This window comes from Dreissena polymorpha, chromosome 1, assembly GCF_020536995.1.
Source record: "Dreissena polymorpha isolate Duluth1 chromosome 1, UMN_Dpol_1.0, whole genome shotgun sequence".
NCBI lineage: Eukaryota > Metazoa > Mollusca > Bivalvia > Myida > Dreissenidae > Dreissena > Dreissena polymorpha.
This window is the reverse complement of record NC_068355.1, coordinates 99030728-99174906: the sequence shown is the minus strand read 5'-3', so window position 1 is coordinate 99174906 and position 144179 is coordinate 99030728. Positions and strand designations below refer to the sequence as shown.

The window sequence follows — 144179 nt, the reverse complement described above, 5'->3', positions numbered from 1 at the left end:
AGCGCCGCTGCGAACTGCAGAACGGTCAAGTCGGCGAATTTGGCGCCGACGATTTGCAGACCGACCGGAAGATTCTCGCTGAACCCAGCGTTGATGGAGATGGCAGGGTGGCCGCTGATGTCAAACGGGGCCGTGTTTTGGATCATACCAAGTGCATTATTCAAGCGATCTGTAGTAAAATTTTAAGCGTTTTTGTATTGCTTCACATAAGATGTTCAATAGTTATATATATACTAGTAAAAGAAACTAAAGCGATTGCAGCATTTTTTATGAAATGTTCCTAATGTCAGCCTTTTATTTGCCATAAAATAAGATATTAATGCAACTTCAAAATATAATCCATTTGTATTTACTGGATATTTGCCGGGCGCCATAAGTGTTTAAAATTTTAAATCATTCCGTCCCTCCTGATATAAAACGCGGGATACAGTTTAAACGGTGAGCCCATCCCTGATTTTCGATCATTGGTTGCGATGATTTTAAGGTAGCGCACCCCTAATGGGCACATATCCAAATATAATTTAATTAATTATTTTCCTAATCAGCATCATTTCACTAAACTACATGCAAATGTGTAGGTAGGCTTTCCAGGCTTTTTAAAAAAATATACCGATTTTTTCGAAACCACCCTCACGCTCGGCTTTTTCCAGTTTATTTTCACCCCTGGGGTATATAAAAGTTCCATAATTCATTCAAATTTCCAAATATGGGCATGCAGTTGGTGTGTACTGATGCATTAAAGGTATTTAAAATTTAAACAAGATAAAATAAGTATTCTTTTACAGACATTTATTTTTTACAAATTTTTATCTATGGAATAGCGCCATGAAATGAAAGTGATTTCAGCCAAGTAAAAATTGAGTCGGTTAAAAACAAAGTGTCATAAATTCAAAATAGTATCATTTAAGTTATATTTTAAACTAATTTTCTTTATAGAAACACTATATACAGCAAAAATACCAAGAAATAGACAGATTTACCGTTTACTTTTTGAAATAAAAATAAAAATGCAACATGCATCATTCGTATTTTCAGCAGTAAATTACCCAATTTAGCCATAGCGTTGTTTTAATTTTAAAAATTGAAGGATGTGCATACAATTTTCAACATATTTAACAATAAACATAGCTTATACCCTATATTAAATCAACTTTCGTTAGAAAATAAATAAAACGCGTCGCAAAAAGTACGCGATGTCGGCAGGATTTTAACCTGCGCGGGAAGATCCCAAAAGATTCGTAGTCCATCGCCTTAACCACTCGATCACGACAACTTCACATCATGTAACTTTAAATTAGATATCTATAAGTAAACAGGTAAAACGGCTTGTCAATCTTTGAAGAAATCGCGAAATCATATTTTTCAGATGATAATTGGATCGAAGTCAATATTTATAGTGAAAATAATGTATTCTAAATGAATTAGGTAAACACATATCAAAATTCGAAGTTTGAAAAAAATAAAATGCATCTCTCGGAAATAATCGATCATTGAAGATCGGCAATGATCGTAAAATAAATCGCGAGAAATCATTAAAGGTGCGCTACCTTAAATGTAAAGTTATTTTGCCATCCATTCTGAGCTCGCCCGTGTCAGACACTTACCGCTTACACGTGATGTAGCACAGGGCAGCTTTGGGGCCTTGTACGGCAGAGTGGGCATCACCAGGACGTCATACGTCTCGAGCAGCGCGTCATAGGCGCGTGTCAGCTTAATGCACAGGTTCTGTGCGCGTGCGTAGAACTGGCCGCCATAGTTCTGAGGTGCATGTAATAATAATGAATCTATCAGTGAGCAGGTAAAATGATTGCATAGCATATACATCTTTTGCGCCAATTATAGTTTCTATTGGAGTCGTGTTTTGAGAAAACTGGGCATTATGGATGTGCGTAGAGTGTCGCCCCAGATAAGCCTGTGCAGTCCGCACAGGCTAATCAGAGATGACACTTTCAGCTTTTATGACATTTTTCTTTTAAATGAAGTATCTTCTTAGCAAAAATCCAATTTAGGTGGAAAGTGTCGTCTCTGATTAGCCTGTGCGGACTGTACAGGCTAATCTGGGACGACACTTAACGCACATGCATTATGTCCAGTTTTCTCAGAACGCGACTCATTGTATCGCTGTGTTACAACGCATCGCGTTACGCTCCTTAGGCACTAAGTGAATTTATAGACAGGCTTGTATCAAGACGCATGTCGACAAAATCACATCTTTTTACCAAACATCCATTTGTGACGCGTTCTGAGAAAAATATAGCGTATACCTTCCCCATGCAACACACCATGATTTTTTGACGTTAAATCGGATAATCCTACCATTTACAAACATTTTATGTGCACTTATGAACCGCGTCATGCGAAAATGAGGCAGCGCTGCGCTGACTGATCAGGGGCTACCCTTTCGAGTTATGAGACCACAAAATCTAACGTGATCTACGTGGCCGCATGTAGCATAAACCCCATTTTTCCATCGGCTCTGATATTTTAAATTACGATTCCGTCAATGAAACGTACTTTCTCCATGTAGGATCCCATTAGGAGCATCAGCTTCACTGGGTCCGAGACTTTGTCGACATCTAGGGCGAAACTCTCCCGTAGTTTTTTCATCAGCGACTCATTGTAGTAGCCCTTGCTCATATAGCCGACGCCTGTTGGGCAAAACTGCTGCACTTATAGAATTTGTCATGTACGCATGAATCGAGCAATCTTTTTTCCATTGTTTGAAACATGTGAAATTGCTACTGGTACTCCGCTGTGGTGTCAACGCTTTTCTAATAAAAATATTAATATGATAATTTACTTTGTAATATCACTACTATAAAAGCGAAATAATAAACATTGAATTATTTCATTTAAGATCTAATCGTTTCAGAAACAAATACACCCTTTAAAAAAACAAGACGACGAGCGGGGACACTCACCAAATCCCTTCACCATGCATTGGTAGGCCCCGTCAATAGCGATAGGCGTCCAGATGGCGACACCTTCAAATAGAAGCATAAGTTACATCTACGTTAATGTTAGAAAAAATAGTAAAAAAAATGGAGATCAATATTGATCGCCCCTTGGCGTGATCATATTCGAGTTATGCAGAGCGATGTTAATTTATCATTCACTGAAAAGGATTTTTATATTGACATACGCGTTTTTTAAAAAATGACTAGTAGGGAAACGATTGCATTCAATATATTCTAACTAACTACATTTATAAGAATTTGTCACGCAATAATAACATTTCGTCCTGATGTGCCACTTTTTTGTATGATCAGATTAATCCAAAACTAATGTGTGCTCGTGAATTAATCCGTTCTAAACAAACCTTCCTTGTGTAGTGGCAATGAAACTTCTTCCACGTTGACCCCAAGTCTGCCGAGCTTTCTCGCTGCTTCCCTGACGATGTTCTGAACGTCCTGCTCACAACCCGCGAATCCTTCCGCCAACAGTCCCATGCGTTTACCGCTTAGATCCACCTCCAACTGAAAGCAAGCGAGAATACAATGCTGTCAGTATTTAACACATTTATGCCTCGTGGACTCTCCCATCCTTCTAAATTTGATCAATTTATTTCGAAAATTAGGGATGTCTTGTATATTTATTTCTATATATAGAATATTTCTTACAGAAATTCGTTTAAGCAATCAGCGCAGACCCTGATGAGACGCCGCATCATGCGGCGTCTCATCTGGGTCTACGCTGTTTGCAAAGGCCTTTTTTTCTAAACACTAGGCATAAATGGGTTAATTACTTACGAGCTCCGAATATTTCCCACACGTCATGGTTGATGGTTGTCGTGAATCTAACCCGCTGTCATACCCGGCAATTGCCTGCCAATTTTAATCATACACACAAATATTGCGAAGGTTTTAAAATATACGTAGCTGTTGTTTTTTTTGGTACATGAATCAATTGTATAGCGATTGCTTCATTTTGCTGACTTTATATTTCAGCGTGAAATGTTGTTTGAAACGTCCATACAAATGTACTATTACCGCGATTAGAATGACACATCGTATAGCTCCAGCAATGGAAAAACATTGCAAAAGTACAATCAATTATTTACATTTTATTTTTGAAGAGTAGAATTGAGTCATATTTCTAAGAAAATCACCGATACAAATGCTGTTGTATTATGTATGAGTTATTATGAGTGAATAAGTATATTATATATTAAACTATGAAACCTCCAAGAGAAGAGCACAATCCTTGACATTTGCCGCCATGGGTCCGAGATGGTCAATTGTGGTTTCCAAAGAAATGGCCCCCGTGTACGGTACGAGCCCGTATGTGGGTTTGAGTCCAACAATGCCAACCCAGGAGGCCGGGATTCTTATCGACCCGCCCTGGTCACCTCCAATGGCCATGTCCACGTCGCCGTTCTTGATCTGCAAGTATCGGTGGACATGTGTATTACCACGTTGTAGCCTGATGAGACACCATATCTTTACATACAAACTACCAACCCGTACAACATTAAAATGTGCAAGTATTGGGTACTTTATGTATTTGCAAAGTATTTAATTGATAAAGGAATTCTTGCTTTGGCAAGTATTACAATTAAAGTTAACGGGTTTCAATTTTAATACAAATTATGTAGCTGAGTTTAATATCAATGCTCATAAAACTCACCGCTACGGCGCTTCCACTGCTCGAACCCCCCGAGGAGCGCTCCGGGTCAACGGGGTTCTGGGTGGGACCGGTATCGTTTGTGAAACTACTGCCACTATAACACATGTGCTCGCAGTGGGTCTTCCCGAGGATTCTACCGCCTGTCAACACACGTGAGACATGATGAAGCATTTATATTTAGGAGCAGAGATTGTTTTAAGTTTTACATGTTGATTTTAAATAAATAAATTTTACTTTATAAGAGTCTCCCGTCCGAAGCTAACAAAAACAGCTTATGCGTTTTGTCGAACAGGAATAAGTTAATGCCAATTTATGTTATTCGATGCTTAATAATCACTCGGTAGATCTGTGAAAGAATTAGGCAATATCACCGTCTTCTATATGTGGAAATAAGAGGAGCCGTTTTGCGATGATAAATAGTTATCCTCATTTTGATGCAGAAAGATATTTGATGCAGAAAAGCTTTTTTTTTGCTTTTCGCGCATATTTGACTTCCGAGCAACAATCGCGAAAGAATTATATGCAGAAATTGTCAGCTCATCAAAAAATTTAATATAATTAATTGTTTCGTTCATCTCTTTATCGACATCTAGTATGGCGTTTACTAATGTCATCTAGTATAAACAGGCGGAATCTTCAGGTTCACAAGTATAAGAAAAATTGTGCAACATAAAAAATAAACATCATCAATCACACACTGTCGAAAAATTAGTTTATCTTTCAATTGTATAAACACACAGTTTATTCATAATATATTATTATACACTGTTTAGGTTTATATTAAAGATTAATCATGCATGCTGTTCTTTAAATTCAATGATGATCATGACTTTTTTTAAGACAGACACGTAGTCGGTGCATGTGTTATTTACGTATAAGTTTCAATTATCGAGTAGATCAGTAAAAATCGCACACATGACATACCTCTGGATTATTCATGCGAAGCAACACTTTTAACCCATTTATGCCTAGTGGACTCTCCTATCCTTCTAAATTGGATCAATTTATTTCCAAAATTAGGGATGTCTAGTATATTTATTTCTGTTTTTAGAATATTTCTTACAAAAATTCCTTTTTAAGCAAACAGCTTCTGCGCTGTTTGCCAAGGCCTTTTTTTAGACGCTAGGCATAAATGGGTTGCATGCATGTTATAAAAATGGTCGTTGTATTCGTACACGAGTATAAATCGATTCATATTTCAGCAACAATATTACGATCAGATAAATTTTATTACGCTCTACATATATGAACATTCGGTTGACATTGAAGCGCTTCAATTTATTTACTTGCTCTTACATAATAACGATATTTTATATTAAAACATGTACATAGTGAACACAATTAAACCGCTTTTGAATGCTTTTATAATCATGCAGTTATAAACTTTAAAAACTATATCGACCCAACACTGCACACAATCCCCTATAACATTAATTTAAAATACACGTCTCTCATAACTTTAGCTTTTAATTTTTACAAGTGTTAGTAAAATAAAGTGTGCCCTGTTGATCCATAAACACATCATCATTATGAGAGTATAAAATTGATATCAACAGCGATTTTGCCCACTTTGGAAAAGAACTGGTGTCATACCAATTGTGAAAAATAAGTGCGAAAATAACACTTGATAAAATTTGCACCGTGTAATATTTAGATTGGGAATAATAGGTCTTTCGTAATGCTATAAATTGCACAAATCAGTTCAAAGATTAATTTACGTGCATTTCGGCTTGAAATGTTCAGTTTCAGTGCTCATTTTATGTGTTCACTTTCAAATAATTCACGTTTGGGACGAAATCGACTAAATTTCCCTTCCTTTCGGGAATTTTGCAGAAGGCAATTGGGAATTCTTAAGTTTTTCCTTCTTTTACGGTATGAAATGCGTCTGAATGTGTTGTTGTTAGTTATGACGTAAATGTGATGACGATATGTTAATAAATACCACGATATTGATGTATGATAATTGTAATAATGATCAACATGATAATGGTGTCGTATTATGATAACGACGATAATAATGCCCTTCGTTTCACTACTGTAAAACCATTAAATTTCGTGCGGTACGAATTTTCGTGGATTTCGTTGGTCCGCTGAACCACGAATTCAAGTACAATACACAAACGGACTGTGTGTTTTACCGAAAAGTTGGGATTTCAACAAATTGCGGTAAAATCATCAAATACAAGTGCATTGCGATCAGTTCATTGATTTTACTTACGGTAAGCAGCGTCATAAAATTGAATTCAAAGCAATTGTGTGCGAAAATAAAGTGTATCGCCTTAAACGATAAAACATAGAAGATAACGTAACCGTAATTTTGAATTTTAATAAATATATGATGGCACAATTTTTGTTGATTGAACCTGCGTCATATGATACTATTACAAACTGTAACACACTTAGGCTGACATGTCGTCAAGTAGCATTCCGAACATTATGCAAAACAAATACTCCAGACATAGCAAGCATTTCAATGTTATCGATTTTACGACTGTTTGAAAATCTTAAAAGAGCAATTTTCAATAACGGCAATTACCTGCATCGAGTATACGCGTCACCACCGAGGCGTCTATATCCGGGATGTAGCCTTCAAGGAGCCTACTTCCATTCAGCATGGGTACGCCGGCAACGCACACATTGTCCTTGATCCCCACCCGCTTCCCCTTTAATAGACCTTCTGGCGCTCCTGGTATGTCGCATCGCCAATACCTAGAGAAGAGAAAATGTGTAAAACAAAGTTTGGCTCTTGGTAGGTTCTTTTCTTTAAAAGGTGGTGTTCTGGCTTTAACGATGTAGCATATTTACATCCTACAGTAGAAGGGCGTCTTGTGTTCGTGTTTTTCTGTTGTATTTTAAAGTCTCGTATGCTAGTTAAAAAACCTGGCAGAACATATATATCGTCTCGTACGAGCGTTTAGTCACACTTACCAAGCATTGTGCTTATTATCGTTGGGTTCGGGTCTGTATCCCGGCGTCCTGGGGTATTTCACGAGCAGCGTTGGAGCCACGGAGTCGCTGACCACCTGATAAGCTTCGAATGTTTTCGCCATGTGCTCTGTCAACAAAAAATCACACATATGCGTCACGGCATTAAAATTATCGCCCAAATATGGCGCTGAAGCATGATACATTAACAATGGAGCGCATGTAACTACAAATGGGTTAATGTACAAACGCATCATAACTTATGTGGATTTACAGTCATGCTATTATGCCCTGCAGATTTGTGGATCATACGATGGCATGTATGGTCTATACAAATGTTATATAATTGTTATTACATTTTACCTGTTATTGATGTTCATTACTCACACAAATACACGCAAAACCTTCAATTTGCATATTGTGATATGTTCAGTTTCCCGAATAGAACACAATTTATGTCGCTTATCGATCTCAATTAAGTACCGGACTCATTTCATTAATAGGTTCTCTGCTTACCTGTAAAATCCTGAACATCCTGCTCCTTGTCCAGACGCAGGCCAATAGAACGACAGAGTTCTCGAACCTCCTCCGCCTGCGGGCACCTGACGGCTGAGGTCTTGAACATTCCTGGCAGCATTAGTTAATCAAACAGCTGTGAGCTGTGAGACGTCATCCAATCGAAAACAGCCAATAAAAAACTTGATGTGTCTTAAATCAAATCTGTGATGTAAATCTGCCTTTGCCAATTACAATTTTGCAAGCTTACAGTCTTACCAGGGTCAATAACTATTTCATGAGATAACAATTTTACTGGGGTCAATAACAATTAAACAAAATAGCACTGTGACTGGGGTCAATAATAATCATGTAAACTAACATTCTGCCTAAGGTCAATAACAATTATGCAGGCTAACACTCTACCTAGGGTCAATAACAATCTTGCCAACCGACAATCTCATTGGAGTCAATAATAAACAGTTCGCACGCTAACACTCTATCTGGGCTTAATGCAGATTTCGCAAGCTAACAATAACAACTTTGCAAGTTATCAATCTCACAGGGGCCAATAACAATTGTGCACGTCATCAATATCACAGGGGTCAATAACAACTTTGCAAGTTATCAATCTCACAGGGGCCAATAACAATTATGCACGTCATCAATCTCACAGGGGTCAATAACAACTTTGCAAGTTATCAATCTCACAGGGGCCAATAACAATTGTGCAAGTCATCAATCTCACAGGGGTCAATAACAATTTTGCAAGTTATCAATCTCACTGGGGTCAATAACTATTTCGCAAGTTAACAAATCTAATTGGGGTCAAAAACAATTTTGCAAGTTAACCATCTAATTGGGAGTCAATAACTAATTCGCAAGTTAACAATCTAACTAGGGTCAATAACCATTTCGCAAGTTAACTATCGAACTGGGGTGAATAACAATTTCGCAAGTTAACAATCTCATTGGGGTCAATAACACTTTTGCAGGCTTTCTTTAATGCATGGGGTCGTTTTACAAGTCTCTGTATGATTATAATTGCTTTGAAGATATTGGCGTATGTCGTTGATCGCGACCTCAATTACGTATACATTTCAAAAAGCCCCTCGAGTCATTTAGCAATGTCAAAACACACTTGTAGTTATAACCCTACTAAGCACAGAATGCGTAACTCCCTACATAGGCGCTCGATGTCAATGACAATGTTTTATTTATTTATTTATTTATTTGTTTTTTAGTTACCCGTTGTTTATTATAATGCATTCACATACTAAATTAATTAAAATCTTCCGACAAAACGTCTTCTAAAAAAGAAACAACAATACCGAGTGTTTAAGTAGTCTTAGAATATGTCTCCGGAACAGGCTTCGGTGTGATTTTCCAGCATTTACCCCCCTTATTACCCCAAGTGCTACAGCCCAATTGCAAACATCCCTAATTTGGGTCAAAATGACATCTGGCAGTTATGTTTTGCAATACAGAGAGTTTTTGATGGTCAATTGTCAAAATTCTGGCTGACGACTAACTTGGTCGGAAGTTCCTTAAGGTTACGCATGCGCAATTAATTTCCTTCTATATTACATATAAAATAGTTAAAGTTCGATATCAATTTTTACCATGATCAAGCAATGACCCACTATATCATCATACATCATTAGAAAGATAAATGCATAATCTTTTGAAAAAAGGATGTCATTAAATTCTATACGTTGTAACTGAAAATATTCACCTTAGAATAGGCAAACCGGTTTTGACAGCTGTGCAGGCGACCATTTTGGGCTCAAATAGTATGACCTACTTTCAAAGCCGGGAACCATCAACAGAAAAAGTAGAGCACAAAAATGGCTCTTTTTCTTATTGCTTACAAATATACCTTCAAATTAATACCAAAACGTACCATTTGCATTCTATTTTACAAATCCTCGGCAGCATTCACTGAACAATGTGTGCTATATTTCAAATTGACTGCATGTAACCCTGTAAACAGGAGTTCCGGTTTGGGGTTATGCGACCCATAGTGTTTAGTGGCTGTTATTGTGTATAAAGAGCGAGGTTCCTGGCCTGCGCGCGCATTTCAATGAGCGAGCGGGGTGACAGCGATTTAATTATGCATAATGACGCACTTCCGTTGCTTTAGAAAATGGCGAGTGATTTACCTTGTCAATATCTATCCATACATAGTCGAACTATCTTTTTTAAGAAGACGTTTTGTTGGAAGATGTTTATTAATTTAGTATGTGTATGCATTATAATAAACAACGGGTAACTAAAAAATAAATAAATAAATAAATTTAAAAAAAATTGTCATTGACATCGAGCGCCTATGACTCCCTATACCTAAATTATCCAAACCCTACCCCGAGCACATACACTCTCGCTAAATTATTATAACTAAAGTCCAACATACGAATTATTATTTTATCTCTTTCAATGAAAACATTAGTTTATGTGTGACTCGCAAGGTACAACACGTGAATTACGCGGATACATTATGTCGATAAACTGAATACATAATTGTACATTTAACTTAAATGTTAAATTGAAATGCATTTTCCGTACACACCAGCAGGTTATTGTACGTTATTTTGGCATGTATAACACGAAAGAACCTTAAAGTATACCTTGTTTTCCTTCGCTAAGGGATTCCATTACAGATATTTAACGTGCAAGGCTGTGCAAAATCAATGTACCGGTATTTGAAATGTACTCTAGATAAGCTAACTGTTGTTTGCATAAATCTCAATCGTGATACATCGACTATTTACGGAACCTCCTTGCGGAGGAGTCCGGAGATAGCCGGTGTATCGCAATTGCCTGAGAATCGTGATTTATCGGCTACCTCCGGACTCCTTCGTAAGATAGGCAGATTTAAGCAATAATTCGTCTGCTGATCCAGAATGAATTGCCTACACAATCTCATACGCAGTGGTTTCCCTTATTCTAGGAAAGAAACAATCTGAACGCATCGGACAGTGGGCTACACCACACCGTCTCTCTGATGTATGTAGGCGGCCGTCATATTGGATTTGGAACTACTTTAGAAAACAAGATGGCGGCCCCCTCGTAAAGAGGAAAAATTTAAACATGTGTTTTAGCTCGTCTTTTTCAAGATAACATTCTTTAAGTAATAATTTAATGTAGATCTGTGAATTCCCACAACGTACTTAAAAACTTGTTAAAATTTAAAGATGCCATTACTGACATACGTGTAACTGATAGGGAGTACAAAATTTTAAATTTACTCGATGTCAATACTATAAGTAAATATAAAAATTAAATCGACTGTTTTCGTTATATTTTGTGAGATAGGAGGATTGCTTACATAAACTTGATAAAGTATGAAACACATCACTCATTGTATTAGCATGGATGGCCGAGTGTAGTTGCAATAATCCAACTCCCAGCTATTGACCCTCCGAGTACGTATGTACTCATAAAAAGCTCAGATCATTCAAGAAGAACTAGGCCGAGTGGTCCAAACGGTAGACTTTTACTCCACGGGGTCAATGGTTCGAGCCCATTTGAGGGTTACTTTTGCTAGATTGGTCATTGTCGGCTCGGGTACTACTTACATGTACCCCGGGTACTCTTAAGTATACTTGCATGTACCCCAGGTATGGTAAATATACTTAATCGTACCCGGTCGATTTTAGACTGTACCTGAGTTATATTTCGCCCAAAATCCGATGTCGTAAAACGCGCTACCGATTATCTTAAACAAATTTCTCTTTTAACAAAACTGCACTAACATGCTTTTTGAATATGAGTTTCGATAATGATTTTAATATAGAGGCCATCTTACAGAAAATTGACATACATGTTAATATAATAAATTTAAAAAAGTAGCCGACAAAGATCGATTTAGCGTTACATTTACCGGGTACGTTTTAGTATATTTACCGTACCCGGGGTACATGTAAGTATACTTAAGAGTACCCGGGGTACATGTAAGTAGTACCGAGCCAACAATTACCAATCAAGCGTTACTTTTTAATTTTTATTCAATTTTATTCTTTTATTCTTTTTTTATATTGCAGCTTTTTAGATCCTATGTTTGCATTTATCAATATAGCATAGAGTCTATAATGAAAAAGATAATTTTTGGAGTTCTTATGTTATAGTTAGATTTTGTGACATTTAAAGGATTGCTTATATAAAGTATAAAATAAACCACTTACTATATGGGAGCACTGATGGCCCATTAGTTTAAGCTTTTACTCCAAGGGTCAGTGGATCGAGCCCAGTTAAGGAAGACTTCCTTTCTTTTGTTTTCTTTTTTATTATTTTTTATTGGAGTATTTTGCTCAAATGTTTACTTATCAATTTAAAGTATTTAATAACAAACTTCAATACATGTCTAATCTGTGAAAACGTCCCTTTGATATTGCTAGTTTTCCTCTTACATGCCCTTGTATTTTAAGATAGAATACTTTCCTCTCCAGAGGAAAGAGGTATGGGTTTGAATCCCATCGGGGGCTTCAGAGGATGATTCATTTTGAGACAAATGTTAATATTTGCTTGAGTGTATCCCAAAATTAGCCTTATATTAAATATATAACTGTGAAAGATAATTCAAAATAATGTTTGTTTCTATATACATTGTGATCCATGGACATGAACATTCAATTATGCAAGAAACATGTATGATTTGAGGGAAGAATACGACAGCAAACTTAGAATGGACATTCATTTAAGATTGTTAAGTAACCAAAACTATAAATGTTGTAAACCTTAAAATTGTGTATGACGTCCTTGCTTCTGGACAGCAGAACAGTTTAGGCATAAATGATTACTCTTTTTCTTAAGAATCAACATTGATGCATTATTACTTAAGTAAAGTTGAACTTTTTAAAAACTCAATGAATTGGGAACTGAATTTTTCATGTTCGTTACCAGTACTGAACATAATGTTACTGGTGAACAAATGCCTTCTCTCTTTACACTCTACAGGGAGATGGTGTTTTTCATAAATATCCAGGTTAATTTGTATAAATACCGGGTAAGACCTCGTATCATATTTATATACATGTAAGCTATACATTTATGATGATGACATTTTGTGTTTCGCTGTAAATTTACAGAGAAAATATACGACAGCCGCATGTCCAGGGTTTTTTGGCCCGATTTTATAGCCGAAATTCGGCTTTGTTCCCAATCCCAAAAAGTATACTTTTTTCCAAAAATGTGGCAAAAAATTCCCAATTTCCAAAAAAAATATTTAAAAAAATTTTGTTTTTGTTTTTAGAAAGAAGTCTCATGCGTATTTTATCTCAATTTCAATTCAATTACATCTAACAAAGTATTATATGATTTTATTCTTTTAATTTGAATGATTATAAAGAGTTATATCAAATTTAGTATTTCCCTTATCAGTGGACTTTTCATGTGGAAAAAAAGGCTAATGAATTTATTTTCCCAATTTCATGAAAATGCCGATAAAATTCCCTATTCCAAAGCCATGGGCTATCTTCCCAAAAAGTGGAAAAAAAACCCTGATGTCACCAGAGTTGTTAAAAGAGCATTTAGACAGTATTGTCCCTGACTTAAGCCCATTTTGACATATTCTTATAAACAAGAGGGCCACGATGGCCCTGTATCGCTCCACTGCTGAAAAAAAGGCTGAAGCAAATATTCTCGGCATGTGCAAATACTTAAGTATAGGCCCTATTTAAGCACATGTACACTTTTGTGACCCCCTGGGCTGGGTCAAAAAACCCAGGAGCATAATTTGAGCAAACTTTGTAGAGGACTTCTATACATCACTACATACAAAATGTGGTAGACCTAGGTCCTAGAGTTAAGGATAAGAATATGTTAACAGTTTTCATAAAATAAGCAAGATATAAGCGTATAATTTAATGTTAAATTTTGTGACCCGCGGGTCAGGGTCAATTTGACCCAAAGGGCATAATTTGAACAAACTTGGTAGAGGACTTTAAGATGTTACTGCATACCAAATTTGGTAGCCGTAGTCCGAATGGTTTTCAACAAGAAGATGTTTAAACATTTCACAAAATAGGCGCTTTATAAGCGTTTATTCAATTTTGTGACCCCCAGGGCAGGGTCAAACTTGACCCCAGAGGCATTATTTGTACAAATTTGGTAGAGGTTTATTAGATGCCACTACATACAAAATTTGGTAGCCCTTGGCCCAATGGTTATGAACAAAAAGATTTTTAAAGTTTTCACAAAATAGGCCCCATATAAGCGTATGTTCAGTTTTGTGAACCCCTGGGCAGGGTCAAACTTGACCCCAGAGGCATTATTTGTACAAATTTGGTAGATGTTTATTAGATGCCACTACATACACAATTTTGTAGCCCTAGGCCCAAGGGTTATGAACAAAAAGATTTTTAAAGTTTTCACAAAATAGGCCCCATATAAGTGTATGTTCAGTTTTGTGAACCCCCGGGCAGGATCAAATTTGACCCAAGGGGCATAATTTGAACAAACTTGGTAGAAAACTATTAGATGTCACTACATACCAAATTTGGTAGCCCTATGCCTTAAGGTTAAGGACAAGAAGATATTTAAAGTTTTCACAAAATAGGCACTATATTAGCATATAATCGATTTTGTGGCCCCCAGGGCAGGGTCAAATTTGACCCCAGGGATAAACTCTGAACAAATTTGGTAGAGGACTATTAGATGTCACTACATACCAAATTTGATAGCCCTAGGCCGGATGGTTATGGACAAGAATATATTTGAAGTTTTCACAAAATAGGCCTTATATAAGCAGATGTTCAATTTTGTGACCCCCCAGGGCAGGGTCAAATTTGACCCCAGGGATAAAATTTGAACATATTAGGTAGAGAACTATAAGATGTCACTACATACCAAATTTGGTAGCCCTAGGCCCAATGTTTATGGACAAGAAGTTTTTTAAGTTTTCACAAAAAAGGCTCCATATAAGCGTATTTTCAATTTTGTGACCTCCAGGGCAGGGTCAAATTTGACCCCAGGGGCGTAATTTGAACAAACTTGGTAGAGAACTATAAGATGTCACTACATACCAAATTTGGTAGCCTTAGGCCCAATGGTTATGAACAAGAAGGTTTTAAATTTTCACAAAAAATTAGCCCTTTATAAGCATACATTCAATTTTGTGACCCTTGGGGCAGTTTCAAATTTGACCCCAGGGGCATAATGTGCACAAACTAAGGAGATAACTATTACATGTCACTACATACCAAATGGTAGCCCTATGCCATACAGTTATGGACAAGAAGTTTTCACAAAATAGGCCTTATATAAGCATATGTTCAATGTTGTGACCCTCGGCGCAGGGTCAAACTTGACTCAAGGGGCATAATTTGAACAAATTTCGTAGAGGATTATAAGATGTCATTACATACCAAATTTGGTAGCCCTAGGTCCAATGGCTATTGACAAGAATATATTTGAAGTTTTCACAAAATAAGCACTTTATAAGCATATATTCAATTTTGTGACCCCCGGGGCAGTTTCAAATTTGACCCAGGGGAATTCTTTGAACAAATTAAGAAGAGAACTATTACATGTCACTTCATACTAAATTTGGTAGCCCTGTTCCATACAGTTATGGACAAGAAGTTTTTAAAGTTTTCACAAAATAGGCCTTATATAAGCATATGTTCAATTTTGTGACCCTCGGGGCAGGGTCAAATTTGACCCAGGGGCATAATTTGAACAAATTTGGCCAGTGGAGCTAAAAACTGATTCTTTGTTTAGCGTGCAAAGGGGATGGAGGAACATTTGTTGGTGCCTTTTTAAAAAGTTGTTTCATTGTGTGGAAAATTGAGTTTAAAAATGTATACACAATGCCTAATATGTGGCAAATTCCAACAATGTCTGTGGTTTTTCATGTAAAAATAAGAGATGTGTTTGTCAGAAACATAATGCCCCCTATTGTGCTGCTTTGAAGCCATATATTTGACCTTTAAGGATGACCTTGACCTTTCAGTACTCATAATGTGCAGCTCCATGAGATACACATGTATACCAAATACCAAGTTGCTACTTTCAATATTGCAAAAGTTATAGGAAATGTTTAAGTTTTCGGACAGACAGTTCGCACATATAAGTTGGTTTTACAAATTCACTGAGTGTAAACATTGGGCACTTATATTGCTCAAAGTGACCGGGAAACAAATTCTTGTGTTCTGATTTACATACATGTATTTACACTTGAAAAATTCAAAGTTAAGAATGGTAATTGTTTTCTTATTGCCAACAACTGCATAAATCTTAACATTGTAAACTGGTTGTTTTGTCTTTATTACTACTTTTGTACATTTTTTCGTATTGCCCTCTTTATATTAACTTTCAACATATATATATTATATCCAGTAATTGTAGATATCAGATGTTTTGTGATGTAAATGTGTAGGGTTCTTGTTACTTGTCACACCCATTTCCATTTCATAATGCCTTAACACTGATATAGGATATTAGTGATTTTTGATTATTGTATTTATGTAAACTTATTCTATATGCTGATAAAAGTGTCATCCTTTATTTTTACAAAGATCCTAGTATCATCAGTAGTGATTTTTGTAAAGAACTTGAAAATTGTATTAAATGGTTAGTGGATAACAACACTGTCTTTACACCTTGGAAAAACTGAATGTATAGTGTTTGGTTCCAAAAGGAAATTATCTTAACTTCATATTTTTACTGTAAAATGTAATGATCACACTATTGTTTCTCAATCATCTGTTGAACACCTTGGTTCAATATTCGACACTGATCTTTCTGCTACATCTATTGTTAATAATATTATTAAAAAGGTGAACTCAAGAATAAGATTCTTCAGGGGCATAGCTAGCATTTTTTGAGCTGTAGGCCCGAATATGTTACATGAAAACATACATCTAAATGTGATAACAAGATAATAGTATAACCAGTGCTCTCTTATAATATATGCTATTTACTATTTGATCTCAAGACTATAGTCTCAAGTTTAAATGAATGATATGTTTATGTGTATTAATGCCACCATTTGTGTACATTTGCCACCCATATATAGGACCCTATTGGAAATAAGTTGCAAAACTTTCATGGGACATCATGTGGTATATATATATCATGTCTTGATTTCAAATCTTGTAACTACTTGTTATTTCAGATCTCTGCTAAATACACTGACTAGTTACTTGTAACTGAATTTAACTGATTAACTTTGACTGTGATATTCAAAATGTGATCTATCACTGCATTGTGATCCAAAACCTGTGATAATTGTTTTCCAATTGTTAAATGTTGTAAATTGACTGTATTGTATGATCTGTACTTGTATGACATATATATACATATGCATGAATAAATCAATATTTAGAAAAGTGTGACTGACACTGTTTCCAGACATATTACAGTTAAATTACTTCATGTCAGTAATGGCAGTCAGGGATGGAAAATATCTTTTTACAATTGTTGCCTGCACTGTCGACCATATTTAGTGTTTTTGTTTCCCATCTTATGGGTACCGACCCAAAACCATGGGCATGCCTGTGATATGTTTCTTAAAGTTTCTTAAAAGATAAATAATATAAATTTTAACAACACCACTGCTCAGTTTTAACATTTCCAATACAGTATGTCTTATTTTGAGGGGCCATTCTGAATTGAGTTCATTTCCAAGGGCAAAGTTATTCTTTAATATATTAATATTACCAAACTGAACATTGTTACACTGTCCCTAATTTTTATGGCACTGGATTATTTAAGGCTTTGAAAAGCTAGTTGCCTGGCCGGGATAACAACATCTGGAATTAAAATGCCTAGGATAAAATATAAACAATATCTGCAAGAAGTACTGTAGGGTTGCCATCATCAAATGCACAGAAAGAATCGTTTTTCAAATTCAATCAAGCCCCACTCATTCCATTCCATGAAATCTTTCAGGTGTCTAAATACTGATAATAGCCCCACTGAGGGCCGTATGGCTATGGTCCATATACAGTTTGTGACTGCCTGGCTGGTCACTATAATGCCATTGGGACCAATGTGGAGTTTACTATTCCTTATATTACACCGAAGAGTTTTCTCTGTACCACTGTACAGTGTTGTACGATTGTTAATGGTATAGAACATAAACATATTGATTAAATCTCAAAGTTTGTCGCCTGCAGCCGAACATCAGCAATGTTGCAATGAATATAATTTAAGAAATACTGATTCTTTTAAGTTTGAATAATGTTGTTGTTTTCACTTCAATAAACAACTAATTGGCTTTCTTAAAATTTATTAAAATTTGAATATTTTGCATGCAATAATATCTAATTTTAAACAATAACATTAATAAATTTACTATTATATTACTCCTTAAAGATATTGGTCCTTATATATCTATATTATCGGTTGATTTAGTGCAAATTTGTTTGTGTGTAACCCGAACTATATTTTCGGTGTAATATCTTCCGCCTAGAGGCGTTAGACATATCCTTCCACCAAATACACCCGAGAGACGATCGCCGTTATGGCGGAATTGTCCGAGGAGTCCCGATTGGGAAAGAAACTGCTGTGAGGAGTTTGTAGCCTACAATGACCGGATCATTTAGTATAATGTAACTTCTAACTGATTTTGCCACTCTGGATTAGCAGACGATTTGTTGCTTAAATTTATTGCTTACGGGTCGCGTTAGGGTTAAGGTATGGGTTAAGGCTAACTCTAACCCGAACCTGACCCCTTACCTTAACCCTAACTCTTACCCTAACCCTCTAACCCCCCCCCCCCCCCCCCCCCCCCATGCGCATTACAATACCATGCCTCGCTCGTTGTCGTTGTCCGCTTCCCTTACTTGGCATACGACGCGTGTTGAGTCGTGGGTAATTTTCATAAAGTGATTTAATCGGTAAGGTAAATATACTTAAACGTACCCGGTTGAGATTAGACTGTATTCCCGCCCAAAATCCGATGTCGTAAAACGCGCTACCGATTACCGTACCGTAAAACGATATTTTTTATTGTTTAACTTAAACAAACTTCTTTTTAAAAAGAATACTGCATCAACATGCTTTTGGAGTATGAGTTTCGATAATATAGAGGCAATTTAACAGACAATTGACATAAATGTCAACATTATTAATTAAAAAAAATAGCCGACAACGACCGATTAAGCGTTAAAATTTCCGGGTACGTTTTAGTATATTTACTATACCCGGAGTACATGTAAGTATACTTAAGAGTACCCGGGGCGCACAGATATGTGTATATGCCATTGTCTATTTCACTTATAATTTGATTTAAAACAGCATAAAATGCATGATTAAAAACATTATTCTTAATTGTATAGGTATCTAAAAATGTTAAGTAACAGGAATACAAAATGCTTTATTTCTACCACAAGCAAGCCTACTGCTCATAAATAGGTACTGTTATGCACGTTACACTTATTATATGTTTATTTTTTTTAAATAGTTGTGTGTTAAACAATTCTAACAAATAGTGTTTTATCATCATTGTGTTTCTGTTTCATCTTACAAAAGTAATTATATAATATTTAATATAGCAATGCATTGTCTTTTTTTCAGAATTCCTGGTGCTGCCATTCCTAATCAACCGACATGTCAGAATTCTGGATTAGAATTCAGATTACTGGCTGCATATTCAACCGTAAGTGTTTTTCCTGTTCCATTTAACTGCTAATTCATAAATAAAACTTTGTTTAAGAGATAAATAATATTACTTTGAACATTTTCTTAAATACCAGGTTGTATCACCTTTGTATTGGGTGGGTGGGGCAGTCATACATGTTTGGGATAAAAAAAAATACTAACCAAATAAGTTTTTTTTTTTTTAAACATTAATTCTTGTTTTGTTGTACATTATTTCAACTGTGATATTGAATCACATGCAAATTTGCAATTTAGAAAAATCAACTTTTTATTGTCTATTTCAGGAATTTTTGGGTCCTGCGTTGGTGGGGGGTAACGTGTTTCAGACCAGAATCCTGCCGGACCATCCAATTGCAAGGGCATCAAACATAGCTTAAATGTATCTGTAATGAATTATTATAATTTTGGATAAAAAAATGTGTTCTTAAATCATTATTTTAAACAAATTATTCACCCAGGTTGACTTTTTTGAAAAAAATGAAAAATGACAATTATTACACAAGGGATTTTTCAATGTTTCCGCATTCACTAACAATGCTTTAGACAATGTAAGATAGACAAACCATACATATTTGGAAATGGTTTTCTAGTATCTATCAGAAAATGTATAATTTAACTGGGTTAATGCCGATTTTCAAAATCAGTGGTTATTGCTATGTACAGTCGAATTCGACAGCATGTATATCATGCATGTACGATGTGAATCTAAATTTAGTTTTAGTGCAGATTCTTTCATACGACATAAAGACAAATTTCTGTTTTACGGATTATTTTAATTTTCTGCATCGATATCTATTCATACGATACACGAACACTAACTCCGATCCTTATAAAAAGACAAATGCTTCGGTTATTGTAGGAAAATATTTACGAAATATGTTCGTCCCAATCGGCACGGGGCGCTAATTTGTCTTTGCTGCATTTTATAAAGTTCGTCTTCAATGTATAATTTTCCTTGCATTTTTTGTTTTATTGTAATATATTCTTATCAATATATTACATTTAAACACATATAAAAATCGTCTAATCTCGCTTTAAGCATACTTTTCAAGAGGATAAATGCTCAATAACACACTGGAGTGTATTAATGCGTGAAAAATACAGAAATATACACAAAAATATGTTAAGTGTTTCTTGTCTGCATTTTCAAGTGTATTAACTGCGATTTAAACGCAAAAAAAATACTACGCCAACACTGAAACATTTAATGTGCATTAAAAAACGTTCTTGTAAAAAATACTTAAGTGATACGGAAATCATCTCGTAATAGCTTTTTTTTAAATATAATAATACCCTTTATTATAAATTTTGTTTTGATATGCGACACTTCAATGGCATTTGTATCACCAACAAGATATATAATTTATGCCCATAAGCTTTTTTGATTAGAGTGTTACTGGTATGAGTCATGTATTCTGTTGAACAAAGTGTATCTGCCAGTTCTTTTTTGTGGTATAAAATAACAAGAACAATTCAATTGAAATAATTAGCTACATAGCTCCTTTTTAATTCACATTTCTATCCTAGTTACGAAATTATATATTGCAAATTTGCAGATTTGACAAAGAACTCTGAACCCTAGTTACCCCTTACTGATATTAAATCAAATTCCAGATGTGAATTGCTCTTTGCCGAATCATTGTTGGTTACAGTATTTAACTGAATTCATTCAATTTGTGGTTAATATTGTTTATAATTTATGTCTTGTGCAAAGCTTAACATGATTGTTTCATCAATTAAAAAAAAGATCCGTGCATCATAACAAACAACGTACAAATATGTAAAATCAAAATGGTGGTAAAAGATTACTTGATACTATGACTTGAAACTGAGAATAAATAATAGGAAACATATTTGTTTAAATATATAGTAAAATGCATGAGTCACTTGAGTGGTGTCATATTGCAATTTAAAGCCTATAATTAACTCAAACAATGTGAATTTGATGTTTATTTAAAATTTTCAATATCCTTTAGTGATTAAAAAAATAAAAAAATATAGAAATTAACAGTAATTTAATTATGTTAAGTGATAATAAATGAGCTGGTTGGATTCGCATGCATATAATATTAGCAACATGTTTTATGAAGATGACAGTAGCACATAAGGTGTAACTCATTATTGTAGTAAATCAGTAACGAAGTAAACAGGAAAGAATCGTCAATTGTAATATTTATGAATTATAAAAACGATTGTACTGGCATATTGGATATGGTGTATATTTAGCTACAAGGTCCCTTTTTGATCCCTGTGCTACCTATTTTGAGTTTTCAAAATCATCTTTAAAGAATATCTATAATTTACAAAAGGGGGCCGAATAAGCCTCTTTGATTTTGAGCTGAATAAGCATGTAACCGAATCGACCCAGGTTTGAGTCCGAGACTGAATGTCAGAATGAGATTGGGCCGAAAAAGCCTGCTATAGTCAAAGAAACAAAGTATTGGTTCTACCCAGCAGACGGTCTAGTAAGCCCCAGGCTATAAGTGCAATCTATCTCAAACAAAAAAATAGAAATAAATAATCATTTGTTTAAATAAACATTCTGGCTTTCAGCACAATTATTTATTTAACCTGTATAAAAGTTTCGTTCCAATCTTGGTTGTTCGTGAAAAGTCAAAAGCACCATAACTATGAAACACTAGTATTTTGCATCTTGCAATGTTCCACAGAAATGATGCTGATGATAATTTAGCACGATGATGAATGATAAGACATTCCTTAATTCCAATCTTACTTGAAATTCCACTACAAGTTTAATTGCTTCGAAGAAAAATGAAAACAACACTATTCCACTGAATAAGCGAACCACATGTAATGAATTTCTCAACTTGACGCAATTAAAATCTTCCGCTGTTTTTTTTTCGAGCGTCCTAATGATTTTAACATTTTCTCAGACATTTAAAAAATAAAATTTCGATGGTTATATTGAAGTAGTTAATTGTTGTATTTTCGGGACCGTGGTCACCTCATCTCATTGATGGGTTGTTCAGGCCGTGCTCACCATATCGCATTGAATTTGAATGGTTGTTTAGGCTATTGACACCATTTCGCATTGATACGTTGTCTAGGCCGTACACACTATAACGCACTGTTAGGTTGTTTAGGCCGTTGTCACCACATCGCATGTTTGGGTTGTTCACCAATTTTCGCACTCTTGAGTTGTAAGGGCTGTGGTCACCATATCGCAATTAAGGGCTCTTCAGGCCTTGCTCACATTTTGAAATGTGATAGTTGATTAGGCCATGCTCAGCACATCGCACTGTAAGATTGTGTATTCCATGGTTACCATATCGCATGGTTGGATTGTTGAGGCCATGGTTACCACATCGCACTGTTAGGTTGTTTATTCCGTGGTCACAATATCGCATGGTTTGGTTGTTGAGGCCCCGTGTTCACCAAATCGCATTGTTGGTTTGTTCGGGACGTGGTAACCATATTGCATGTTGATTTGCTTAGGTCGTGCTCATCAAATTGCATTGTTCGGTTGTTCACGCCGTATAAACCATATCGTACTGTTTTGTTGTTTTGGCCGTGGTCATCACGTCGCATTGTTTGGTTGTTCAGGACGTTGTCACCACATCGTATTGTTGGGTTGTTCAGGCCATTATCACCATATCAAACTGTTTGTTTGTTAAGGATGAGGTCACCACATCGCACTGTTGGGCTGTTTAGGCCGTGGTCACCGCATCGCACTGTTGGGTTATTCACGGCGTATATACCATGCCGTACTGCTGTGTTGTTTTTGCCGTGGTCACCGCATCGCACTGTTTGGGTTGTTCATGCCGTATATACCATATCGTACTGTTGGGTTGTTTTGGCCGTGGTCGTCATATCGCATTGTTCAGTTGTTAAGGCCGAGGTCATCACAACGCACTGTTGGGCTGTTAAGGCCGTGGCCACCATATTGCACTGTTAAGTTGTTCAGGCCTTTGTCACCGTATAACACTGCTGGGTTTGTTTAGGCCGTGGTCACCATTTCGCATTGTTGTGTTGTTTAAGCCGTGGTCACAATATTGCAGTGTTGAGTTTGTTTAAGCGTGGTCACCATTTTGCATTGTTGTGTTGTTTAGGCCGTGGTCACAATATTGCTCTGTTGGGTTTTTTTAGCCGTGGTCACCATTTCGCACTGTTGCGTTGTTTAAGCCGTGGTTACCGCATCGCACTGTTAGGTTTTCCAGGCCGTGTTCACCTAATTGCACTGTTGGGTTGTTTAGGCCATTGACACCCCATCGCACTGTTGGCTTGTTCAAGCCGTGCTTATCTTATTGCACTGTTTGGGTTGTTAAAGCCGTGGTCATCACATCGCACTGTTGAGTTGTTCAGGCCATTGTCACCTTATTGCACTGTTGAGTTGTTAAGGCCGATGACACCTTATTGCACTGTTGGGTTGTTTAGGCCGTGGTCACCACATCGCACTGCTGATTTGTTTAGGCCGTGGTCATCAGATCGCATTGTTTGGTTGTTTAGGCCGTGATTACCACATCTCACTGTTGAGTCGTTAGTGCCGTGGTCAACACATCGCACGTGTGGGTTGTCGAGGCCGTGATTACCACATCGAACTGTTAAATTGGTCTTCATATCGCATTAAAAGGTAGTTTGGGCGGTGTTTAAGCCTATATCACAAAATCAAACTGTTGAGTTGTTTGGGCCGTGATCACAGCATCATATTGCATGTTGGGTTGTTTAGGCCGTGGTCACCATATCACACTGTTGAGTTGTTTAAGCCGTGGTAACCAAATCGCACTGTTGGAATGATTAGACCTTGTCCAGCACATCGCATTGTTGAGTTGTTTAGGCCATGGTCACCTTATTGCACTGTTGAGTTGTTTAGGCCGATGACACCTTATTGCACTTTTGGGTTGTTAAGGCCATGGTCACCACATCGCACTGCTGATTTGTTTAGGCCGTGTTCATCACATCGCATTGTTTGGTTGTTTAGATCGTGATTACCGCATCTTACTTTTGAGTTGTTAATGCCGTGGTCAACACATCGCACATGTGGGTTGTTGAGGCCGTGATTACCACATCGCACTGTTAAGTTGGTCTTCATATCGCATTAATATGCTGTTTGGGCGGTGTTTAGGCCTAGATCACAACATCAAACTGTTGAGTTGTTTGGGCCGTGATCACAACATCATATTGTATGTTGGGTTGTTTAGGCCGTGGTCACCATATCACACTGTTGAGTTGTTTAAGCCGTGGTAACCAAATCGCACTGTTGGAATGATTATGCCCTGTCCAGCACATCGCATTGTTGGGTTGTTCATGCCGTGATCACTGTATCGCTTTGATATGTTGTATAAGCCGTGGTCACCACAACGCAAGGTTTGGTTGTTTTATCTGTGCTCACCACATCGCACAGTTGGGTTGTTAATGCCTTGATCACTATATCGCATTAATATGTTGTTTAGGCCGTGGTCACCACATCGCACTGTTGAGTTGTTCAGGCCGTGGTCACCATATCGCACTGTTTGGTTGTTCAGACCGTGGCACCATATCGCATTGATAGGTTGTTTATGTCGTGGTCAACTGATAGCTCTGTTGGGTTGTTTAGACCGTACTCACCACATCGCACTATTGGGTTGTTCAGGACTTGGTCAAACCATCGAACTGTTGGGTTGATTTTGCCGTTCTCGCCACATCGCACTGTTTGGTTGTTAAGGTCGTGGTTACCATCTCTCATTGTTAGGTTGTTCAGTACTTGGTAACCATATTTCACTGTTTGGTTGTTTATGCCGTGCTCACCATCTTGCATCGTAAGGTTGTTTAGGACTTGTTTACCACATCGCACTGTTGAATTGTTTAGGAGTTGTGTCGGCCGTGGTCACCACATCGGACTGTTGGGCAGTTCAGACAGTGGATACCATATCGAACTGTTGGGTTGTTTAGGCCGTGATCGACACATCGCACTGTAATGTTGTTAAGGTCGTGCTCACCACATCGCACTGTTAGGTTGTTTCGGCCATGCTCAGCACATCGCACTGTTAGGTTGTTTATGCCTTTGCAACGATATCGCATTGTTGGGTTGTACAAACTTTATTCACAACATCGCACGGTTAGGTTGTTTATGCCGTTGTCACCATATAGTGCTGTTGGGTCGTTTACGCTGCGCTCACCATATCGCGCATTTCGATTGTTTTGGACATGGTCACCACATCGTATTGTTTGTTTCTTTAAGCCGCAGTAACCGTTTTGCATTGTTGGGTTGTTTAGGATGTGGTCACCATATCGCACTGTTGGACTGTTTGGGCCGTGCTGACCGCATCGCATTTATTGTTTTTTTTTTCAAGACGTGGTCACCATTTCGCATTTCGGGTAGTCACCACATCGCACTGTAAGGTTGTTTATGCCGTAGTCCCCATATCGAATTGTTGGGTTGTTCAGGCCGTATTCACCACATCGCATTGCTGGGTTGTTCAGGCCATGACTCCTCATTGCACTGTTGTGTTGTTCAGGCCATACATACCACATCGCACTGTTGTGTTGTTAGGCCGTGGTTGTTATATCGCATTGATGGGTGGTTTTGGCTTAGGGCATCACAACTCAAAGTTGAGTTGCTCAGGCCGTGGTCACCAAATTGCAATGTTGGGTTGTTTTGGCCGTGGTCACCACATCGCACTGTTTAACTTTTCAGGCCGTAATCAACATATCGCAATGTAGGATTGATTAGGGCCTGGGGACCACATTGCACGGATACGTTGTTAAGGCCTAGGTAACGAAATCGCACTGTTGAGTTTTAAATGCCTTGGTCACAATTTTGCACTGTTGGGTTGTTTATGTCGTGGTCACCACATCGTATTGTTCTTTTGTTAAGGCCGTGAATACCCCATCTTTGTTCAGGCCGTGGTCACCATGTTACACTGTTGGGTTGTTAAGGCCGTGGTCACCATATCGCACCGTTGAGCTGTGTAAGCCGTGGTAACCATATCGCACTGTTGGGTTGTTGAACCGTGCTAACCTCATCGAATTGTTAGGTTGTTTAGGCCGTGGTCACCATATCGCACTGTTGGGTTGCTGAACCAAGCTCACCACATCGCATTGATATGGTGTTTAGGCCGTGGTTATAGCACCGCATTGCTGTGTTGTTTAGGCCGTGCTCGCCGCATCGCATGATTTGGTTGTTTACGCCGTGGTCACATCGCATTGTTGAGTTGTGCTGGCCGGAATCACCACATCACACTGTCTGGTTGTTTAGGCCGTGGTGACCATTTCGCATTATTAGGTTGTCTCCACATCGCACTGTTGGGTGGATAAGGTCGTGGTCACCATATCGCACTGTTGGGTTGTTCGGGCCATTGATACCATATCGCACTATTACGTTGTTAAGGCCTTGCTCACGCCGTCGCGATGTTGAGTTGCTCAGGCTTTGGTCACCATATAGCACAGTTAAGTTGTTCAGGCCTTACTCACCCCCTCGAAATGTTGGGTTGTTCAGGCCGTGGTCATCATATCGTATTGTTGGGTTGTTCAAGTCGTGGTCGTTATATCGCCATGTTGGCTTGTTTAGGTCGTTGTCGTCATATCGCATTGTTTTGTTGTTTAGGCCTTGCTGACCACATAGCACAGTTGGTTGGTCCATACCGTGATCACAACACCGCACGTTTGGGTTGTCGTGCCGTGGTAACATCGCACATCGCACTGTTAGATTGTTATGGCTGTGGTCACAATATCGCATTGTTTGGTTGTTTAGGCAGTGGTTACCATATCGCACAGTTTGTTTGTTTAAGTCGCGTGAGTCATATCGCAACGTTAGGTTGTTTATGCGTTTATCATCCTATCGCATAAATAGGTTGTTTGTGACGTTGTCACCATATCGCACTGTTGGGTTGTTTATGGTGTGGTCACCACATCGCATTGTTGGGTTAAGACCTTGTTCCAGCCGTGGTCACCACATCGCACTATTTGGTTTTTGAGGACGTCAATACTAAGAAATGTAAGGTTGTTTAAGACGTGCTCACCACATCGTACTGTTGGGTACTTTAGGCCGTGGACGTCATATCGCATTGTTAGGTTGTTTAGGCATATGCCACAACATCGCACTGTGTTATTCAGGCCGTGAATACTATATCGCACTGTTGGGTTGTTTAGGCCGTCTTCATATCGCATTGTTGAGTCATTAAGAACGTGGTCAACATTTCGCATCGTTTGGTTGTTTATGCCGTGGTCAGCATATCGAATTGATAGTTTGTTTTTGCCGTGGTAACCATTTCGCACTGTTGGGTTATTTCGGCAGTGCTCAACACATCGCATTGCTGGGTTGTTTAGGCAGTGCTCACAACATCGCATTGCTGTGTTGTTTAGGCCGTGCTCACCACTTCGCATGGTTAGGTTGTTAGGGACGTTGCCACCACATCGAACTGTTGGGTTGTTTATGCCGTGGTCTCCACATCGCACTGTTGTGTTGTTCAGTCCGTGGATACCATATGGCACTGTTGTGTTGTTATGGCCGTTGTTGTCATATCATAGTGTAATGTTGTTTAGACCTTGCTCGCCACAACATTGTTGGGTCGTTCAGGCCGTGATCAACAGTTTGCAATGTCGGGAATCGTATTAATTTGTTGTTTAGGCCATTATCACCGCATCACACTGTTGTTTTGTTCATGCCGTGGTTACCGCATTGCACTGTTGGGGTGTTAAGGCTGTCGTCATCTTATCGCATTGTTGGATTTTTAGGCCATGCTCACCATATCGTAGTTGGGTTCTTTAGACCGTGGATACCATATCGCACGGTTAAGTTGTTCAGGCCGTGGTCACCATATCTCCTTGTTGCGTTGTTAAAGCAATGGTCATCCTGTCGCATGGTTGAGTTGTTTAGGCCGTGGTCAACACATCGAATTGTTGGGTTATTTAGACCGTGCGCACCAAATCGCACGATTTGGTGTTTTAGGTAGTGATCACCGCATTGCATTGTTAGTTTGTTCAGGCTTTGATCACCCCGTCGCACTGTAAGGTTGTTTAGGCCGTGCTCACCATATCGAACTGTTTGGTTGTTTAGACCGTGGCCACCACATCGCATTGTTGTGTTGGTAAAGCGGTGGTCACGATGTCGAATTGTTGGGTTGTTTAGCCCGTGGCCATCACATCGCAGTTTATGGTTATTTAGGACGTGGTCAACAAATCGCACTGTTGGGTGTTTGAGGCAGTGGTCACCATAACGCATTTTTCGATAATTTAGGCCTTGCTCAACAAATCGCACTGTTAGGTTGTTTCTGTCGTATTCACAATTTCGTAATGTTATGTTGTTTATGCCGTTGTCACCACATTGCAATGTTTGGTTGTTTAGGCCGTGGTCGTCATATCGCATTGTTGGGTTCTCGCCACATTGCACTCTTGGGATGTTTAGGCATCGGTAACCGTATCGAATTGTTGAGATGATTATGCCGTGGCACTATATCTCACCGGGGGGTTGTGTAATTCGTGCTCACCACATCGCACAGTTGGGTTGTCTTCGTGTATTTAGTTCTATCATCTTGTACAAACGTTTAACAACTAAATACTTGGCAGCTATTACAGATTCACGGTGTGTTTTATTTTTGTGTATTCAACTTAAGAGAACGCGCTGGAATTAGGATCTGGACGGGTTCCGTTTCTGCTTGGTATGATAAGGATCTGGACGGGTTCCGTTTCTGCTTGGTATGTACAATCGTCTGATTCCAAGTATGCCGAAACCCGCTATGCTTCTGTATCTATGAAATGCATTTAACACTAAGGCATCGAAAGTTAAGTAAAAAACATGCATCATTTTATATGAAATGCACATCTTTAAGAGATTTATTAACTACTGTACAAAAAACAGTAAACGTGAGTAATGGGTATTGTTTAGCCATTTGCTTTGTTTTTGTTCTTGTTTGATATCTGACTGGCTTCATGTTGAAATCCATATGCTTGTTTATTAAGTTGACCGGTTATTTATCATTTGTTGGGTATAGTGTCGTCCGTCGTTTGGAGTGTTGTGTGTTTACCTAAAGATCGAAAGGCGACATTCAATGTGTTGTGTGTTAACCTAAAGATCGACTGGCGACATTCAATGTGTTGTGTGTTAACCTAAAGATCGACAGGCAATATTCATTTTGACCTTACCGGATTCCGTAATAGACGAATGGTATGGAAGGCTGCTGTACCACTCACATATCGATCCTGATGTAATGTAGGACTCATATGAAGCGAAATTTATCGTCTGTACGTTGAACATTTGTTTATGCGAGTTTATGTAAGTTTACATTTATTAAATGTCGTGCGTTGTGCCAGAGTTGTTTGCACGTTAGAAATTCATCGCCACACACCCACACGACGCTCGACATTGAACAAAGACACGCGTCAATGAAAGAAGAAGCAATAAGTATACATGTTGCACAACGTTTCATCATGATCATCGTCAGTATCATCATCATCATGATCAGCAGCAGCATTATCATCATCATCATCATCATCATCATCATCATCATCATCATCATCATCATCATCATCATCATCATCATCATCATCATCATCATCATCATCATCATCATCATCATCATCATCATTTTATCATAATCATCATCATCATACACCTTAATGCAGAAATCAAAAATTGTTCTTACGCCCACATGTATTGAATGTGCAACGGAGATCTACCTCACTGACACCGCTCAGTTGAAGAGTTTCGAGATGTCCGAAAACAGCAACCGACTATGCTTTATATTTATTTATTTATTTATTTGTTTATTTGTTTATTTTTTATTTATTTATTTATTTATTTTATTTATTTATTTATTTATTTATTTATTTATTTATTTATTTATTTATTTATTTTTTTTTTTTTATTTATTCATTAATTCATTAATTCATTAATTAATTCATTAATTCATTCATTCATTCATTCATTCATTCATTCATTCATTCATTCATTCATTCATTTATTCATTTATTCATTTATTCATTCATTCATTCATTTATTTATTTATTTATTTATTTATTTGAAACTCACAAGTTTGGAAAAATGTCAAGTAATATGTAACAATCCCATATACTTTAACAATATTTGAAAATGAAGTTTGCCTTGCGATGGTGCAAAGGTAAAGGGCATCATGGTCAGTAATTTACAACCTCTATTACAGATTTAAAATTGCTTAACAAATAAAAACTTGTCGATTGCATACTTCGTATTCTGACCAGACAAAACATGTACTGCATCACAGTACATGGCTGCACGCAGACAGGGCAAGGGACTTAATCTCACAACATATTTAAATGGATGCAGGACATGGGAAATAAACACTGGTATCCGACATTTAGGCACATACGCAACATAAAGTTATCTTTACTTATCATATAAGAGATTAAACGTTTGCGTAAAAAAAAAATAAAGAACAAATGAGCAGCCCGTTCAAGAAGATATCCCTCAGGGACGTTTGCGATTGATTGGCTACAGCATTCGCCAGCCTGCATCCAACTCGTCAAGGCAATTAATGGCCTAAACCCCCTAAAGGAAGAGATCTGGCTGCAGATGCCAACCATTTTGGCAAGACGTAGGGACAGATGGAGAGACTCGCCTCGAACCGGGACGTCTGGATGAAGTTGTTCCCAGACGAACTTCCCATTCCTATAAAACGAAACAATGGCGCCCACCATTGCATTAGGAACGATTATGAAAATATCAATGCCGTTTGTTTACTACCGTTTTCGTACCGACGCTCTTAATTTACAAGCGATTACAAATAGGATTACCTCTTTTTTTCGAATATCATAATGAATTTTACAAACTATGTTAATTGACGGCAAATATGTATGTCCTTATTCTCAGACCTTTGTCGTATTTACAGGGCAGCTGGTTGTTACGGCGAAACTTTGTCGAATTTGATTAAAAATAATTTTATGAAGAAATGTTATACACCTACCAAAATCACAATTTCTACCCTTTACGTTTAAGCTATTGTATGAATAATTCTTATAGACGAATGTTCCATCTATCGATCCATCCATCCACCCATCAATCCATCAATCCATCCATCCATTCATCAAAACATCCATCCATATATACAATGTCAATTAACCAACTAATTAATAAAGGTAAAAAAAATGAAGGTAAGCACTTAACACTTTACACATAAATAAATCGTCCATTTATTGTAAGTATTCATAAAATTACAGACAACCTTTTCTACACGCTAGGCATAAATAGGTTAATATATCCAGTATATAATTGTAAATGCATGCGATTTTTTGTATATCTGGTATAAAATGGACATGTTATTGCATTAAACTAGTATGTCGCTTTGACAACAGACGAAATAACATTGCAAGGGCCCTACATGTATTCAATTAGTTTTTAATTTGCTTGCGAGAGAAATATAGCCTGTCGCAATCAACCGGTGTTATATTAATTAAGGAATATCATACCAACCAATAGAAATCATTTTACCTATCAGTGTCTCGTCATATAAAGAATCATTTCCTTATATAACAGTCATACCACGTATGCATTGTAAACTTGTTGACTGAATTATACAGGATTTGAGCCATAATGTCTCTGACGAGCGTCACCGTTTGCGAGGTTGCTTTCTCGAGGCCATACATGTAGGTTCGTCAAATGAATCATTTGATTTCAAATCAATCGATCAAGTAATAAAATTACTTCTTCCTTATTTCGCCAAACCACTTCACGTGAACATAAGGTTTTCTATATCAGTATTTGAAAAACAGTCGTTGTTCATTCTCGACCAGACAGCCAGACCATTGACCAACCGTTCTTTCACAGAGCTACAATGTTGGTTCCAATGACGATAGTTTTCATATTTTGTATATTTTGTGCACTAGGGCACAATGTGTATTCGAATTCGGAACAAAATAGGGCGTTGCCAAATTCGCGTTCCGTCTTTGGTAAGTAATTTAAGTTTTACTTGTAACTTTCTTTTGAAATAGTTATTTGATTCTATAAAATGGTTCAACTGTGAATTTTATTTAGTGTTATTGATCACTGACTGTTTATCAACCTGGATACATATAAATATCGGTATACAAAATATTTAAACAAATAATCGAAAGTTAAATATTATCTTTATATTGCTTTCATATTTTAATGTTCGTAAAATGTGGTAATTACAGTACGTACTTTCCCCTCGAAAATGCAGTATAGCAAATCAATAACAGATAATGGCTTTTACGTTTTACGCAAATATATTGTATTTGTATATTGCGAGCTGTTGTCTGTGTTGTTGTTGTAATTGGTGTTGTTTATAGTTGTACATTAAAGGATATATTCTAAACTAAATATGAAACAGTTATTTGAAGCTCCGACGTTTTAAATGCGCGAATATTGAATGTTATTTATTGAATGCAATGCTAAACTTGACAAAAAATGTGGCATCAACTTTGTCTTTAATTGGAATTATATCATGGTAACAAATTTAAATGTTAGAAGTTGTAAACAATTGAAATAACGGTCTAAAATGAAAGATGTAACATGTAAAACAGTTATTTCCCTGAAAATGGTCTTTAAGTAGAGGCCTCACTTGTGCTTAACATTTTTAGTAAATAATTCAACGCTAAACTGAAATGTTTGGTTGCGATGGTTGTTTTTTCCACAACAGTGTGTCTGTATTCTATTCAAAGTATGTAAGCGCCCGGCTGTGCCGTGGCTGAGGGACTTGCCACCCAGGCCAAGGATAATAAACCCTGCCCGAGTTTGTGATGGAAAAGTGGACTGCCCCCTAGGCGATGACGAAACCTGCACCACGTGTAAGTTGCTTTTCTTGTTGATCACTTACATAGTTCGGAAACATGAAATACGTATACCATGTAATAGTATATATATATATCCAGTAACAGGAGGAAATATTGGTTTATCCACGATTTGTTCGTGTATCCCTTTTTCCGCGCGCCCGTCTGTCCGTCCAAATCTTAACCCATTTATGCCTAGCGTCTAAAAAAAAGGCCTTGGCAAACCGGGTAGACCCAGATGAGACGCCGCATGATGCGGTGTCTCATCAGAGTCTGCGCTGTTTGCTGAAAGGAATTTCTGTAAGAAATATTCTAAATATAGAAATAAATAAACTGGACATCCCTAATTTTGGAAATAAATTGATCTAATTTAGAAGGATGGGAGAATCCACTATGCATAAATGGGTTAAGCTAGGTTGATGAAACTTGGTATGCGGAAAGAAAATAATATGAGGAATATGTTTTTTTCGAACAAAATGTGTTTGCCATGGTAAAGGAGGAGTTAAAGATTACAATCTGGATCCCAAGAAAACTTAAACAGCACTCAAGCTTAGTAGAAAAAAATATGGATGATGATAGAGGACCAGATGGGAAATTAATCCGTTGTTGAAGTTTTTTTGTCAGGTATATACTGTTGTTGCTATGGTTAAAGATACTATGATTGAAGAAATAAATAAAAACTTAACTTTGGATCCTGCAACAACTCAATATATCGTGAGGTAGATTAAAGAAACTTTGTACTTGGGATGAGGGCGATATTAAAAATATGCACGCCATTGGCGTTTTATGCGTACCGGTTTTTTCGTTTGTTCAATTTTTAGTTTGTCAACACAAATCTGGATCTTGCAATAACTCAAAAAGAATTTTAGCTAGGCTAATGAAACCCCGTTTATGGTAAGAGGAACATATTAAAGTTAAAATTTGCTTTATTTAAGAGTTTTGTATTTTTCGTTAAACGAAATTGTGGCTGCTATGGTTACGGCAATATTGAAAACGAAATATTGATCCTGTGATGTGTCACAAAGTTACCATGCTAGGATGATGTTTATTGCTATTTGGATTGACGGCCATATGAGAAACACACACGTTTCGTTGTTTGTTTTTTTTTTTTCTTCATGTTAAAAGTGTTGTTTCTATAAAGCTAGAAATAGTTCTAAACTAAAACCTGCATCCTTCGATAAATTAAATACATGTCGTAAGTCAGCTAGATTCATGAAACTTGACATGTGAATAAAGGACTTTATGGGAAATGTGAACAATATTATTGTTTTCTCGTCACCAACAAATTGTGGTTTCAATGGTGTAGGAAAAATAAAAGGAAAACTAAAATCTGGATCAAACGACATCACAAACAGTACTGAAACAAAGTTTATAAAACTCGGTAGGTTGATAGATGGCCCGATAGGAAATATGCACATCATTTCAGTTTGTCTCTTTGAATGATCGTCTGTTCGAAAAAAACTGGAATCTGAAATTACCCAAAAGTAATTAATTAAGTTGACAAAACTATGTATGTGTATAGAGGGTCATGTGAGGAACTACTCAAAACGTACTGCAGCTGGGTTGATGGAACTCATTTTATGTATAGAGGGTCATGTGAGGAACTACTCAAAACGTACATCAGCTGGGTTGATGAAACTCATTTTATGTATAGAGGGTCATGTGAGGAACTACTCAAAACGTACTGCAGCTGGGTTGATGGAACTCATTTTATGTATAGAGGGTCATGTGAGGAACTACTCAAAACGTACTTCAGCTGGGTTGATGGAACTCATTTTATGTATAGAGGGTCATGTGAGGAACTACTCAAAACGTACTTCAGCTGGGTTGATGAAACTCATTTTATGTATAGAGGGTCATGTGAGGAACTACTCAAAACGTACATCAGCTGGGTTGATGGAACTCATTTTATGTATAGAGGGTCATGTGAGGAACTACTCAAAACGTACTTCAGCTGGGTTGATGAAACTCATTTTATGTATAGAGGGTCATGTGAGGAACTACTCAAAACGTACATCAGCTGGGTTGATGGAACTCATTTTATGTATAGAGGGTCATGTGAGGAACTACTCAAAACGTACATCAGTTGGGTTGATGGAACTCATTTTATGTATAGAGGGTCATGTGAGGAACTACTCAAAACGTACATCAGCTGGGTTGATGGAACTCATTTTATGTATAGAGGGTCATGTGAGGAACTACTCAAAACGTACTTCAGCTGGGTTGATGAAACTCATTTTATGTATAGAGTGTCATGTGCACAATATTCAAAGTATTACATTTTTTATCATCTGCTTAATGACAGGTTAGACCACATCTTCCTAGTTCCCTATTATTTCTTTATTTCTATCAATTCTTGTTTTGCTCTAAATTTTACCTGTATATATATCCCCATTATCTTTGCTTATCAGATATGCCTTCTCTTTCAAATTTATCCAAATCATTCGTACAAATTAAATATTATCTCACAAAAGCTTGAACGCATACCTTGGCCTTTTTATCTAAAATGACGTTTTTATCTCTGTCCTTTTCAATGCTCTATTCGTACATTATCCAAATGCATTAGGCATATGTATCCCGCATGACCCCTGTATCATATAGATAGAAAACATTAGACTTGCAAGTGTCCTTTTAATCGTGCACAAGTTTCAATGTATTAATACAATCAGTATTTCAAGGAACACAAGTCCATGTAAGATACTCAATAACGTACCGTTTACGTGTTAGTTAAACGTTACTGTATGTTAAAACATTCAAATTTATGAACTTCAGAATCAGCCATGTATAACAATATAACGAATAGTGTAATTAGCATGTATCATATTATCACTGAAATAACAATTAATTTTTAGGTGGAGATCCTCCACATGTACCGTCGAGCTTCCGTACCGACAGTCAAACGTTTTTCCCCACGGGAGCCGTGGTAACATATTCCTGTCATTCCGGATTCGTGTTAGGTGAAGTTGAAAGCGTCATCTGTGATCGTAGCGGATCTTGGTCAAAGGCGCCTTCATGCAAAAAACGTAAGATATCTTCATGTTTATAATATATATTTTAATATTTAAAATATGTGTTTTTAATTGTAACTTAACATGGTCTTCAATGCAATGCCTTAAGCGGAGTGTCGACAATGGAAGTATGAGTGTTCGTGGACCTCTCACCCCAGGATACACAGTTATTGTTACCTGTAACAATGGTTCCCTACCGCTAGGAAACAACTCCTTTACGTGCGCTGCTGACGGGTCCTGGACCGGAACTCCTGCTTGTGCGCGCCGTTAGTTGATTAAGAATGCTTTGTATGCAGTATCCATTTAGGAAAGATAATTTGAAGATGTGTTTCAATTGCTCAGAATTCCGATAAATTTAAGAAACGTTATGGGATTTCATACATGTCGAGATAGGATAAAGAATTCAATGTTAATAACACAAAACGAGTTATTCTCGCAATCTCTTTACATTCGATTTCATTTAATAGTTTAACACATACTTAATAAAATGTAACCGACAGATTAATTTTTAAAGTCGCTCAAATATTCAGAGTGCGACCCGATACCGCAACTGGTAAACGGCTTGATGGACACGTACATCGAAACTCTGGTGACCGGCGCAGTGGTGACGTTTTCGTGTGTCCCGGGATTCGCTCCATTGAGGAACAACTTCCTTCGATGTGACTCGAGCGGATCTTGGTTCGGAACGCCCGTGTGCCAACCAGGTTATATTCGTATTTAAATATTATTTGCGTTTTTTTTTTAAATAAATCGACGAAAAACTTTGTGTAATGTCACTACTGCTTGCCATCAAGTATTATATCCGAATAGAGTCCTATTAAACAACACAAAATCCGTCAGACTTTTTTGTCGTCCATGTTATTTTTATCTGTTTATAATATAACTTCTTTGTGAAAAAATATGTCCCTTATGTTTGATTATGCATGAATAATACAAAGATATATATATTTTGTTGTTTTGTTTTTTGTCATTGTTTTTACTTATAGTATGCCCGGTATCCAATCTTCCCACTGTTGCAAATGCTCAACGTCAGGCAGTTACCGACCCGCTTACTGTTGGCATGGTGGTGACCTATACATGCAACAGTGGGTACTCTCCTGCCGCAGGAACCAATTCGATATTTACTTGTGACCGAAACGGGCAATGGACTGGGAACGCGGCTTGTTTACCATGTAAAATTTATTATTGACATATATAATTAGCTTTTAAAGAACATGCATATCGTTTTCTTCGACAAGCATTGTTTAGATATTTTTGAAATTGTGTTGAGGTTTTCACTTAAGCAGAAGTTAATAAAAGACTTTCATTAGGATTCGTGGATATGTCCCTGATATAATTCTTCTTTTTTTTAATTCTTATTCGTTCTTTTCAATTCTCGAAATTCTCGTTCAGTAAATGTTAGTTTATTTTATAGAAATAGGAGATATGAACGCATATGGTTGTTTTTCATTTTCGTTGTTGTTTTGTGTGTTTTTTTATTTACAGTTTGCCTGGTATCCAATCTTCCTACTGTTGTCAACGCTCAACGTCAGACATTAACCGACCCGCTTACTGCTGGCTCGAGTGCGATCTATTCTTGCAAAGACGGCTTCGCTCCTGCCCCGGGAACCAGTACGACGTTTACTTGTGACGCTAACGGGCAATGGACTGGGACCGCGGCTTGTTTACCTAGTATAATTTTTTACTTGTTCATTGAACGTTTACTTGTGACGCTTACGGGCGATTGACTGGGAACGTTTCTTGTTTACCACGTAAAATATATTGCTGTTTCTGTGACATGTCTAATATTATTTTTAAGTACATGCATATCGTTTTCTACAATAAGCACTCAGTAGATATGTTTTTGAAATTGTGTAGAGGTTTTTACTTAAAATAACATTAATACTTAAAATTAACAAATATTTCGCAAAATAATATTTCGTAAAATAACGTTAACCCATTAACAAATCAGTATTCCAGAAAATCAATGAATATTTCGTACAATATTTAGAAAAAGAAAGTTAACACATACAAAATCAAAGTTCCTTGATAATTTTTCAATAGCCAAAATTTCAACGCTAGATATGGTATGGTAACAAAGATTTAGTGAGATAAAAAATGCTCGTTGTTTTTGTTTTGACACAATATATTCCATTTTAATTTCCCGCAACGATATCTATTCATACGAAAACGAACACTAACATGGTACATGAACATGTGTTGCATATATACAAAAAAAGAGCATTTTGTATCTCATTAAAACTATGTTACCAGACTACATCTAGCGTTGAAAGTTAGGCTATTGCTATAAGGAACATTGATTTTTACAAAATATGCATTGATTTTGAGGGTTTATGGACTTTTAAGCAGAAGTTTATAAAATACTTTTATTATGTTCGGGTTAATATATGCAAAATACCCTATCATCCCCCACCCATCAAAAGCTATTTTAACTGATCCTGGTTGGGTAGGATGTCCTTTATAACAAAGTAAATGTTTACCAAAATCTGACCCCGGGAATGTTGTTTTTTTTCAAGATGGTATCAAAGATGGTCGCCAAAACCAGTTTATGATGATATCTTTTTTGACAATCTACTCAGATTTGATGATTTTGATGTCTATACTTATGTTTTGGGTTGCAAAAAAACACATTAAGATAATTATTATTATTTTAGTCTATTACGAAACATAGAAATTCAACATGGCGTCAAAATGGCCGCTTACACTATGATCACAAGTACATAACCACTGACTCAAACGATTGAGAAATTTAGCAATTGTAAGGTAAGTCCAATCTGTTATTAAACTGCACACTACCATGTTTCAGTGTAATTTGACTTAACATGGGTCTAGACATTAAACCTGGTTTTAGTCGGCTAGAGAGACTCATAAGCCTCATAAAGAAAGATTTTCAAAGTAATCATCTGTGCATGTCACACTGGAACAAAATCTTGTTTCTATACAGCACATAGTGCTCAAGCATTGTTAGATGCCTACCGTATCGCTCTTATTGTATCTAAGGCTACGATTCCTTTTTGAGACTTATGCCTTATACGTAGCGTTTTGTAAAGTTACATCCATTTATTAAAAGAACACCATTTATTTGCATTGAAAATTGCAGACACATTTTAAACGGACATTTATTACTCAGTAAAATTAAATTGAGATAAGGAAACTACATTTGTTATCATTGTTGTAATTATAAGCTGTCCCCACCGTCTCCAATTATATTCAACTTCAAATGCAGTTGATTTTGTAAAAAAATGGGATCCTTTTTGTTGGTTCACCGAGTTATGCATGATTTTGGTTTTTTTAATGTTGGTTTTCATACAAGTCAAAGATCATTATAAAAATATCTTCTCCGTAATGCAGCAGCGTTATTTAATTCCTCTTTTAAAGTTGTGAACAGTAAAGATACGCTCATTTTAGTGACTGGGTATTGGGACAATAGAGCAGAAGAATTAATGGATTGTTCTTTTGATCATAATTTTGTAAAAAAAACACCAACAGTTTTGTATATTGATCACCAGTACAAATTTATATAACGTATCAATTCCAATTAAAAGCACGAATTTTATTAACCACAAATTAAAAATAGCGATAACAATTGTACAAACATATCAGTCCTGCGGGTATTCAACGTTGCCTCACACGTGTCTTTTTAAGGTTTTGTCACTTTGTCAGTATCTTTGGCGTATTCTGTGTAGATTGCAGCATCATAATGCAGGACAGTAAGCAAGTAATTATTGACTCTTTTTTTATTAATGATTAAAAAAGTGCTTACGCAGCCTTGCAAAATGTGTTTCCAATAAACACGGAGAGAATTGAGAAGTCCACGCATGATTGGGTTGTTATTCAGTGAAAGAGAGTGAAGAGAATAAAAGAAGCTAGTGGGAAGCGGAAGTATGATCTTATAATTGAGGCCGGTAGTGAAGGTCATTAAAAAATATGTAGTCAACGGTACACAAATAATAAAAACATTAAAAGTTATGTTGACAAACAAAAGTGAAGTTATTCACAAAAGAGAACCTAAAGCCAATCAAGTGGAGGTTTTGAAAGTCATTAAGACTGCATGCGCTGTGGATGTAAGGTTGAATCGGACAAAGGGCGTTTTAGCAGGGTACGTACTGAGACTTTTTAAGAGGTCTGTGATTCCCGTTCAGATGAGTGGGACTTACTGTTAAGGGAACAGTTTGAATACTATAAACGAGAATGACATGCAGCAAACGGACGTTATCATCAATCATCTAGTGGAGAATTTCGTTACTAAAAATCTGTGCCAATACAGTCTCGAAATGACTCCGAAGCAAACGAAGAAAATCTGGTAGTCCTAACGAAGAAGATAAGTATGAAGCATTTCGAAAGACTAATTGTTAACTAGAATGGCACAGTGAGGAACCAGTAACTGTTGCATTTTTAGATGAATAATTGGAGGATACCTTTGCAATCCTGATTTTTAACCATATGGCGATCACGGTTTGAAAAAAAGCATTTTTAAACACGCTTCAATTGCACTATTCAAATATCCAAAGAAGAACGTTTGGATGATATTGCAACGATTAGATTACAAACATCGCACATACTGAGGTCATATTACAAGCAAAAGTGTGAATAATTTGATGAAGAGTCCCAGAAACTGCTTCTATATTAATCAAACGTAATATAAAGTCATTGAAGAATTGGTATCCAAGTAAATAGAATTTAAAGAGTGAGTCAGCTCTATCCTTTCTTCCGAGTAGTCTGCGGATTCTACTGAAAACATTATTAAATTAAAAAAAGACACCAGACGCAAGGTTGCGATGTTGATCATGCTCTTATTCAAGAAGTTGGACCACGAGCTGTAATTTCACCACTGCAAGCGGGACTTGCTTTACAAATACATCATCTGTATCGTTCGAAGTTTGTTGTATATACTCTTCACAAAATGGGATTGTGGTGTTCATATTCAGAAGTTATGGGATTTGAGAAAAATTCAGCGGGTTTTGAAGATCCTTATGATCCTGCAAATTTATAGATTTGTTGGAGATGCCTGTTTTCTTTGCCGCCGATAATGTTGACCACAATGTCACAATTGACGGCAAAGGTACTTTTCATTGGACGGCTGTAATTGCATCACCCCTAGAAAACAGACGAACTTTCTGATTTCGCAAAACATCGACCTCAGAGCTGAACACTAAAAATAAGACGAAAATTCCTATCATGGAGAAACCAATAAGCAAGGAATGCTTGCCATGAGGTAGTATTCGATGACCTGCCGCAATTTCTGGATAATGACACGGGGGTAGATATTTTGTGGGAGGTCTCCTTCAGCTTTAATCAGGAAACATCGAATTGACAGGGACTGATGCATATCTTGCACCAGCACCCTGAGCAGTCGTCAGTCAAATTCTTGCCTATGACCAATATGTACACTGGGCACAAATCATGCATTTTATCAACATTAAACTTTGTTTGAAACCTTGCCATGAATCACAACTTTCCCATAATTGTAACGTTTGACCAATTTTTGTATTTGAAGGCTGCCAAACCATCATTGAGCGCCACAAAGTAGTCAAAAACATGTTCTGATAATGGGAAGTTTTACTACACTTTTGAAATGGCTTTGGGCCTTGGAATCCCTCATGGAAGAAACCGGTCTCAACAACTTACTTTTGACTGTACGCGGGGAAAATGCCATTAAGCACAAAATGACAGGGAAAGCTTCAAGAGGGCTTGCAGGGCCTTATTTTTTGTTAATAAGTTCCAACACAGATAGCTTATAACCGACATGACACTAAAAGATCACAAGAATGAGATAATACTGGATAATGCCGAAGAATTTTACTCATCCCTTCACCAGGGCGAGACGACGCTAACAGATGCTACATGTTCTGGGAGCACGATCAAACTCGACATGGCTACATAGAAGTAAAAACATCAACTTGTCTAGACCTCAAAGACAAGCCAATTATGGCTAAATAATCAGCGTATTGTTACCATTGAACTGATGTTGATCAAGGCGGATCGTATAGGGTGTTGACTGATGCATTTGCAGGCATTGCCTAATGTAAATCCTTTGTTGCTGTATGTGGGTACTTCATTACCTGCAATCTGCATATTACTATATACAGCAATTGAGCAACCTAAAAGAAACGCACCCAAACGTTTATCGAAAGTTCATTGATGGTTTCAACCTTGTTCGTAAGAGCAATCAATGCTGGACTTGGCTAAGCAGCGATCTTGTCATTAAGCAAACTCTGATGAGGTCTCTAAAAAGCTCAGGTCAGTACTGAGGTGGAAGACGCACACAATTTAACGCTATGAAAAAAAAGCTCTGGACAAAGTTTATTGTATTCAGATGATAGTGGAAAACTGAATTCATAAATTGGATTTAATGATATAATTTATATTCTTAGTGATATCAACAATTCAATCAACGTGTTCATTGTCGACCTAACTATGGTGTTTGGCATGAGAATCAGTACGTTTCAGTTAAAAGCTTTGGAATTTTTGTCATTTGTATTGCGTTGGTGGCCAATTTGGACACGATGTTGGATTTCTGTTTTATTTTACAAACTAACACTAAGTCTGATGATCTTCATGTGTTCTTTGCCCCTTCAAACCTGATTATAGACACCAAAATCACCCACTTTGAGTGATAGTATAGTTGTGAGCATAAATAGGTTTTGGCGGCAATCTTGAAAAAAAACACTTTCCGGAGGTCCTATTTCGGTCATTTTTTATATGATATAAAGTCCCTTGTACCCTACCAGGATCAGTTCAAATACATTTTGTATCAATTTTGTTTGTTTGTTGTTGTTTTTTAAGGGTGGGGGTGGGGGGGGGGTCAAAGTGAATATTAATCCGACTATAAGGCTTCATTGATATACCTTATAGAATTCTCTTTTTTTAATTCTTGTTTGTATGCATGCTTTCAATTATCGTTCAATAAATATGCTAGTATTTTATAGAAAAAGGCGAGATGAACAAATGTTGCTGTTTGTTTTACTAACAGTATGTCCGGTATCCAATCTTCCCCCTGTTGTCCATGCTCAACATCCGACTGTTACTGACCCGCTTACCGTCGGTACTGTGATCACCTATATTTGCGAGGATGGCTATATTCCTACGCCGGGAATCAACATGAGTTTTACTTGTGACAGTTTCGGGCAATGGAGTGGGATCGCGACTTGTTTACCAGGTTATAATAATTGAATCTTTTCACGTATCCAGTCATATTATGTTAGAACATGCCTATCATTGATTTCAATTAATACTTATTACGTAAAAACATCTACGAATTTATTCCGTGTATTCCTCCATTAATTAAGGATTACACTGTCATCTTTTATTCAGATCGTTTCATCAATTTCAATATTATTATTATTTTAAACACATACCTGTTTCTGCGCCTTTTTCACTGTTTAGCTCTTGCCTACCATGCACTCTCCGTCAAATCTATCAACAGATGAGTATTGCTTTCACAATAATTTTGAAATCACATCCGCGCCTTTTCTCACATATAAGGTTTTTTTTCCTATTCAAATCCATCCGATGTCAGTATTTAAATACCTCATCCGATGTATCCCACATAATGATACATGATTAGTTTTAGATAAAGATAAAGATTAGATAAAAGTTCTTTCCTTATAGATAAACAAACTAGATGGTCGATCACAGAAACTTGATTCCTAGGCGTGAATTTATATGTTCCACGTTACTTTATTTAAAAGGATTCACTGATTGTCCAAATAAATATTTCTATCTTTTGTAATAAATAATATTACACGACAAGAGTCAGGGAGCAAAATACAAATACTTAGATTCGTATTATAATATAAATTCGTTTATGATACATCAATATTTGAAATTGATTAGATTATGGAGCGCTACAACTGCGAACCGATTGAATAATGTGGAATTGTGTTGTCTTTAATTTTTGTTACAACAAGCGGATCATTTATATCGAATATAAAATTACTTCCACTTTAAAACAGTTCGTATGGCCCACAGGTGGTTAGCGTGTGGCTATGATATTAATTAGTGAAAACATCATTTTGAATGATAAATAATCATATTATAACGAAAAATTAACTTTTCTGAAAAAAAATATTTCACTATCAAATATATATATAACAAGGTATGCAACTCAAAAAACACAACACGCATGACCCAGTTGACAGTGATCATGCTGTCTTTAAGACTGAAATCTTCACGGAGTAAAGGGCAACTTCCCTATAAAGTTCGTGTAGTTCGATACCATAATTCAATAAAACGTATGAAAAAACATTATTACCGTTCTTGTCGTTACAGTCTGCATCAAGACTAACTGTCCAGCGCCGTTTGAAACCTTTGTTTACATACATTTCAACTAACTGACATTTTAAACATACGAGTGATTTCATTGGTCCAATGCGGAGGTGTGTCTTTACAACTGGAGATTTCATTCATAAAGAATACATGATCACTGTCAACTGGGTCATGCGTGTTGTGTATCGTGTTATTTCTTAAAAGTTGACCCAGCATTTGTAAAAATATTGCAAGACATATACATTTCCAGAAAGGAAATTCATTTCTGCGTTGAATAAGACCGAGATCGTGAAAATCGCTGCAAAATTGATGAAGATATGGCTGTTCAAAGCGATGCACCCCGTTTTGGGCTGATTTTGAGTTGCATACCTTGTTATATATATATTTGATAGTGAAATATTTTTTTTCAGAAAAGTTAATTTTTCGTTATAATATGATTATTTATCATTCAAAATGATGTTTTCACTAATTAATAGCATAGCCACACGCTAACCACCTGTGGTATGGCCATGTGGTTTGGTTTTTCTTACTTAAAGCTTTTCTTGTCATTTTATTTGAGCTCTAAAATTCCGCTATTAAAATGCGGCAATTTAAGGCATTGACTGACACACTTAAAATATTGCCAAAATCTATGAACAATTCAATTCTATACATTCAACTATAATCACCATTTTAGTTACATTATTCGCAGTATAGATGTATTATATGGAGTCTCAACCCAAAGAGGGTTTTTAAACTTATTGTCAACCGTAGATTGGCAATTAAATCGACACCACGTTGTTTAAAATATTTGTCATGTTTTAACTTGATTAAAAATCTTTCCTCTTTAAAAGATTCCATGTACAAGCATTCAATAGATATTTTATTAATTTAAAATTTATTTTAATCGTTTTCGTGATCAGGTTTTTATTAAAAACTTGCATTAGGATACGACCCTTATCTCAATCTTGTTTATGTTTCTTGTTTGTTGGCATGCTTTCAGTTTTCGTAATTCCCATTTATGTTTTTACTTACAGTGTGCTCGGTAGCATCTGTTCCCGTGGTTACCAATGCTAAACATTCGGTTGTAATAGCACCGCTTGCTGTCGGCACCTTGGTTACCTATATTTGCGACACTGGCTACTCGCCTGCCACGGAAAGCAAAATGTCTTACACTTGTGACGAAATGCGGCAATGGAATGGCAGCGCGTCTTGTTTACCACGTAAACATTATTGCTTGTTTTTGTTTACATGTCTAACAATATTTTTGGTACAGGCCTGTCTTTTTCTACAACGTATACACAATGTTTTCAAAAATCACATAAGAGCTTCTTAGCTTTCATGTCGTGTATTCCTCCATTAAATGTACATCTTATCATGTGAGCTCTACACAATTGTAATTTGAAACGTGCAAACTCTGTATGTTCATACAAATACACTGCATGGAATGTTTTATTATATACATATAATATCAATTCAATAACAGGCTGTACTAACCCGGTCAACACGTCTGACGGGAGGTCATGGCGCCTCTGTGACGGAGATGGGCCGGGGTTTAGTAACCCCAAAAAGGGTCGTATCGAGGTCCAAGTTGACGGCGTGTGGGGAACAGTTTGTGATGACGGTGTCACAAACTGGCGAAACCGGAATTTGGATATTGCCTGCAAAACGTTTGGTTACAGGTGGGGTTTCGACTTTTTTGCATTCAATAACCAATATAGGGTAAGATTTAAAAAACACTAGTATAAAGAGAATGATCTATTGATGATGTCAATAGGAAGAACGCCATAAGTGTAAGACTACTTATACTTAAGTTTTATGATTTGGGTTAAAATGCATATTTAATAGTTAGATTAATAATGCATACATTATTTAAAGAAACAAAAAAAACGATTTTGTGGATAGGAAATAAAATAGTGCATTTAAAGATCGCATATTATTGTAGCGGCAGTAACGGGTTGAACAGGAGAGCAGCATTTTTTGGGCAGGGAGTGGGCCCAATACACATGGATGATGTCAGTTGCACTGGTACTGAAGCGTTCTTGACCCAGTGTCCGTATACAAGGATCAGCAATTGCAACCACTGCGCAGACCAGGGCGTGGAATGTCTTTAAATGCAATAAACATGTTAAATTGCTAATTTCGTTGTATCAAAGATACGCTATTACTAAAAAATGAATTTTATTTGATTGATTGGAGTTTTTTATGTTAAGTCTCCAAATACCCAAATGCTGACATAATTATCAAGACCGTACGTTGGATCTTGATTAAATACAATATGTTTATAATTTGCTATCTGTATTCAAATCCGTCTCTGTAAAGCATACTTTGCTCACATAATTACGTCATATTTGTATGCACATTCTTGTTTTTTCCAATATAATATTAAATTTCACCTTAAACTGTTATAAATGTGGAAGGATGACTTATTTGTATTCTTAGGCTTAGTCTTTAATCAATAATAATGCTTTTATGTGTTTAAAGACTCATGCAAACTATTGCAAGGCCGGGCTATTCCACCGTCCACAAATAGACGAGTTCCGCGTGCTCAATTCCACCTTACACAAATAGACGAGTTTCAAACGCTCTATTCCACCTTACACAAATAGACGAGTTTCAGGTGCTCAATTCCACCGTACACAAACAGACGAGTTTCAGGTGCTCAATTCCACCGTACACAAACAGACGAGTTTCAGGTGCTCAATTCCACCGTCCACAAATACACGAGTTTCGCGTGCTCAATTCCACCTTACACAAATAGACGGGTTTCATACGCTCTATTCCACCGTACACAAACAGACGAGTTTCAAGTGCTCAATTCCACCGTACACAAACAGACGAGTTTCATGTGCCCAATTCCACCGTACACAAACAGACGAGTTTCAGGTGCTCAATTCCACCGTACACAAATAGACGAGTTTCAGGTGCTCAATTGCACCGTACACAAACAGACGAGTTCAATACGCCCAATTCCACCGTACACAAATAGACGAGTTTCAGGTGCTCAATTGCGACGTACACTTATAGACGAGTTCAATACGCCCAATTCCACCGTACACAAATAGACGAGATTCAGGTGCTCAATTCCACCGTACACTAATAGACGAGTTTCACGTGCTCAATTCCACCGTACACAAATAGACGAGTTTCATACGCTCTATTCCACCGTACACAAATAGACAAGTTTCATGTGCTCAATTCCACCGTACACAAATAGACGAGTGTCACGTGCTCAATTCCACCTTTCATAAAAAGACGAGTTTCATGTGCTCAATTGCACCGTACACAAATAGACGAGTTTCAGGTGCTCAATTCCACCGTACACAAATAGACGAGTTTCATGCGCTCTATTCCACTGTACACAAATAGACGAGTTTCAGGTGCTCAATTCCACCGTACACAAATAGACGAGTTTCACGTGCTCAATTCCACCATTCATAAATAGACGAGTTTCATACGCTCTATTCCACCGTACACAAACAGACGAGTTTCAAGTGCTCAATTCCACCGTACACAAACAGACGAGTTTCAGGTGCCCAATTCCACCGTACACAAATAGACGTGATTCAGGTGCTCAATTCCACCGTACACAAATAGACGAGTTTCATGTGCTCAATTCCACCGTACAGAAATAGACGAGTTCAATACGCTCATTTCCACCTTACACAAATAGACGAGTTTCATGTGCCCAATTTCACCGTACACAAATAGACGTGATTCAGTTGCTCAATTCCACCGTACACAAATAGACGAGTTTCACGTGCTCAATTCCACCGTACACAAATAGACGAGTTTCATACGCTCTTTTCCACCGTACACAAATAGACGAGTTTCAGGTGCTCAATTCCACCGTACACAAATAGACAAGTTGCACGTGCTAAATTCCACCTTTCATAAATAGACGAGTTTCATACGCTCTATTCCACCGAACACAAACAGACGAGTTACATGTGCTCAATTTCACCGTACAAAAACAGACGAGTTTCCTACGCTCTATTCCACCGTACACAAATAGACGAGTTTCAGGTGCTCAATTCCACCTTACACAAATAGACGAGTTTCATGTGCCCAATTTCACCTTTCAAAAGTAGACGAGTTTCATACGCTCTATTCCACCGTACACTTACAGACGAGTTTCATGTGCTCAATTTCACCGTACACAAATAGACGAGTTTCATACGCTCTATTCCACCGTACACAAATAGACGAGTTACAGGTGCTCAATTCCACCTTACACAAATAGACGAGTTTCAGGTGCCCAATTTCACCTTTCAAAAGTAGACGAGTTTCATACGCTCAATTTCACCTTTCAAAAGTAGACGAGTTTCATACGCTCTATTCCACCGTACACAAATTGACGAGTTTCACGTGCTCAATTCCACCTTTCATAAATAGACGAATTTCATACGCTCTATTCCACCGTACACAAACAGACTAGTTTCATGTGCTCAATTCCACCGTACACAAACAGACGAGTTTCATGTGCTCAATGCCACCGTACACAAACAGACGAGTTTCATGTGCTCAATTCCACCTTACATAAATAGACGAGTTTCATACGCTCTATTCCACCGTACACAAACAGACGAGTTTCATGTGCTCAATTCCACCGAACACAAACAGACGAGTTTCATACGCTCTATTCCATCGTACATAAATAGACGAGTTTCATGTGCTCAATTTCACCTTTCAAAAGTAGACGAGTTTCATACGCTCTATTCCACCGTACACAAATAGACGAGTTTCATGTGCTCAATTTCACCTTTCAAAAGTAGACGAGTTTTACGTGCTCAATTTTTATTAATCCAAAACGAGACTCGCGCTGTGGTTACTACTTTTTGCATATTTGTAGCTGTCATTTTACGTTTTTATCTAAAAACAATTACTAAAATTGCTAAAATAACTTCTTTATTAGTAACATTCATTTAAATATTCATGTAGATTAAATGACACTCAAATACTTAATATTGCTCTTTGTGAGACAATATGGTAATTTATTGTACGTTCGTTTGAACCAGGGTTTATTACGTTTGATATAAATTGTGTAAACAAACAGGCATACTCTTTGGAATGACAAAGTAAGCATAAATCGTTTTCAACTACCGGTAATATGTTGTTAGTTATTTAATTATTTATGACTTGCTAATAATTTTCTTCAATACATTTAGGAAAATATAGTTTCAAGGCTTTCATTATGTTTGCTTACATAAATGTTAATTATTTACTAAATGATATGTTTTATGACTTGGATATGATCGCTATAATCTTCACACGTTAACTTAGTGATACCACAATCGAGCAAAAACCAAATAATCAACACAAAGTAAAAAAAATCAGTTTATGTCCTTTAGTTTTTATAGGAGAAGACAACACACTTAATTACCAAAATTAATTATCGCTTTTATGTCACAAAATACTATTACAACAAGAGACACATTTCATTTAAAGATATAATTTCTAACACAATGAGAAAATTAATATAAACATGATTGCAGAAGAAAATATTCTTTGTATGTATTAAAGGTAAAAATTAAATTTCAGTAAGGAGCAAATTTTGTGTTAATAATACTTTTATAAAACCATGATAAATTGGCTATAAAAATGGTTGCAGAACATAGTATTGTTTATTAAATTCAATCATGATTGCACAATACGCATAAACTAATGAAAACCCCGGGATTCCATTTTTTATCACTAATACTAAAATATGTGAAACGCGAGATAAATTATAAACTATTATGTAGCCGTTTTGAATCCTTGATAAAAGACATCAACAACATGTTTTGGTAGCATAAACAGTTCTATAGACATTACTTAGAATAATAAAAAATATGTATGAAAATGTTAAGTCATGTGTTAAGCATTGTTCATCACACTCGGAATATTTTAACTATGCTGTAAGTTGACGGCAAGGTGAAGTTATGTCCCCTTTGTTGTTTTCCCTATTTGTAGAGGACTTAGAAATGATTTTACAGAATGACCCCTTTTCCGGTCTAAGTATTGATGACCTTTTATTGATACTGTTGCTTTTTGCAGATCATATGGCAATAATCGGTAAATCGACTGAGAAAGTGCAGAAAGACGTGGATCTTTTATGCAATTACTGTAAATGCTGGGGATTAAAGGTTAATAATGATAAAACTAAAATAATGGTTTTTCGCAAACTGGGTATATTATTTCCATCTGAAAGATGGACATTGGAAGGTCAGAAAATAGAAGTAGTAAATGAATTTAATTTTTGGAACCTTTTTAATTATACTGGAAATTTTCAGTTAAATCAAGAATATTTATGTGGAGAAGCGCTTAAAGCAATGAAAAAAATATGTAATAAATGTAAAGAGTTTGACTTGAAACCAAATACACAATGTTAGCTATTCGATGCTTTTGTTGGATCTATACTGAATAGCGCATGTGATATATGGGGTAAAACAACGTCAATGTAATTGGAAAGGGTACACTTAAGGTGGGTTCCCACTGCCGATCCGATCAACTTGATCATCCCGATCACCGAAATTTCCCGACCAAACCCGACCAAGCTCGACTAAAAAGGGTATACACGACTTCTTCTCGACCTCTTGTCTATAACACAAGACCCCCACACGACTCATTCACGACGTCCACTCAACCATCTTTCCGAATTCCGCTCGATCATCTCGACCTATACGCGACCAAGTGGACCTCAGCTCGATCGCCACCAGATCTTCACATGACCAGATCGTGATGGTCGTACTACAGTCGTACAAAGCGATCTAAAATAACTCGGATAGAGGTCGAGCGGATCGGGTACAGAGCTCGTGTATGGTCGGATAGCAATCGGAAAGTGATCATGTACGGTCGAGTAGCCGTCGGGAAGCAGTCTAGTAAATATGTACATCAATTCGAATAGAGGTCGAGTGGATCGTGTTGCGATCTATGATAACTTGGGTAGCGGTCGAGCGGAATGGGTACAGATCGTGTAAAAGATGTCAATCCGATCGCCACACGATTGCTTCACGATCAACTCGATCTTCTACTCGATTAAAACACGACCACTTCCCGAGCGCTTCTCGATCCATTTCCTTCTCGACCGCTTCTCGATATTTTTTGACATGTCAAAAAATATCGAGTAGGAAGCCCGACCAATGCCGACCTACTCGACCGCCCCCGACAACTCATGCCGACTGAACCAGACCAGTACCCGACCGCTTGGTCGGGCTTGATCGAGTTGATTTGATCGGCAGTGGGAACCCAGCTTAACAGTTCTGTGAACAATTGATAAACGTTTTAAGCAAATTGTATGTTATGCTGTAGTGAACGGCGATTTAGGAAGATACCTAATATTTTCATAGATATGTTAATTTTGTTTAATCCTGGTTTTAACTTATTCAAATTGATAACATAATTTTAAAATCAATTTATATACTAGCATAACATGATTGCCAAAACGGTCGTACTAATTGGTAATCTAATATAAAAAAATGTACCTACGGTTTGTCTTACGTGTTTAATATACCAAACTCTGTCGATATTAAAATATTTATACCACATTTTAAAAATGTTGCTATTGATACCTATAAACAAGAGTGGTTTCGATCTGTTGAAAATAGCTCTAGTTTAGATATGTACCATGTTTTAAAGACTTTAAGTCTATGTTTGCTTACGAAAATTATTTATATTTATTACCTAAATCACTTAGACACTACGTCACAAAGTTTCGAATTTCGAGTCTGCCACTTATAAATATAATAGTAATATAACAGCCAAAACATAATGATATGGTTTAATTGATATATTGGTACTAAAATAATTAAATCTAAAACTAATCACCAATCGCAATGCATTCACGAAGATGAATATGACAAGCTCAGATCTAATGTTCAACTTTGCCAAATCTAAACCAGTATATTCTTGTATCAAATGCGTTTTCAATTATGAAAACTAACGATGTATGTAAGCGTTGTATGAAAGGTACTTGAGTGTTGAACGATACTTTACTTTGAAACTCAACAATGAGGCACACTCACGCTCGAACAACGGGGTCAATAAAAGCGTTAAGGTAGCGCACCCCTAATGGGCACATATCCAAATATATTCTAATTAATTATTTTCTTAATCAGCATCAGTTCACTGAACTACATGCAAATTTGTAGGTAGGCTTTCCATGCTTTTAAAAAATATATCGAATTTTTAAAAACCACCCCCACACTCGGCTTTTGTCCAGTTTATTTTCACCCATGGGGTATATAAAAGTTCCATAATTCATTCAAATTTCCAAATATGGGCATGAAGTTGGTGTTTACAGATGTAGTAAAGGTGTTTAAAGTTTAAACAAGATGAAATAAGTATTCTTTTACAGACATTTATTTTTTACAAATTTTTATCTATGGAAGAGCGCCATGAAATGTAAGTTTTTCCAGCCAAGTAAAAATTAAGTAGGTTAAAAACAAAGTGTCATAAAATTCAAAATACTTTCATTTAAATTATATTTTAAACGTAGTTTTTATAGAAACACTATAAACAGCAAAAATACCAAGAAATAGACAGATTTACCGTTTACTTTTTTAAATAAAAATTAAAAGGCAACATGCATCATTCGTATTTTAAGCTGTAAATCATCCAATTTAGCCATAACGTTGTTTTAATTTAAAAAATTGAAGGATGTGCATAAAAACTTCAACATATTTAACAATAAACATAGCATATATGCTATATTATATCAAATTACGTCAGAAAAGAAATAAAACGCGTCGCAAAAAGTATGCGATGTCGGCAGGATTCGAACCTGCGCGGGAGATCCCAAAATGGTTGTTGTCCATCGCCTTAACCACTCGGCCACGACAACTTCACGTTTATGCGTGCTTAAATTACATATCCATAAGTAAACAGGTAAAAAGGCTCGTCGATCTTTGAAGAAATCGCGAAATCGTATTGCTTCAGATGATATTTTGATCAAAGTCAATATTTATTGTGAAAATAATGTATTCTAAAGGAATTACGTAAACATATATCAAAAGTTTGAAAAAAATAAAATGCATCTCTCGGAAATAACCGATCATTGAAGATCGGCAATGATCGTAAAATAAATCGCGGGAAATCACTAGGGGTGCGCTACCTTAAATGCTTGAACGATGAAACAAGGGAGTACGTGTTTGCAAATCATTCGAAGACGAAAACGTAATGAATATTTGTATACATGGAGAACATAATTATAGTCAATAGGTTTTATGACTGAATCTTTATTGAATGATAATCGAGTGCGAATGGTTACTAGATCCTGTTTGAAGTTTCTTAGTCGTGTAAACATAGTACCTCCTGCTATTAAAACATGGTCATTTATGAGTGCCAAAACAATTTAATTCAATAAAATAGAATTATATATTATTGAATACTGCATGTGGCGTTAATTGTTCCTTTATATACATAACTTCAATTTACATGAACGCGCGTACATGCCTGCAAATGTGTCGTGTCAGTGTGATAGGACAGAACTTCGGTTCCAGCTATCCAAACCAATGTTTTCACTTCTTCGTGACGTCTAATTAAGCTGTTACGCTCTTAATTTGAGAACTGCGCGATCTGATTATGTTACGCAAACAAAATCATGCAAGCATCATAAATCACAATTAGTGACTGGCTACGACTAGCCCTATGGCCAGTATGGGAACTTGAAAGCAAACATCTGCATTTCCGAAAACACCGTGTTGCTTTTAAAAGCGTTTGTGTTCAATGTAAAGAGAATCAGGAAAATACATTTGAAATCTGCAGAACTTACATTAGCAAATGTTATCTATTATTGCTTTTAATGTCGGTATATGATAGATAATATACCGTAATGGTTTGGATAAATAGTGTATGAGTGTTAGCGATGCTTTAATTTAGAATTCAATCATCAGGCATACTCAGGCTCAAACTACAGGGCCATACATGGGTTCATGTATTGAACGTGTACACTGTTTTAAAATCATAGACATACGGAGATTTAATAAGAATTTACATTTATATAGATCACGTATGAGTTAATCTGAATTCAAAAAAAGATGTACTGAGTGCAATTGAGTTGATTACTATGAAATGTTGCATACTCACGAAGCATATATATACTCCTGCTGAAAAATTGGCATTTATAACCAGCTAACCAATTTAATTTAATTGAAGATTGAATTGTGTATTATTGATATCTGCATCTGGTGATTAATTCTTGCATCAAATTAATTATAATCATTCACAAACGCGATTGTTCATTCTTTAACCAATAAAAAGCCAATTCATTGCAATCGCACATGTAATAGGATTGACTTGTTTCCCCAAGTCACTAAATTTTCACTTTAAGCGTAACTATGAATGTGAAATAAACACTAAGGATGCGTGTATTTGACATTAAAGGTAACGCCTGCTGTGGATATTCATGACAGCAAGCGCATCGAATTGCTTGTCAGATTGCAATAAATCGGCGTATACAAGGTGTAAAATAATAATATCGAATTTTAAATGACACGTTTTACATCAATATATTTGCAAGTAAATGAGGATTTGAAAGCGAAATAATACGTATTAAAATTTATTTCGAATAAACATATGCAACACATAACGTTAACATTAAAAGATTAAGATTACCTGCATGACTAACTAAGTTAAAGGTACATTAAAGTAAAAAGGTAAATTCACTGACTTAAATGTGAATGCGTTAAACGTAGATTTTCACATGGTTTGTCCAATTAATGTAAATTTAATTAAGTCATGCGTCGATTTCCACCAATTCATTGTCAATACACCATGCTTATATAAGCTAAAACAAAACCGACAAAGCGTTTATTGGTCAGCTTCTTCAATGTGTTATTAACCACGTGATAAGCTCGCGCTCAATATGACGAGCCCGATGGTTCCGTTATTTGTTGTTGACGGCGATGAAGCATCCTTTGAAGGTCTTCATGGAGCGGTCGGACAGACACTCGTACGTAATGTCCTTGCCGTACAGAACCCCGCAACTCTCGCACGTCTCCACGAAGGCTGACATTGTGAACCCGCTAGGAACGTTCCTTTAAGTCCATTGAATATAATAAGTAATAATGCTCGTATAAATATATGTCACAAAGTAACGAAAACAGTGTTATAAATATATATACATGTTAAATATAGCTGTTTATTTTCAACATTCACTTTATTATTAATTCTAAATGTATATTGCTAAAAATTATATATGTATATGCATGTATGTCATTGACCACTGTTGACTACATTGTGTGTTATATGTATGTGTACTCATGGGCTTCAAGCCTTATGCATTCTGATATAAAACCATATTAGAATTCATGACTTTTTTCAAAACAACAGTTGTAATGGGAATTATTGAACACGAACAAGGAGATCCATAACAAAAGTTATGTAATCGTAGTTTGTTTCCATAACACATTTGGAGAAAGTTTAATATTCTTCATTGTGGATTTTGTTTACGGTCTCATTATGTTAATGCATAGCAAACGAATTAACATCTCGCTTAACCAATAATATTTCCCCTCCCCTTCCCGTAACCCAAAATCCTGCATCTGAGCCTGAATATGCGGTATTATAAAAAAATAAGCTAATTCATGATTTTGATTATATCGTGAGAACAATCATTTTCTTATCATTAACAACGAAACGCATGTATAGTATTAGCAGTGCATGAGTACCACTACTCTTGATATAAATACACAAGACAGACGTGTTGCATTCTGCAACGTCAGAACCACCGTATTGCAACAAGTAAGCGACAGCATTCACTTTATTATTATTACGCAAGTTACCTGCGTATGCATGCACATTTATTAAAAATAGCATCAAGGACAAAAATAAATATTTAATTCTTTTACTCTCAGAATGCAACAGAGTTTTACGCGATTCCTCAATATACAATTTATTTATCGAGGCATTTTGTACAATTGCAAAAAAATAAAATAAACATAGTCGCATTCGCTGCTAACCTGCGCACGTAGCTCTCGAACGTGCTGGTAGCGCTCGGCGCTGCCTTATATGACGTCACACACAGGACGGCGATGAGAAGAAAGGATATGAGTTTTAGCTCCATGGCGTTGAGTTCCTGAAATATCTTGAACAATTTAATTGTAGGTTATATCGATTTTTGATAAAAGAAAGAAAATACAATCCAGGGAGGCGAAACAATAACCTTATTGAAAGAAGACATCGGTGCTGAACAAACTAGATTTAGTGCAATCATTTAGTACTATAACTAGCAGTTTAACTTTGTGACAATGTTTGATATATACTATTAACATTTTTTTTAAATTAAATCTCTATCATCTAAAGTATTCAACATACGCAATCTAGTCTTATTTATACTGTCGTTCAAAATTATATAACACGACGTCGATGTTTATACGGTACTCCTAGGAATAAGAGACACTACCATTACATGTAAAGAAACAACAATGACGTTTTGATATACTGAAAAACATTCAAATTTGCAAATTTTTGTTGTAGTTATTTTTTGCATGCAAACAGTAATACTGAACACTTACAATGCTCTAAAATATCCATTATATGCATCTTATAACGGTTTAAAGACCTGAAAATTATAAAGCGTTACACACGCTTAATGATTTTATTGTTGTGAAAGTTATGTTGTTATCGTTATATTTTGTGACATTACTTTTACTTTTTTTTCTTTCTTTAAACGTATTTTGTGTTTTACTGAAACTCTAAGTTCCAATGTTTACATGTATCAATTTAAAGCATTTAAGGAAAAGCTTCAAAGAATGCCAAAATCTGTGAAAAGGTCGATTTCAATCATAAACATTGTTACAACTTTATCCTTAACAAATAACAAGTTCGATCGTGCATGTTTATATTGTTATATTGCGAAGAAATCACCTTTTAACCCATTTATGCCTAGCGTCTGGAAAAAAGACCTTGGTAAACAACGTAGACCCAGATGAGGCGTCTCATCAGGGTCTGCGCTGTTTGCTTACAGGAATTTCTGTAAGACATATTCAAAATATAGAAATAATTTTACTAGACATCCCTAATTTTGGAAATAAATTGATCCCATTTAGAAGGATGGGAGATTCAACTAGGCATAAATGTGTTAAGCAAACGTATTTAACGCGGAACAGCCACACTAAGCTCTAAATAATACTCACGAAATATAACAATTCATTTGAATTAAAGTAATACTTGTAATTTGGAACACTCACTTACTAAGAACAAGCACATGTACCGTTATTAAATCATCAAAAAATAAGTTTAAACTTTACAACCAAAGTTTTTTTGTAGATCCGTTAACATGATCGTGTTAATGCTCATGGTGAACGCAGATCGATTTAATGCGACCAGATGGTCGTATACTAATATTCACGTTAATTCCTAAATCATACTTATCTAAATGGCATTCGAAACTAGCCACATAAGCAAACATTCTGAAATACTTCATTCGCAGTGTATGTCGTAACTCCAATTGTAATAATCTTATAAGTCCGTGTGACATCAGCCTATACAAACAAAAGAGCTATCTTGTTGTATTCTACCGCATGATTTATCAGAAAACATAAATAGCATTGTTAGAACAACGGAATGCGCTAAAGGATTGTCGCTTTTTTATTTTAAGAAACTTTTTCTCGCGCACATTTTATATGACGTACATTAAAACGTTTTTCAAAAAAAATAATTACAGACTCTGTCTTTTTATATTATTCTATGTATTTAAAAACAGCACGAACATGGTTAGATAAAAACAGCACGAACAAAATTGAACATCTTTAAATATGAAAAAAGCGGTAGATAAAAATGATATCATCGCCTACCCGTTAGTATCTGTGTGGTTCCTGATATGTTTCCTTTGAGATTAAGTGCAGGAATCGGTGGTCATTTTATACGTCTGTCTGACAGAAGCATGTCTGCTGTAATTAGTCGCCTTAGCAATGTCTTCCATAGAGACAGAGCGTCAATTAAAGCGAACAAAAGTCGCATTTGGGTGTTTTATTACCAGTATTGATAGTATGGACGGAGGCGTCAGTAGCGCCGATAAAGATAAATAAGAGAAATGTGTTTTAAATGGCTCAATCAACAATCTACGTCAGATGACGAGCCAAGGGCAAAATGGGCTGGGTTGGAAAGAATTCACATGCCAATGGCACATAATGCCATACTGAATCCGCAACCACTCTCCAAAACAAAAGCCGCCGATTTTGAAATACATAAGTGCATTATTAGTTCGCACATGATTTTCAATTTCCTAAAGCAGGATCAGTTGTGGAATAGCGATTTTAATTTGATGTGAAAATCAAACAGGTCCACCGAATGAGCGAAAGAGCGGTGTTTGGTTACAATCAATGCTCTTTATATAAAAATAAAGTCGAGGCCTTCCCACGCAATCGCTTGCATAACGGTTACGTGAGAGAATTGAACGCCAACTCTGCCATGGGATAGCGTAAGACGCGGTACTACATAGTACCGATGTTAAAATAAATCGTTTCATTAATACCTTTTCGGACTCGACTACGTGTTTTCGATATAATTTCAGATGATCATACATAATCCCGGTGTTTCACATTGAGACATAATTTCCGTCGAAAATGGACACTTGAAAGAAGACCTCATCGTTTTAGATCTTCACGCCATGTATAAAAAGGCCAAACAATTTCATTAATTTCAACTAACACCATCACAAAAAAGGATATGTTGGTCGGCTTAAGTTTTTTTATAATTATTTTTTTTTTAATTCCCAAATTTTATTGTCATATTGAATTACAAAAATCTTCAAAATATCTTTTTACTATTTTTTGTAGACATTTTATGCTAAGTTAGAAAAAAAATCAAACATTTCTTAGTTGTTTTAGTGAATTAAGCAAAAATGAAAGAAAATCCTACCTAGAATACAAAAAAGGCACAACAATATTTATGTTGGGTCGAGTTATTACACCTAATGTTCGGAATGTTCCACATTTTTACGTTCCGAAATAATACCTCTTTTGTGTAAAATTGTAATCAACTCGCTTCGAGGGCTCTTATGATCAAACCCATAAAGGCTACAAATTGGACTAGCTCTATTCTATAGATCTATTCAACAACAGACTTATACGACTCCTTGATATAGACCGTCAATATTCCGCTTTATTACTGATGTGTACAAAATATTACAAATATACAATCTTACCAACTATCTACATTTATACGTTGATCACGGAACATTCCCTTCCAAAGGACAGTGGAAGCAAATCATTGAACGCAATATCGTGAAGCGTATCAACAGAGACATGGTAAAACGTTTAAAAGCTAGAGACCCATGTGGCGTAACGGCGCATGCTATAGAAACTAACGGTTACTCTCCTTTATGGTTAATCGCAAAGGACATAAAGAAACTCTTAGCTTTGCGCAAAATCCTAATGAAAGGCATTGGCTTATTAATATCAAATCAGTTCTTGCAGATCTGCAAACTGTGTAACCTCAGAACGGGAAGCCTGATTATCCACAAGTTGTGTTATTGTACTGCTATTGAAGCCGAACGTGAGAAATTGTGGACACTTGAGAGGTGTAGGATTGAAAGCTTTAAGCGCTTCATCCAGATCAATTCCTTTCAGCAATGTGTGAACATATTGAAGTTGTGCTCTGAAACATCTCAATAACATTTTTTGCACCTTGGTATTGCCTTCTCAATTTGCTAATTGCTACATTAATACGTCGATGCTGCTACCAATGATTAGAAAGATGCCCAGATGTTTTATCTTTTTTAATGTGATCTCTAACTAAATAACAAATATAACAAATATCTGTATGCGTATTTGATTATTCATAACGTATACTGTTGCCTTTATTAATCGTATTGTGCAAACCTACAGCCAATATTAAATGTTGTGTATGACACATATGATATTGCCATGAGGAATTACTTTGACCTGTCTATGACTGTATACGTTTCACTATAACAATATTCTAGTGTCTTCATGTACATGTATACTTATATATACATATATATATATATATATATTCTTATTGTGCAAACCTACAGCCAATATTATATGTAGTGTCTGACACATATGATATTGCCATGAGGAATTACTTTGACCTGTCTATGACTGTATACGTTTCACTATAACAATATTCTAGTGTCTTCATGTACACTTATTAATATATTCTTATTGTGCAAACCTACAGCCAATATTATATGTAGTGTCTGACACATATGATATTGCCATAAGGAATTACTTTGACCTGTCTATGACTGTATACGTTTCACTATAACAATATTCTAGTTTCTTCATGTACATGTATACTTATATATATATTCTTATTGTGCAAACCTACAGCCAATACTATATGTAGTGTATGACACATATGATATTGCCATGAGGAACTACTTTGACCTCTCTACGACTGTATACGTTTCACTATAACAATCTTCTATGGAAGGCAACACTTGTGATTTGTATCTAGGTGGTCGTGTGTCAAAATTCCATACATTTCCTAATCACATATGTTCGCTTATTATGTCTACTTTCGCTTTCAGACATATTCTATGCGGATACATAATATCATAGTATTTAAACTGGAACTCAGTCTCTATAAACGTGCACATTGACATTTAATCATGCGGCATTCTGTTTAGTATTTTTATATCATTATACTTAAATTGCTATGTTTATATGCTGTTCTTATACGTTTTCTCTTGTTAATTGTGTGTGTGTGTGTGTTTGGCGTGTGTGTGTGTGTGCGTGGTTGTACTATTGAACTAACATCATTATCATTGACTTTATTCATGTCATTGACCTAACAATTAAATATATATATATATATATATATATATATATATATATATATATATATATATATATATATATATATATATATATATATATATATATATATATATATATATATATATATATATATATATATATACACACATGTATACATACTCTAGTTATGTTACGAGTGGAGGAAAATAAAAGTCTATCTAGGATACCGCCGGAAATTTCTGCATAGAGAATATTTTCAGAGGTCGTATTTCCGCTTACAGCTTCCCTCCAATGTAAAACTTTGGTTTAATGCTTAATTAGGCCTGCAAAATATGGGGTTTAAAGTCTGAAGAAATTGTATGTATTTATTTTTAGTTCTGTAAACGTATGATACTAGTTAGACTCAACAGTTGTAAATTGCATGTGTTTATGGAGTTTGGTAGATACCAACTATACATTAATCGTTTTATAAGAATGTTAAAATAGTGGTTTAAAACTAGATTCAGTAATAATATTATTCTCCATATTGCGCAAAATATGAATGAAGAACACATCGACTGTGCCTCACAAGATGATATAAAAAAAAGTTATATAAGAAGCATTTGTAATTCGCAATGCATTGATCAATAATACCATATAACCGGTATCACTTAAACAATCTTTCTGTCATTTAAAGACTTCATGTTTTCAAACATTACTATATGCATACTTGTTTCATTGTCTTGAACTTAATGTATTGTTAACATGACTTATTTTACTTCTAAACTGTATGTATTAAGACGATGTAGTTATGTACAAGTATAAATAAAATGTCTATTCTGTACCCCTAAAACATCCACAAGATTGAACTCATCTTGTAATCACAATTGTAGTTTGGCGAACTGTTAAAGCATGTCTACGTGTTTTCACACGTATTGGCCACCAACAATATAATAATAAGCTTCATTACTTGTCTCGGAAAGACACTAACAATACAATTATTAGCTATATTATATGCCTTTAAAGATTGAAATCTATATTTACACACAAATAATGTCAGGATTTTCAACAATTATGTACATTAACATCTTTTAGTTTATGTAATGAATACAAGAGTTATATAAACTAAATTGTCTATAATTAATACTATTATCTGGATTGCATAGAACAAGTTCTATCAAGAGCTCCGCAGTCGGTGAGACAGATGCCCCCCCCCTCCCCCACACCCCTTAACACCCATCACTTAATCCTTTAATGACATATCAAATGGAAACCAATTAAACACTTAATGTCACATCGACCTTTGAACTAGTGACCACAATTTCAATAGGGGTCATCTACTATCCAATGCCCATGCAAATGAGAAGTATCAGGCCAATCGGTCAATACGTTGATGAGTACATTTGTAAGTGATCAGAAACGATTTCCCCACTTTATTGTGACAGTGACCTTTGATCTAGTGACCTGAATTTCAATAAGGGTCATCTACTTTCCAAGTCAAATGCAATGGGAAGTATAAAGCCGATTGGTCAATTTGTTGACGAGTTATTCATCATAAACGACTTTCACACTTATTGTGAAAGTGACCTTGATTTTTGTGGCCCCAATTTCAATAGTGGTCATCTACTGTCTGAAGCAAATGCACATGTTAAGTATCAAGTCCATTGGTCAATGTAGCAATTTATTGATCGGAAACGATGTTCACACTAATTGTGACATTGATCTTAATCTTTGACCAAGAGACTCCAATTTCAATACTGGTCATCCACCGTCCCAAGGCCAATGGACATGTTAAGTATCAAGCCAATCAGTCTATTCATCGACAAATTATTCATCGGAAACAATTTTCACACTTATTGTGACAGTGACCTTGACCTCAATATCTAAAGGGGTCATACTGTCCAAGGCAAATGCACATCGGAAGTAAAAAGTAAATCAGTCTATTGGTTGATGAGTTATCTATTGGAAACGATCTGGAAACACCAGACCTATGGATCGAACGACAGACAGACATCCAGCAAAATACCTCCTCTTCTTTGTAGGGGGGGGGGGGGCATTATAAAAGTGATGTTTAAATGAAATGTTGGAGGTATAATGCCTCTTGACGAGTATTTACAGTAACCATACCAGTTGGCTTTGTTACGGTTAATTGTGGACCATGCACTTGAAAACATTGCAATAAACAGTAGCAATACTAGGGGAACATGCACTTGAAAACATTGCAATGGACAGAAGCAATACTGGGTACCATGCACTGGAAAAGATTGCAATAGACAGTAGCAATACTGGCGGACCATGCACTTCAGAACATTATAGTAGACAGTAGCAATACTGAGGGACCATGCACTTGAAAACATTAAAGTGGTAACACTATGTGTATTGCACTAGTAAACATTGGGATAAGCAGTGGTAAAACAGGGTAACCCTTCAGTGAAAAACATTGGGATAAGCAGTGGTAAATCTGGTTAAAAATGCATCGAAGACTTACTCCCTAAACCAAGAACAATTTACAATTTATGAGAGCCTTTCCAGACTTAAAGAAAATTAATAGTTGAATTACAACAACTTAATGTGTCAAGTACTTTATTTATTCATACAAATGAAAAAATAGCACAAAGGAGAAGTTGCTTCTAAAGCAACAGTCTGTAATCCATGACCGACATCTAACAGAAGACAACAAGGACTGCTATGAGATGCTATTTTCGCACATCCTGGACATGTTTCCTTGTGTTGAATACAGTTATAATAACAATGCCACAAACATCCAAATTTGACATATCATCTTACAGATTTGTATTTACTATGAACAGAGGTACATGTCCATTTAGATCACAACTGGTATAACATCTTATTTTGTCAAAGGCTGAAATGACGAATGACAAGGAAACATAATATTTTTTCCATCCATGTTAAGCAAATAGAATGCTCTGGATGTGTTCCCTATCTATGTAGACTCAAAGTCTGGATTCTTCTTCAGTATTACAAAGCCCTCCATCACAGATGTCATCGGTAGATCTGAGATTCAAGTCAAGGAAACCAAACAACATACCAAACAACCAAAATAGCTTAATATGAGTTCTATTCGTATAAGATTTCCGTTTTGTTATTCAAGAATTCAAAGTTTAGTATAACATATATAAATGCAAAGTTTGAATGCACCTTTTATCCAAATATCATATGATCAGTAACTAAATACAGTCACGTAAAAATACTATATATATGTATTTTTACGCGTATGTATGTAGAAACTGATCTCATGATACTTGGTTTAATGTGTAATATATATATTTATATATTACACATTAAACCTCCATCAAGTATGAGATCTAAGCCAGAAAGGATACATTCATCAGTGGCCAGCTCTGCCCTCTCTCCATACGCCAGCAATACGGGTGTAGTATGTGTCTGGAAGCCTGTGATTGTCTTCGGCTTACCTGCTTGACCGACCACATCCACTGCCTACATGGCACAACAAAATATATATTAGCAGCACTCTGTGAAAACAGGATTTAATGCATGTGCCTAAAGTGTGATCCCAGATTAGCCTGTGCAGTTATCAGGTATGACACTTTCACTTACTGCTATATTGAATTTTATACTTAGACGGCATCTTCTTACACAAAATCCAGTGAAGGCGGAAAGTGTCCTCTCTGATTAGCCTGTGCAGACTGTACAGACTGCATATCCTCGCTGTCGTTCTCAAACCTCGTAGCTCCAAAATATTCAAAATATTTTTTTCGTCTTTTCCGAATATATTCAGTCTGCGCGTGTTTGTGCTATATCTCGTAGCTCTACGCAACGCCAATCAGAGCCCTTGAAAAAGCCACGTGACGAAATGCTGTAGAATGATTGTTGGCTTTTTTCCCGGCAAAAAGTCGCAGCGACGCCATTTCACCTATAGGTACGTCGTTTCGTTTGGACAAATTTGACAAAAACGTTTTTATAATTTTTTTTATTTGCAACTACGAGGTTTCCTATCAGGACGAATTGTCGTTTTTTTCTCTCTCCTGAAAAGTTGGCATTTTGTAGCTACGAGGTTTGAGAACAACAGCGACGATTTATGCTAGTCTGTGACAACACCTAACAAACATCTCTGATTAGCCTGTGCAGACTGCACAGACTGCATATGCTAGTCTGTGACAACACCTAACAAACATGAATTAAGCATTGTATTCCCAGAGTGCCTCTCATATGTGAAGGATCTAAGGCAAACAACTCCAACAGCAGTAGAGCAATGACTGGCGAACCTCCTAACCTTATAAAGTCAGGTGTCATGTCATACAAACAGATGTGAACACATAAATGCTTTGGAATTATGCACATGGATTAACAAAAGTAATTAAATAAATGTACATGTTTATTCCTGATAAGGAGCATAAATACTTGCAAAGAGCTTAACATTATTGACAAAATATGTTTAATATCATAATAATATCACAATGTTTTTATTAAACATAAAAGCTGAAAAGTGAAATTGCTGATCTGCGCAAATTGAAAGAGACAGTAATTCTCTTATGAGCAAATTTATATCTTTATAACTTATTTTGTTATGCATGTATCAAGCATCTTACCGTGCCAACCCTTACTGCTACTGGCAATGGGTGTAGCTCCTCATCGAAGGTAACCAACATCCTAGGCTGCATGGCCGACACCAGATGGTACAGCATGTAGTGAGACTTCCCTAGGATCACTGCAGGGCACATCAGATGAAACACATACAAGAACATGATAGAAACACATCGACCATTCTTTATGTAAATATAATATTCTTATTTAGTTAAGCATGCCACTCATCACAGATAGTCTTTTCTTAGGCTAAAGATCAGTGTTTTAGTCTACTTTTTTATTTTTGAGAGTGTGGGAAACATACATAATGCAGATTCTAGTCTGTACTAATGATTGGGGAAATTAGAATGATTTAACAATAAGCTTGCTAGAAGCCCCTGCATATAACGTTTAATTCTTCATAAATATATGTACATCTGAACTTCATCAACATCAATGAGAGTCTAACCAAGATGCCACATACAGTTTTTTATATCCAGACAGGAAACAAGGGCAGCCATCAGTCCGGCCACAGCCACAGGGCTCATCAGCGTGCGGTCACTGTGGTAGGGGGACAGAGTCAGCGTCCCCTTCCCCAGGTGGGTGAGGCCCTGCGCCAGGCGCACCACAAACAGGTTGTTGGGGTCCTTGCTGTGGTACACCGCCAGCTGACGTAACATGGCAGCTAGACGGGCATTGTTTGTTCCTGTAGAAGAGACCATCATCCTTATAACAAAACTAAAGTGATGTCTTTTTTTTTCCTAATGCAATATTTTACGATGCAAAAATATCCCACTGAGTGAAAATTCAATAAAACAGACCCATTTCCATTAGAAAATTCTTAATTCCAATTCAGCTATTCCACAAAATCTTTTATAAAACTCTGAAATCTGATTTAAATTGTTATTGCAGAATATGTTGTCAAAGCTAATAAGAATTAAGAAATTTTAGCTTCATCCTTTTTTACTTGAAAGTAAACAATACTTGTTAATTTCAAAGCCCTTGTAACTTAATTCCTATTAGTTACAACTAAAATCATAGTTTTTTACAATGAAAACACCCCCATTTTTTTTTCCTTAAATATCACTAAAAAAGAAACACTTACCAGCACCTACAAGTCCCATTGCGAATATTGAATTCTGTGTTACTTCCGGGTCACTGTCATGTGAGAATTTACTGAGAGTGTCCAGGATCTGCAGCTTGGGGTTGGAGACAGACAGTAGGCCCAGGGCGAGTGGCACAGCACGACGTATCCCTACCTCCCCGTATCTCAGCTAGTATATAAGCGACATACATTGTACAAATACAGTTACTAAACATTGGAGACTAATATGAGTCGCGTTCTGAGAAAACAGGGCTTAATGCAAATGCGTAAAGTGTCGTCCCAGATAAGCCTGTGCAGTCCGCACAGGCTAATCAGGGACAACACTTTCCGCCTAAACAAGATTTTCGGTAAGAAGGGACTTCCTTTTTAACGAAAAATATGATAATAGCAGAAAGTGTCGTCCCTGATTAGCCTGTGCGGACGGCTAATCTGGGACGACACTTTACGCACATGCATTATGCCCAGTTTTCTCAGAACACGACACATATAATCAAACAGGTACCAATATTGACTTGTGTTGGTTTTTTGCAGTAGATATTTACAATAACAGTTTAAACATTAAATTAAGATCCAATGATGAAAATTCCACATGCAAATAAAGACTGTAGCAGTTGTTAATGTTTTTCTAATTTACAAAACTAACTTTTCTTTTAAATTTCTCCTAACCAAACACAAGAATGACCTACTTCTTACCTGTCTGACAATGGATATTTAGTTGAGTTCCAACTTGCACAATGAAGAAAATTGGTCTAATTACTAATTAGTGATGTTCAACGTCATCATTTGGTTTGAATTTCTCCAAAACCAAACATACAAAAGATCTATTATTGAAACATCGGATTGTGGATAATAAATGAAGACTTCTTGAAAATTTGTAATGCAAAATATGCAAATGTCAGCGTCCAAACATCAGCAATTATACAAATTTTCTTAAGAGTGCCAGTTGGAATTAAACTGTATGAATCCAATCTAACAGCATGACAATTTTATAATTCTTTCTGATAGGTTTAAGTACTATCCAAAACAGCAACCCTACAGGAAAATAATTTAAGACATCCATTCAAAACTATTTTCGCGGAACAACAACATTTTTACCTATAAAAATAAAATCACATGAAAAAGCCTACTCAAGGTATCAAATTAGTATTAAGGTAGCGCACCTCTAATGGGCACATATCCAAATATAATCTAATTAATTATTTTCTTAATCAGAATCATTTCACTGAACTACATGCAAATTTGTAGGTAGGCTTTTCATGCTTTTTAAAAAAATATACCGATTTTTTCAAAACCACCCCCACGCTCGGCTTTTGTCCAGTTTATTTTCACCCCTGGGGTATATAAAAGTTCCATAATTCATTCAAATTTCCAAATATGGGCATGCAGTTGGTGTGTACAGATGCTGTAAAGGTGTTTAAAGTTTAAAAAGATGAAATAAGTATTCTTTTACAGACATTTATTTTTTACAAATTTTTATCTATGGAAGAGCGCCATGAAATGTAAGTGATTTCAGCCAAGTAAAAATTGGGTCGGTAAAAAACAAAGTGTCATAAAATTCAAAAAAGTATCATTTGAGTCATATTTTTAGCTTAGTTTTTATAGAAACACTTTATACAGCAAAAATACCAAGAACTTGATAGATTTACCGTTTACTTTTTGAAATAAAAAAAATGCAACATGCATGGTTCGTATTTTCAACAGTAAATCACCCAATTTCGCCATAACGTTGTTTTAATTTTAATATTTGAAGAATGTGCATAAAAATTGCAACATATTTAACAATAAATATAGCTTATATGCCATATTAAATCAAATTACGTTAGAAAATAAATAAAACGCGTCCCAAAAAAGTACACGTCGTCGACAGGATTCGAACCTGCCCGGGAATATCCCAAAAGATTTCTAGTCTATCGCCTTAACCACTAGGCTACGGCACCTAATAGTAGGCTCTTCAACCTTCGAAGAAATCGCGGGAAATCATTAGAGGTGCGCTACCTTAAATAGCATTGTTATTTCTTTCAATATTGATAAAAAATTATTCTCCTGTTGATTAACAGTAAACTGACCTTATAAACTTCTTTTAAATGTTTTCAGCTTCTTTTTCTGACAAAGTAACTATGGTAACACAGTAATTACTTCATAAAAGTACATCTAATCTCAACATGAACTATAAGTTCAGGAACAAAAACTAAGCCATTATTATGAACACTGGAAATTTCTGATTTTTGTTTACATTGTATTTACACATTGGTGTAACAAATAAACATAAGCTGCATTATCAGATGACTAAACTACCAAATAAATAAGCAGATAGAAAATGTCCTGTTAATTTCTAGAATAAGTAAGGAGCAGTTATCAAAACTAATGCAGTCATTGTTTGTCCATGCAAGCCCTATTTATTATACTCTTGCTTGTGAGCAACAAAACTTGACAAGCCCCACAATATAAATCTGATAATATTAGCATACTCAATAAAAACAAATTTTTAAAGTAAAATTCATTTTAATTATTAAATACTTACCTACTATCTATTAGCTTATAGCTTTCCAAGGGGAATTAACTCATCCGGAATTTTAACTGGGAACCGGCCACCTCATTACCGTAATACAGGCCAGGTTAAACATTACTGCAACGCAACCTAGGCAAAAATCGGTAACCAATCCTCAATATTCTTTCAATACATATACAAAATATTAATCGAATAGCGGGGTGGGAGGTGGGACTTACCGATAGTAGGTAAGTATTTAATAATTAAAATGAATTTTACTTTAAAAATTTGTTTTAATGTCATAAATACGTTACCTACTATCTATTAGCTGATTTTGAAGCTGAGGTGGGAAGGCTCGTAAATATTTTCCCATCACAGTAGAACCCATAAAAAGGGTTACCAGCTAATGACAGCCAAAACCCAAAACAAGGTTTATCAGGTTATCTTCGTTAAAACGGTATTAATTTTGACTCATCAGACAGAGTAAATATGTCTATGTCAAAAAGAAGACACTTCCGTTATTGAAATTACAACAAGACCAAACACATACAAATGGTTTTGTTGGCACTTCAGAAAAAGAAGATAAAAAGATGAAAAAGGTGGTCGGATTCCTACAGAAAAAAACTTGGAGCATGTCAAGAAGTGGGGTGTGATTAATATACGCCCACGAACCAGACAAAGCTCTTACTTCATGCGGTCAGATCCTAAAAAGGAATGAATCCTTAGATAAGAGTAAACCTTCCTTGTAGATGTCTAACCTTAGTTAATAGAAACAGCAGACACATCTCCCCCCCCTTTTTTTAGGGAAATGAAGAGTGTCTTTTTAGAACCTCGAATGTACTAACACTGCTGAGATAGAACTTCAAAGCCCTGATTGGCCATAGAAGTTTATCCTTATCTACATGTCTACCAGTTTAAGAAAACTTGGAGACTTGAAGATTTTGAGAAGTCATATAGAGTTGATATAAGCAAGGAATCCTGGCTGACACAATAAAGTGAAGACGACATTAGATCGAACTGAAATTGGTCGTATTCAACAGAAAAAGCATGAATTTCACTTCTCAGTATGGTAAAGACATAATTAGAAGGAAAAACCCGTCTTAAAAATTATATTGGAACTGTTAATAAGGCTGATGAAAAAAATATTCATAGGAAGCTCATCAAGCAACCCAATAACACAAGCCAAAACCGCTTAAGAACGAACAACATAGTGTTAATGTTCCATAGCTTGGATCAGTTCCAAATTAGCACAGAGTTGTGATGACTAACACAAAACAAGGTATACGAAAGCATAATCTCTATCCTTGATGGAAAGAAGAACACATTTCTTATCATCAAAGAAAAAGATGTATGCATCTAGCAGAATGATTAAGGTAATAACTATGCTCTCAAATACCCAGTCAAAAAGAATTTCCAGGGAACCTCATATACAGTTCTGATGGAATTATCCTTTCAAAAGTAACAAGTATTGAAGTTCTAACAGAAATATGTTCTTCTGCAGAAACAACTAAATAATGGCCAGACATGTAGTGGCACATGTTTGGATCTGTATACATATTTCTCTCTAAGATATGATATTTGACCTGTGCAGAAGTTCCTGAAATTAATTGTACAGGAGACTTAAAAGGTCGTAGAACCATAATCACATGATTCACTAAGTAGATACCATAAAAATATGGCAAAAACTCACTAAGATATTCCAAAACTGGCAAAATAATAGAATAACCTAAGTATCCAGTTTATGTCAAGTGGACGAATGTATAACAATCGCACACGCTGTTGATCGATTTCTACGAACTGCATTCGCGGTGTAGCATTAACACTGCGATCTATGATCGCATTTCGCGATCTATGATCGCATTTCGCTCATTACTAGCGTTAGATGAGAAACAACTTTCCTCGAAACAGTTTAGCATCTACGTGTAAGCGATTTGGAAAAACACTGGCGCGCATGCGCAAATCAATTTTTTATTTAACCGAAAGGAAAAAGAACTGCAGGCGTTGAGACGACCTGCTATCTTGCAAATAACGAATAAGTTCCTGGAATACAAATACAATGAGTGATAATATGTTCACCTCTGTGTCTGGAAATAAACCACGACCGATGTGTGCTAGTTGAAATCATCACAAACGAGTCGTGAAAATGTTTATAAATGAAAAAGAGCTAAAAAGAATGCTCGTCTGTATCCAACAGGTTAAGGTGTGTTAAAATTTAACCTAAGGTTCTTGAATATAATTCTAGATCAAATAGAAATGTTCGAGCCCAATATAAGATTTCGAGCTCGCTTCAGCCGAACAAACTGCAAGACCAATAGTCTGCATGTAGTCGGCAAAGATAGAAGTAGAAATAACAGATAGATGTATTTCATATTCTTATAGTATAAGTAATTCATATCCAGCACCAATTTGAATTAGCTGGTAAGGAAATTCAACCATAAACCAAATCAGCGTAGATGATTTGGCAAATAACGGTCATCAGTAGAACATGAGTATTAAAAAAAATACAAAAAGTCATGGAAATTGTTCAATCCATAAAATATTGGATTCAATAGAATCATAGCAAGGGTTATACAACTAGAAAAGTAGAAGATAACCGTTGCTACAAATTATGACCGATGAAAACACAAGTTAATACCGGTGATTGGTAACTGTTAACCTAACCGGAACGGTCCTTAATATGACCGGTAACGTTATTGGTTTAATGCCAAAATATGATGGAATCTATATGGTCTGACATGAATTCCGAGTATTGCTCGACAAAGAAGAACGAGCCAAAACTCAATTCCGATAGCAATGATGACGAACCCCCTCGATGACGAAGAAGAGGAGGAAGAAAACGACTACTTGTTTTGATCGGTGACTGGTGTCCGGAGATCGGTGCGCTGTGATCGGAACGAATCGGTCCTAATAAGACTGCGTCAGGATGAAAATAACTGGTGCAGAAGTCATCTAACTGATACTGTAAATCGGAAAACAATGTTAGATTATCAGTATGATAGGCACAAAGTGTCCAATGTAGTCGTGGTGGCAATATGACCTAATCCCGAAGCCTGAAATTTAAACGAACTAATGTTCGTATACAAATAAGGTTCGGTGACTGCAACATGTGTGGATGCCTAAGAAAACCAACACATGTGTAATGGTGATATGATATTCCGTAAAGGAATAATATAGAAAACGTCAACATGACCAGTAGGTTCGGAAATCCATACATGATGAATGGCGAATTCCAATATACCTGCGATGCCGAAATATTGTTTGGCTACGCTGGAAATAAAGTCTCCAAAATAATGTCTACATGAGCGTTGCATTAACGCTTACGAGAACTGCTCATTGAAAGCGAGGTATTTTCGATGTCTATCCTATCCGATGATGATGAACGACTTCTTCTTCTGGCCAGTGCTCGATGAAGAATAGCGTGTCCGTCTACTGTTGTTGTATCTGTGGACGAATAAGATGAATAAGAAGTCAGATGATGTTTACTTATTCTTACCTTCCTTATCTTATATACCTGACTGAGACATTGACCGACGTACTGTTATAGCTCCGTTGTCAACATGTCGGGCAAAGACCGATGAATGGTGTGCGCCATAAGGTCTAGCAACGATCGACGGAGAGTGAAAAGCCGTAATCCACGTCTTGCCCGTTTCTTAGGTACCGGAAACCGGCGACTGAAATTTCCTCTCGATGACAAGATCAGTCCCCGGAAACTGGTGTTCAGTGAACGGACCGATCATGAAATATGAAACAGTGACGTCACCTGCAATGTTAGATACAGTATGTCTCATAAATACATACCTGAATAGACATTAATCACCGTGCAGTTGTTGCTCCGTGGTCAATGTCCTCGGGCAAAAACCGACGTAAGAAGGTTCTTCTTAGGTACCGAGAACCCGTGACGGATATTCTTCTCCATGACAGGATCAGTCCCCGGTAAGTGGTGTTCTGTAACGGACCATTCATGAAACAAATATGAAATGGTGACGTCACTAGTGTGAACCTCCGTTGGCAACGTTAGGTACACTATGCTACAATCATACATACCATAACAAACCTGAATGAGACATTGACCCACGTACCGTTGTTGCTCCGTGGTCAACGTCTACAGGCACATACCGGTGAAGGCGAAAGCACCATGGTCTGAAGACGATTGACGGTGCGATAGTTCTGTGTTCCACGTCTTGTCCGTCTATGCTAATGGGAACCGTTTCCTCAACGTGTTACAGGAACATCTCTGAAACTGTGACGTCACTAGTATTGAACCTCCGTGGTCAACGTTAGGTATATATGTTATAATCATACATACCTCAACAAACCTGAATGAGACATTGACCGACGTACCGTTGTTGCTCCGTGGTCAACGTCTACGGGCACAGACCGGTAAATGGCGAACGCCCCAATGGTCTGACGACGATCGACGGAGAGGTAGCTCCGTGTTCCACGTCTTGCCCGTCTCGCCTCAATTAACGGGAATTCAGTACCCGGAAATTGTTTTCCGGTGAACGGACCGTCACTAAGTGAACAGTACTGTCACCGGCGATGACCCTCCGAGGTCACCGCCAACGGGCAGTTACCGACGTATGGCTCTTCTTCCCATCTAGGTGCCATAAGGTGTGATGTAGATCTACTTTCTAAGCAATATTTACTAATAGATCTCATCCTGCCCGGGAAAGAATAGCGAAGGCTATATCATCAGATGTCCTCTCTGCAGACATCGTGTAGTTGAATATGAAAAATAAGACTAAAACATATTCAACAATTAACTGGTCCTAGACCAGATTGTCATATGGCACAATAATTATTAGCATATAATACAATTAACTAATATTATCTTAGTTACTATTGTAAAAGATAACATCAATTGTACGTATATTCAAAACAATTTAAAGACCATCATCCAGTGAAGTCACCGGACAATCAACGTCTGTTGTAGGTTCGTTGCGTTGTGGCTGATCGACGTCCGTCGGCGACCAGCTGTGTCATAAGCCCACAATACGCACACCGCACATTTGTGAAGCAAGTGCAACCGGTACATGCAAGGCAAGTGTTGTGGAAATTCCACCTTGTCTTGACATGACCACATGAACCTCTATTTTGTAAGTTCATTTCTGAAACAAAAGAAACAGAAAGAACCTACAAAAGACAAAAACAATGGTTAAAATATTAAATAAAAGTTAAACCACAATATGTAAACAAACAAACGCTGTACAATTGGCCTCAATAATCTTTTGATGAAAAAGGCACGAAATCCTAGTTGGATTACCTTCTCAATTATTTATTGAAGAGGAAAAACGAAAAACTCGTGCTCAAGTGCATGAGTACGTACAAAAACCCGGCAAGGCTGAAACAATAAAGTTTCAACAATTTGAACATGAAATAAGTCATCCATGATCTGCGACGTCATCGGGTTTTATCATCTCTTGTATCTGCGACCATCATTAAGTCGATTATAATAAAGACAAGAGCAAAACATCTTCAATAATAAAAAGGTCACAGACCAGATTATCATGCGGCACATAAAATCATTATTTGTCCATAATGAAAATAATTAACATTCTCTAAGTTATTATTGTAAAAGAGAAAGTCAATGGTACGTGTAATACCACTGCCGTAGATCATAAATTAAACAAAAGTTTAATTCAAAACAGATGAAAATATAATGATCATCAATTAATATTGTCATATGAAATGTAAAATCATTTTTGCACACAATGGCAAATGATAAACAATCTGTCAAAGAATTAGAAGAGCACGCTTTGCACGATCTCGTAACACATTAGAAGAATATTTACACTGTACAAATTTCCTCAACTGCGTATTGACGAAGATCACGATATACACGTGCTCATGTACATGAGAATGTACCTAAAACGCAGCAAAGCTGAAAACAAGTTTCACGCATTAGAAAAACGTTTTGCACGTGCTCTTTCGCGCCTAAAACACCCAGCATGGTAGAAATAAACGATTGTTCAACAAAAGCAAGCATGGCTTACCTTTACAACTGAAACAAAAGTCCATAAAATCCACATAAAATATTCCGAATAAGAAGTACAAAGATAAATAACACAATTTATCTATGAAAAACCCCAATCAACCAAGTGAAATAAATCGAAAAACAATTTTCAATTCAGAGCTGTAAAAGACACGTCTACACCTGGTCGATCCGGAAAGAATATTGAGGATTGGTTACCGATTTTTGCCTAGGTTGCGTTGCAGTAATGTTTAACCTGGCCTGTATTACGGTAATGAGGTGGCCGGTTCCCAGTTAAAATTCCGGATGAGTTAATTCCCCTTGGAAAGCTATAAGCTAATAGATAGTAGGTAACGTATTTATGACATTAAAACCAGTCACCAGCTCAGAGCTGAAATGCTTGGTATATTTACAATTACTTAAAATCACTCCAATTTGAAAGGACCAATGTCCTGCCCTCCCTTACCAAGTGGCTGAAGGACCTGAAGCACATCTCCGCCCCAATGTCCTCGCCCATGGCAATGAGGGCAAGCCCCAGCACTGCTACGCCCTGCTGAGCTGTGAGGTCTGCTGTGGCTGGCTTCTCCTCCTCCTTCTTATCCTTTTTCTTGCTCTTGTCCTCTTTGTTTTCATTCTTGTCCTGTTTTGGAGCAATTTAATCCATTTATGCCTAGTGGACTCTACCATCCTTCTAAATTGGATCAATTTATTTCCAAAATTAGGGATGTCTAGTATATTTATCTCTGTATTAAGAACATTTCTTAAAGAAATTATTTGAAGCAAACAGCGTAGACCCAAGGCCTTTTTTCTAGACGCTAGGCATAAATGGGTTAAAATAGGGTCATTTGTTGCTTTGGGAGAATATCAATGTATGCTCATGAGTGATCATTCAAATTCATATTTAAATGAGTAATGCAAACAAAGCTACAACAATTTATATTATTAGATTTGTTTTCACAGTTTTATTTTAAATGGGTTTATCAAACAAAAAATGCAGGAAGTATCAAGAAGTCAAAACAATAACCTCAATTCCCATTTGTTGTATTCAATAATCAATGATAGTCTGTTTCATGGACAGAAATTAATTGAGAAAAGGTGTTGAATAAGACATTATTTCTGTCTTTAAACAGAGCTCCAGCTAGGATTTGAAAAGGGCAGGGGGATTTTTGTCAAAAGGGCACTTTCGAGCACGAGGATGTTTCTGGAATGTTTCCTCTTGCATGTTTATTTATATGTTATTAATAATTGTTATAATATATTATTCCCATTATTATTAAACAATTCGAATATAGTGTCTTCAATGAGGAATAAATTAATTACAATTTATTGTAATAATAGATTTATTAATCATTATGTGTAAAAAAAAAATATTATTTTTATTTTATTTTAAAGGGCAGGGGGGCCCTAGGAAGGGCAGGGCGGAGGTTCGGGAGGGCAGGGCGGAGGTTTGGGAGGGCAGGGTGGGGTGCCCTTCAATTTATGCCTCGCTGGAGCACTGGGCTTAGAGTTGGTTTTAGCTGTAACAACCAATTGGTTTAAATTAAAACCCCAAAAATTATAGCTAGAGTGTCTTGATCACTAGCATATGAAAATCAAACCGTTGCTCATTAGCGTAATATGCAACACTCAAAAGAGGAAAGTTCTTTGGATTCTAACACAAATTTATAGTTTTCAACAAGTCCCTCCTCACCGAAATTCAAGTTCAGGTGGAAAGTTTCATTCCGGATTAGCCTTTGCGGACTGCATAGGCTAATCTGGGACGACTTTTTACGCACATACATTATTCTCAAAACGCGACTGAAATCATGCACAGTTTATTTGTCTCAATAGGAGAGAAGAGCTTCTTACCTATTTTCCTATGATGCGGCTCATATGACAAGTTACATTATCTAATAAGGGATAATGTTACAAACAGATGTTGATAAAATGTATATGCTAGAATTTAGGAAGTAATCATGTGATTCCTGTAAGGGAATCATGTTGCTTCTTGCTTTCTTGGTGTATAATTATCATTAAAATCTTCTAAAACAATTTTTTTAAATCTTTTCTTATGAAAACAGGAATGTAAATGCTTTGAAGCAGAAATTAATCCTATAAAAAATAAATTCATTATTGAATTAGTTACAGTATGGACAAACCTGGTCTTTCTTTTCATCATGTTCCGAGCACAAATGGAGAAGCTGTTGGATTTTCAGAACATTACCGGTACCTGTTAATGCCAAATGAATAGATATCAAGTAAGAATAATAATATTCCATAATTCTAAGTAAAGAGTCTTTTTAAGATATCAGAGAAACTAGTATTTGTTACTATTTGTTTAATAAGTGACAAACAATGATCCCACCCCCTCCTTTGATGGGGCCAATTTTGTCCACATATCACATATTCGGAAAAATATTACATTAAGAGTTCTTATATCAGTCCATATAAAGTGTGTAAAATATTTTCAATACATGATCTTCAAGGGCAATAAACAGGTTTTTGTAGGAAAATGGAACTTGTCTAGCTTTTTAAGTAAGTAAGCAGAAAAAGTAATTTCATGTTACATTTCTACATTTAAAGTAACAGTGACCTTGACACCACTTCCCTTAATGTGATTCAAAGCAATTTTCATCACAAGTAATAAATGTGCATTATCCTACATATTTGGTTAATACAAAGTAGAAAGTAAGTTGATATACATATCTTTACCTGCATAAGCACAGACATCAACAAGCATGTAAGCCATTGACTTGAGTGGCTCACTGACCACCTCTAGTGCAGCCAAGGTTGCATCTACAGCCTCCTGGCGACCTGAAGGCAACAACTTCTGCTGACAATACATTACATACACAACACAATAGTAGAGATAACAAGACTATTGCCAAGCAATATATGTTCCCTACTGGCTAAAACATTGTCAGATTATTTTTTTATTTGTTGCCATAGCAACCAGAATTTTTGACGTACGAACAAAATGAAATGACGTGCATAATGTCCATATTGCCATCTATCCATGTTTCAAGGTTTATGTAAAAATATGAACAACTTTTAAAGTGATCGCAGGATCCAGAAAAGTGTGACAGACAGACGCACAGAGCACAAACCAAAAGTCCCCTCCGGTGAAACCGGTAGGGGACAGTCAACACATTTTTGGAATAGTCACAACAGTTTTGTATAACTAAAGTGTTTGTATTTTCAGAACAGAGCAAGGTTCCATTATCAATTACTTCATTTAGTATTTTGCGATCAAATTGCTGATTCATAGCCCCAAATGCTTACATCTGTATTGAACAATTAATAAATCATAAACAGAGAATTCATACCAGGCAATTTAACATAGATATCCTAAACAAATAAATGTAGCTTACTGTTATGCATATTAAATCATGATGTGAAACATTATTTGTGTTAACAATTGAGTCTTGTACTGGGAAAACTGAGCTTAATGCATGTGCCTAAAGTGTCATCCCAGATTAGCCTGTGCAGTCCGCACAGGCTAATCAGGGACGTCACTTTCCGTTTTTATGGTATTTTTAGTTTCAAGGAAGTCCTTCCTTACCCAAAATCAAGTTTAGGCAGAAAGTGTCTTCCCTGTTTAGCCTGTGCGGACTGCAAAGGCTTATCTGGGACAACACTTTACGCACATGCATTATGCCCAGTTTTCTCAAAACACGACTCAATTAAACTGTGCTCTGGGAAAACTTAATGCATGTTTGAACATTTTAGCCTCATATAAGCCTATGCAGTCAGCACAATCTAATCAGGGACAACACTTTCCTCTTTAGTATAAATTTGTGTTAAAAGTATATATCTTAACGAAAATTGAGTCTAAGCAGAAAGCATCTTCGCAGATTACCATGAGGGGACTGCTAATTGTGGACGATACTTTACCCACATCTGTCAAGAAAGTGTTCCCACAGCAAGGTTACTTGTTCATGTATAACACCTCTCCCTTGTAAATTGTAATAGCTTTGTTGCAAGCATACCAAACCATGAAAAACTTTCAAATCAATCCATCTACGGAGTATACAAGAGTGCAGTACCTAAGTAGTTGAGGGCCAGGCCAAGTGCCAAATATCTGGAGAATGTGTCCTTAAGCTCGGCCTCTGATCGCTCCATCATGGTCTGTAAGATGGTGGAGGTGACATCCCCATTACACTTGGACACCGCTATCATACCACAGGCCAGTGCTGCTATACCCAGCACCTGAGGACACACATGGGCTGGACTTTTCATGAGCCATAGATAATATATTAAGAAGTGATTAGCTCTGGAAAGGGGAATTCTAATGAACTTTTTTTCCATTATATATAGCTTATCTTAACACTTTTATCTTGACCCGATTGGCCAAAAATGCAAGCCAAATCAAAGTCTTAATGTATGATCGCTACATACCTGCATACCATATCTCAGCACAATACCTCAAATTAAAGTAAAGTTATTCAGTGGAAACATTTTTTAAAACATGTATTTAACACAATCTGGGGGTGCACGTTTAATCCGGTATGTGCGTTATGTATGTTGTTAAATGTGTAAGCAAAATTTTATCTCGAATGCAAACCTGAACCAGACTTTTGTACTTACAAAAGAGGGCATAATCATACTAAAAAGCTGATCATTATCATAGATCTTGATAAGAGATTGTTCATGAAGACCCTAAACACATATGTTAAGTGTTATTCAAATATCTATAGTAGATATATTGATGTGGAGTGGTTGCACACAAACATCAAACGGTCATGGAAAAAACAAAACAAATTCTGCCAAAAATGGTTGCATCCAAAGTTCCTTTCATTATGACCATGTAAAAACATAAAGGTCATTCCATTGTGAATGGGATCTGCCCATTTTTAAAGAGAAGTGGAAAAAAAAGCTTGAGGCAATTTTATAAAATTTGTTGGAAAAAACAACAAACTAAGGACCATGATTTTGCCAAAACATTATCAAACCCCAGACTACTTTGTGTAAAGCCATTTACGCATTAAGGTCATTCAATTAAGGAAGTTTGAGAGAGATCCATCCAATAGTCAAAGAGAATTTCAAAACACAATCTTCAGTACATATGGATTAACAATTGTTAATGCATTCCACTCTGTGGGGGAATAAAAAGATGAATCATCAATCAGACATTTCACACACATCAAAAGAAAAATCAAAACATGTTTGCCATACATTCAATAACAGTAAAGCATAACAACGTCAAGCTAGTATGACATTAAGAGTGCATGATGTGCTAAATTTAACTTATAAATTACTGTTTACCTCCATGCTTGATTTTGAGTCGCCCAAAACTGGCAGTATGAGTTGGAGCACATCCTCTCTATTGGAGCCAGCATAGGCAAGACCCAATCTGATAATGAAGAATAACAAGACAGACAACATAAACATATGAGCTTGTTCTGAGAAAACTGGGCTTAATGCATGTGCATAAAGTGTCATCCCAGATTAGCCTGTGCAGTCCGCACAGGCTAATCAGAGACGACACTTTCCGCTTTTATGGTATTTTTCATTTAAAGGAAGTCCCTTCTTACCGAAAATCTTGTTTAGGCACATGCATTAAGCCCATTTTTCACAGAACAAGACACATATGTTCAAAATATGTATATGCAGTCCAAACTTAGTTATGCAGTTTACCCTAAAGCAGTCACCTGGTGTAAGCAGAAAGTCACCATTCCTTCTACGTACTCATTATTACACCTAAGTTTGATAGATGCCAGAGGTAAGTGGCCAGCAGCAAGCATGCATCACACCAAAAGCCACTTTTCAACTGTGTTAAGTGGTCACAAGGCATTCATTTTGAGGTGCAAAAAGTAAATAATCAAATCTATCTGTGTTTTTGTCTTGCACCTCTGACATCATAGCCTCTTTTGTGCAGTTAAAGACTTTCATTTTGGTAAATGCGTTCAATATACTTTATGCGGCCCACTGTGAGAAAACAAAAGCCAGGGTGTTGAGGTTGGCTTTACTGAAATAATAACAGAACAAGAGGGCCAAGATGGCCCTAGTTCGCTCACCTGAGAGGAGTTGGTTCATTCAATCTTTACCTAATGTCAAACTTGACCTAGATATTGACCAGACAAGCATCCTTGTCAAATTTCATCATTATTGAACCAAAACTCTGGCGTAGGGTGTGTTTGTGTTTTTGTAAGATTTGAAATGGTGACCTATATTTTGAGTTGACCCCCTCACCAAACATCAAACTTTGCTTACAAGGATTTTGTATAATATAATGAAAATTTGGACAATCTAAGGGTAATAATTATGGCATTAATTATGTGATTTTGCTCATTATCAAACTTGACTGAGATCTTTCAGCAACTTTGATAAAGAATGCTTGAGAAATGTGAATGCTAGAGTGTTTACAAACCAAATGTGGATGGACGGACAGCGGACAAAGACCAATCCTAAAACCTCACCTGATCAATCAGGTGAGCTAAAAAGTGTGTTTCACCGATCTGAGCCATTTTCCAACTTGTCCAAGAAATCTATAAAACCAATGTATTGACTAAGTTTCACGATGATTAGGCAAAATATGTGACTTCTATAGTGTTCGATCACAAGGTTTCTCTCTATATAGTCACATACGGAAAACTGCCCCACCCCAATGGCAGCCATGTTTATTGACCCATCGGGACCATTTGCAAACTCATCTGAGATATATATAAAACCAATCTTTCCCCCCCCCCCCGGCAGCCATGTTATTCAACTGACCGGAACCATTCTAACTCAACTCTCGTATCAAGGAAACAAATGTTCTGACCAAATTTCATGAAAATTGGGCATAAAATGTGACTTCTAGAGTGTTCACATGTTTTCACTATATACATATAGAGAAAAATGCCCGGCCCGATGGCGGCCATGTTTTTCACCGATCCGGACCATTTTCAAACTCATCAATAAAACCAATGTTTTGATTAACTTTCATGATGATTGGGCCAAAATTGTGACTTCTAGAGTGTTTACAAGGTTTCTCTAAAGCCAAATAAGGAAAACTGCCCTGCCCACTGGCGGCCATTTTTTCAACGGACCGGAACCACTTTTAAACTCAACCAACATATCATTAAGACAGACATGTAGACAAAGTTACATGAAGATTGGGCATTAAATGTGACTTCTACAGTGTTTACAAGGTTTTTCCTTTTTTTTTGACCAAGTGACCTGGTTTTTGACCGAGCATGACCCAGTTTCAAACTCGATCGAGATATCATTGGGACAAATCTTCTGACCAAGTTTCATGAAGATCGGAAATAAATGTGGCCTCTAGAGTGTTTACGAACAAATGTGGACGGACAGACGACGGACGGACGGACAATGGAAAAAGACCGGTCACAAAAGCTCACCTGAGCAATCGGGTGAGCGAAAAACAAGAGCTGTCACCATAGGATGACATTTGCCCCCTATAAACGCTTTGATAGAAGTTAAAGCATTTTTCGAAACCTAAACGCAGATTTCGAAACTTAAACGCGTACCCTAAGTTCAAGGTCACAGGGGTCAAACTTTTTGTGCGTATGGAAAGGCCTTGTCCATATAAACATGCATACCAAATATGAAGGTGATATCTCAAGGGACATAGAAGTTATGAGCATTTTTCGAAACCTAAACGCAGATTTCAAAACCTAAACGTGGACCCTAACTTCAAGATAAAGGTCACTGGGGTAAAAAATTGTGTGCCTATGGAAAGGCCTTGTCCATAGACACATGCATACCAAATATGAAAGTTATATATCAAGGGACATAGAAGTTATGAGCATTTTTCAAAACCTAAACACAGATTTCGAAACCTAAACGCTGACCCTAAGTTCAAGGTCAAGGTCACAGTGGTAAAAAAATTTGTGCATATGTAAAGGCCTTGTCCATATACACATGCATACCAAATATGAAGGTTATATCTCAAGGGACATAGAAGTTATGAGTTTTTTTCAAAACCTTAACACAGATTTCGAAACCTAAACGTGGACCCTAAGTTCAAGGTCAAGGTCACAGGTGTAAAAAAATTGTGCGTATGGAAAGGCCTTGTCCATATACATAGAGAATACTAGGTTAGCGTTGAATACAGAGAAGTTTATGTTGCGAGGCTTAGAACGCTGGGACGGCGAGCCTTGGCGAGCGCTTCCGGTGTTCGAGCTGAGCAACATTAACTTCTCTGTATTCAACGCTCATCCTAGTATTCTATTTATCCCATTTGATTTTTTTCAACGTGACATTTAACATAAATAGATCTAATAACCTTACCAATAATTTTAATTCAGTCTTAAAAGCGCTTAAAATCTAACGAATGTAACCATGCGAAGTGATATAAATGTATTTGTTCTGGTACGTAGAAAAGTCTGAAAAAATTCACACACAAACTGTAAAACAACTAAAAATATCACCATATGCCTCAATTCAATTTTACGCAGTATCCGCATTGTAACACATTACGACTGCAAAAAGAAGATTTTACTTTACTATAATTCATTTTATTTTCGAAAGAAAATGATCAAAATCAAATATGGCAGCCAATGCCTCCTGACAAAATGATGTTGATGTCAACATACATGTAAACCGTTGACGACCTTGACAATTTCGACGAGTAAACAGACAATTGCAGCGACTGACACTTTATTTGACTTAAAATACAGGGCAATACGTTTTCCGACTTCGGACGACGAATTTAAGTACGCGCAGAACGTGTTTATTTATATAATGTTATGGGTATGCCGTGTGTGATCAGATGCATCAATGGCGTCCATGTTAAAATCATTTCCCCGAGAACAGGAAACAACAAAAGTACAAAAAAAGCAAAACACGTTCGAACTAGTATCTTACCTTTAATTATCCTTTAAAATCCATCTAATAATCCATTTAACGCAATAATTGACGATTATGCATCTAGGGTCTTTTATAATTATTTTTGCATAGTTAAATAAAGACGCTCATGCCATCCTATCACTATATTCAAATGAGTTTACAAACTCAATAAACTTTCTTCTTCGTTACACGCTACGTCATTCACTCTACATTACTACTGTTAAAATGAACCGGAGCAGTTTATCAAATAATAGCCGTTGGTATACTCAGTTGCATTTGCAGATTTCTGCATACAAACATAATTATGTTTAAACTTGCACAATGTTATTTTTCTATGGTAAATGCCCTTATTGTACAAGAAAATAATTTAATATATAAATACACAAAGAATGGAAAACATTCCATTACACAACAGATAAATCAGTGGATAATACCTGTGTACAAAATGGGACGTTCCGAATTCCAGTGTGGTGCTAATCTTACCATCTTATACTTTACACAGCTCTATGCCTAATGTGAATTAAATCGGAAAGCAAATATTGCAGATTATTTATGAATTGTGCGATATTTGTATGGCTTGTTGTACATTCTTAAATCTCAAAAGTATATGCATGGGTTATAAACAATGCACTTACACGAAAAATGGAAAATGTGATAAATTGACAATTCAAATATGTCGATATACAGTAGATGTACATGTGAAATAAGTTGCGTTTATAATAAATCGTCAAATTTTTTTTGGGGGGAAAATGATGCAAAAAGTGTCATTTTCAGCTGATTCATTATTATACGGATGGCGAAAAATTATGTCATAGGACTAGATTTAAAGGTTGAAGGTCGTATAATTTTGAAGCCAAAGTTTTCTCGACTTTATTTCTTGTGAAACATCAATCAGTGGTTAAGTAAAAAATAGTCTGTGCACGCGACAGGTTTATCCCACAGTGTTGAATACAGGCTAGTATACAGTCCAACCCCTACTTCCGGTCACCCCTCATCGCCGGTCGCCCCGTGTAGGCGGACGGTCTGTGCAGCGACCGCCCATAAACACTATATAATGCACCCCTATTAAGCGGTTACCCTGTTTCTCCAGCCAGCTGCCAGCAATTTTGCATCCCAAATTTCCCCCATATGAGTGGTCTCGCGCGAGTAAGCCAGTCATGTACATTGCCAAAATTACACCGACGCAACGGCGATACAATCGAAACTTACTTCCAGTCTGCGGTTAAGGCACTGTAGTACTGAAGCGTGATGTGTGATAAACATTTTGACAGCCAGTTTGCAAATTGAAATTAATTAGCGGTGGGCTATCGGGTTAAAAGCAATATGCGACCGTTTGATCTTTTTGTTTCTGCATGTGCGAATATCACCTATTATTACTGGAAAAGAGATTATTATTTTATAATTTATTATTAGTAGTTGTTGAATCATACTATTTCAAGCACACATTATGACAATTATCGGCCAATTAAAAGTTAAAAAGAACAACGAAACATTTAGCCGAAATCAACTGATCTACATGTTCTCTGTGCTACAAAGTTTTTATCCAAAAATCAATACACGCACGCTTTTCATGTGACATTGTACAATGGTGCATAATTTTTGCGCGCTTTTGTCGGGACAAAGGAAATACATGAGGACTTTTTTGATGCTAGAATTTGTAAACCTCTTGTTAACATAAAACAATCGGGAGTGTGTTTTGGATTACAAATTATTATGGTATTCTCATTTAGGAATTAAACAAAATATTTATATTTGTTTTATATTGTTTCATAAGGTGTTATACCGTCAATGTCGCATTGAAAATGGGATAAACATGCATACACAATATGAAGGTTACATCTCAATGGGCATAGAAGTTATGAGCATTTTTCGAAACCTAAACGCAGATTTCGAAATCTAAACCCGGACCCTAAGTTCAAGTCAAGGTCACAGGGGTACAAAATTGTGTGCGTATGGAAAAGCCTCGTCCATATATCTTCGAAAAGGGGGCATAAAAACATCCAACCTCGAATAACAATTAACACATTAATGATACACACATTATGAAAACATTAATAATCAAAGGGGAGTAACTACTGTAAACTTAAATGCAATATTTAGAAGAGTTGTCTTGCATGTTACATGACCTTAATTCATGATTGTTTACAAGCTTTTTACTATATAAATATAAAGAAATTTGCCCCATCCCCCTAGCAACCATGTTTTTCACTGGACCGGAACCATTTTTAAACTTAACTCACGTATCTAGGAAACAAAAGTTCTGACAAAATTTCATGAAAATTGGACAAAAAATGTGACTTCTAGAGTGTTGACATGTTTTCAATATATACATATAGAGAAAAATGCCCCACCCACTGGCGGCTATGTTTTTTCACCAATCTGGACCATTTTCGAACTCGTCCGAGAAATCAATAAAACCAATGTTTTGACCAACTTTCATGATGATTGGGCAAAAATTGTGACTTCCAGTGTTTACAAGGTTTCTCTAAAGCCAAATAAGGAAAACTGCCCTGCCCACTGGCGGCCATGTTTTTCAACGGACCGAAGCCACTTTTGAACTCAACCAAGATTTCATTGCAACGAAGCTTCTGACCAAGTTTCATTAAGATCGGACAATAAATGTGGCCTCTAGAGTGTTTACGAACAAATGTGGACGGACAGACGACTGACGGACAGAAGACGGACAAAGACAGGTCACAAAAGCTCACCTGAGCAATCAGATGAGCTAAAAATCTTCAAAATAAATTAAATCAGAGCAGGGTTTTTTTAATAAATTATTCTAAATAGTACTTGAGCTAACAGTAGCATCTTCCATTATGTGTTGTCTATTACATGATGATATATATTGAGATTGTTTTGATTTAGAATGATTGCATATGGTTAGAATCTACAAGCAAAACAATATTTCATTGACTTAAGATCAGTTAGATAAGCTTGTGGTTGTTTAAATGAAAATGATGTTTGTGTGATGTTTGTGTACGAATAAGGTTTTCTGAGCTTTTGATGTTTATTTCTTTGAATGAGAATGATACTTTCAGTTGACCAACCATCTAAAAAATGGTCACCTACCTATAGCACCACTGTGACTACTTTGATTGACTGGCAGCTGTACACAGGTTTGACTATAGACAAGTATAGCACCACTGTGACCACTTCGATAGACTGGCAGCTGTACACAGGTTTGACTATAGACAAGTATAGCACCACTGTGACCACTTTGATAGACTGGCAGCTGTACACAGGTTTGACTATAGACAAGTATAGCACCACTGTGACCACTTTGATAGACTGGCAGCTGTACACAGGTTTGACTATAGACAAGTATAGCACCACTGTGACCACTTCGATAGACTGGCAGCTGTACACAGGTTTGACTATAGACAAGTTTGTAGAATACACCTCACAAAAATAAGGCGCTGTATATATGGTTGTTTAGTGTTGAAGCAAAAAAAACTAAATTATTGTTCCTATTGGTGTATCACTTAGTACATCTTCAATAGACAGTTAAAAATAACGAAAACTGCACACTTTGTTCTGTTGTACACTCTTTGATATTGATGTATGCTCAATAAACAAAAAATATGTTCAAACTTTAACTTTGTTATCTTTATCATGATTTTAAATTGTTAGTATATACAAAGTTAACTGCTAAAATGTTTATTTTATGCCCACACACTTACCCTATAATGGCTCCAGTCCTCATGGTGTTACTAGTATGCATGACATAGTCTGAGAGCAGGGCCAGGGCCGGGTCACACTCATTGCGGACTCCAGAGTTCACTATACCACAGGCCAGTAGAGCACCAGCCTGAACAGATATACACAATCAACCAGTTATTAGTAGACAACCTTTATTTGGTATGAACAACAACGTCATGCACACATTTGCATGGTGTCCTTCTGTTACCACAAGCAAGTAGAATATCTGAATGATATACTGTGTAACCATTTTGTAAATCATTATCAGTTAGAAATAAGCGGTATCTACACTGCCACAGATGTTACTGTGGCTATCAGTACATTAAAGGTCTGTAAATACTTTAATAAAACTTCATTTCCTTAACAGGTTTGCAATCTTAAGTCTCAAAAATTCAGAATTCTAAAGAACCGTTTGCTAATTAATTTACAGCCCTGCTTTCAGGGGTCAAACTCTAACAAACACTGTTAACAGAATAAAATGTTTTAATAAAACATTGGAGTCAAACAATTAAATCAAACATATGAAAATGCCTAAACCCATAATGGATCAAATCTGATCAATTAGTCTTTGAGACCAACATAGAAGTGTGTATACCTTAATGTAGTCCTCAGAGGAGTAGAGGTACTTGTCAATCTGTGTGAGTCCCCCGTCTACATCCCACAGCAGTATGAGACCCAGGGAGGCAGTGGCCGTCATCATACCTGCGCACAATTCAGTAGTAATGACACCTCAACATAGCTCTCATATATATTCATGTAAGCTGAATGGTTTTATATTAAACAGTTTAAACAGCATCAAATGGTAATTCAATACATTGTAAAAAACAACAACTTTATACCTCAAACTGCAGCTTTTTATTTTATACAACAACTAATCAAGCTAAACAAAGGTTGCCATTATATTATGGATAATATTATCTGCCTTGCGACTGGGAGGACTTGGCTTCAATCTCCACTTGGGTAGCAATCTTAGGATCTTTCCAAAGACACCAAATACTAGTTCTTCCAGGAAAAAACTTGAGAATGTCTTTATTATCGTGAGATTTTTCAATTTAATCAAGCTTATAAATAATATTTAATATATACTCCGCTCCACTCACCATGGTCCTTGTTTTTATAGAGCCATTTATTGCCATCCTCCATGAGGAGCTTGTCTTGGCCAAAAGCTGCATTCACAAAGCCATTGACAAAGGAGGAGGCCAGGTTCTGTCTGGCAGAATCCACACTGGATGGACCAATAGACCCTCCTGTAATTTGAACAAATAGTGTCTTGTTCTGATAAAACTGGGCATAATGCATGTGCCTAAAGTGTCGTCTCAGATTAGCCTGTGCAGTCCGCACAGGCTAATCAGGGACAACACTTTCCGCTTGAATGGTATTTTTTGTTTAAATTAAGTCCCTTTTTACCAAAAATCTAGTTTAATTGGAAAGTGTTGTCCCTGATTAGCCTGTGTGGACTGCACAGGCTAATCTGGGACGACACTTTACGCACATGCATTATGCCCCGTTTTCTCAGAACAAGACACAAATAATCCAACATTAAATATAACTTTTAGAAACCACTGAATTACATACATTTCAGAAAACTTCTGAGATGTTCAGATTGCAAAGTATTAAAGCATTGAAGGATTAGTATTGATAACAAGAGTATCAGCCAAAGTGAAGATCAAACCAAACAACTTGTCAAAAAAACAAATTTTAACATTTAACAAGTTCATGGCCAGATATATACAAATGTCATAAAAATTGGGCATCAATGGATTATTTGGAATTGCATTTGCCTGGATATCAAACTCTAATTTCATTATGTGGGGAAAGTTTCGTCCAGATTCGGTGAAAAATGAATTAAGAAAGCTTTAACAGAAAATATTGCTCTTTTTTTTCACAAAGAAAGAGTAATAACTCCAAAGTGCCCTGGGCGATTTGTCTGGTTATTATTCATGGTCTACTTTTAAGGTCCATGAATATTTGTAAAATGTTTGATGAATATTTGATGACAACTGTACAAGTCAGAGAGCGGAAAGAGTCAAGAGCCCGATGTCAAAAATCCAATCTGCCGATGGTGTTTCCATATGTCCAATCGTTAGACAAGCATCTGAATGGTAAGTTTCATGAATGACAAGAAAATTATTCCCATGCTTCATTTGGCTGTTTAAATTGTAGAAAACCCTTGAAATTGATTTAAAACAAGCATTAATTGAATTGATATCCCCCGCCAATATGCTTCTGGACACAAAATGCTATATCTTACATTAAAAAAAGCATTTTTCAAGATACAAAGCGCCATAACTCCGTTATTAACGGATGGTGTACAATGCCATTTGGCTTGCATCATCCTGTTATTCATTTATATACTCATACCAAGTTTCAATGAAATCCGCCAAAGCACTTCCAAGATATGGCTCCCGACGGACGGACGGAAAGACGGACGGACAACGCCAAAACAACATCCCTCCGCCTTAGCGGGGGATAATAAGTTTTTGAAAGCTACTTTGGTTGACTAATGTGTCAATAGTATTCTGTGAATGTTTTTTTCTTTTAAAGTTACATTGTGCAGTTATTTTAAAACATTGATTAAATATGTCCTGCATAACCCAAGATTTTTAGAAAATGAAGTTTATTTACGCCTAAAATATTTAAGAAATTTGGTCACAATGACTTATGATGTAAAAATGTTACTTTCTTGCGGAAGAAAAAGTTGAAATAATAATGAAAAATATTAATAACATAATGGTTATGTGCTGTTTTTGCTAACTATTTCAAACAAAAAGCACTTACTGGTGGGTTCAAGATGTGACTTGTAAATATCCTCTGGAACTTTGGGCTCCATGATATCCAACTACAATATACAAAGTGCATTGAGTTGTCAAACAAAGTACTTATATTTCTGATAAAGCAAAGTCCAAATGTTAGTAGTAATTTAAACAAGAGCACCGCATAACGGAAGCCAACGCTCAGCTGCGGGTGCAGTTTTGAATAAATGAAAGCTTGTCAGAACAATTTTTTTAGAGGTCACGGTGACCTTGACCTTTGACCTAGCGACCCAAACATGGGTGTGGCGTGTAGAACTCATCCAGGTTCATCTACATATGAAGTTTCAAAGTTGTAGGTGGAAGCACTTTGATTTTAGAGCCACTGCTGAAAAGTTTAACAAAATGTAAAGGTTTAGCACAATGCCGGACGATGAGCTGGCTATGACAATAACTCTGGTTTTCTCCGAAAACAGCCTAGCTAAAAAACAACGGCAGACATTTTTATCTTTACGTATTTTTTAAAAATATCTTTATTTTCAAAATTGAGTCACACTTTGCAATTTCAGGAAAAAATAAAAAATGACAGGATTCTAAGAAAACTGAAAGACTCCTTTATCTATTTCAAAATAATTCACAAGGAAATGTACTTCTCTGGCCAGAGCAAGAAAGTTGTTATTGAGATGTGTGTTGGACATGATCTCTGTGAGTTCATCGTTCTCCTCCATGTCATCACGCAGCTCCAGGTAGATCTGCTGGCGGCCAAGCATGAAGGCAAGCTGCTTCTCGGTCAATCTAAAAACATAGGCAGGGTGAAAACATCACTGGGCAAAAGACTGGGGTACTTGTGTAACAGGCTATAAAGAAGAGGCAGTTCTATACGCCTTTTCACGTTTTAGTAAATTGACAAAATTTATTTTAAAAATGTTTCAGATTCGCAAATTTTCGTTGAAGTTATGATATTTGTGAGGAAACAGAAATACTGAATATTTACCATGCCCTAAAATATCCATTTGATGCATATTTTGACAATTTAAAACCCTTAAAATTATAAAGCGTTGCAACACGAAATGATTGAATAATTTGCTGAGTTCTGTTGTCGTCTTTATATTTTGTGATACTATGAGGATTGCTTATATAAAGTAAACAAGCGGGCCTGAAAGGCCCAAAGTGGCTCACCTGAGATAACAAGACATTATTGGGACAAATCTTCTGACCAAGTTTCACGAAGATCGGAAAATAAATGTGGCCTCTAGAGTGTTAACAAGGTTTTACTATAGCTATATAAGGAAAAACATCCCCGCCCCCTGGCAGCCATGTTTTTCAACCAACCGGCATCATTTTTGAACTCATACAAGATATTATCGAGATGAATCTTCTGATTAAGTTTCATGAAGATCAGACAGTAAATGTGCCCTCTAGAGTGTTAACAAGATTTTACTATAGCCATATAAGGAAAATGCCCCGCCACTTGAAAGCCTATTTTTTCAAGCAAACATAATTATTTTTGAACTCATCCAAGATATCATTGACACCAATCTTCTGACCAAATTTCATGAAGATTGGACAATAAATGTTGCCTCTAGAATGTTAACAAGGTTTTACTATAGCCATATAAGGAAAAATGCCCCGCCTCTGGTGGCCATGTTTTTTAAAGCAACCAAAACCATTTTCAAGCTCATCCAAGATATCATTGGGACAAATCTTCTGACCAAGTTTCATGATGATCGGAAAATAAATGTGACCTCTAGAGTGTTAACAAGGTTTTACAATAGCAATATAAGGAAAATAGCCCCGCCCCTGTGGTGGCCATGTTTTTCAATCAACCGGCATCATTTTTTAACTCGTCCAAGATATTATTGGATGGAATCTTCTGACCGAGTTTCATGAAGATCGAACTATAAATGTGGCCTCTAGAGTGTTAACAAGATTTAACTATAGCCATATAAAGCCATATAAGGAAAAATGCCCCGCCCCTTGGAGGCCATGTAATTCAATTTTCGAACTCATCCAAGATATCATTAAGACAAATCTTCTGACCAAATTTCATCTAGATTGGACAATAAATATGGCCTCTAGAGTGTTAACAAGGTTTTTCTATAGCCATATAAGGAAAAATGCCCCGCCCCCTGGCGGCCATGTTTTTCAACCAACACGCATCATTTTCAAACTCATCCAAGATATTATTGGGATGAATCTTCTGAGCAAGTTTCATTAAGATTGGACAATAAATGTGGCCTCTAGAGTGTTAACAAGATTTTACTATAGCCATATATAGCCATACAAGGAAAAATGCCCCGCCCCTTGGCAGCCATGTTTTTCAAGCAATGGTTACCATTTTTGAACTCATCAAAGATATCAGTGGGACAAATCTTCTGAGCAAGTTTCATAAAGACCGGAAAATAAATGTGGCCTCTTGAGTGTTAACAAGGTTTTACTATAGCCATACAAGGAAAAATGCCCCGCCCCCTGGCGGCCATGTTTTTCAACCAAACAGCATCATTTTCGAACTCGTCCAAGATATTATTGGGATGAATCTGCTGACCAAGTTTCATGAAGATCAGACAATAAATGTGGCCTTTAGAGTGTTAACAAGATTTTACTATAGCCATATAAGGAAAAATGCCCCGCCCCTTGGCAGCCATGTTTTTCAAGCAAACATAACCCTTTTCGAACTCATCCAAGATAATTGAAACCAATCTTCTGACCAAATTTCATGAAGATTGGACAATAAATGTGGCTTCTAGATAGTGAACAAGGCAAATGTTGACGTCGCACAACGGACAAAAGGCGATAAGGTGAGCTAAAAATACATTACTTATTGTATGATCACAGATGGCCCAGTGGTCTAAACACAATAGACTTTTACTCCAGGGTTCAGTGGTTCGAGCCCAGTTGAGGGTTACTTTTCTTCATTCTTTAATTTTATTCTTGTTTTTTTACTTGAGCTTTTTAGATACAAGGTTAACAAGCATTTAATGACAAACTTCAATACATGCCAAAATATGTGAAAAGGTCCATTAAACTTTAAAGGTTTTATAGTTCAGTCTGAAACTCCAAATCAACTCCTATTGGAACATTGTATACAAAAACTGATACATCAAAACAGTTATTTGGCAGATATATATTACATTTGCTGTTAAAAAAAACATGAAAAACTACTCAAAAATATTGCTCTTAAACAATACATTTCTACACAAATGCTCACATTCCTTCCATTCCAGGCACTCTAGAACTCTATTGACCAGTTGTAATTTATAAAATCAACCTACCCATCTTTACAAGAGTAGAAAATGTCCTCAATTAGTTTCTGGTCATTGAGCTGCATGGCAAATCTCAGAGCCTGTGGATACTGCTTGAATTTTCTGTACAGTTCCACAGCTGTTTTTAACAGTGTCACATTCTCAGGATCAGGCACATACGCCACACAGCTGTAAATACATGATGGAGGAAAATTTTAACAGTTTGCACTAGTGATGATGGTAGTTGCACTAGTGATGATGGTAGTTGCTGTATTAATAACAAGTAAATATTTCAATATTGTATGTAAAATCATACAGGTAAAATAACCTAGTCTCTGTGATTTTTATAATTCATCATGTTTTGCAGTGACGAAAAACCTCCAAAAACAGTAATGCAGGTAATGACATAATATTGCAACAATATTAATCAAAGATTCAAATGAAAATCAGTCTTTAAAAAATGTAACTCTAATTTAATAAATAACAGAGACATATTCAGGCACTGCAGCATGATGTTCTAATATTTCAAATTTATTTCCAAAGTATAAGTATAATTGGCATAATATTAAATGACTTACTATGTATCATTGTTTAAAAAAAAGAAAACACAAAGCCAATATAGTAAATTCCAATGTAACTAACCATAAATACAAAATATTCACCTGGTCAAGTAGAGACAGACTCTGTTGTATGCGGACTCGTCAACATAGTCTTGTAGCAGGTCGAGCCGTTCAATCTCCATCAGGAGGTCGCAGCCCTCGGCCTCAGCATTGTGGGCCATGTGATAGGGCACTATCTCCTTGGCCATGGTCAGAAGGCGGGCCTTCATCTCGGCGTCCTTCTCCTCCAGATCCTGCCAGTCAGCGGCCACTTGACCAGCCAGGTGTCTGCAGAGACACCATTGTCACAATAGGATCCCTCTGAGAAAACAGCACTTAAGTCATGTGCGTAAAGTGACGACACTTTCCACCTTTACTGGATATTTTGCTACAAAGAGACTTGCTTTGAACGAAAAATACCATAACAGCAGAAAGTGTCGACCCTGATTAGCCTGAGTAGACAACACCATCTTCACAGGCTAATCTGGAAAGACTGTTTACACACACACATAAAGCCCTGTTTTCACAGGGCTAGGCTCATATATTAAATTACACCAGACAGACACTACTTATCATGGGGTCTTCTTTCAGCAAGTAGTAAGAATCACATACAAACAAGGGCTGTTTGTAAAACATGCATGCCCCCCATATGGGCTCTCCGTTGTAGTGAGAGCCATTGTGTGAATATGTTTTTTGTCACTGTGACCTTGACCTTTGACCTGGTGACCTGAAAATCAATAGGGGTCATCTGCCAGTCATGATCAATCTACCTATCAAGTTTCATGCTCTTAGCCATAAGCATTCTTGAGTTATCATCCGGACACCATTTTACTATTTCGGGTCACCGTGACCTTGACCTTTGACCTAGTGACCTCAAAATCAATAGGGGTCATCTGCGAGTCATGATCAATCTACCAATGAAGTTTCATGATCCTAGGCGTATGCATTCTTGAGTTATCATCCGGAAACCATTTTACTATTTCGGGTCACCGTGACCTTGACCTTTAACCTAGTGACCTCAAAATCAATAGGGGTCATCTTCGAGTCATGATCAATCTACCCACGAAGTTTCATGATCCTAGGCGTATGTGTTCTTGAGTTATCATTCAAAAACCATTTTACTATTTCGGGTCACCGTGACCTTGACCTTTGACCTAGTGACCTCAAAATCAATAGGGGTCATCTGCGAGTCATGATCAATCTACCTATCAAGTTTCATGATCTTTGGCATATGCGTTCTTGAGTTATCATCCGAAAACCATTTTACTATTTCGGGTCACCGTGACCTTGACCTTTGACCAAGTGACCTCAAAATCAATAGGGGTCATCTGCGAGTCATGATCAATCTACCAATGAAGTTTCATGATCCTAGGCGTATGCATTCTTGAGTTATCATCCAGAAACCATTTTACTATTTCGGGTCACCGTGACCTTGACCTTTAACCTAGTGACCTCAAAATCAATAGGGGTCATCTTCGAGTCATGATCAATCTACCCATGAAGTTTCATGATCCTAGGCGTATGTGTTCTTGAGTTATCATTCAAAAACCATTTTACTATTTCGGGTCACCGTGACCTTGACCTTTGACCTAGTGACCTCAAAATCAATAGGGGTCATCTGCGAGTCATGATCAATGTACCTATGAAGTTTCATGATCCTAGGCCCAAGCGTTCTTGAGTTATCGTCTGACAACCACCTGGTGGACGGACAGACCGACCGACCGACAGACCGACCGACATGAGCAAAGCAATATACCCCCTCTTCTTCGAAGGGGGGCATAAAAATTGATGATAACAGACCAATTCATCTTTCTAGGGCATAGGATATTTATCCTGCTTTTGGATACTGATATTTATGTACTATTTTGTTCTAAACTATTATTTTGACCAAACTGAATTTATTTACAAGTGATTACTCAGCCATCCATAAAGTTAGCTAATGACAACACAATTGCAATTTTGACTTAAAGGCTCATAAAAAGTGACGATCCGTAATTATTACCGATTTTAAAATATTCTTTGCATATTTTATTTATAAAGGTTATCAAAAAACAGTATATATATATCCTATTGGACATTACCATAAACAAGAGCTGTCAGAGGACAGCGTGCGCGACTATTCGAGTGCTTGACAGTATAATATAAGCCAACATGGGGAAATTGTTCATATTCAATAATTTATAAGACGATCTTTCAAAAATAAAAAAGGAAAAAAAAAAATTGTGGGGTAGGGGGGGGGGGGGGGGGGGGGGTTGAGGGGGGGTATAATGTGGGGTGGGGTAATTTATTAGATGTTTAAAAAAAATTGGGGGGTGGGGGTACGGGGGGGAGAGGGGGGTATAATGTGGGGTGTGGTAATTTATTAGATGATGTTTTAAAAAAAAATTGGGGGGGGAGGGGGTAGGGGGGGGGGATGGGGTGAGAGGGGGGTATAATGTGGGGTGGGGTAATTTATTAGATGATGTTTACAAACAAAAATTATTGGAGGGGGGTTGGGGGCGGGAGGGATTCTGGGTAGGGGCGTGGGGCATTGTTTGGGTGGAATCCATTGTGGTATTAAGGTAAGTGTTGTTATGTCAAAGTAATAATAAAATGTGAAAATAAATAAAGAAGTTATGGCAATATAAGCAAAATGTTCAATTATCTAAGTATAAAAGGGCCATAATTATGTAAAAATGCTTGATACAGTGGTCTGCTCTTGTTTATAGATTGGGGTCATGTTGGTTAACAAGTATGCAAAATATAAAAGCAATATGTCAAAGGATATAGGAAATATTTGGGGTAGTACGCAAACTTTAACATAGATTTATCAATAATATGCATATTCTAAGTATAAAAGGGGCAATAGTTATGACAAAATGCTTGATAGTGTTGTCTGCTCTTGTTTATAGGTTGGAGTGATTTTGGTTAACAAGTATGCAAAATATAAAAGCAATAAGTCAAGGGACAATGAAAATAAATGGGGTAGTAAGAAAACTTTAACATTTGCTGCATATTCTAAGTGGAAAAGGGGCCATAATTATGACAAAATGCTTGATAGACTTGTCTGCTCTTGTTTATAGGTTGGGGTCATGTTGGCAAACAAGTATGCAAAATATGAAAGCAATACGTCAAAGGACAATGAAAATAATTGGGGTAGTATGAAAACTTTAACATTTGCACGCTAACGCAGACGCTAACGCTAACAGTAACGCAGACGGTCACACCGAAGACGGGGTGAGTAGGATAGCTCCACTATATATATTACATATATAATAGTCGAGCTAAAAATCCAGGACATATACCAACATTTTGGTCTGAATGTGTTTATAAATATATGCTAGATAATGAGTGGTACATAATTAAACAAGAGGGCCAAGATGGCCCTAGTTCGCTCACCTGAGAGTATTCGGTTCATTCAATCTTTACCAAATGTCAAACTTGACCTAGATATTGTCCAGACAAACATCCTGGTCAAGTTTCATCATTATTTCATCTGCGAGTCATGATCAATGTACCTATGAAGTTTCATGATCCTAAGCGTAAGCATTCTTGAGTTATCATCCAGAAACCATTTTTCGATGTTGAGTCACCGTGACCTTGACAGCCATTGTGTGAATACATTTTTTGGCACTGTGACCTTGACCTTTGATTAGTGACCTGATAATCAATAGGGGTCATCTTCGAGTCATGATAAATATACCTATGAAGTTTCATGAACCTAGGCATACGCGTTCTTGAGTTATCATCCAGAAACCATTTTACTATTTCAGGTCACCGTGACCTTGACCTTTGACCTAGTGACCTGAAAATCAATAGGGGTCATCTGTGAGTCATGATCAATGTACCTATGAAGTTTCATGATCCTAGGCATAAGCGTTCTTGAGTTATCATCCAGAAACCATTTTACTATTTCAGGTCACCGTGACTTTGACCTTTGACCTAGTGACCTGAAAATCAATAGGGGTCATCTTCGAGTCATGATCAATGTACCTATGAAGTTTCATGATCCTAGGCAAAAGCGTTCTTGAGTTATCATCTGGAAACCATTTTACTATTTCGGGTCACCATGACCTTGACCTTTGACCTAGTGACTTGAAAATCAATAGGGGTCATCTACGAGTCATGATCAATGTACCTATGAAGTTTCATGATCCTAGGCCAATGCGTTCTTGAGTTATCATCCCGAAATCATTTTACTATTTCGGGTCATCGTGACCTTGACCGAGTGACCTGAAAATCAATAGGGGTCATCTACGAGTTATGATCGTTGTACCTATGAAGTTTCATGATCATAGGCCTAAGCGTTCTTAAGTTATCATCCGGAAACCATTTTACTATTTCTGGTCATCGTGACCTTTTGACCAAGTGACCTGAAAATCATTATGGGTTATCTGCGAGTCATGATCAATGTATCTATGAAGTTTTATGATCCTAGACATAAGCGTTCTTGAGTTATCATCCGGAAACCATTTTACTGCTTTGGGACACCGTGACCTTGACCTTGTGACCTGAAAATCAATAGGGGTCATCTGCAAGTCATGATCAATGTATCAATGAAGTTTCACGATCCTAGGCATAAGCGTTCTTGAGTTATCATCCGTAAACCATTTTACTATTTCAGATCATCGTGACCTTTGACCTAGTGACCTGAAAATCAATAGGGGTCATCTGCGAGTCATGATCAATGTATCTTTGAAGTTTCATGATCCTTGGCATAAGCGCTCTTGAGTTATCATCCGGAAACCATCTGGTGGACGGAGGGACCGACATGAGCAAAACAATATACCCCCTCTTCTTCGAAACGTGGGGGGGGCATAATGAGAAAACTGCCCCCCTCCCAGCCGCCATGTTATTCAACTGACTGGAACCATTTTTGAACTCAACTCTCGTATCAAGGAAACAAATCTGAGCAAATTTCATGAAAATTGGGCCAAAAATGTGACTTCTACTGTGTTCACGTTTTCACTATATACATATAGAGAAAAATGCCCCGCCCACTGGCGGCCATGTTTTTTCACTGATCCCGACCATTTTCAAACTCGTCCGAGATATCAATAAAACCAATGTTTTGACCAACTTTCATGATGATTGGGCAAAATTTTTGACAAAGTAACATGAAGATCGGGCATAAATTGTGACTTCTATAGTGTTTACAAGGTTTTTCTTTTTTTTGACCTAGTGACCTAGTTTTTGACCCGGCACAACCCAGTTTCGAACTCGGCCGAGATTTCATTGGGACAAAGCTTCTGACCAAGTTTCATGAAGATGGGACAAGAAATGTGGCCTCTAGAGTGTTTACGAGCAAATGTTAACGGACGGACGGACAGACGGACATACGACGGACAAAGACTGGTCACAAAAGCTCACCTGAGCAATCAGGTGAGCTAAAAACATAGCATAAACAAATTGAAAAAATATATATACAACTATGTTACATATACATATGCAAAGAGGGTATTAAAGTTACATTATTCAAGATAATGATTATAATAACAATGTGAACAATGAAAAAAAAAACAGGTATGATTACAATAAAAATTCATAAAAGAAATATATAAGACGGGGCATTTAACTTGTGTTTCATTTATGTCATGATAAAATATCAACTGAATGCACAGGTAAACTATCAGCGGAGTTTTATATTACATCACAACTGATTGTTTATGGTAATTCTGTTATCTTATTAGTGGGGTGTTAATTAACTCGCCTCCGATTGAAGGTGACTATCTGAATACCTGCAGCACGAAATCTGATTACCCCCTGCGCACACACGTCAATATGATACAAATGCTTTTGCTATATGTATCATACATGGTTTTGTCAAGTAAATAAACATTCAAAACATAAATAATGATAATACTCATAGAAAAAAATATTAATGGATGAACCGTATATATATACAAGTATATGAATGCTTTATCAACACATTAACATTTAAGCTATGCAAGAAAACAATTATACCGATGAAATATTGACTCTTTCAGGCCTAAATATGGGGGATTTTGTTACTCGGCAGGCGTACTTAATATAAACGGTGATTTCGGTAATTATGGGGATTTCGGTATTTCTACACACCGTAAAACAGCAATGTAAATAAACTGATTGTTTGTAAACAAAATTGACTTGGAGGACACTGTATTTTGTGCTCAAAACAAGTTGTATTGCTCATTTGTTATGGTAATGTCCAATAGCATATATATATTGCTTTTTGATAACCTTTATAAATAAAATATGCAAAAAATATTTAAAAACTGGTAATAATTACCGATCGTCACCTTTTATGAGCCTTTAAGAAAATTTCTGTTTGCACATAATTTCTGTAATATTAATCGTTTAACATTTTTTACACCAGATAACAGACAATTATTAACATTTATCAGGCAAAATTTCAAAGTGTATTGTTCGGCTTAATGTTTACCTGACATATTCATGTCCCCAGGAACCAATTTCTTCCTTTGATCCAAGAAGACGGTATTTCAAACTCTCTTTGTTGTCACTAAATGTCATTCCCAAGACCGATACAATATCAGCACAAAATCTCTGAAAATCACACACTTATTTTGAATAATCACACACTTATTTTGAATAATCTAAAAGAATTTGTATATATACATATAAAAATACAGACATGTCAATCAATATTAAGTTAGATCACAAACAGAACATTAAACAAAGTTGTGCATAATCAGAGGAGGTAATCACGTGATAGTCAAGATGGCGACGTCTATACCGAGACAGTTATTTTTCGCCGTTTTATACCCTTTATTACTTCTGTTTATTTTTAAATGACGCTCACTTTCCAGCCCTATCAGTAAAAAAGTGATAAGCGTTTACTTCTTATTTAAATTTGCTTTATATCCTGACTTTACTCCCCGCAAATTTTCTTAGTGGAGCCCTAATTAGGTCATCCCGCTTAGAAATTTTGCACCAAGTAAAGTCAAGATATACAACGAATATTACTATGAAATAAAAGCCAGTAACTTTCTTCCTAATATGGCTGGAAAGTGAGCGCAGTAAAAAATAATAATACAAGTAATAAAGGGTATAAAACGACGAAAAATACCTGCATCGGCATGGACGTCGCCATCTTGTCTGTCACTAATTACCCCCTCTGATAATGATACACCAAATTTTTTGTCAATAATTTTACTATACCTTTGTTTCTTGGTCACGAATTTTTTCATAAACACCTTTAAGAGTGTCATAATGGGGACGAAGGAATTTTAGAGGTTTTGGCACAGATGTCATTGAAGTTGTGGAGGCTCTAATCTGTGTCCGTAGACTCTCCAGGGCTGGCTTGTAGAGCTGGTGGTTAGACTCCTTATCAAATGGAAAACAAGAGTAGACAATTTCCACTCAATAAAACAATATGACCCAAAAAAGATATCATTATGCAGACAAAATATGACATATTTTTTTTCGTCACAAAGCAATACATTATCTAACATAAAATATTCAGTAAATTCAAAGACTCATACATAAAATATTTCTTTACAGACATATTTGAATGATACAAACATCCCAGTTTTTGAGTAAGTAATATGTTACTAAGTTGCCACCTACTGTGAGCCTCTCTACTAACATGGTTAACTCATCCTGCAGTTGCTTGTCTTCCTCAGACTGAAATAAGATAGCCAACATATCATTCAAAGAATCAAACGAAAACTCGCTTTTGGAAAGTTGGAAAGTAGGGCTTTATAAATGTGCCTTATGTGGCAACATAGATTGGACGCGATACAAAATGCTCGTTTTTAATTTTGTATGTCACAATATATTCCATGTGAATTTCTGGCTAAAATAACGGAACATTTACACGTGAACCCGAGATACGTTTCAGGCAGATTTGGAAGCACAAAGAAGTTCTCATAAATATGTCGTTCTTCTGACGCTGCTTGAAGCCAGCCTCGTGTTTGCTTGTAAATGTTAGGATATTGTTGCGGGAAATTAACATGGATATATCATTTAAAAAAATAAGAACGACAATTTTGTATCTTGTTAAACCTATTTCAACATAACACATCTAGCGCTGAAATTTTTGCTATTTGATGGGTTGACTTAAGACTTCATTTTACAAAATATTTTGTGAAATATACGTTGATTTTGAAAATTAATGTTTCTTGACAAGAAAAAATACAATAAAAGTTGAAATATATTTTCAATAGAAAAAAAATGTTTACTGTAATTATTTGGACTACATACAATGAAAAAATATGCTATAGTCTGGTTGAGTCGTGGTTAATTTTCATAAAGTTGTTACATCACAAATATTTTATAAATATATGACCATGAATCATAATGAAAATAATTATTAACCTTTCTTCTTTAAGATGTGTTGCTTTTTTCCAAATGTTTATCGTCTTTAAACATCAAAATAATCGACAGTGTTGATAGTGTCAAACTACCATCATGAAAATAAGCTTCTGGTTGATTCGTGGGTTCTGATTGGCTGCCAGAATTTCAAGATTTGCATACTATAAATAGCCTTGAAACTGACCTTGCAGGACAGGTTAATTTCTTGTGAAAAAATGTCAACAGACGATGTAGCATGGTAAATACTCATAAATAAACAATGTTGTGTTACTTTGAAACACTGTATGAACAATACATAAATGAGGAAATACTTCATAAGGACCTATCAAGTTATGATGAATTACACTATTTACTTGTTTTTGACGCATTTTTGACCGGAAAAAAAATGGTGACCGTGTCAAAACATTTTTCCGTAACGAACTGCATCTTGTGCGAACGTTCTATCGCGAGATTTCACTCGATTGCTATACCCACGAATCAAACAGAACCCACGACTCAACCAGTAACAGCCATATAGTGTAGAAGTCTCCGAATAAATTTATTCTATTCTTGTAAGCGAGAAAATAAATAATTCGCCAATGACAAACAACATGAAAAAATAAATTATACAGAATATGTTTATAATAATGCAAATTCAACAAAGTTTATTTTACAATATATCTCAATGATGGTTATATTTGAAAAACTTGCAAGTGGAGAACTACTACCCCACCCATCAAAATTAGTCAACATGACAATGCGATTCAAATAAATTATTAATTCAATAGATAAAATAGCCTAACATTACAGTTTGATTTAATAGTATAAACATTTGTTAAATAAATATTATTGTCATACCAATTCTGGTTCTTTATCACCCTTCGCTTTCTTTGTATCCTTTTTCTCGTCGACTGCGTCTTTCTTTGCGGTGTCAGCCATGTTTACCGGTAACTTCCGTTCAAAGGTTAGATAACACTAATACGTGATATAGTTATTACACGGTCTCGGGTCGTTTCGCCCTAAATCCCGTTCGCCCGTTTATTACACACTCTTTTTTTTTTAAATCAGAGTTTATTTTTCAGGTTCTACCGGCCCCTTCATGAGGTCTTTATGGTCCGACCTGCCCCTGTGACCTTTCAGGGGAAAAAGATTAATTTTGAGCCAAAGTAGGTCAAATTTACCCCGGCTTCCCGGGTATTCGCCAAAGATATAATTTAGATCCAAATATACCAGTGCACGGTGGCCAATGAGACCTTAATGTGCACTGGTAGATGACAATTCAAAGACAAATTCTTGTCTGTACGCAGCTCCACCAAAGGAGTGCAAGCAAGCAGCTCTGCCTTTATGGCCCCTCTCGCTGTCACCGGCCGTCGTCTTTATCCCCGAGACAGTTTCCCCAGTGCGTTGAGCGTACTGAGTACCGCTGTCCCGGGGTCCCTCTATAAGGCCACCCCCTCGAAGTTCCAGGCACGCTTTATAACCTCTCCAGGAACGAAGCCTGTTCTGGTCCGCCCCGTATTTCCTCCACACTGGTGGTCTTGCTGTCCCACTATACCCGTCCCTCTACAGACGGGACCTCTGGCAGGTCTGGGTCAGCGAGCTCTCGACGATAGACAGCGGGTGACAAGTCCGCTGCATCTTGGAGAAGACAGCAATCCCAGCAGTGCGGAAGACGTCCGGCTCGAGGGTGACGGAATCAGCTGGATTTGCTGAGCCATCCGCAGAAGATCAAACCATCACAGTCAATCTTCTGCAGGCAGCTCCTGGCCTCGGTCGCGACGAGCACGCTCCAGCTGCTGACCGAGTTATTACACACTCTGGACCCAACCGGCTTTTTATTGCGTCCACTCTTTACGGAGACTCCGGAGATGGACGAAGTGTTACGATTGACTTATTACCAATCTCCACGCTGAGTTGTCTTATCTGCACTCACTTAGCTATGCTGGTTACCGTCAAATTCCTGCGCGGAGGTTGAGTTAGTACTTGTCTATGCTGGAAATATGGTGGCGAGGTTTCACTAGATATCCGGATAAGATTTATAAATTATAACTCCAAATATTTTTTTGAGAAAATATATAATACAAAGTCACAAGCGTCAGAGACGTAGATAACATATTATCTACGTCTCTACAAACGTCAATCACCCGAATACGAGCCCCACAAGCCGCCCCCACCCCCGATAACGCATTTCGAAAACTGAAGGAGGATTTTTTTTTTAGAATTTATAAGTTAGAAAATTTGTATAAGTCTTGTTTTTTAAACGATGATAAAAATCGCATATAACGACTATAGTCAAGACTACTTCCATGGTTAAGGCTAAAGCGTGTGGACAAGTTTGTGTCTACAGACGAAGAGACGGACAAACTGACGATGCTATTATTTTTAATTAATAAACAAGTGCACACGATTTTGCATAAACGTGATAGTGTTTAAAATAACACGCAATTCAGAATAAGGTGCAAGTGATTTGTAATTATTTGGAAGAGCATATCCTATGAACTGGAGACTTATTATTCTATTACGTATGTCTCCATTGCGAGTTTCTGATAAGTTTCCGCCGATCAAAATGTTTCATATGAAACATTTAATAAGAAATATCCATTTACAAGAACGTAAATAAAAAACCCATGTGCTAAAGAAAAAACACACACATTATTAATGCGGATATTGTTGGTATGAAGTAAATTGTGAATGAACCCTAACAGAAATAAACTGCATACAATCAGACAAAATGACCGATAGCAGCGAACTATTTTGTAATCGAATGGCCTGACAAGGGACTAAAATATAGCACTAAAAGGCATGTCTTATTATTTTAGCGTAAAAACAGTAAATTGACTAAGTAAACACAACATAAAAATCGTGATCAACATTGCTATCGTTAGGTTTGCCTCTTTTTAGTTTGCATTAGTACTAAATAAGCATTAATAAAAAAAATCCTAAAAGTGATAAACACTTTCAGAATGAATAATATCTTTTAAAAACCGCCATCGATATCCCTAATTTAAAGGCTTAACTACGGCAATTAAGATGCATATAACGTGTGGGGAGTATTGTTCGATTCGAAAATTTTGAAGAAAAAAAAACATTTGGATACCCAGCATTTTGAAGTGGCCCATCAGATTTGATTCCTAAGAACCAATGGCCTTATTGCCCATCACCACTCGATCAGTCAATGAACGCCGCCAATTTTCTAGATACAGCGTTATATATCCATCCCTTTCATAAACCTTCCAGTCGCATTACAATGGCATATTTTAAGAAATTGCTGGCTCCATAATGAGAGTTTTCAATATTACTCTCGGGTCAACCATAAAGTCTATTGATCAGTCTTTTGTCGTATAACATGATTACCTAAGCTTGGGGAGCAACAAACTTAAACATATTGTAACATTTTCATTTGATTAATTGATCCGTGGGAATAAAATAACATTTCCCGAAAAAAAAAATTATAGTGGTTCGCAACCGTTAAACTATTGGATCCATGCTTCATTGTTGATCGTTGTTCGACGTAGAAAACCAGTGGTATTTATGTACGAAAGCACCTAAACGCATCCGAATGTGTTGTCAATATAAATTACCCACAAATCACTTGTAAATAGTTTGTTTCAATAACTTGTGTGTACATTAAAAAGTGGTTCTGAACTATATTTCAGACGTATGTAAATATTTTTTTCTTTTAATTTCTTGTATTGCTACAAACCTGTATTAATCGTATGTGTATCTGTTGAACCTTAATCGATTTAGAGATATTCAAGGGGCCTTTTCACAGTTTTTGGCATGTATTGAAGTTTGTTATTAAATGCATTCTATTGATAATGTAAACCTTTGATCTAAAAAGCTCCAGTAAAAATACAAGAATAAAATTAAAGAAAGAGAAAACATAACCCTCAACTGGGCTCAAACTGCTGACCCCTGGAGTATAAGTCTATCGCTTTGACCACTCGATTATTCAATCATTTCATGTTGCAACGCTTTATAATTTTCAGGTTTTTAAATCGTCAAAAATGCATATATGGTGGACGAACCAGTTATCGAACACCTAAGAAATTACGTTAAATAACCTTAAAATTGAAACACTTAAAATGACAAAAACATTTTGTTTTAACAAATGACTAAAAGTTTAATCATTTAATAACTTATCTGTAAAGTTTTCCAGCAAATATCCTTCAAGAATTCATAACAATGATTCCCTGGTTATTGTCACCTCTAGCAGACAAAACAAAATGGCGGCCGATGTAAACATGACCTTTTACCCGACACTTCATAAAATCTACTCTAGCATATACAAAGTCACATGACTATCACGTGACCCGGACTCGGCGAAAAATCTGCGTCTGCTGTAATCAAACTAGCAAATAGAAATATGCTTTTGGTGTGTAAATGCACGTTTTGATAAATTCATTCAAAAAGTAATAGCCAAAAACACATAAAACCGTGTAAATAACAATAAATGCATTCCTTTAACCTGTTTTTGGCGCATTTGTTTCAAGCTAAGTAGTCCAGTAGGTCATGCACTTTATGTGCGACCATTTGTTTATTTATGTGACGTAATGCACACTTTTGCGCATGTGCATACAGAATAAAAACAAAACGTCCGATAATAGGTGCTGTTCGATAACAGGTACTTACACGATAAATGGATATTTAAGAGCATGGTAAATGTTCAGTACTACTGTTTCCTCACAAAACCAAATTTCTTTCATTTCATCTGGACATGATTATTGTCATAAGCTTGCCCTAACACTTTTAAATTAAAATCACACCAGCTGATCGAGTTTTCCTGTGATTTTGTATTTCTTCCCTAGCATACATGTACGCCAACTCTAAACCATCAATTGTCAGATCTAGACATCTAAATGAGTGTAATTTCACTAAAAGTGTTGACTTTTAAACTGTTTTTTTTCACAATAGGTCATTGACATGCTCTGCCTTGATTGTCAATCAAAGCCTGTAAATCATGTTATTGCTTGAAGTCCCTGTTTGGTGAATGTTAACCAGATGATAATAACTCAATATTTGCAAAGCATATATCAAATAAACCTTTGTCCTGTTGTTGGCACTACATTTGTAAATGGATTAAAGTTACTTTTTTACTTAGCATTGTCTCATTTTCATCTTATTTTCATTTAAAATAATAATAGTAGATAAACATGAAACAATACAAAAATAAACATGAAACCAGCGATTTTTTTTGTCCAATTGGGAAAAGTGCCCGTACCGGTCCAATTGGGAAAAATTGAGTCGTGAAAGCCTGAAAATTGGGAAAAATCAAGTCGTGAAACCCTCAAATTGGGAAATTGGTGTATTTGATTTTATGCTCCCAAATACTTTAAAATTGATAACTAAGTGTTTTCAAGCTGTCAATATTATATTTACCTAGGTTCAAACCATAGAGCTGCATAGGGAAACTAACAAAATGTTGCATTTTCCAAATAAAAAAAAAAATTTTTTTTTTTTTTTTTTTTTTTACCCTAAATTGGGAATTTTCTGGACACCAATTGGGAAATTTGTAGTTTTTTCGTAATTGGGAAAGTGCCGTTTACCCCTACTTTATAAAGAAGGAAAAAAATCGCTGTGAAACTAATGATTTTTTGCGTGCATTAACTCATTTACTTTTAACCAAGTGATATTTGGTCTTCAATAATTTGGTTATATATAATTACAGTTCAAAAAACATTGTGATTGCATTGGTATTGTAAGTTCTGTATGTTGTTAAATTAATAAATTACACGTTTCTTATTTACACTATTAAAAACAAGTTAAAATCATAGAAAAAAACTTCTTGTCATTATCAACACCTCAGAAGTAATATTGACTCATCTTTGAATCCATCATAAAAAACAGATGGTGCAAGATATTACATACCATTGTAAAGACACATCTTTAAAATTCTTTTTCATACTGAAGTTTTAAGTAAACATTTTTATTTTATTGCAGAAAACATGGCCACAGGAGAATGTGTGAAAGTGATAGTTCGTTGCAGGCCAATGAACACAAGAGAAAAAGATTTGAAATGTGAATGCGTTATAAAAATGGCAGCTGAAAGAGGCCAGTGTACGATTGTGAATCCAAATGATGCAAAAGCACCTCCAAAAAATTTCACCTTTGATGGAGCTTACTTCATAGACTCAACAACTGAAAATATCTATAATGAGATTGCATACCCTTTGGTTGAGGTAAAACACAGTAACCCATTTATGCCTAGTGGATTCTCCCATACTTCTCAATTGGATCAATTTATTTCCAATATTAGGGATGTCTAGTATATGAATTTCTATATTTAAAATAAATTTTCTTACAGAAATTCCTTAAAGCAAACAGCGCAGACCCAGATGAGAAGCCACATCATGCAGCGTCTCATCTGGGTCTACACTGTTTGCCAAGGCCTTTTTTCTAGACACTAGGCATAAATGGGTTAAAATGTACTTTTCATGATGTTTTTTTTTCTTTCCATATAGTTTACTATAAACTTTAGGTTTTCTGACATATTTCAAGACACAAATACTGTTTTTCTAGTCCACATTGAGACTAAGTACATGTACCCATGGTGAGCTGGTCAGTCTATGTTATTTTCCATCTGTCGTCAACTTATAGCTTGTTATCACTCAGTGTTTTGTACACATTTAAATTTATGCCCCTACAGAGCGGGAGGCATTAAGCTTTGCAATTTTGTGTCTTAACATAAAACCTTGTTTGAGTTCAATAGGGGTCATGTGAATCTAAGAATTCATCCGTTTTTATATCTTATAAAAACCCTTATAACCACTCTGCAACCTACATGTATTGATTAATTTCATAAAAAATTGTAAGACATTGGGTCACATACATACAAAAACTCAGTTATCAGTTTAAATCTTTAAAAAAAACTTGTCATTATTCTATAGACATTATTACTCAATCTTGATAAACTTGGCCAGAATGTTAATCTTAGAAGTACATGTATATATATTTAAGTGCATAGTATTTAAGTTCTTTAACATTTTAAGTAATAAGGCTACATTTTATTTTAGTCAGTGGGGTCATAAACAAGGTGACCAGGTAAACATTTACTTTGTTTAGAAATAAAAAAGGTTCATATGTCAAGCATTGAATGAATGTCCTTAATGTGGCACAAAACATTAAAAAGCGTCAGTTGTGTGTCTTATAATATTTGTTTGCAGGGTGTAACAGAAGGTTACAACGGAACAATATTTGCATATGGCCAGACTGGATGTGGGAAATCTTTCTCAATGCAGGGCATTACTGATCCACCATCACAACGAGGCATCATTCCAAGGTATTAATTATATGCTTGTTGCCTTTTAAAAATCATGACCAGAGTTACACAATAATTGGGGTTACCCCATATTGGGATGGCATAGATCCAGACAACATTGGGGTTTTGTGCATGACCTTGCACATATAAAGATATATTACAATAATATGTAAAAGTCTTATATTAACTTCAGGATAGAAAAAACATACTTTACAAAATGTGAATTAATATATGTCATGAAACTTTATCTCATGATAAGCTCTAGTTTAGACATGACATGTTACAACATTGTAGTAAGTCTATTATGGCACAAACTATCCACCTATGTTCATTATTATAAGTCCATTTCAAGTTGTAAATCATGTAATATTATGATTGTAGTGGTAATTTTAGTTGAAGAAGTCAAATGCATATATTCACACCCTTGTTATTTAGTGTTTAGTAGTAAATGTACTTGTTTATGTAGGTTTCTTGTGTTAATCTTACACAAACAAGTATGCATACTTTTGCTCCTTTCAGAGCGTTTGACCACATTTTTGAGACAGTGTCGCTTGCAGAGAAAACCAAGTTTCTCATCCATGCCTCATACTGTGAGATCTACAATGAAGAAATCCGGGACTTGCTTGGCAAGGACATCAAATGTAAACTAGAGCTGCATGAACACCCAGAGAAAGGAGTCTATGTCAATGGTAATTCTTGTACTTCATGTTCTCTATTCAGTTAAGTTCATAATTTTACCCTTAACCACAAATACGCATTATGACTTGTTTGTAGTCCATTTAAAAATCAAATTAATTTTAAGAATTTTCTTAAGTTTAAAAGGCCTCATTTCTTACCCTAAGATACTGATGAGTAGAAATCAGAAGTTATTTGGAGGCTGTTCTGGTTTTATGCTGGTTTAATATTGCTATTCACACTTTTCCTCTGAGTGAGAAAGGGTTAGGTCATAATTTAAGCGCTAACTTATGCAATAGAAATGTTTTAAATAAACCTATGAAGGCCTTGCCTCAGCATTACATATAGAATTGCTACCGTGGCAGTAGGTCGTTTTTTTATTATTTATATCTTAATAGAAAGCAAAGGTCAAGGCTTGTTCAGTTTCATTCATTCATGAGGAAACTAAACTAAAACAACTTAAAAATTACTGCCGCATTTGTTATAAATTTTTAATGCAAACTGTTAAATATGTTCACAAACACTTGTTTAATAATTGAAATTAAACATAGCATATTGAAGGACAACAAAAACTTGTCACCTTTGCTTTTGCAAAGTATGTTTTTGAAAGCCAGTTAATGGATTGGCCATTCTATAAACTTTGTCATTATGACACAAAATTGAAAGATATGTAATGGCATAAGACAGACTGCTCTTTTTAACTTTTTAAAGACCTGGACAAAAGCTTGCTGTGTAAAATGTGTGCATACGTGCTCATGTCCGGAGTCAAACTTTTTACTCTATCTAGGCTTGCCTCAGCATTGATACAATCTGAATATGAATAGGGTTGTCCTTGACAACACACATTCTGTTACAGAATATCAATGTCTTTGATAAGACTCACTCTGCTACAGAATAGTCTTATTAACAGCACACATTTTACTACAGAAAGCCTTGTCGCTGACAACACACATTCTGCTACAGAATAGCCTTGTCGCTGACAACACACATTCTGCTACATAATAGCCTTGTCGCTGACAACACACATTCTGCTACAGAATAGCCTTGTCGCTGACAACACACATTCTGCTACAGAATAGCCTTGTCGCTGACAACACACATTCTGCTACAGAATAGCCTTGTCGCTGACAACACACATTCTGCTACAGAATAGCCTTGTTGCTGACAACACACATTCTGCTACAGAATAGCCTTGTCGTTGACAACACACATTCTGCTACAGAATTGCCTTGTCGACAGCACACATTTTACTACAGGAAAGCCGTTTGTTAACAACACACATTCTGCTACAGAATAGCCTTGTCGTTGATAACACACATTCTGCTACAGAATAGCCTTGTCGCTTACACACAACAAACAATCTGCTCTATTCCAAGGTCTCTCCCAGCACACGGTGCACAATGTGATTGAATGTAACAAGATCATGGAGAAGGGCTGGAAGAACCGCTCCACGGGAGCCACCTTGATGAATGCAGACTCTTCTCGCAGCCACTCCATCTTCACCATCATGCTGGAGATGATGACACCCGATGAAGAAGGGGAGGAGCATATACGAGCAGGGAAGCTAAACCTTGTAGATTTGGCTGGGAGCGAAAGACAGGCAAAAACTGGTAAATCTAACCCTTGATTTCCATAAACTTTCCAATTATTGGTGAGTTTTATTATTTTTAATGAGATTCAGCATGAAAGAGATATGGGTAAAAATTGTAAGACTGGGTTTTATAAATGTTCCTATTGAAAAAGCTTATATGGTATTTCATTCAGATAATCAAGTTAAATAGCTAATAAACTGTGATATATACAACAAGTTTACAGCTTTATAAGTTTTCTAATGATATACAATGTACTGGGTATATACTTTTTGACAGACTATTCTTTATCTGTTAAATGGCCTTGAACATCTGAATGAACTCTTGAAATAAGTTTTCTCTTCCTGTTTCAATGTTCACTTGGCTTTCAGCACTATTGTGCTAATGTGAAACTGATAACAAGAATAAGCAAATTCAGTTATTGATCATAACAAATCAAAATATTTGATTGATTTAATTCTAGTATGATACTAACTGATTTTTACACTGATGTTAACACTGTCAAAGGACACAATTATAATTCAAAATAAACAATATTAATTTTAATCCAGAGATCAGCGTAATAAAGTTTTCAATTTTTGCTAAAAAGTTATTATGTCTGTTCATGTTAGAATTTATCAGATTGTCTCTTTATAGTTGTGGATTGGCCAGCTTCCTATTCTTGGTTATTCTGATGCAAGACTTTACAAACACTCGGGCACAGAGTTATATTTGTAGGCCTCAGAACAACAAATCATTGTCTGTAGGCTGACAAAATCAAACAATATGTCCTAAATAAATGAAGTACAAATCTCATCCCAGGTAGCACAATTTAAGTTCATTGTCATGAATGTTGGCATACAGGTACTTAAAAATACAACATCTGCTGCTTAACCCATTTATGCCTAGTGGACTCTCCCATTCTTCTAAATGGTATCAATTTATTTCCAAAATTAGGGATGTCTGGTATATTTATTTCTATATTTAAAATATTTCATACAGAAATTCCTTTAAACAAACAGTGCAGACCCTGATGAGACGCCGCATCATGCGGCATCTCATCTGGGTCTACACTGTTTGCCAATGCCTTTTTTCTAGACGCTAGGCATAAATGGGCTAACCTTAATTATTAAATACTCTTTCACCTTATCAAAGGTGCCACTGGCGACCGTTTGAAGGAGGCCACAAAGATCAATCTGTCCCTGTCAGCGCTGGGCAACGTGATCTCTGCCCTTGTGGACGGCAAGTCTAAGCACATCCCATACCGAGACTCCAAGCTGACACGTCTTCTGCAGGACTCCCTTGGGGGCAACACTAAGACCCTTATGGTTGCCTGTCTCTCCCCCGCAGATAACAACTATGACGAGACCCTCAGTACCCTCAGATATGCCAATCGGTCAGTGCTCATCCCTTGACTCTAAATGATTCAGCTCAATTGAATCTTAATCATACCATACTTGGTTATAAACTGAATCATTACTTAAATTAAACAATTTTTTCCAATCTCAATTTGTGTTGCTTTTTTATGAAATAAGTACAAACATATCATGCTTTAAATAAAATGAAAAACATATATAAAGAAAACACTTATTGACGTTTGAATGTTTTTTTATCAATTTTGGTTTTAAATGTGTTACACAGCTCTTTTATTTGTTTTGTTCTGTTCTCTTAAATCAACTTCTAACAATGCAAGGAATGTGTGTGCCATTTCAGAGCCAAGAACATCAAGAACAAGCCCAAGATCAATGAGGACCCTAAGGACGCATTGTTGAGGCAGTACCAGGAGGAGATTGAGAGACTCAAGGCCATGCTCATGGGTCAGATCCCTGTACCAGATGGCGGATTCCAAGGTAACATGATAACTAGCTGCACACTTGTTATATAGACATGATTTGTCACAACTAACAAAAAAGCTGATGCAGCCTCTTCTGGGGTCGTTTTTATTTATTAACTCAGAAAATTGTTTCTATTTGAATTACAGTAATCATCTTGCTGGTCATTTCTTTTGTGTTAAACTTCCCTGCTCAAAATGTGCTTACATTTTTCTCCCTTATTTGAAACTATTAGACATTTGCTTATTTTTCTACATTTTAACATTAAGTGTCAAGTGAAGCAAACACTAAGCTAAAGCACCGAATCTTTATAAACATTAAGTGTCAAGTGAAGCAAACACTAAGCTAAAGCACCGAATCTTTATAAACATTAAGTGTCAAGTGAAGCAAACACTAAGCTAAAGCACCGAATCTTTATAAACATTAAGTGTCAAGTGAAGCAAACACTAAGCTAAAGCACCGAATCTCTATAAACATTAAGTGTCAAGTGAAGCAAACACTAAGCTAAAGCACCGAATCTTTATAAACATTAAGTGTCAAGTGAAGCAAACACTAAGCTAAAGCACCGAATCTCTATAAACATTAAGTGTCAAGTGAAGCAAACACTAAGCTAAAGCACCGAATCTTTATAAACATTATCTTATTAGGCTGGAATAAAATTAGACAATCATAATTGCCTATAAACTTCTCAAACGTCTTGTCAGACATTGATTCTAACAGCACCCAAATGTAATGTTTTGTCAGATCTGTCAGTCTATAAGGAGATAGATGCTTACAGATTATCAAACTTACATTTGTTTGTTTGCATCTACAGTGGGGATGATTGGGGAGTCTAGTCAGTCCCACAGCTCGCAGTCCAATGAGGATCAGGCTAGACTGCAGCTGGAGGAGGAAAAACAGAAAATCAAAGAGGTGATGACTTTGGTGTGGTATTCTTGTTGCCATGCTTACCTTTATATTAACCCTTTACCACTTAGATACATATTTTGATGCATCTGTAGTCCTTTAGAAAGTTACATTTAATTATGCCCCCCTTCGAAGAAGAGGGGGTATATTGCTTTGCACATGTCGGACGGTCTCTCGGTCGGTCCACCAGGTGGTGTCCGGATGATAACTCAAGAACGCTTGGGCCTAGGATCATGAAACTTCATAGGTACATTGATCATGACTCGCAGATGACCCTTATTGATTTTGAGGTCACTAGGTCAAAGGTCAAGGTCACGGTGACCCGAAATAGTAAAATGTTTTTTTTGGATGATAACTCAAGATAGCATATGCCTAGGATTATGAAAATTCATGGGTAGATTGATCATGACTCGCAGATGACCCATATTGATTTTGAGGTCACTAGATCGAAGGTCAAGGTCACGGTGACCCGAAATAGTTAAATGGTTTCCGGATGATAACTCAAGAACCCTTTCGCCTAGGATCATGAAACTTCATAGGTACATTGATCATGACTCACAGATGACCCATATTGATTTTCAGGTCACTACGTCAAAGGTCAAGGTCACGGTGACCCAAAACAGTAAAATTGTTTCCGGATGATAACTCAAGAACGCTTTTGCCTAGGATCATGACACTTCATAGGTACATTGATCATGACTCACAGATGACCCCTATTGATTTTCAGTTCATTAGGTCAAAGGTCAAGGTCACAGTGACAAAGAACGTATTCACACAATGGCTGCCACTACAACGTAGTGTTTTTCCCAGGCCATTTTAGCGTGGCGAAAAGCCACGCCGCCCTCCCGGATCGCCACGCTGCCCTTTTTAAAGGCAAATTTCGCCACGCGCCCTTTTTTTCAAAGGCAAATTTCGCCACGAAATTTGCCTTACGATCTAACTTGGTCCGCAAAATCAGCTTCCTTGGTTGTCTGTGACGCTCCGACTGTGCTTGATTTACTCGAGAGGCGTCAACGTCTAATCGACTATATTTAATTGAGCAGATTTAATCTATAACAGTGCTCGATTAGGTCTTACTGGCTGCCCCAAAGCTGTGAATTAGTCATGCGTGAATAACCCCGTGTCAGTAGCAATCGATAATGCCGGAGGCTATGTTATACCAAGCGCACTTTTCGCTCGGCAATGTGTACTCCTCCACGATATAATCATTACTTCGGAGACATTTGATGAAAAACTCGATGTTATTCTTGTGGCAATTGTGCTTTGCATGCATTATTCAGTTATATCAAAACATATTTTTTTACGCATAATTACTTTTAAATTCACAAACAAATTTATTCTTTATCGATTTCGTCTTTAAGATAATTAGATCTAATTATTGAAATAATTACCGAGACGTATACCAATTTAACAAAATACTAATCGCGTATACGATTTAACGTTGCTATGCGCACCTGTCGCTTACATCATTTGACATTTTATCAACATGGCGGACTATACAGAATTAAATTGTGACTCGGCAAAAATGGCAAATAACGTCGTAAACGATCGAACTAACGATGGAGATTATACATTAAGAAGGAATAAATGAAATGTCTGTGATAATCAACGATGCATAAAAATGTTTTAGATAGCAACAACATAATTTATTTATTTGTAATCTACTCGGTGGATGTATGTCACGGAAACGAGTGTTTGCATATTATTAGAGATCAATTTACTCGCAATGTTATTTTAAACATCTGTCGAGATTATTGTTAGAAAATGGGATAAAACAAACATGGTTTCATTTATATGTTAGTGGATCTGTGTATAATCAGATTCATATGCATATATTGCTTTATTATGTTTGTCGTGCTGTACAGTTTATTGAAACAGCATGGAACTTAAATGTTCATTGCAAGGTAAATATATTAATATAAATCATAGTAAGTTAAATACATCTATTACCATTAAATGTGCTTGTTTATATGTTATTTTTTCCACAACTGCTTCGTGGAGCAAATAACATGGAACGTTTTTGCCCTTTTTTGCCTAAACTGCGCGCTAAAATGCCCTTTTTGAAAGTAATGCGCCCCTTTGCCCTCCTGGGAAAAACACTACAACGGACAGCCCATATGGGGGCATGCATGTTTTACAAACAGCCCTTGTTAAACACCTTTCTTACTAGATTCAAGTTTTAAAGGCTTCATTTCCAACCGTTAGTTACTGATGAGCAGCAAAAAGCATGAAACCTGAACAGACTGCGAGTTAGGAGTTACTCGCAGGCTGTTATGGTTTTATGCTGGTTGCAAAAGCCATTTTCACTTTGCTTCTTATGGGGGAAAGGGTCAAGAAATTTAGAAATGATACTGTCTGAAATAAACATGTCCCTAAAATGGAGGGATATGACTTAATGATAAAAACATGTTATTGAAATGGTTATTTAATTTTATTTGATAGTCATTGTATATTTGGTCATTCAAGTAAAAGTTGTTTCATAGTTGTGAGGTCAAGTAGTGCAGGACATGAATGCAGATATAGGTTTTAAAAGGTGTGTTTTTAAATGTTAACATAAACATGATGGTCAGTTTTGAATCGATCCTGGAATAAAAACTTTCATAGCTTTTATATTAAGTTTTTCACAAAATAAATGCAAGAAAAGGTTTTAAAGAGTGGTTTTTTTCTGAATAATTGTGCAAAGGATGTGATTCCTATGCCAGACTTGAATATTATTGGTTGTTTTGTTCAGGAGTACGACCTCAAGCTGTCCGAGATGCAGGAACAGTATGAGCAGGAGAAGGTGAGCAAGAATAAACTGGAGCAGGACATGAACAAGCTGAAGGCCTTCTACGACAACAAACTCATCAACCTCAATGTGCAGATTGAAAAACTGCCCACAACCGCAGAAAGTAGGTAGTCCCATGTAGTAACATAATTGAGTCGCGTTATGAGAAAACTGGGCATAATTCATGTGCGTAAAGTGTCGTCCCAGATTAGCCTGTGCAGTTTGCACAGGCTAATCAGGGACGACACTTTCCGCTTTTATAATGACATTTTTCGTTTAAATGAAGTCTCAGGCTAATCTGGGACGACACTTTACGCACATGCATTATGCCCAGTTTTCTCAGAACGCGACTCAATTGGGTGCAATATGTGCAGCGTAATTATTGATTGATATCTGCCAGAAGAGTTTTTATATGAGGTTAACATGATACACTGTGGTGGAGTGTTTCATTTACAGTTTAATGCATAATTTCTAACAATTTAATGCTAAGTTATTTATTTCATGTTGTCATATATCTCCGCTATATGGTTTTATGAATCACACATTCGGTAGTAATGCACTAGGTTAGATTTATGATTGGAATAATTGTGCATGGTTTGGTAAATCACAGAAGAGTATGTTTTTATAAATAGAATATCTGCACTTTATTAGGTAAACAACTTTGCACTCTTCCTTATGATCATAATGATTTGCTTTTAGAGTTGTTTTCCTGCCTACAAAATCACCTTTTCATCAGTGTCACATCTTACCTTTATTGCATTGTTAGCTTAACTTTGCGCCCAGAAGTGCCGGATTGTTTTGTGAAATGAGTACCATAAAACCCTCAGTGAATGTATTGATAAATACTCTGTGTGTTCTTATATACTATTATGTAATGGATAAAATGTATTGTTCACACATCATCTGTTAAGACTGTTTATGTAGTATACATGTAGAACACTTCATCCTTTTGTAAATTAGAGAACCAATCGGCATTAAACATGTAGTATATTCAAAGATGGCTTATTGGCCATTTGTGCTTTCAATTGACAAAGTCTTGTTTTTTGCAATTTGAAAACCATATTTTTGTCGTAGTAAAAATCTAGTATACAACTGATTTACGCTGTATGTCTGTACCAACAGAACGTAATATTGACCATCAGCAAATGCGTATGATGGCCTTCCAAAACTTCATGGAAGCTTTCAAGAGTGCCAGTGACCCAAATAAGGCCCTAAAGGGTTCAAGTAAAGGTGACATTACAGTAACCATGGCCCATTTAGACTATATGTAGTGACCCAAAATAGGTGACAGTAAATATTTCAGTTTCCTGCTGTTTATGGTATCATGTCATCGGCAAATAAAATATTGTTGATAGATGTTTAAATTCACTTACATAAATTAAGATTTTCTAAATCTACACAAAATTAAAAATTATGACAACACGTGTATATTGTATGATTTAAATGGATTAATCTACCAATTGATGAGATTTGTGTGAAAATTCTTGCAGGTAGTTTGGAAATTGATTGTTAGACAAAAATGATTTTTATGAGCATTTCTAAAGTGATTTATAGAGAAAAAGTGAGTTGATGTGATTATTAATCCAAAAGTTGTCTGTTAAATAAAGAGCTATCAACATAAAACAGCTCAAAATTCCATTGTTTTGCATTGTATGTTACAGTAAACACATACACAGCAGTCAGTGCCTAAATCTAACGCTACCAAACAATCTATGTTGTTTCCTTTTTATGACTGAAAATATTTAATGCCACCCAATTTTGGTAGATTAATTTCAATGGGTCTTTTTATTATTAGAGACATAGATTATCAGGCTACATGTTAACTATTAATCTATTCTGCTAGAAGTTATAACTTTTATATTTATGTATTGCAATAACAGGAAAACTATTAAAAGAAAAATCCATAAGCTAGGAATGTCAATGCATTCAGAATCTTGTAGTTATTTCAATATTAGTACGCATATTTATACATTTTTGCCACAGCAATTATTTAGATTTTTGTTTTAGAGTAGAACATTATATGGAATTTAACATACTGGTAATACTGCTATTAGCTGTAGCTTTTGAACTCTTGTTAAGATTGAATATAATAAGTAAAAAAAGCTATTTTTATTACACGTTCCTTATGTAGGGTACAGTTTAAGCATCTCATAACATTATCAAAAAAGGACCTTGATTTGGTTGCATTATAGTTAGGCTGCATATTCTTAACCCTCTCCATGCTGGGAAATTAGTCGTCTGCTAAAATGTCGTCTGCTGAATTTCTAAAATTAGCAATTTCTTCTGATTTTTTTTCCAAAGAATACTATCAGAATAGCAAACAGTTTGGATCCAGATGAGACGCCACGTTCTGTGGCGTCTCATCTGGATCCAAACTGTTTGCAAAGGCCTTCAAAATATGGTTCCAGCACTGAAAGAGTTAAGTTTACTATGTACAGCAATACCAGATCATCCTTCTCAACTGTAATCTTCCAATTAAGTAGTAATTTGCAGAGTGTAACTATAAAAAAATGTTGTAACAACTATGAATACAAAATAATATTCTAAAGAGACTATACAGCATTCAATGGCCAAGTTTTATAAAACTACAGTGATATTTTTACAAATTTTCACATCTGAATCCTGGGACCCGATTACTTGCAAATCTACGAGTCCCCGACTTAAAAGAATGAGTCCAAATATTAGACGATATTATTTTTTTAGAAATTTCAATTCATTTTTGAGACTGACATAATTCAAAACTTTGCATCCCCAGAGGTTTTTATGAGTCCAGGACGCAGGACTCGCAGGTAAAAAAATCACTGTAACTAACATACATGTAGCATTATGTTAAAACAATTATTAGAAAGTATTTAGCATATGTAGCCAATTTGGTACTTAATTGTTTATTTTATATACATGTTTACTTTAAAATGAACAAAGAGCTTTAAGAGTTGTAACACTTTTAGTACTTAGCGAAAGGAAGGTTGTAAATATTATTCACTAATTGCCAGTAATTGGTGAGTCTTAATGGACTATTATGGAGAAGGTTAAGCTTTTCTGAGCTGCAAGTTTATTTTGTTGGCACTATTTTATAAATAACTCAAATGAGGGTAACTTCCTGGAAACTGAAGTTAAGGTTTTTGACATGCATCATGCAATAATGGGTCTTATGCCATGTTGTGCTATCGTAGCTGCAAACTGCTTTCAAAGTTGCGCAGTCTGGTTGGGAGCTACAACATGTACACTGTCCGCGAATGAGATCACACAATTTTGGTTGACTTTGCTAGTTTGAACTTTAAAGCATGCTGGCAACTCATTACATTAGACCCATTTTCGCATGATGCGGGTCTTTTTATTTTACATATTTTTTTTCATAGTTATTTATGATATATGTTACTCAGACCCTTAAAACCTATTTCAATAGTTCTTGGGGAGGGTAAGTATCGATTGTAAAGAGATGCAACATTCACATTTGAGGATTTTACATGTATTTGCAGCTCTTGTCTTAAATTTCCCCACTTGTCTCCAGTTCTGTTGATTTCTTCCATTGCAGCTTTTAAATACATGTAGCACTAAGTTATTTTACAAAGCACACAATCTTATTTAGAAAGAGAGAGATGGACCTTATGAAGTATAATAAGTGGGTTAAGTGCAGCCTACAAACATTATAACAGGGAATACTTGTACACATTTTTTTCCAGTAGACAGCTTATTTTGTTATGCAATTATTTAACTCCTATAGATATGTTAAGGTAAAATTTAGGCAAAGTTATTTCTTTTTATGTTTGCATGCACTAGTATTACCAGACTTTCTGTAACCTTTATCAAATAATCTCTATCTGTCAAGTATATGTCAACCTGTTGTTACAGATATTGTGATGACTGCATTGTGTTTCCTTTGTGTCAATAGTTCTAGGAGAAATGGCCGACTGGGAAGCTAGTGAGTGGTCTTGATTACAATTCCAATGTTCAATCTGCCACCTTGCCTAGTTGTATATGCATGTGCTGGGTTGAAACACTGTAAACACCCTCATTTTTTCTAACATTATGCTTGCACAATTTTTAGACTTTTTTGTAATTTTAATTATTTCTCTTGAATTGTGTATTTTATGTCTGTTGTATTTATTGAATCTTGCTATATATTTTCTTGTACTTAAATGACCACTTTTAATAATTATTCTGATACCCTATCCAAAAACAAACAAACAAAAACCTTTCCTATGGGTTATGAAACATTCGAAAAAATAATTAGATGAAGTTTATTGTATATGTTGATTAATGAAACATCATTGAACAGTGCTACAACCTACACCACAATCAACAACCTCAATATAAGAACCCATGTCGGCTATATTATGAGATCTTCATTGAGCTAAAAGCAAATACAGTTAATAATGGAAATTATTTATGTCAGTACATACCAATTACTGCTGTTAATTATTCATTTCTTTAACTGGTACATTTCGAAACATATTGAAATGTTTCATGCTTTTTCATGGGTTCTGTTGTGCTTAATTTCCAATCCATTTAATATCTTTTTTTAATAACAGAATGAATTGTATTCTCTAATTAACATTGAAGTAGTATAAAGAATTGCATTAATATTATTTACAAGTACTGCACATTGTCTTTATAAGTTTTACAGATATTAAACTTGAAATTTGTTTTTGTAATCATACATTAAGTGACTGATAGAAAAAATAAACATTACAATATCAAAACAGAAGAATATTGGAGCAAGTTGTCTTGGGAGAGCTCTTGTTTATACGCTTGATTATGAAGCGACGCGTTGTTCTAACATGATAAAATCCATGATTATCTTGAGGTTCAATTTGAGAATACAATACCTGATGGAGGTTGGGATGAGAGGTGTTACCAATGATGTGTTGCTGACTTCACAAGCACTCTCTGATGTGTGCTGTGTCCCGCAATTTTGTTACTCACATGTCTCCAATTCTTGTTTGTATCTGTCAAGATGCAAATTCCCCCCCTCCAGCCTTGTTTGTATATTTATTCTCCAACGGTTGACTGCAATTGTTTATTATTATTTTAATGCCCCCTTTCGAAGAAAAGGGGGCATATAGTGATCAGACTGTCCGTCTGTCTGTCTGTCTGTCGGTCCGTATTTCCGTCACACTTTGCGTTTAGGTTTAAAAAAAATGCTCATAACTTCTATGTCCCTTGAGATATAACCTTCATATCTGGTATGCATGTGTATATGGACAAGGCCTTTCCAAACGCACACATTTTTTTACCCCTGCGACCTTGACCTGGAACTTAGGGTCCGCGTTTAGGTTTCGAAATCTGCGTTTAGGTTTCAAAAAATGCTCATAACTTCTATGTCCCTTGAGATATAACCTACATATTTGGTATGCATGTGTATATGAACAAGGCCTTTCCATACGCACACAAATTTTGACCCCTGTGACCTTTACCTTGAACATGGGGCCCGCGTTAAGGTTTCGAAATCTGCGTTTAGGTTTTGAAAAATGCTCATAACTTCTATGTCCCTTCGATATAACCTCCATATTTTGTATGCATGTGTATATGGACAAGGCCTTTCCATACGCACACAAATTTTGACCCCTTGACCTTGAACTTAGGGTCCGCGTTTAGGTTTCGAAATCTGCGTTTAGGTTTCGAAAAAAACCTCATAACTTCTATCAAGCGTTTATAGGGGGCATAAGTCATCCTATGGTGACAGCTCTTGTTATTTTTTATATGATTTTATATAATTATGGTTTATTATTAGGAACCATGATGTAGTCCGTGACCAATAGACGATACAAAATTCTTGTATTTACCTGATAAATTGCATCCTTTTTCACTGATATTAAGAGCTTTGATGATAACATAAGTATGTAAAGCTGATGTCACTATTTCAGTTAAGCAAGGTCAGTAGATTCTATTATGGGTATTCCAGTTCAAGATAGAAAATTATGTATTGATATTTTGCAACATTAAATTTAAACTTGTTAAACATTTGCATTTAATAAACTTAAAACGTTAGATGCACATGCTTCCTTCCCACTTTATTTTGCTGATTTTTATTTACCATGATCATTGAATGCTTTTTTTTTTAATTAAAATACTGGCAATCATGTTTTGTCTTTTAATTTTCTGATGAATCTTAAATAATACTTTTTAAGTTTTTCAATTCATTAACCTTGACAAATAAAATTGCGTGACATGAATTTAAATTCTTACATCTTGTTTATGTTTGTTTAAGCATTATTATGAATTCTTCTTTTTGAACCAGATGGTGAAACCTATGGACGGAAGTCTAGTATTACTCTAGCAACACCTGAAGGCTTGGAGAGTGCACAGAATGGGGAAGCGGCAGACAAGGTGGCAGCAGTGTATGCTGTCAAGAACCCAGATGGAACTCCCAAAGTAGATAGCCAGGGAAAGGTAAGCGTCTTTTCTTAATAAGAATTACATATTTATATAAAATGTATACTAAACAATAGCTTGTCTAAATAAGTGTATTTTTTATAGCACAGTTAACATTCAGGTAAGCTCTCTAGATACTTCCACTAATGCCAATCATATTTAAATTAATCTGCAACATCATCCAATTATCACACTTGGATATCAAATGATTAGTTGTTAAAAGATGTAAAGCAGAACATTACACGAACATGTCTGTTATATTCCAATTGGTTATATTTATGATTGCTCATTGAAACATGTTAGTCATTTTGCATGAGCTCAGGAGGATTTCAACCCATTTATGTCGTACTATTGTTGCAGGTGGTGACCAAGAAAGAGGTGGTGACGCGTACTGAGTACCTGGAGATGGAGCGTCAAGGGGAGATCATGGAGAGACCCATGTCAGTGGCCGGGGAGTCGCTGCCCGCAGGACCGGGTGAGGCAGCATGCACGCCGACATGTGATCTCAATCAGGAATTAGCTATTTTTGGGATTTTGCGGTCCTCAAAATCAAGTGTTTGTCCCAGATTATGTTGTATAAATTTGGTCGCTCATATTGTAAAGTCTGGTTATTTTCAGAAAGACAATAGGCAAGGTGGACAGCTTGCCCAAATGAATGTGAGCTTTCTGGTTGGATTATGTATAAATACTGCAAATTATGTAGTTTTATCCTGATTTCCTTTCCTCATCAGAAAAGAATGCAGGATATAAAATTTCCAATTCTCAAAATGGTAACTAGTGTATATTGAATACATTTATTTCCTTAGAATGCATAAAACCATAACTCGCATTGAATTGTGGGATTATACAAAGATTTTGTGAATTCATCAGATTTATTGCTGAAAGTTTGACATAAATCTATACGTTTTTCAGAATTTTGAAGTTTCAATTAATATACACAACATGTAGCTAACCGTACAGACAATTTAAACTTGTTAAATTTTTAGTGTTTTTTTTAAACAAATGTTCTCTTTTGGAATTTGTATGTTGTATTTTCACATTGTAGTTTATGTTTTGTTTCAGATGCTGATGATCTTCGGCTTCAAAGTGTTAGTGTTAGTAGTATTGATTTATATTTATTAGTTTATTTTTAGTTTGTTGAAATAGAATTTATGTAAACAGTAGCATCTTTCATGTATGAATTAATTCTGAATTGTAATTAAAACACTCAACTGTTGACCACAATTTCAGAGTGACATATCTGATGAGCAACGGAGCCTGGGTAGCCAGGCTTCCATGACAACCATTCAGAGCCTGAGGCCTAGCAGGCAGGCAGAAGAGACTGCCGTCCAGATTCCCGACCAAGACAAGAAGGTCACCTTTGTTAATGGGCAGATGGTTATGAGGCAGACACAGGCTTCAGGTACAAACAGTGTCATACAAGATGATAACAGAGGGTATGGTTTTATACCACAGTACAGAAGGGCTATATTAGAGTCATTCTCACACCTTTTCTTAGGACATTTGTCTGGGATATTGTAAAGGCTTTCTTTTATTTTCATCTATTCATTTAATAAAATTAAAATACACTTAACATTGGTTACATCGCTTTTTATGGGATCCATGTGTTGCTTTTGCAATGCATGTATATCTGTTGCAATGTAACTTAGTAAATGTTCATGTTTCTATGTATAAGCATCAGAATAATTTGGCCATCTCAGAGCATGTTGATTATTAAATACTATATCAATTTTGTTAAATATTGTTGTATCAAATGAGACATTATTCAAATGCATACAATTTAATTTCTGATAATCTGAAATGCATTTTCGAATTGTTCTAGTTGCTTCATATTAAAGAATACAAGCTACAAGTAAATCTCATGTTTTCCTGTAAACCTTTGTCCGTATTAAACAATAGTCTTGTTATCATACTACTCCAAAACTGCAGGTGATGAAAGTATTATCATACGACCGACAACCGCAGGCAAGGTAAAGAGGGAAGCTGCCACCGCAGGAGAGGCAACCTACCCGGCGGGCTATGGGACTCCTCCGTCCTCCCCCACCCACTCCAGCATGCAGGAGCAGATCAAGTTCCAGCAAAATGAGGCTCTACGTAGGCTCCAGGTAAGGTGTGCATGTCACTGATGCATGTAACATGTTGTTGTTTTCCGCAACATATATAGAAAACTCTTTGACCAACAATAACGTGGAAGGAAAAGAACAAACATTTTGGTTTTGTTGTCAACAAGTTTAATGTCAAGTTGATAGGGGCATGCAAGATAGTAGTGCCAGAAAGATTGCAGTGTTTATTACAATTAAAAGTGTAATTCTAGTTTTTATGCCCCAGAAGGTGGGCAAATAGTGATCTCACTGTCCGTCCATCTGTCCTTCCGTCACACTTTTGCGTTTAGGTTTCGAAAAATGGTCATAACTTATATGTCCCTTGAGATATAACCTTAATATTTGGTTTATTTGGTATGCATGTGTATATGGACTTTCCATACGCACAAGAATTTTGACCCCTTGACCTTGAACTTAGGGTCCGCGTTAAGTTTCGAAATCTGCGTTTATGTTTCGAAAAATGCTCATAACTTCTATCAAAGCGTTTATAGGGGGCATATGTCATCCTATGGTGACAGCTCTTGTTTAATCCAGAGTTTCTTATGTACTTATCTTGTGTTATCGCAGGAACTAGAGCAACAGATGGTGGGTGGAGAGCATAAGGACGACAAGGAGTACAAAGCTAAGAGGATCAAGAGGAAGAAAATAGCAGATGAAAGGAAGAAAAAACTTATTGGTGGGTGCATCATTCTAACTGAGCTTTGATCCGGAAAAACAGGGCTTACTCAATGTGCATAAAGTGTCACCTCTCAAAATGCTTAGTGTGACAAACAGGTTCCACTTGAATTTTAGCATGATTTTTGAAGTTAAATACAACAGTTTCAAAGCAAAAATAAATGATTATATGCACATGTAATATAAGATTAAATTAATAATTAATTTTCATTCTACAGTACTAGTATATCAAATGCTATCTGCTTAGTGGAATAATTGCAGATCTATCTCTTGAGTGCTTTTTAGCTCGACTATTTTATATGAAATATATAGTGGAGCTATACTACTCACCCCGGAGTCGGCGTGAGCGTCTGCGTAAGCGTTAGCGTGCAAATGTTAAAGTTTTCGTACTGCCCCAAATATTTTCAATGTCCCTTGACATATTTCTTTCATATTTTGCGTACTTATTTACCAACATGACCCCAACCTATCAATAAGAGCAGATAACTCTATCATACATTTTGTCATTATTATGGCCACTTTTCCACTTAGAATATGCAGCAAATGTTAAAGTTTTTGTACTACCCCAACTATTTTCAATGTCCCTTTACATATTGCTTTCATATTTTGCATACTTGTTTACCAACATTACCCCAACCTATAAACAAGAGCAGACAACTCTATCAAGCATTTTGTCATAATTATGGCCCCTTTTCCACTTAGAATATGCAGCAAATGTTAAAGTTTGCGTACTACCCCAACTATTTTCAATGTCCCTTGACATATTGCTTTCATATTTTGCATTCTTGTTTACCAACATCACCCAAACCTATAAACAAGAGCAGACAACTCTATCAAGCATTTGTCATAATTATTGCCCCTTTATACTTAGAATATGCATATTATTGATAAATCTATCTTAAACTTTGCGTACTTCCCCAAATATTTCCTATATCCTTTGACATATTGCTTTTATATGTTGCATACTCGTTAACCAACATGGACCCAACCTATAAACAAGAGCAGACCACTGTATCAAGCATTTTGACATAATTATGGCCCCTTTTACACTTAGATAATTTAACATTTTGCTTAAATTGCCATAACTTCTTTATTTATGATCTCATTTTATTATTACTTTGACAAACCAACTTTTACCTGAATACCACAATGAATTCCACCCCAACAATACCCCACGCCCCTACCCAGAATCCCTTCCCTCCCCCCAACCTCCCCTCCCCCCAATTTTCTTTTTAAACATCATCTAATAAATAACCTCACCCCACATTAAACCCTCTCTACCCCAAAAAAAAAAATATTTTTTTTTTAAACATCATCTTATGAATTATACCCCCCTCTCACCACCCCCTAATAAATTATACCCCCCTCTCACCCCCCCCCCCCCCCCCCAAAAAAAAAAAACCCCATTTTTTTCCCTTTTTTTATTTTTGAAACATCGTCTTATAAATGACCACACCCCACATTATACCCCCTCTCAACCCCCCCTCCCCCCAAAAAGATTTTTATTTCCTTTTTTTATTTTTGAAAGACCGTCTATATATTATTGAATATGAACAATTTCCCCATGATGGCTTATGTTTTACTGTCAAGCACTCGAATAGTCGAGCGCGCTGTTCTCTGACAGCTCTTGTTATGTCCCCCACCACTATAGTGGGGGACATATTGTTTTTGCCCGGTTTGTTTGTTTGTTTGTTTGTTTGTTTGCCCAAACTTTAACATTTGCAATAACTTTTGCAATATTGAAGAATCCAACTTGATATTTGGCATGCATGTGTATCTTATGGAGCTGCACATTTTGAGTGGTGAAAGGTCAAGGTCATCCTTCAAGGTGAAAGGTTAAATATATAGCTTCAAAGCGGCGCAAAAGGGGACATAGTGTTTCTGACAAACACATATCTTATTGAATAGAGTTTCCGTAAAACAAAATCGAATGTATGAAATGTTTATTAATGCATTTAAAAAATATCATAAGTAATTAAAAATACGCTGCTGTAGTATGTTGTCAGAATGACTCTAAATGTGTGACTCAGTGATCTGAAAATATTTTTGTGAAACTTAATTTTGGACGGGGAATAAAAAAAAAATCCATAAATTTACGGTAGTTTACACTTGTTAATTTGTAAATTTTGAACTGAAGCGACAAATATTTGTATTATTCTATACATATTAAATAATAGCACATGGTTGAACAAGCAACTGTCTTTCAGTCCTGGGACAAATATAAAAGCGGCGCAATTAATGCTTTCAACTGGTCGATTTGTTGTTGACTGTGACAACACAATTTATTCAGCCTTTGTATAGCAGTTTGATTGGAGCTGGTCTATTTCTTGACATTGTAGAGGCCAATGAACACATGGATGATGATGGGATAATGGTGGACATTTACAACAGCATCGGAGAAGAGCTGAAAGCTAAAAACAAAATACTCGAAGAAGAAAAAGATAAGGTTAACACTGAAATGCCAATTTCATTTTTGTAGTGTTTTTTGCTAATTTGTTTTATTATTTTTTAAAACTGTTCATGTTTCTTATTATTGATTTGTTGAAAAATATTTATTTAAAAAAACAACAAATAACAAATGTGATAACAAAACAACTTTTGAAAAAAATACAACTGTGGAAATCATTCTTAGGTATTTTTTATGAACTTCACGTATTATATAAGTTAATCAATACTGTTATAAAAGCCCACCATTTGCCTATGACCACAGGTTGCTTCACTAGAGCGGGACATCTTGGACATCCAGTCGGAGTTTGAGTTTGACCGCATAGATTACCTGGACACAATCCGCAAGCAGGAGCGGCAGCTGATGTTGCTCAACGACATCATTGAGCGGATCCACCCAACCCTTCGCAAGGACTGCAACTACTCCAACTTGGAGCGAATAAAGATGCAGTGCAAGTGGGACGAAGAGGAAGGCAAGTGGGTCCTGCCACTGATGAAGATTGAGAAAACTGCATTGCCTGTCACAGGTAAAATACATCCCTCCTGGCATTTTTATGCCCCCGGATCGAATGATCAGGGGCATGTTTTTTGCCTGTCTGTCGTCATTCTGTCCCAAAACTTTAACCTTGGTTAAAGTTTTGCGAAAAACTTTTGAAATATCGAACATAGCAACTTGATATTTGGCAAGCATGTGTATCTCATGGAGCTGCACATTTTGAGTGGTGAAAGGTCAAGGTCATCCTTCAAGGTCAAAGGTAAAAAAAAAATCAAAGCGGCACAATAGGGGCATTGTGTTTCTGACAAACACATCTCTTGTTCAAATTGAGAATACAAGAAATACTTTACAATTCCATTCTAAATGCTAAGTTTTAATTGTTTGTGAGACCGGTCCTGAAAAACTAATTGTTACCTAACGTTCACATAATGTGGTTATCAACTTTATGATTTCTTGGAAACAGACAGTCTAAAAATGTTCTAGTACTAGGGTGACAAGTATATGAGGTTACACACTGTGGTAGTAAAAATAAAGTAGATTACTTTATTATACTCTTCCTTGTTTCTAAATTATTTTGTTAGTTGTTATGCCCCCGAAGGAGGGCATATAGTGATCGGACTGTCCGTCCGTCTGTCCGTCACACTTTGCATTTAGGTTTCGAAAAATGCTCATAACTTCTATGTAGCTTCAGATAGCAATTTCATATTTGGCATGCATGTGTATATGGACAAGGCCTTTCCATAGGCACACAAATTTTGACCCCTGTGACCTTGACCTTGACATTAGGGTCTGCATTTAGGTTTCGAAATCTGCGTTAAGTTTTGAAAAAATCTCATAACTTCTATCAAGCGTTTATAGGGGGCATAAGTCATCCTATGGTGACAGGTCTTGTTTTTGTATTATAAATGGACTTGTCTTTAAATAAATTGGGTTGTAGCTTTTTGCATTGTAGGAGTTATCATTTTTAATGCTTTAGGTACAACGCTCCCAGGGGGCATGGGAGGCAGTCGCAGTCCCAGAATGCCCAACGGAGACCATGATGACTTTGAGGACAGATTCAGAGATGTATGTAGATTGTTACAATGGTTTGTGTTGTTGTTTTTTAACAGAGATTTCTGTGTGCTATACATACAAGGCTGATTATGTTTACCTACAGTGACTGAAATTTACTTTGAAATGTTGATATGGGGAACATGGATAAGCATAAATTAAGTAACATTTGAATGGACATGAAGGCAACAATTATTCCTAATTGCAGCAAATTTTCTTAATTGATAACAGCTTGGTTATAACTGAGCTAAACTTTATAGCACATAACATTAAATTGAGATACTTGAAGTATTAAGTCATTTTAACTGGGTAATGTGAAAACGGGTTTAATACCATGTGTGGCAGGTGAGCTCTAGACCAGTCAGTGCATCTGCACAGTCTGGTCAGGAGCTATGCTGTCTGTTAATTAAATGGGATCACAAAATCTTGCGTTACTTTATGGCAGACAAGGTAGCTCCTGGCCAGACTGCCCAAATGCCTAGGCTGGTTTGGTGCTACAATGCCTAGGCTGGTTTGGTGCTACAAATGCTGCATAGAGCAAAGATTAATTTCAGCTTGGCACAATGTATATGTGTTTGATTTTTCTGTCAGTTTTCCTGCTTCTTTTGTAAATCTGCCCAATTTTTTTTGTAAAGGTTGTTGCAGAGCAACCAGGCCTGGATGCGGTATATGTGTTCACTTTTATACTGCCTTCATGTTATTGCTTTCCTTTGTACAGCTTCAACATGTATGCTGTAATATGCCGTCATATACTGTATATCAGTTATACACTAGTTTAAACTACTGACTTGTCTTGATGTTATATGTATTGGTAATAAATCTTTACTTGTTTGTAAATCATGAGCAATGTATCAGTGATTAAGAAGGCAAGATAATTTTACAATATTACAGCTAAGTAAAATGTTAACGATGTTCTTGCAATACTGAATGTGGAGTAACTATTGTTCTTTAAAAAATGTTTGTATTTTTGAATGTCTGGTCACAGTGTGTATAATTCTATAGTGAACTTTTAATCATTTGTACAAAAAAATAATGCAAGCACTTGTTAAGTGATTGGCAATTATATAATTAAGTTAAGTCCTGAGTCATTACATTTACATTTAGCTTGGCTTTTTTCTACGTATCTTACATACCAGTCAATTTCAGCTTCATCATAATTGTGAGATTATTGTATTATATTATTAAGTAATTTGCTAATACAGTTATTGGCTGTGAAAGCTACTTTGCAGTTCAATAGCATTAACAGTTAAATCTCAATTTGTTTTGTTTGCACTTCATTTATTATATTCCAATCTATCACATGTATTGAAGTACCAGCTTGAAATGATTCAAGTTTTGAAGCCTTGCTTTATAAATGTGTCCTTCAACTCTGAACATTTTTCTACATCATGTGAATGTAAAGAGACCATAGCGATACAATTTGCATGATGTGTTCACATTTAAAACTTGTTTTATAGTATGCGTTTTAGAATGGGAATGTTCATTGTCTTTTATATATTTTTTGTTTTGTTTTGTTTAGAAAATTATGCGCACCCAGGACAAATCTGGTCAGTATTTCCAGACGAAGCGACCAAGTCAGCTAGTCTCAGAACCATTGTCAAGAGTTGGTAAGAACATTGTGTGTCACTAAGAACAGCTTTAAATCAAATATGATATAAATATATTCCCATGGTTTAGATTTGAACTATTGAATAGGATGCAAAAAAGTGTCATTCCAATTATTGAATGTCATATCAATTATATTTACATGTAAATACAAAATACATTTGAATAAAAAAAATGCGCAAGTATCATGTGGAAATTGTTATGCTAATAACTATTTGTCCATATTTGTGACAATGAGGCCTCTAATTAAGTCATGGTTTGATGATAACCATATTTCAGGATTAAGGCATTCACTTCAACATTTGGTGTGTTTCTAACTGATTGGTGTTTGAAATAGGTAAACATGTTTAAACTTTCCATTAACATTAGCCTTGCTAAGGTCAAATGGGGTTAAATGCATGTGCATTGGTGTTTTTCCTGAATAACCTGTGCAGTCAGTACATGCTAATCAAAGAAACACTTTCCATCTTAACTGGATTTGTGCTAAGGAAGACTGCATTTATACAAAAATGCAATAATAATTGAAAAGTATTTCCACTAGATATGACAGAAGTGAAGAAAAGCTACAACATTCAGCCACAGGCTATGTTGCCAGTGTCCAATGGCCTCGGTCGCAACAGCCTGACCTCGATGGACGAGCCTGTTAGCAACGGCCTGAAGGCTGCTCAGGTGCATGGCCAGATCATGAACGATGAGGGAATGGTGCGCAAGCCTGGAAGACTGCAGGCCTTGGATACCAGGGGCAAAAAGGAAAAGAAAAAGAAGAAGAATGTGGATTACTGATGATTGTTTTGTTTTTGTACTAGTGATTTCCTGTAACTGACTATCCTTCATATAAAATAGACCTCTTTTTCCCTTGTTTATTAGGACACGATGTTATAAGCTGTAAATGGTTGACCCAGATTGCAGGGGCATCTATACACTGACATGCTTTTAGTGGATTTTTCATGCCCCCGGATCGAAAGATCGGGGGTATATTGTTTTTGGCCTGCCTGTCTGTCTGTCTGTCATTGTGTCAGTCAGTGTGTGTCCCAAAACTTTAACCTTGGTTAAAGTTTTATAACTTGCAATATTGAAGATAGCAACTTCATATTTTGCATGCATGTGTATCTCATGGAGCTGCACATTTTGAGTGGTTAAAAGTCAAGGTCAAGGTCATCTTTCAAGGTCAAAGGTCAAATATCATTGTATTTTTTGTTCCTAAAACTTAAACCTTCGTTAAAGTTTGGTCATAACTTTTTGAATATTAAAGATAGCAACTTGATATTTGGCATGCATGTGTATCTCATGGAGCTGCACATTTTGAGTGGCTAAAGGTCGAGGTCATCATTCAAGGTCAAAGGTCAAATTTATGGCTTCAAAGCGGCGCAATAGGGGGCATTGTGTTTCTGACAAACACATCTCTTGTTTCTTTTTAATGTTATCCACAAATTGAAAAGTTAATTCTTGTCCTTTTTGTGTCACTTGGGTTTTATATATTTCTTTTATATAAGTTTAAGATATTTAAGTATGTATTCGCAAAAATCCTATGAGTTCAAGTATTTGACATTAATTTAATATATATAACTTAACATCCCATATCAGCAGTTTTTAAATATCGTACATGGAGAGTTTATTCAATATTGCACCCATCATGAGAGTGCTAGTAGTTTTGCCCCTCGCGAGTGGGAATATATAAAAATTACAGCCTGATCAGACAAAAGTGATTCAAGAAAGCTCTGCCAAACAGGAATTGTTTGTGTTATTATTTGTATTTCAGAGAGATTATATTTCAAAATGTATATCTGTTAAAATAGCATTTGTCTATCATGCCATTTCATTTCAGAGGTGTTATAATGTTATGTGTTAAAATAGCACATATTTCAATGATGGCTAAGCTCAATGACCATGCAATTGTCAAGAATGAAGTTAAAAGTGAAGTATTTTTAAAGGTACCTTTTCAAAGATTTTGGCAGATATTGAAGTAAGTCATTAAATGCTTTATATTGATAAATGTAAACTCCAGTAAAATAACAAGAACAAAATTAAAGAAAGAAAAAATAGTAACCCTCAACTGGGCTCGAACCACTGACCTCTGGAGTAAAAGTCTATCGCATAGACCACTCTGCCATCTGTGCTCATACAATGAATGATGTATTTAATTTCTGTATATAAGCAATCCTCATAGTGTCAAAAAATCTAACGACAACAACAGAACTCTCTAAATTATTCAATCGTTATGCCTTGCATCGCTTTATAATTGTCAGGTTTTTAAATCGTCAAAAGTTGATAAAATGGATATTTTAGAGCATGGTAAATGTTCAGTATTACTGTTTCCTCACAAATAGCATAACTACAACGAAAATTTGCGAATCTGAAACATTTTTTTAAATTCTGTCAATTTACCAAAACGTGAAAAGGTCCCTTTAAATACAATGAAGGTGCACTATCTGGACAAGAGAACTGTTATCATTCATATGTCCCATCATGTATCATTTTGTGCATGCATAATGATGATGTGCATTTTTATGTCCATATTATTAATAATTGTTTTCTGTTATTGAATTAAATAATTGCGAAAACAAAACATTCCAGATTTATGTGTATTCTAATGACTAGTCTAAATTGTTTTATTCTTAAGAGTTGAAATGTAATGCAATCATAGTATTTATTGTTTAAAATAGTAACACATTTCTGATGTTCATTAATAAATAACATGGCAATCAATAGGTATCAATATATTGATCACTTTCCCATATAATTTAGTACAAGTAGTGGAAACAAAATCATGGCTGCTGTTGGTACTATGATTCTTCATGTCAGTTATTTTTATTATAAAAATGTAAACATATGAATGTCACAAAATAATTTCTTCTGCTGTCAATTTTGCATTAATAACATAGTGGTTATGTTAATCCTCACAAATAATTAAGTGAGTTTATATTTTCTCCTAAATTATAATAAGTGAGCATTCATTATATAAAAGTGTTGCTATGTTTGGAGCAATTATGGTCACTACTACATTGTGTACACTAAATGATTTTCTTTCTATTTGTTGAAAGTTTCAAATCTACCATGTTTGCCAGGTTGACCTTTATATGGCTATAAGTGCTTTTGTGTAATTTTCAATGTTGCTACATTGTTTTGTTGATAATATTTAGTAGCCTTTTATGAAGGTCACCATACACTTTCCTTCTAGTTCCCCTATTTGAATCGTTTAAGTCATTGTTTTTCATTCAGCATTTTAGAAATATGTTGGGTGCTCTCTATAAGAAACATTTGACGGTAAAGTGTTAATTATTGAGATAATAATCAACAATTTGAAATTCCTTTCTGTAGGAATTAAACCACACAAGTGATATTCAAATTGGTTTTATTACAATCACCAGGACGCTAAACAGTTGGTTTTAACTGCAATAACCAACACTTATTATTTTGATTCTGCCACACATTTATATATCATTTCTCTTCATAATAGTAAAACTATTGTTATATCAATTCTAACGATTTTCAACCAAAAACATACACACATGCTTTTTGTGACATCAACATAACAAATCAATTCAAAATGATGTTTACTTCATTCATAAACACATAGTAAATGTGACGTTATATATGATCTTAAATACTATAAAAAAATTATTATGTTTATAATGCAAATTAGATGTTAGATTAACCAACCGTTTATACTTTGATGAACTCCGATACAAAAATTGTATTATTACTGTGTTTTTACTGTGCTGCATAATTCAGATATAATTTGTAAAGTTTCTGTACAATCTGCATTCCATAGAAAGCCAGTTGCGATTTACAGTAGAATTTTAATTAAATATTTCCCAATAAACTAGTTACTACATTTTATGTTGAACTATATTACCAAAACTACATTGTTTTTTATTTTGCAATATTTTGTTATAATTTACCTTTTTCATTATGTTTTAAATCATAATATATTTAAATACTTTACATCAGCTGCTATAAGCACATATCATGTCTATTGTTATCCGTCCAACAGTATTTTTCTACATTTGGTTGTGCTTGACTCGGTGATTTTGCATGCTATTTATGTTTTGTTATCATAAATAAATTGATGGTTTCCAGAAATGCCGTTTGTGTATTCTCTTATGCTTTTATCTGCAGTTACTAACATACTGTATAAATAGAACGCAAGGATCTATCAATTCAACAGTTATGTGTATGTATCTGATATGACAATATGTTATTGCAAAAATTAACTAGGGACCAATACAAGTTTTTGATCATTATATATAATATTTTAGCATGACCATGATCTCTTATAAAACTTAATTTGTCAGTTTTTTGGCTTACATTTGTATACACCTGCCTCATGACAATTAGTATTATAATAATACTCTTGAATAATGCTTGCACAGAAAGTCGGATGGTGTGCAGCTTTCTGCTATATTAGTCTTACTTATTTCCAATAATCTTTACCAAACTTTCAAAAAATGTTTCTTGACATGAAATGGAGAATAGTTTGATAATCAGCCAATGCACACCAGGCACATCCAAGTTATTGCCATTTATTTATATTTTTTTGGAAATTTGCAGATTCTGCTCTCTTGTTTCTTACAATTTTCATAGAATCTTCACCAAACTGGCCTTTCAGATATATTGCCTTTTGTTGATAATAAGATGTGAAATTTCCGCTTTCTTTTTCATACCAAAACTTTTAATAGCATCTTAACCAAAGGTTTTGCAAATATTTGCGGACAGAAAATGGAGGCTAAGTTCAATAATTATCAAATTCACACTGGGCACTATTATTATTATTGCCCTTTAAAAGAAGGGAGGAAAAATGGCCGTGTGCTGCTGTATTAAGTAATAAAGTTTTAATCGAATCGTCAACAAACAATTCCAGATATGGTTGTGCCCATACATTTGAAGACAAGGTTGATAACTAGCCAACACAAATGGCATACTATAGGGTCCATGTTTTACTTTGGGGTTATCAACCTTTTCTTCCAATGTATGGGCACAACCATATCTATATTTGAATGCATTTAATATTTTTGTCTGCCCATGACCAAAATATTAAATGCATTCAAATATAAATATATGTGAACATTACATTTGTTTTATCTGTAAAATGAGTGTATAGTAACAATACATACATTATTTCACATTTCATTTGCAGGTTGCTTAAAGAAGGATGCACAATGCATAGTATTTGCTGGTCATGGGCCAGTTACATAAGTAAATTTGTTTGTAATTCTTTGAAACAGTACAACTTTTGTACTGTTAGCACGTGTATGTCTAAATGCAGGCATAAGTACCAAGAACAGATAAGATAAATTGCTTTATAATACGCACAGTGGTGCAGCGTACATAACTATTATGATCCTTAATGTCAAGTTACATGAGTATTAATAACGATTGAAATGATATTATCGGTACCCTGTATATAAGAAACAACAAAGTCGTTGCAAAAGAGGTTATAATTGATATTTCTGCCTGATTATTAAATTCGGTTCATTTTTATTATTGAATAACAAAGAAAGTAAAAGCACTTGCTTTAAAATGGGTTTCACTTTTTTTTCAGACTTGACAAGAATTAGTCGAAGGATTTGTAACGCTTTTAAGGTGCAAAGTGTGTACGAATGACATGAACACCATCAAACCACACAGAAGGTGTTATGCGGCAAGTTAATTGTCAAAACAACAGTGACAGAGACAGGAAGCCAGCTTCATTCTGTGATGTTTACGGAAAGCTATTTCAACTAACTATGCAAACATACCATTTAATATGTATTTTGGCATAATCAAACAAGAGGGCCAAGGTGGCCCTAGTTCGCTCACCTGAGAGGAGTGGGTTCATTCAATCTTTACCAAATGTCAAACTTGACCTAGATATTGTCCAGACAAACATCCTGGTCAAGTTTCATCATTATTTCATCTGCGAGTCATGACCAATGTACCTATGAAGTTTCATGATCTGGAAACCATTTTTCTAAGTTGAGTCACGGTGACCTTGACAGCCATTGTGTGAATACGTTTTTTGGCACTGTGACCTTGACCTTTGACCTAGTGACCCAAAAAATCAATAGGGGTCATCTACGAGTCATGATCAATATACCTATGAAGTTTCATGATCCTAGGCCTAAGCGTTCTTGAGTTATCATCTGGAAACCATTTTACTATTTCAGGTCATCGTGACCTTGACCTTTGACCTAGTGACCTAAAAATATATCGGGGTTATCTGCAGGTCATGATCAATGTATCTATAAAGTTGCATGATCCTAGACATAAGAGTTCTTGAGTTATCATCCGGAAACCATTTTACTGCTTTTGGTCACCATGACCTTGACCTAGTGACCTGAAAATCAATAGGGGTCATCTGCGAGTCATGATCAATGTATCTATGAAGTTTCATGATCATAGGCATAAGTGTTCTTGAGTTATCATCCCGAAACCATTTTACTATTTCTGGTCATCTTGACCTTTGACCTAGTGACCTGAAAATCAATAGGGGCCATCTGCAAGTCATGATCAATGTACCTATGAAGTTTCATGATCCTTGGCATAAGCGCTCTTGAGTTATCATCCGGAAACTATCTGGTGGACGGATGGACTGACATGAGCAAAACAATATCCCCTCTTCTTCGAACCCCTCACCACAGCAGCCATGTTATTCAACTGACGGGAACCATTTTTAAACTCAACTCTCATATCAAGGAAACAAATGTTCTGACCAAATTTCATGAAAATTGGGCCAAAAATGTGACTTCTACTGTGTTCACATGTTTTCACTATATACATATAGACGAGTTAACGCGTGACGTCACACGCACCTGCAAAGTTTAGACTCCGCCCACTGGTTGGCAAAAGAGGTGCAATTTATATAAGCGCATATAGAGAAGGTTGACGAAATCTTCGTTTTTAATGATAATCATGCACAATATCGAATATAATTTTACTAATTATGTCTGAATAAAACATTAGCATGCAAGGAAATGCATCTTTGGAACGATTTTATTGTTTTTATTATTATTTGTTTTTACTGACAACGAACTCGGGATTGGAACACAATCTAAGAGCTCGGTGTGTGGTTAAACAAAAATCTCTCTACTTGGCACTTCATCGCGACCATTTTTAGTTAAAAACTTCGCAGAAATTTAAATTCTTTCGAATGAATTAAATTTAATGAACGAAAACAAATAAGGATAAAAACAAACAACGAATAGGTCAATTGTATGTACGCGACATAGGGTAACTGATTTGAACCTTTATGTGTCTGGAAAAACTTACCTTCTTACACATTCAATAAATTCTTTTATTTAATGTAATTGTTTTATTTTATTGTTCACACTAATTTTGGCACTCTTTGTTGCAGCATTTATATCCCGGTGTATAATTGAACCTTTGTTATCACAAACCGATAATCTCGTTATGATCGGATACTGTCCAGACAATTACAAAGAAAACATGGTGTCATAAACCCAGGGACCTACACTTGGACCCCTGCATAAACCACATGTTGCAGACGAGTGTCTGGTCAGTACACATAAGTCACGATACCTCTATGTCATCTCTTGGCATATTGAGCAATCATTTAAGCCACATTTTAAAGCTAAAAATACTGATAAGTTAATTTAGTGCTCGGGCGATGGTTTTTAACCGAAGTCCCGAGGGTAAATAACCCCATTAGTCAGTTAAGTTAATTGTTTATGAAATATTTAAACAAAAATGAAGACATTTGTCGGAAATGTATTAACGGGAACGAGTGTATATATTTATTAGCCAGTTAAACTTAATAATCCATTGTTTAATAACTATACATTTAAATATTGTGCAATTTTACTGCTATGCAATTAAGGTATTTAACGGGTACCGGTAAAAGTTAACTCCGCTATTATGTGTAAAGATTGTACATTACTGCAGGGTCCGAAACACGATCATGAACATAAGCAGTCACAAAAGGGGCCGTTAGATAAATTAAATATATGCATCTATCATAAAATGCTATATTTTTATCACTCCTTATTACTAATAGAGATTTCAATATACATGCAAAGACAGTTACATTTGGGTATGTTTTCTTTGTAATTGTCTGGACAGTATCTGATCATAACGAGATAATCGGTTTGTGATAACAAAGGTGCAATTAAACACCGGGATATAAATGCTGCAACAAAGAGTGCCAAAATTAGTGTGAACAATTAAATAAAACAATTACATTCAACAAAAGCATTTATTGAATGTGTAAGAAGGTAAGTTTTTCCAGACACATAAAGGTTCAAATCAGTTACCCTATGTCGCGTACATACAATTGACCTATTCGTTGTTTATTTTTATCCTTATTTGTTTTCGTTCATTAAATTTAATTTTTTCTGAAAGAATTTCAATTTCTGAGAAGTTTTTAACTAAAAATGGTCGCGATGAAGTGCCAAGTAAAGAGATTTTTGTTTAACCACATACCGAGCTCTTAGATTGTGTTCCACTCCCGAGTTCGTTGTCAGTAAAAACAAATAATAATAACAACACTATAATCGTTCCAAAGATGCATTTCCTTGCATGCTAATGTTTTATTCAGACATAATTAGTAAAATTATATTTGATATTGTGCATGATTATCATTAAAAACGAAGATTTCGTCAACCTTCTCTTTATGCGCTTATATAAATTGCACCTCTTTTGCCAACCAGTGGGCGGAGTCTAAACTTTGCAGGTGTGTGTGACGTCACCCGTTAACTCGTCTATAGAGAAAAATGCCCCGCCCACTGGCGGCCATGTTTTTTCACCGATCCCGACCATTTTCAAACTCCTCCGAGATATCAATAAAACCAATGTTTTGACCAACTTTCATGATGATTGGGCAAAAATTGTGACTTCTAGAGTTTTTTTTTTACCTAGTGACCTAGTTTTTGCACCGGTAGAACTCGGCCGAGATTTCATTGGGACAAAGCTTCTGACCAAGTTTCATGAAGATGGGACAAGAAATGTGGCCTCTAGAGTGTTTACGAGCAAATGTTTACGGACGGACGGACATACGACGGACAAAGACAGGTCACAAAAGCTCACCTGAGCAATAAGGTGAGCTAAAAAGGTGTATGTATTGATATTTGTGTATATTTATGGGCTTTGAATCTATATTATTAATGAAATTGATTAGATGAATATAAAATCTGAGTATGTATGTTTATAAAAACATTGTTTCATAACAATATAAACCAAATGATGCTTGTTTGTGGTCTATTAAGTTCATTTAGTTTCCAATATCATCTCCATATGAATCTCTTAAGTATATCAAAATAAACACTTCATTAGTAATAACATTGCTTTATAACCAGCATGCACATGTTACAACATAAATTAAAGCACCAAATACATAAAGAAGTACATCAGTATTCGGAAAGTAATTGTAATCAGTCAATTTATGAATTTGCAAATCTTGCTATACAAACATACAAATGATCCAATTAACACGTAACAAATAATCATCGCAAAAAAGTATTGACTTTGGAGGGCCTTATTATACCAACAAACATATTGAATTGTATAAATACTGCATAAACTCAATTTCAAATGAAATCTGAATAACTGAAAAGAGTGTACGATGTTTAATGAAAATACTCATTCGCCCCGGTCATGAAAGGGACTGCAATATCTTGCTACCACTGCACGAAGTAATAAACATTAAATGTTGTTCAATTTGTTGAATCGTCAAATGTTTATTTAATGTTTACTTTGTTTTCTTTCACTGCAATACTTGCACCATCTGGTAATAATACATGTTACATGAACGTCGTAATTATCATATTTTAAGCGCGCAAAACAGTACCAACAATGTTTTATTTACCAACTTTTGTTATTTAGACAGACGTAAAATATAATTGATGTGTAAGTCAATCTTCCGATTCTCTAGTTTAGTTTGTATACTACACATAGCATTTCAAAAATGTGTCCTACACATAGCATTATTGCACTTTAAGCACACACTCCGAATCAAACACACAATAAAAATCGATTTTTATTTCATAATTAACATGTTCATTCCTACGCAGAACTAAACTTAGGCGCAAGCATAATTCCTCAAATCAGCTAGGGGAATGTGATGCGTCTTGGTATAGAGGTGACAATAACGTAGTGACGTCACCATCTTTCACCTACCTGATGTATAGAATGACAAATTGTAGAGATATTTTGGACAAACTGGAATGTATAAAAACAAGAGCTGTCCCTAGAAAGCTCAATCCTGGCCCGAAACGCATAAGACCCATTTTCGCATGACGCGGCTATGAAAGTGTGATTTAAATGTATCGAAAGAAAACTGCGAGTAAATCAAATATTAACATACGATATATTTTGATGGTGAAAAAATACACTTATAGAAAGGCATGTGAGGATACATATGATGTGCACTCCCATAGTACATGTATAATTTTTATCTACTTACACTAATGTGTGGTTTTACAATGATAACACGCATTTCATGCGGTGAATATGCGAAAGTCGACTTACAAGTGAAAAAACACAATAGTTAAACTTGTGTTTTCAATTTAATCATTTAGAAACATAGATTGTAAACTTTAATTCGAAGTCACCATTTACGCCGACTACCTTTTTAAAAGATATTTCTTGTTATATTGAGTTGTTTTTTTTATTTTCGATTTATGCCATTTTTTGTTGTTGTTTATATTATACCTGTAGTAATTGGTGAACTCCTGTTCAACGCTTTATAATTTGAGAACTGTAAATATAAACAAACTTAACCGTCTTGTATTGCGTTGTTAGCACCCGTGAATACAAAAGATCGCCGCTTTCTGCTGAGAACAAAATAACGTTTCCCAGACATATCAAATTTAACCCCGCTGTAGTAGCATGCACTATAATAATAATAATAATAATAATAATAATAATAATAATAATAATACTACTACTACTACTACTAATAATAATAATAATAACTTTTTTCATGAAGAATTCACATTAAGAAATTTATTTTTTTTAACAATGTGGTCTTCAGTAACAAAACACAAGTATACATATTGAAACATGCATACGTCGTCGAAGACGACGACGATGATGATAATAATGACGATGATGATTATGATAATACAAAATATGCAAAATATGATAGAAAAAATCAATCTTTCAAAAATCAATCTTAAAAAAAATCACATCAGACACATCACAACAAAGTATTTATATAGAAAAATTAAAAAATGGACATACATATATTTCAATGATTTGTTTGTAGGTATTCTTTAAAATTTATTTTGAATGTAGTATTCGAAGACAATTGTCGGATGCTTATTGGAATTGAATTCCATATGGTTCGTGACCGAAACGAAAACGCTCGTTTTCCATAATTTGTTTTAAACGGAATAGACGATATATCAGAGTGTGTGATGGATCTAAGAGCGTACACATTTCTTTTTGAGATATGAATAACATTATTGAAATAAGAGGGCATTGCGCCTATAACAAACTTATGAACGATGGATCCAATTAGGAAAGTACATCTGTTATTGAATGTCAACCAACCAAGTTCTTTGAATAAGGGAGCTGAAGGAGTTGAATATGGTTTATTCAGTAGTATTTTAGCAGCTCGTTTTTGTATCGAATGTATTTTACGTAAGTGTGACTGTGTTGCTGAACACCATAATGCGCAACAATAATCCATAGTCGTTAATATATATGAGTTGTAAAATAGTTTGTTTGTTTCATAGTTAATAAAATAGTTTATTCGTTT

The 144179-nt window shown here is 36.0% G+C and overlaps 4 protein-coding genes across 9 annotated transcripts in view; 2 read left to right on the top strand and 2 right to left on the bottom strand.

Annotated features, from left to right (window-relative positions):
- The window catches only part of LOC127842265 (amidase-like), an 11220-nt gene extending 424 nt beyond the window's left edge, over positions 1–10796 (bottom strand). The window contains exons 1-12 of one of the 2 annotated variants that reach the window (XM_052371695.1): positions 10674–10796; positions 8068–8178; positions 7555–7681; positions 7163–7335; positions 4627–4766; positions 4182–4382; positions 3750–3824; positions 3320–3476; positions 2922–2984; positions 2515–2648; positions 1605–1758; positions 1–169 (exon numbers count right to left, since the gene is read on the bottom strand). The exon at positions 1–169 is cut by the window's left edge and continues 424 nt beyond it. In XM_052371695.1, coding sequence (XP_052227655.1) covers positions 1–169; positions 1605–1758; positions 2515–2648; positions 2922–2984; positions 3320–3476; positions 3750–3824; positions 4182–4382; positions 4627–4766; positions 7163–7335; positions 7555–7681; positions 8068–8178; positions 10674–10701 — 1532 coding nt within the window. In that variant the 5' untranslated portion in view covers positions 10702–10796. Of the gene's footprint in view, positions 170–1604; positions 1759–2514; positions 2649–2921; positions 2985–3319; positions 3477–3749; positions 3825–4181; positions 4383–4626; positions 4767–7162; positions 7336–7554; positions 7682–8067; positions 8211–10673 lie in introns of both variants that reach the window. The other variant, XM_052371704.1, reaches the window with a different exon arrangement.
- Positions 10797–32343: 21547 nt separating this feature from the next.
- On the top strand, positions 32344–46792 carry LOC127866671 (sushi, von Willebrand factor type A, EGF and pentraxin domain-containing protein 1-like). The gene is made up of 10 exons (XM_052407410.1): positions 32344–32508; positions 33241–33366; positions 36201–36371; positions 36887–37060; positions 37343–37528; positions 37842–38027; positions 43330–43515; positions 45641–45826; positions 46090–46285; positions 46549–46792. Exons 1-10 carry the CDS (start codon positions 32394–32396, stop codon positions 46715–46717), a joined length of 1695 nt encoding a protein of 564 aa, XP_052263370.1. The 5' UTR covers positions 32344–32393; the 3' UTR covers positions 46718–46792.
- Positions 46793–63854: 17062 nt separating this feature from the next.
- LOC127842254 (26S proteasome non-ATPase regulatory subunit 2-like) lies at positions 63855–103745 on the bottom strand. Its single transcript, XM_052371684.1, has 21 exons — positions 103589–103745; positions 102005–102061; positions 101597–101761; positions 100860–100981; positions 94523–94747; positions 93891–94049; positions 91269–91413; positions 90647–90707; positions 88969–89115; positions 88464–88570; positions 87850–87977; positions 80642–80729; positions 79423–79585; positions 78089–78190; positions 77536–77606; positions 75864–76037; positions 66939–67107; positions 66318–66539; positions 65860–65978; positions 64633–64747; positions 63855–64303 (listed from the first exon to the last, which is right to left on the bottom strand). The coding sequence occupies exons 1-21, from the start codon at positions 103667–103669 to the stop codon at positions 64233–64235; spliced, it is 2691 nt and encodes an 896-aa protein (XP_052227644.1). The 5' UTR covers positions 103670–103745; the 3' UTR covers positions 63855–64232.
- Positions 103746–106269: 2524 nt separating this feature from the next.
- Positions 106270–136567, top strand: LOC127842225 (kinesin-like protein KIF17). Of its 5 annotated transcripts, none has more exons than XM_052371664.1 (21): positions 106270–106388; positions 108671–108909; positions 109894–110009; positions 110508–110677; positions 112040–112273; positions 113387–113627; positions 113945–114081; positions 114878–114975; positions 117701–117860; positions 121629–121658; positions 123978–124129; positions 124472–124586; positions 125174–125205; positions 125342–125513; positions 126041–126216; positions 126781–126889; positions 129228–129334; positions 129599–129860; positions 130806–130894; positions 132399–132486; positions 133026–136567. In XM_052371664.1, exons 2-21 carry the CDS (start codon positions 108676–108678, stop codon positions 133265–133267), a joined length of 2964 nt encoding a protein of 987 aa, XP_052227624.1. In that variant the 5' UTR covers positions 106270–106388; positions 108671–108675; the 3' UTR covers positions 133268–136567. The 5 variants fall into 5 exon arrangements, with proteins under 5 accessions (XP_052227624.1, XP_052227615.1, XP_052227604.1 ...); XM_052371655.1 differs by lacking the exon at positions 121629–121658 and adding an exon at positions 118859–118966 and having other exon boundaries at positions 125174–125199; XM_052371644.1 differs by lacking the exon at positions 121629–121658 and adding an exon at positions 118859–118966.
- Positions 136568–144179: the final 7612 nt, after the last annotated feature.

Bases quoted from the DNA above. Each gene is read 5' to 3' on its own strand.
- LOC127842225 (XM_052371644.1), top strand. From the start codon at position 108,676: ATGGCCACAGGAGAATGTGTGAAAGTGATAGTTCGTTGCAGGCCAATG. The intron at 108,910-109,893 runs GTAAAACACAGT...ATTTGTTTGCAG, and splicing joins TTGCATACCCTTTGGTTGAG to GGTGTAACAGAAGGTTACAA. The intron at 125,206-125,341 runs GTTAGTAGTATT...CCACAATTTCAG, and splicing joins TTCGGCTTCAAAGTGTTAGT to AGTGACATATCTGATGAGCA.
- LOC127866671 (XM_052407410.1), top strand. From the start codon at position 32,394: ATGTTGGTTCCAATGACGATAGTTTTCATATTTTGTATATTTTGTGCA. The intron at 37,529-37,841 runs GTAAAATTTATT...TTTTATTTACAG, and splicing joins GAACGCGGCTTGTTTACCAT to TTTGCCTGGTATCCAATCTT. The intron at 46,286-46,548 runs GTGGGGTTTCGA...ATATTATTGTAG, and splicing joins TGCAAAACGTTTGGTTACAG to CGGCAGTAACGGGTTGAACA.
- LOC127842254 (XM_052371684.1), bottom strand. From the start codon at position 103,669: ATGGCTGACACCGCAAAGAAAGACGCAGTCGACGAGAAAAAGGATACA. The intron at 90,708-91,268 runs GTACATTTCCTT...TGTATATTGTAG, and splicing joins TTCTTGCTCTGGCCAGAGAA to TTGGATATCATGGAGCCCAA. The intron at 64,304-64,632 runs GTATCCTTTCTG...CTTGAATCTCAG, and splicing joins AGAGCTGGCCACTGATGAAT to ATCTACCGATGACATCTGTG.